This window comes from Kogia breviceps, chromosome 3 (genome assembly GCF_026419965.1).
Source record: "Kogia breviceps isolate mKogBre1 chromosome 3, mKogBre1 haplotype 1, whole genome shotgun sequence".
NCBI lineage: Eukaryota > Metazoa > Chordata > Mammalia > Artiodactyla > Physeteridae > Kogia > Kogia breviceps.
In genome coordinates, this window is record NC_081312.1 from 136628733 (window position 1) to 136763987 (window position 135255).

Below are 135255 nucleotides of genomic sequence, written 5' to 3' on the forward strand. Positions count from 1 at the left end.
TTGTCTTTTGGTCTTGTTTATGGTATCCTTTGCTGTGCAAAAGCTTTTAAGTTTCATTAGGTCCCATTTGTTGATTTTTGTTTTCATTTCCATTACTCTAAGAGGTGGATCAAAAAAGATCTTGCTGTGATTTATGTCAAAGAGTTCTTCCTATGTTTTCCTCTAAGAGTTTTACAGTGTCCACTCTTACATTTAGGTCTCTAATCCATTTTGAGTTTATTTTTGTTTATGGTGTTAGGGAGTGTTCTAATTTCATTCTTTTACATGTAGCTGTCCAGTTTTCCCAGCACCACTTATTGAAGAGACTGTCTTTTCTCCATTGTATATCCTTTCCTCCTTTGTCATAGATTAGTTGACCATAGGTGCGTGGGTTTATCTCTGGGCTTTCTATCCTGTTCCATTGATCTATATTTCTGTTTCTGTGCCAGTACCATATTTTTTTGATGACTGTAGCTTTGTAGTATAGTCTGAAGTCAGGGAATCTGATTCCTCCAGTTCCATTTTTTTCCCTCAAGACTGCCTTGGCTATTCAGTGTCTTTTGTGTCTCCATACAAATTTTAAGATTTTTTGTTCTAGTTCTGTAAAAAATGCCATTGGTAATTTCATAGGGATTGCATTGAATCTGCAGATTGCTTTGGGTAGTATAGTCATGTTCACAATATTGATTCTTCCACTCCAAGAACATGGTATATCTCTCTGTTTGTATCATCTTTAATTTCTTTCATCAGTGTCTTACAGTTTTCTGCATATAGGTCTTTTGTCTCCCTAGGCAGGTTTATTCCTAGGTATTTTATTCTTTTTGTTGCATTGTTAAATGGGAGTGTTTCCTTAATTTCTCTTTCAGATTTTTCATCATTAGTGTATAGGAATGCCAGAGATTTTTGTGCATTAATTTTGTATCCTGCAACCTTACCAAATTCATTGATTAGCTCTAGTAGTTTTCTGGTGGCATCTTTAGGATTCTCTACGTATAGTATCATGTTGTCTGCAAACAGTGACAGCTTTACTTCTTCTTTTTCAATTTGTATTCCTTTTATTTCTTTTTCTTCTCTGATTGCCATGGCTAGGACTTCCAAAACTGTGTTGAATAATAGTGGTGAGAGTGGACATCCTTGTCTCGTTCTTGATCTTAGAGGAAATGCTTTCAGTTTTTCACCATTGAGAATGATGTTTGCTGTGGGTTTGTCATATATGGCCTTTATTATGTTGAGGTAGGTTCCCTCTGTGTCCACTCTCTGGAGAGTTTTTATCATAAATGGGTGTTGAATTTTGTCAAAAGCTTTTTCTGCATCTATTGAGATGATCATATGGTTTTTCTTCTTCAATTTGTTAATATGGTGTATCACGTTGATTGATTTGTGTATTTTGAAGAATCCTTGCATCCTTGGGATAAATCCCACTTGATTATGGTATATGATCCTTTTAATGTGTTGTTGGATTTGTTTGCTAGTATTTTGTTGAGGATTTTTGCATCTATATTCATCAGTGATATTGGTCTGTAATTTTCTTTTTTTGTAGTGTCTTTGACTGGTTTTGGTATCAGGGTGATTGTGGCCTCATAGAATGAGCCTGGGAGTGTTCCTTCCTCTGCAATTTTTTGGAAGAGTTTGAGAAGGATGGGTGTTAACTCTTCTCTAAATGTTTGATAGAATTCACCTGTGAAGCCATCTGGTCCTGGACTTTTGTTTGTTGGAAGATTTTTCATCACAGTTTCAATTTCATTACTTGTGATTGGTCTGTTCATATTTTCTATTTCTTCCTGGTTCAGTCTTGGAAGGTTATACCTTTCTAAGAACTTGTCCATTTCTTTCAGGTTGTCCATTTTATTGGCATAGAGTTGCTTGTAGTAGTCTCTTAGGATGCTTTGTATTTCTGTGGTGTCTGTTGTAACTTCTCCTTTTTCATTTCTAATTTTATTGATTTGAGTCCTCTCCCACTTTTTCTTGATGAGTCTGGCTAATGGTTTATCAATTTTCTTTATCTTCTCAAAGAACCAGCTTTTAGTTTTATTGATCTTTGCTATTGTTTTCTTTGTTTCTATTTCATTTATTTCTGCTCTGATCTTTATGATTTCTTTCCTTCTGCTAACTTTGGGTTTTGTTTGTTCTTTTTCTAGTTCCTGTAGGTGTAAGGTTAAATTGTTTATTTGCGATTTTTCTTGTTTCTTGAGGTAGGCTTGTATAGCTATAAACTTCCCTCTTATAACTGCTTCTGCTGCATACCATAGGTTTTGGATTGTGGTGTTTTTATTGTCATTTGTCTCTAGGTAGTTTTCTATTTCCTCTTTGATTTCTTCAGTGATCTCTTGGTTATTTAGTAACATATTGTTTAGCCTCCATGTGTTTGTGTTTGTTACGTTTTTTTTCCCCCTGTAATTCATTTCTAATCTCATAGCATTGTGGTCAGAAAAGATGCTTGATATGATTTCAATTTTCTTAAATTTACTGAGGCTTGATTTGTGATGCAAGATATGATCTATCCTGGAGAATGTTCCGTGTGCACTTGAGAAAAACTGTAATCTGCTGTTTTTGGATGGAATGTCCTATAAATATTAATTAAATCTATCTGGTCTATTGTGTCATTTAAAGCTTGTATTTCCTTATTAATTTTCTGTTTGAAAGATCTGTCCATTGGTATAAGTGAGGTGTTAAAGTCCCCCGCTGTTATTGTGTTACTGTTGATTTTCTTTTATAGCTGTTAGCAGTTGCCTTATGTATTGAGCTGCTCCTATGTTGGGTGCATATATATTTATAATTGTTATATCTTCTTCTTGGATGGAACCCTTGAACATTATGTAGTGTCCTTTCTTGTCTCTTGTAACATTCTTTATTTTAAAGTCTATTTTATCTGATATGAGTATTGCTACTCCAGCTTTCTTTTGATTTCCATTTGCATGGAATATCTTTTTCCATCCCCTCACTTTCACTCTGTATGTGTCCCTAGGTCTGAAGTGGGTCTCTTGTAGACAGCATATATATGGGTCTTGTTTTTGTATTCATTCAGCAAGCCTGTGTCTTTCAGCTGGAGCATTTAATCCATTCACGTTTAAGGTAATTATCGATATGTATGTTCCTATGACCATTTTCTTAAGTGTTTTGGGCTTGTTTTTGTAGGTCCTTTCCTTCTCTTGTGTTTCTTGACTAGAGAAGTTCCTTTAGCATTTGTTGTAGAGCTGGTTTGGTGGTGCTGAATTCTCTTAGCTTTTGCTTATCTGTGAAGCTTTTGATTTCTCCATCGAATTTGAATGAGATCCTTGCCAGGTAGAGTAATCTTGGATGTAGGTTCTTCGCTTTCAGCACTTTAAGTATGTCATGCCACTCTCTTCTGGCTTGTAGAGTTTCTGCTGAGAAATCAGCTGTTAACCTTATGGAAGTTCCCTTGTATGTTGTCATTTTCCCCTTGCTGCTTTGAATAATTTTTCTTTGTCTTTAATTTTTGCCAATTTGATTACTATGTGTCTCGGCATGTTTCTCCTTGGGTTTATCCTGTATGGGACTCTCTGCTCTTCCTGGACTTGGGTGGCTATTTCTTTTCCCATGTTATGGAAGTTTTCGACTATAATCTCTTCAAATATTTTCTCGGGTCCTTTTTCTCTCTCTTCTCCTCTGGGACCCCTACAATGTGAATGTTGTTGCATTTAATGTTGTCCCAGAGGTCTCTTAGGCTGTCTTCATTCCTCTTCATTCCTTTTTCTTTATTCTGTTCCACAGCAGTGAATTCCACCATTCTGTTTTCCAGGTCACTTATCCGTTCTTCTGCCTCACTTATTCTGCTATTGATTCCTTCTAGTGGAGTTTTCATTTCAGTTATTGTACTGCTCATCTCTGTTTGCTTGTTCTTTAATTCTTCTAGGTCTTTGTTAAACATTTCTTGCATCTTCTTGATCTTTGCCTCCATTCTTTTTCCGAGGTCCTGGATCATATTCACTATCATTATTCTGAATTCTTTTTCTGGAAGGTTGCCTATCTCCATTCATTTAGTTGTTTTTCTGGGGTTTTATCTTGTTCTTTCATCTGGTACATAGCCCTCTGCCTTTTCATCTTGTTTTTCTATGAATGTGGTTTTTGTTCCACAGGCAGCAGGACTGTAGTTCTTCCTGCTTCTGCTGTCTGCCCTCTGGTGGATGAGGCTATCTAAGAGGCTTGTGCAAGCTTCCTGGTGGGAGGGACTGGTGGTGGGTAGAGCTGGGTGTTGCTCTGGTGGGCAGAGCTCAGTAAAACTTTAATCCAATTGTCTCCTAATGGGTGGGGCTGGGTTCCCTCCCTGTTGGTTGTTTGGCCTGAGGCGACCCAACCCTGGAGCCTACCCAGGCTCTTTGGTGGGGTTAATGGGGGACTCTGGGAGGGCTCACGCCAAGGAGTACTTCCCAGAACTTCTGCTGCCAGTGTCCTTGTCCTCACTGTGAGACACAGCCACCCCCCGCCTCTGCAGGAGACCCTCCAACACTAGCAGGTAGGTCTGGTTCAGTCTCCTATGGGGTCACTGCTCCTTTCCATGGGTCCCAATGCGCACACTACTTTGTGTGTGCCCTCCAAAAGTGGAGTCTCTGTTTCCCCCAGTCCTCTTGAAGTCCTGCAATCAAATCCCACTAGCCTTCAAAGTCTGATTCTCTAGGAATTCCTCCTTCCATTGCCGGACCCCCAGGTTGGGAAGCCTGACGTGGGGCTCAGAACCTTCACTCCAGTGGGTGGACTTCTGTGGTATAAGTGTTCTCCAGTTTGAGAGTCACCCACTCAGCAGTTATGGGATTTGATTTTAGTGTGATTGTGCCCCTCCTGCCCTCTCATTGTGGCTTCTCCTTTGTCTTTGGATGTGGGGTATCTTTTTTGGTGAGTTCCAGTGTCTTCCTGTCAATGATTGTTCAGCAGTTAGTTGTGATTCCGGTGCTCTCACGAGAGTGAGTGAGAGCACATCCTTCTTCTCCGCCATCTTGAACCAATCCACCCCCATTCTATATATAGTATTATAGTTTGCATCTGCTAACCTCAAACTCCCACTCCATCCCTCCCCCAACCCCCTCCTCTTTGGTAACCACAAATCTGTTCTCTGTATCTGTGAGTCTGTTTCTGTTTCATAGATAAGTTCATTTGTGTCATTTTAGATTCCACATATAAGTGATATCATATGGTATTTGTCTTTCTGACTTACTTCACTTAGTATGATAATCTGTAGGTCCATCCATATTGCTGCAAATGGCATTATTTGGTTCTTTTTCGTGGCTGAGTAGTATTCCATTGTATATTTATACCACATCTTCCCTTTTTTTAACAAAAAATATTTTGTTTATTTATTTTTTTTGGCTGTGTTGTGTCTTCGTTGCTGCACGTGGGTCTTCTCTAGTTTTGGCAAGTGGGGCTACTCTTCATTGCGGTGCGTGGACTTCTCATTGTGGTCGCTTCTCTTGTTGCGGAGCATGGGCTCTAGGTGCACAGACTTCAGTAGTTGTGGCAGAGGGGCTCAGTAGTTGTGGTTTGCAGGCTCTAGAGCACAGGCTCAGTAGTTGTGGTGCACGAGCTTCATTGCTCTGCAGCATGTGGGATCTTCCCAGACCAGAGATTGAACCTGTGTCCCCTGCAATGGCAGGCAGATTCTTAATGACTGTGCCACCAGGGAAGTCCCCACATCTTCCTTATCCATTCATCTGTTGATGGACACTTAGGTTGCTTCCACGTCTTGGCTATTGTGAATATCACTGCTATGAATATAGGGGTGCATGTATCTTTTTTTAAAATAAATTTATTTATTTTTACTTATTTATTATTTTTGGCTGTGTTCGGTCTTCGTTGCTGCGCACGGGCTTTCTCTAGTTGCAGTGAGTGGGGGCTGCTCTTCGTTGTGGTGCGTGGGCTTCTCATTGCAGTGGCTTCTCTTGTTGCAGAGCACAGGCTCTAGAGCGTGCGGGCTTCAGTAGATGTGGTGTGTGGGCTCAGTAGTTGTGGCTCACGGGCTTAGTTGCTCCGTAGCATGTGGGATCTTCCCAGACCAGGGCTTGAACCCGTGTCCCCTGCAATGGCAGGCGGGTTCTTAACCACTGCGCCACCAGGGAAGCCCTGAATGTATCTTTTTTTTTTTTTTTTTTTGCGGTATGCGGGCCTCTCACTGTTGTGGCGTCTCCCGTTGCGGAGCACAGGCTCCGGACGCACAGGCTCAGAGGCCATGGCTCACGGGCTTAGTTGCTCCGCGGCATGTGGGATCTTCCCGGACCAGGGCACGAACCCGTGTCTCCTGCATCGGCAGGCGGATTCTCAACCACTGCGCCACCAGGGAAGCCCTGAATGTATCTTTTTGAATTATACTTTTATCCAAATATATGCCTGGGAGTGGGATTGCTGGATCATATGGCACCTGTAATTTTAGTTTTTTGAGGAACCTCCATACTGTTTTCCATAGTGGGTGCACCAACTTACATTCCCACCAACAGTGTAGGAGGGTTGGGAGGAATTTCTAAACAAACATTGTATGGTGTTTCAGTATGGTGGTAACTATCTCATGCAGTTTATGAGCCTGAATTATGTAAGTGTTATTCTGTGCATTATGTTTTAATTCAGGGGTGCAACGAGTGGCATCTATAAATGCACAAAGCCTCTTTGCTGAATGGTGAACAAAATTGGACCTATAAGGTTAGAAGCAGAAAGTTAACTTTTGCCTGTAAATGTTACAAAGACGTAGGGTTGAGTTTCCATTTCTTCCACCAGAAGTGCTTTCTACTGAACTTATTAGTGTGTTTGCTCTGAGGACAGAAACCAAGCACAATCTAATTCACCTCACCATGTTTGGTCATCAGTTTCCACATCTCTTCTCCAGGTCCCTGAAGTTTGTGAATGTTTTTGGCCTGCCTAGAAGTGTCAGCCTTTACTACCTGTAAGGTTGTGACTCCATAAGCCATTTCCTTGAAGGGTTTTACAGCATCATTTCCATATATAAAATGCAGTCCTTGTTTCCTATCTATGGGAAGGTTTAAAACTCATAAAAAGAAATTCATCTCTAAATATGACCCTCCTGGCTGGACTTGGTTACACATTTGGATTTTCCAATCATACTTTGGTGGGAAGGAGAACCAATTCTTATTGAACTTATGCCAGTAACCTCCCTGGAAAGCAGGGGCCTTCCTGACCTCCATTATGGATAGTGCTACAGAGAATGACATTTTATACCTCCTGGACTCTAATAGGGTATGACAATGTGGGTAGGTATTCTGAGGCATTTAGTCCCTGGCTTCGAAAAACTGGATGATCTGAAGTACACAATATTATTTCTTTCATGAATCTTAAGGGATCATCTGAAATAAAATACCAGCTAAGGGGAAGGATTCACAAAGCTAATAATCAAGGAGATTTAGGGTAATAGTTCCTTTAACTACGCATGTTAGGAGAGAGAGAGTTTCTTTCAGTTTGAACAGTTAAAGCCTGCTAAACTGAAGGTTAGAGATGCAATAAAAAGGCCCTTAATCAATCATATGCCTAGCAGAATATAGAAAAGTAGAAAAGTACCAAAAATATTCCAAGACAACGCAATCTACATTCTGTCACTGGTTTCATTCAGTCCTACATGATGAATTCTCTGTAGGCAAATATTGGGTCAGCTGTCCATGTTTAAAATTTTATCTGCTTCTAGATAAAGGAGTTCCAGAAATTCTGAGATTTAAGTGCTCTGGTACAGCCTGCCAGGCAAAGTCAACTCACACCAAAAGGCCAGAACTCATGAGTCAATTCCCTGAAGTATCAGTAAAGATTGCTGGCACTCTGTCATACACTGCTGGTGGGAATATAAAATGGTGCAGCCACTTTGGAAAACACCTTGACAGTTCTTCTAAAAGAAGAATGTGAAGTTACCATTTGACCCGGCAATTCCACTCCTAGGTCTATACCCAAGAAAACTGAAAACATATGTCCACACAAAACCTTGCACATGAATGTTCATAGCAATATTATTCATAATAATTAACAAGTAGAAACAACCCAATGTCCCTCGACTGATGAACTGAATAAGAAGTGGAATATTAATCAGCTATAAAAAGCAATGAAATGCTTCCCTGATGGCGCAGTGGTTAAGAATCTGCAGTGCAAGGGACACGGGTTCGAGCCCTGGTCGGGGAAGATCCCACATGCCGCGGAGCAGCTAAGCCTGTGCGCCACAACTACTGAGCCTGCACTCTAGAGCCCGCAAGCCACAACTACTCAACCTGCATGCCACAACTACTGAAGCCCGCACACCTAGAGCCCATGCTCTGCAACAAGAGAAGCCACCACAATGAGAAGCCCGCACACCGCGACGAAGAGTAGCCCTTGCTCGCCGCAACTGTAGAAAGCCTGCACACAGCAATGAAAACCCAACACAGCAAAAAATAAATAAATAAATTTATTTTAAAAAGAAAGCAATGAAGAACTGATATATATAGCACAGATGAACCTTTAAAACTATATAGTGAAAGAAGCCAGTCACAAAAGACCACATCTGATATGATTCCATTTACATGAAATGTCCAGAATAGGCAAATCTATAGAGACAGAAAATAGATTAGTGGTTGCCTAGGGGCAATGGGGGGGGGGAGGGTTGGAGAGGGGTAATGGAATAGGATTTATTTGGGAAGTAATGAAAATGTTCTAAAATTGACTGAAGTAGTTGGTGCACAGCTCTGTGAATATACTGAAAGCCACTAACTTGTATGTTTCAAATGGGTGAATTGAATAATATGTGAATTATATCTCAATAAAACTGTTAAAAATAATGAGTATCTGATACAGTCCTTACTACCAAGATTGTATGATTTTCCTTTGATATTTCTTCCAGAAGCCATGATCTCTGACTTAGATACAAGGGCATTTAGGCAAGTGTGAAGAGAGACCAAAAACCACCTGTTGATGACAAGACTAGGTACCTTTGCTTTAATTTATTACAGTGTCAGCTAAATACATCAGAATGGAAGACAGTGGAATTCCCTACTGGAGAGCAGGATAGAAACAATGGGCCTTTCCAAAGCTCTTAAAGACTTAATTGATCATCACTCCCAGAGGGAAGGATGTAATATTACAGACAGTGAAGGTTTGACAAATCTCCAGGGCATGGCACTCTGTCTTGTAAAGTGTAAAGTGGGTACCACAATCACCTCCAACTGACAAAGTTATTATAATTCTAGGAGAAATCTTCTTAGAAGTCAATTTATTGACAACCTTTATACATGAACAGAAATATGCTACTATCCAACACAAGCTATATAATAATATATCCACAGTGACACTTTACCTATAGAAACTAATAAGAGTATCTTGCTCTTCTCTTTTTTTTTTTTTTTTTTTTTTTTTTTTTTTGCGATATGCGGGCCTCTCACTGTTGTGGCCTCTCCCGTTGCGGAGCACAGGCTCCGGACGCGCAGGCCTAGCGGCCATGGCTCACGGGCTTAGTTGCTCCGCGGCATGTGGGTTCTTCCCGGACCAGGGCACGAACCCGTGTCTCCTGCATCGGCAGGCGGATTCTCAACCACTGCGCCACCAGGGAAGCCCTCTTCTCTTTTTAATTCGACAACTTTCCCCGTACTCTGAACCCAATAAATAGAGAAGCTTGCTATTGAGGTAACTGAAAACTATGGAGTGCATCAATCACATGCAACTGTTTCTAGCATCCCTCTTCTTTGTGAGTGCTACCTGAGGTGAGGGAGCGAGGCTTTAGTGCTGTCTGTAGCTGTCTAGGAAATAGCAAAGATGGTTTGGGTGTAAAAGTCAGGCTAGCCATTTTATTACTTCAGACGTGGGGCCCAATTTCAGAGAAAAGCAGCATCAGAAAGGGCTTTCAGATAAGAACCCAGGTGTCCAAAACAAGAGATGACCATGGCTTTAGCTATTTTATTAACCAGGGTTTTGCAATGCTTTGTAATACCAGAGCAGAAGGCAACACAACAAACAGGAATTCCAGCTGCTCTAGAAGCAAGGAATCCTGTATGGCTCTGTTTGCTTACAGTCATTTGCAGGTTTTATATTTCCAAAAGCTTCATGAAAGTTAATAGACACTTTTAGTAGTATACATTACAAATACAAACTTATTTCACTACCTCACATTGAGGACAACTGTATACTGGCGACCAGGCATATGATCGATGTGTCAAGTTAGATTTTTAGTACTTTATTATACGTAAGCTTGCCAGTTACATTATTAATTTTAATATAGCTCAATACATGTATTTTTTGAATGTGCAGCCTAAATAATGATAGGTACAATGTTATTTAAAGCTTAAAAGTTTTGCTTTAAAAATAAAATTAGCCTTATAAACATATTTTAGGATACTTTTTACTGCACTGATTTTATTCTTTTTTTTTTTTGCGTTACGCGGGCCTCTCACTGTTGTGAGATTCTTGTAATTTGAATCTGATGAAAAAAGTACATTCCATACAGACAAGAGTATGTAAAAATATATACATTTTAACAGTTTTATTGAAATATAATTGACACACCATACAATTCACTCATTTAAAATGTGTTCAATTCAATGGCTTTTAGTAAGTTCATAGAACTGTGCAACCATCAATGCAACCAATTTCAGAGTGTTTTTATCATCCCCAAAAGAAACCCTGTGCCCCTTGGAGGCACCCCTCAACTGTTCCAACACCCACCCCTACCCTACTTTCTGTCTCTAGAGATCTGTCTATTCTGGACATTCATATAAATGGAATCATATACTTATTTGGTCTTTTGTGATCTTTTGTGACTCGTTGTAAAAAGGATCACATAGTCTTCAAGAACTTCTATTCTTTCTGTCTCTGTTCCTTTTAATTTCTTAATTTTTTTCAGGTAACCAAAAATCATTTATTAATTACTTTTAATTAATATGTCTAAGCTCTTAAAATTAATTAGTGATCTTGGGATTACTTTTTTTTTTTTTGCGGTACGCGGGCCTCTCACTGCTGTGGCCTCTCCCGTTGCGGAGCACAGGCTCCGGACGCGCAGGCTCAGCGGCCATGGCTCACGGGCCCAGCCGCTCTGCGGCATGTGGGATCCTCCCGGACCGGGGCACGAACCCATGTCCCCTGAATCGGCAGGCGGACTCTCAACCACTGCGCCACCAGGGAAGCCAGGGAAGCCCCTTGTTGGTTCTTTGAATATCCTCTTTCACAGAGTGTCCAACTCTTTCTTCCATTGGGTTATCTCCCTTTTTAAATTGATCTGTGGGAATTCTTTATATACAAGCCCTTTTTTAGAGATACACAATAGCTTTCTCTTAAACTATATTTAACACAAACATATTTAACTTGTCCAGGTATTTACCATGATCAAGAGTATTAGAAATTGTAATTGTATATAATTCTCTTCTATTTGTTTATCAAGTATTGTTACAACTTTTATTTTTATAATATTTATTTATTTATTTGGCTGCACTGGGTCTTAGTTGCAGCACACGGGATCTTCGTTGCGGTATATGGACTCTTAGTTGCGGCATGCAACCTCTTAGTTGCAGCATGCATGTGGGATCTAGTTCCCTGACTAGGGATCGAACTCAGGCCCCCTGCATTGGGAGCTCAGAGTCTTAACCCCTGGACCACCAGGGAAGTCCCTTGATACAACTTTTAATATCTTGGTTTAAAAGTCTTATACAGATGGACTTCCCTGGTGGCGCAGTGGTTAAGTATCCACTTTCCAGTGCAGGGGACATGGGTTTGATCCCTGGTCCGGGAAGATCCCACATGCCACGGAGCAACTAAGCCCGTGCGCCACAACTACTGAGCCTGCTCTCTAGAGCCCTTCAGCCACAACTACTAAGCCCGTGTGCCACAACTACTGAAGCCCTCGCACCTGGGCCCGTGCTCCACAACAAGAGAAACCACTGCAGTGAGAAGCCCGTGCACAGCAACTAGAGAAAGCCCGCACAGCAATGAAGACCCAATGCAGCCAAAAATAAATAAATAAAAAATAAACAAATTTATTTTTTTTTAAATCTTATATAGAAAGATTTCTTAGGGCTGGTCTAATATCTATTTGGATATCTTTCACTCCCTATGTTGTCTTAGTAAACAGACACTTTTTTGTGTGTGTGTGTGTGGTATGCGGGCCTCTCTCACTGCTGTGGCCTCTCCTGTTGCGGAGCACAGGCTCCGGACGCGCCCGCTCAGTGGCCGTGGCTCACGGGCCTAGCTGCTCCGCGGCATGTGGGATCTTCCCGGACCGGGGCACGAACCCGTGTCCCCTGCATCGGCAGGCGGACTCTCAACCACTGCGCCACCAGGGAAGCCCCCCCATACACCTTTAAAAAAAAAAATTTATTTATTCATTTTTGGCTGGTTGGGTCTTTGTTGCTACGCGCGGGCTTTCTCTAGTTGCTGCGAGTGGGCGCTACTCTTTGTTGTGGTGCGCGGGCTTCTCATTGCAGTGGCTTCTCTTGTTGCAGAGCACAGGCTCTAGGCGCGTGGGATTCAGTAGTTGTGGTGCGTGGTCTCAGTAGTTGTGGCACACGGGCTTAGTTGCTCCGCGGCAGGTGGGATCTTCCCCGACCGGGGCTCGAACTCGTGTCCCCTGCACTGGCAGGCAGATTCTTAACCATTGCTCCACTAGGGAAGTCCCAGACACCTTCTATTAACTAAAATGTATTGTTCTTTTTTGAATACTTGTTTCTTTCTTCCTCCTTTCATTTTCCCGAGTTCTTGAAACCCTTGTTCTAAATTTATGTAAGTGATTACCAGTCTCTAGACCAGTCAAATTATGAGCTCCATTAAATGTGAGAGGCTTTACTATCTTGTCAATTTCCTTGTGGATAGGCAAAGGTAGTTTATAAAAAGAAATTTTACTCTCCCTTTGTTAATATAGCACAGCTCTTTTGCTTGGGGGGAAGGGGCTGAGAAGCAACCAAAGATTTTATGATTTGATCTCTTTAAGCCTATTTTGATATTTCTCTTGGTTTACTAGGTTGACTATGGGCAGCAAAAAGAAACTTTCTTAGCCCTTTCTCTTATCCCTAGACTACTTCTCATTCCTAATTTACCACATCTGGCTTCCCTTCCTGGGACTCTGGCATCCTTCAGCTGTCATGTAACCTCTCCAATCTCTCTCCTCAAGGACACCCAGTCCTGTGGGCCCACACTGCCTCTTAAACTCTTCCCTGGGATGGAAAGGCATCCCAGGCCCCTGGTGGGAGAGAGTCTGTAGCATAGAACTGCCTCCTTAACATTTGTGTATTATCTGTAAGAGCTGAGGTGGGTGTTAAGAGATGGGGGTGGCCAGCATGTCCCGGTCCTTCCCTAGCGGGTGGCCTTGCTGCTTTACAGAGCAGCTGGACAAATTAGGAAGTGATATCTACTGAGACCACAAAGGGCCCTAACAACACAGACAGCCAGACAGACAAATGGGAGTCAGAAGCTCTGAAGCGTGTGTAATTGTCCACCACGCTCAGTGATGGGAAATTAGTGCGCAGCGCCCCCTTGTGGGCTTCTGATGCAACCACAGGCAGTAGGTGGCCGTATCTGGAACTTCGCACTAAGGGGCCGCATCCCAGAAGGCATCACTGGCCTGCATCCCTCTGTTCAGTTCCTGCCGCTGACATTGGCGCGATGCCTGTGTATGGCAACTCTCCCCCTGGTCACATGTGGCATTGCCTCCCAGGGCACATGCAGGAATTCTGTGGACTCAAGCATCAGCCACATACCAACCAGAATCCCCCCCTCTTTTTTTGGCCTCACCGTGCGAGGCATGTGGCACTTCCCCGACCAGGGATTGAACCCTTGCCCCCCGCAGTGGAAGCGCAAGTCTTAACCACTGGACAATGGGGGATCTCATGCCCCTGCTTCATCTTTCCCAGGGCTCCGGCTGCTCCCCCTTTTGACTCTCAACACCAACGGGCTAATTACACACACACACGCACAAACACACACACACACACACACTCTATGTGGCAGGTCTCCCAACTCCTCAGAAATCATACACCACATAGGTTTAGGGTGGGATGATGGGGAATAGGGAGAGGGGAATGTTTCCTGCTTCCTCACACTCCAGGATCAGCTTTCTCACCCGCCCTAGTCATGGAAGGCAGTCCCACATTCTAGATTTCTACCAAGCATCTCCACTTGCTTGTCTCATCACTTCAGTTTCAAAGCAAAGCTGAAAGTCATCATGGTTACCACCAAGCAGTTCTTCCTCTCTGTCAACCTCTTGTCTTCTCACCCAGACTCAGAAACTGGAGTAATTTCATTGATTCAAATGCACACATACTCCATTCATCAGGGGAGAGAAATTTCTGGAAACTGGAGCACCAGACAAATTAGCATTATCTGGGTTCTATTATAGCCCAGTCCTCTTGGATGTGCTTTCTGGGCGTCTTAACTTATTACCTAAAACTCCTTGCCATTAGGAGCTAACGTCCTCATTTTCTCTGTGTGCTTTATAGTAGCTCCAGACGTGGATTTGTCTGGGCTTGGAAATGGAATCCCCCACCCCCAATACAACCCCAATTTACCACCAAGAGTTTCAGAAAGATTTCCATTTTAGCATCCAGGGAAAACTTAAGCCGTTACAATAATATCATGTTCAGTTTTTAAAAAATAAGTTTGCTAAAAATCAAAAGACAACCCACTAGAGAATTAGATGTCGGCGGTAGGAGCCAACTCTATAGAGGAAAGAGAACAGACTGGCATTGGCCCTTCAGACTGAGCCGTCGGTTTGTGCTCGGCAGAGGGCGCTGTGAGTGGCTCGAGGCAGCTCTGTGGGGCGGGGCTACCTGTGGAGAATTTGGGCTGCCAAAAATAAATTGTAGCATAATACAGGCTCTCTAACTCAAGGAGAGAAATTACATAAAGACAAATACGAAGAGTCACTCTTTAGATAGCAGTCAGAGTCTAAGGCGAAAACCTAAATGAGTATTTGGGTTGTATTTATAGATCATGTTGTATGGGAAAAGACCTTTTTTTTTTCCTTTTTTTTTCTTTCTTTTTTTTTTTTTTTGCTGTACGCGGGCCTCTAACCAATGTGGCCCCTCCCGTTGCGGAGCACAGGCTCCGGACGCGTAGGCTCAGCGGCCATGGCTCACGGGGCCAGCCGCTCCGCGGCATATGGGATCCTCCCGGACCGGGGCACAAACCCGCGTCCCCTGCATTGGCAGGCGGACTCTCAACCACTGCGCCACCAGGGAAGCCCGACCATTTAAAAAATATTAGAATCATATTTCATTTACCCTAAGAGAGGATACTAGAAGAGAACTTAATTGTAAGAATAGAAGGTTGGGATCTCAGTTAGCTCCTCATCTCATACATGATCAGATGAACAGAATCACGAAATACACTCCCTCCCTTCCTCTTTGCCTCTCTCTTTTCTATTCAACACACAGGTGAATTTGTCAATGTCTATGCATACATTAGACAACTTCCCTCAGTAATTCCAAATTGTGTGAGAAGCAGAGGTGCCCACAGAGCATTAAAAGGGCACATAGAGGAAGACACTAAGTCCATGCAGGCAAGAGCTCAAGTCTTCAGGAAGGATGTCTGACCTTGGCATTGAAGAATGGATAGCATTTAGAGAGGAAGAGAGGTGGGGAGGGCAGTAAAACTAGAAGAGAATCTGGTCTCCACTCAACAGCCAGGATGTGTGACCATCCTCAAGGAGAAGGCCACTGCATAGGCCTCCGGAATACAGAATCTAAGCAATAAAGGTCTTTAGAGGTCTTCTGAGGACAGCTTCCCCTGCCCATTTTCCTTAAGTCTCTTCTGTGTTATCCCGCGGTGTGGAAGGGAACCCACAGGGTACGGGCAAGAGCGAGCCTTTTTGATTCACCAGAGTGACTACGAACAAGAATTAAGCCTCCGTTTCCTCAGGGGCAAAAAGGGGACATTGACTTCCCTAGTACATAGGATTGCTATGAAGGCCAAATGGTTAGGATCACAGAATTTGGAGCTACACGGGGCTAGCTGTGAGGATCCTACATAGGTAATTACCTTAATTTCACGGAGCCTCAGATCCTCTTCAGTAAAATGGTTGTAATAATATCTACCTGGTATAGTTGATTATGAGGATTAACTAAACTAACGGATATATAAAATGCTTAGCCAAAGCATGGCTTCTAGTAAATATTAGTTATAATGGCTGAGAAAATGACACAGAAATAAAGAAATAAATGAGATTTCGTCGTCTGAAAACACATATGATTTGTTCCAAAAGAGTCGTTTGGGGAGATTGGCTAAATCGTGCAAACAAATGCAACAAAAGTCACGGGGACGCTTGAACTGGCAAATTCCTTCATCTGCCGCGCCTGCAATCAGGCAAGCCCCGCCCCAGTCGCTGAAAGACCTCGCCCATCGGGTTTCCGCCCCGCCCCGCCCCTCCTGCCTAGCTCCTGCTCCCTCACCACAATGCGCCTGCGCAGAGTGGGCCGCCCGCGGAGGCGATGAGGATTCTGGTAAGGTGCTGCTGGGGCCCCCTGCCAGGCGGCGGCGGCGGCGCGGGCAGGAGGCCGAGCCCTCAGTGGCGATCCCTGGTCGGCCTGAGCGGGTCCTCTGGCGGGGAGGACAGCCAGGGCGCTCGAGTCCGCGAGAAGCCGCCTTGGCGGGTGCTCTTTTTCGGCACTGACCAGTTCGCCCGCGAAACGCTGCGGGCGCTGCACGCCGCCAGGTACCGGGGCCAGGGATTGGGAGGCCCGGGTGTCGAGGACGCGGCTGTGGAGCCACTGCAGCCGGCCTCGAGTGTTTGGACTCCTAGTCGAGGAAAGCAGCTGCGCCGGAGGGGTGTAGGCCCAGATCTCGGCGTCTCCGGGCGCCCGGAAGGTACACGGTCAGCCCTTGGGCGCCCGCCTGGTCCCGTCCGGTCTACACGCCCGACTCTTTCCGCGCTCTGAGTGCCACCGGGCGCCCCGCGGTGCCAAGGCCGCGCTCGTTGCTTTACCTGCATCACCTCCGTTCAGTCCCACCACCTCCCTGCCCGTTTAGCATGTAAACCGTAGCTCAGAGAGGTTAAGAGATTGCCCAAGGTCATCAGCTGAGCAGGTTGGTACTAAAACGGGCTCTGACTTCAAGGACCTCCTCTTTCCACTTTCTCCTACTGCCTCCTACTCACCTGATTTGTATCATCTAACCCTTTGGGCTTCTTCCTGGGCACAGGCATCCCTCTGCACACGCTTGCCTCACGCCTTCTCTCCCCATCGCCTCCCTGTATACAACCGGATCCAGTTTTCTGAGACTGAAATGAAGACATAGTACAAAAACGAACTGTTTTCCTATGAATAAATTTATAAATCAGAACTCTTAGGTATACATTTAGTATTTCTAAAATTTAACAAGTTGTGTTTCCTGGAAAAAAATAATTGAGATCCAACCTGTCCTGAACGTCCATGGTATGTGGTGGCTATACCCATATATCCTGCTCTGTCTCCTTTCCCTAGCCTCCATTTTGTATTTTCCCGCTCCGTTTTTTCCTGATGCACCCTCACACTCATTTCTGTCATCTCCCTCCATCAAGTCTTCTCTACAAATACTTCCCAGCAGACCCTGATGTTGACTCATTCATGAATCCCCTTGTATTTCCGCCTTCACACACTCCCCTCTGTAACACACCCTGAAACACTTCCTTCGCACATGTTCCCTTTGCACACCTCCGTAATACACTCTCTACGTGCTACTTTCCGTGTATGGCCTCCTGCATCTCTCACTGCATGTATCCTGCCGCTTCTGCTGATGCTTCACCTGGCAGCTCCAGTACTTTTGCACTTTTTCTTTTGGGCCCTCCTGTCTATTACTTTTCTCATAAATCCTCAACATTTATGATGTTGTACCTGCATGATGCAGTACCTGCTAAATAAATAAACAGCCCCAGGCACTGGAATACTTTGCAGCAGGTAAAAAAAAATGAAGTAGTGCTACATATAGTGTCATGGAATGATGCCCATGGTGTGTGTGTGTGTGTGTGTGTGTGTGTGTATACACACACACACATATATATATATATATATATATATATTTTAAGTATTGTTTGAATAACATGTAGTTATAGTAAAAAATTCAAAAGATTCAAAAGATATAAAAAAGTCAGTTCCTTCCATCTCTTTCTCCCAGTCCCCAGTTCCTCTCTTCAAAGATAGCCACTGTTTTCAGTTTTCTAGTCTAGAAATGTTTGATGCATATACAAGCAAGTGTATATTTAACCCATTTTTTAAAAAGACTCACGTAATAGCATACATAGTGTTAAGAGAAAAAAACAAAATGCTGGACAGTATATATAATATTACAATTGTGTAAAATGTCTGTACTGTATATGTTTCTGCATGCACAGGAAATTCCTAAAACCATAACAGGCCAAACAGTAGCCAGTAGCCACTTGTGGCTCTTTAAATTTAAAACAATTAAAATTAAATAAAAATACAACTTTAGTCTCTCAGTTGCATTAGTTTTAATCATTTACCCTTAAATGCTTAGTGAATTTAATCATAAAAATGCCTTAGAAATGCATGAAGTAGTTTAGCTTTCCGACATTGTCTTAACGCTGTCACATTTTCTTCTAATCTTTCCAATTTAGGGAAAACAAAGGGGAAGAGTTAATTGAAAACTTGGAGGTTGTCACAGTTCCCTCCCCATCACCAAAAAGACTGCCGGTGAAGCAATATGCTGTCCAATCTCAGCTCCCAGTGTATGAGTGGCCAGATGTGGGATCTGGAGAATATGATGTTGGAGTGGTAGCTTCTTTTGGCCGACTTTTGAGTGAGGCTCTTATTCTTAAATTTCCCTAGTAAGTTTTATTTGTAAGGAAATACAGTGTAGAGACCTCGGTCTTTATATATGGACCTGGTATCTAAAGTGCAATAACTTGAACTTAATTCTGCTTTCTTTAGTATTTTCTCTTAAAATAAAAGATTTTATTAGTGGCATGAGTTGTTAAAATGTGTGATGCTCTTTATCACTATATATGGGTTCTCACCCAGCCTCATTTAAATTCCATATGTATACTAACAACTCCCAGATTTGTCCCTCCAGTTCAGATCTCTCCCTGAACTCCAGGCCCTTGATACCCACTTCCTCCTCTGCCGCTCTGCTTGGATGTCTGATAGGCACCTTACATGTAAGATGTCCAAAACAACATTCCTGAACTTTCACCCCAAAACCTGCTCCTTCCCAAAATCTTCATCTCAGTACATGGTAACTCCAGCCTTTAAGTTGTTTGGACCCAAAGCCTTAGCATTATTCTTAATTCCATATCTCATATGACACATCCAGTCCATCGGGAAATCCTATTGGCTCTGCCTTTGAAATCTCTCTAGAATGTCTGCTTCTTATCACTTCTGCTGTAACCACTCTTGGCTGTCATACTGCAGTAGCCTCCTAAGTGGTCTCCACTTCTGTCTTTGGCCCTCTCAGTCTTTTACCACCCAACACCAAAGTGATCCTTTTAAAACATAAGTCAGATCATGTCACTCTGCTCAAAATTCTCTGGTGGTTTTCCATCTTGCTCAGAATAAAAGTCAAGTCCTTAATATTGGCCTATGAGGGCAGAATTTTTTTTTTTCTGTGTGGTTCACTGTTGCTTATATCCCTAGCACTTAGTGCCAGAATGTGGATTGTGCTCAGTAAATATTTCTTGGATGGATGAGACTGGGCTGAACAGTGGAATTTAGAGTGTATATATACATATACACACATAAGCACTCTCAAGTGTATACTCATGCTGATGGAGACATTAAACTAATGACAGATTAGTAAATTATTAAAATTGCTCATTAATGGGTGAAAAGTGTATAGCGATAAACAGCAAAGGTGAATAAATTGTTAGATGGGGATTTAAGAAGCTTGTTTTAGGAACTCTATATACAAACTAAATGAAGTGAGGGTAATTATGTAACTAAACTATACGTATAATTCACATCATCCATGAGATGCACGATTGGATTTGAGTTGTTTTTCTCATTTAGTAAAAAACACATTTTTTGTCTTTATTTTAAAACTCCCAGACATTGCGAGTTATGTCTTGAATTGCGAAGCTAGAACATCTTTGGAACAATGAATAGTTGTTCCTGCTCTTTTTTTAATTGAGTTTCATTGGTCTCTTATGGTAAGAAAGTTGAACTTAGCTCTGACTCCTGCTTCAGTTGGTATGAGACTAGATTTAACTGTTTTTCAAAATTTCTGAGCAAGTTTAATGATGAAAAGTAGCATATTAGTTTAGGTAGCAGTAAACTAAATGGTAAAAAGCCCACTTGCATACTAATTTCCTGCCTTTTCTAACTCAGTGGCATCTTGAATGTCCATCCCAGTTGCCTCCCGAGGTGGCGTGGTCCAGCCCCTATAATCCATACGGTCCTGCACGGAGACACAGTTGCTGGAGTAACGATTATGCAAATTAGACCTAAAAGGTAGAGCATATTTTCTTGAAACTTTTTGTGATGTTGAATGTTGATGTCAGTCTGCCTGGGGGAAGTGGAGGTGGATGAGTGGGTACTAATCACTAATTTCTTTAACTCCTGGGTTTCTTCCTGGTTTTTAACATCAACCACATGTGTTTTGGCATTTACACAGTGTCTCTTTAAACTTGTTAATTGAAATAAATTATTAACAACTGGATTTCTATAAACGATATTATATAAATGAGAGATGGATTTTTGTATATTAGTTATGAATCTCTGTTCTGCTGGCTTTGGTTTCTATGGTCAAAAATTTTTTGGAACCTGAAGTAAGAATACGTTGTATACCAATGTGTTATATAATTGTCTTAAATGTTTAATTTTTAAAATTATACCTACAATCTAAGAAACAATTATTTTAAATTGTTTTAGGAGGGTATTATGCCTCTGCCTATTATCACCTAACGTCCCCATAGAAAAGAAAAATTCACAAGTTCACAAGACCAAGTCAATATCTGGGATTTGCTTTAACTTACTTCAAAAAAAAAGAGGGGAGGGGCAGATGAAACAAGAGTGGTGAAACTTCAGTAATTCTCAAATCTGGAAGATGTGTATATGGGGATTCTTTAGACTGTTCATTCTGTTTTTGGAATGTTTGTAACTTTTCATAATAAGCATTTTACTAAAGCTCATAGCTTAAAAATAGAGTTAACAGACCACAAAGTTAAGTATTTAAAACAAAATATATTTCTAATAAAAGCTGATGGCCAATATTTGCAGAGCTTGATATAAAATATTGAATATAAGACTTATGGGAATGCAAATACCCTTGCACCTACTTATAATCACTATTGATTATAATTCAGGCAAAACTCTTGTCCTTTGAGAAAGGAAATACAGGAAGGAATGATTGTAAATTCCTAGTTGTACTTCCTTGGAAAACATATTCTTTGCTCTGTACTTTCATTATATAATTAGAGATTTTTTTCATACTATTTACTACTAATGATAGAATTATTTGTAGTTGCAATTAAATCCCTGATATGCAACCTTTTTCCTTTGTGAAAAATAAAACTAAAATCTAAATATAGGCCAGATTTTGCTCTCCCTTCTTTCTTTTTTTTAATTTTTAAAATTTTAATAGTTTAGTAAAATAACTGTATTAGAATTTAATTTTGTTAAGCTCAAGTATTGACTCCATAAATGACAAAAAAATGGTACTTAAGAATAAAGCAGAGGGGCTTCCCTGGTGGCGCAGTGGTTGAGGGTCCGCCTGCCGATGCAGGGGACGCGGGTTCGTGCCCCGGTCCAGGAGGATCCCACATGCTGCGGAGCGGCTGAGCCCGTGAGCCATGGCGGCTGGGCCTGTGCGTCCGGAGCCTGTGCTCCGCAATGGGAGGGGCCGCGACAGTGAGAGGCCCGCGTACCGCAAAAAAAAAAAGAATAAAGCTGATGAAAATGCAGAGAATGGTGAAAAGTTAATGCGCTTAAACTATCTAGTTGATAGACTAAAGTGATATTAGTAACATGCTAATGTTGCTCTCCCTTCTTTCAAACTGACATTTCTCCCTTGCCAGTGGCTAATAGTCACATTCATGGCCACGGTTAAACTATACTTGCGGGGGAATTTCCTGGCCTTCCAGTGGTTAGGACTGTGCACTTCCCTGCAGCGGGCCCGGGTTTGATCTCTGGTCAGGGAGCTAAGATCCCACAAGCCGCACTGTTTGGCCTAAAAAAACAAAACAAAACAAAACCCACCCGAACAAACAAAAAAACTATCCCTGTGATATATAAACATTCATGTAGACAAACATATTGATCTTAAGAAATAGTCAGTAATCATGTTATTATTTGCTTTTGATTTCTTGGTAGGTTTGATGTAGGCCCAATTCTCAAACAGGAAACGGTTCCTGTATCACCCAAGAGCACCACAAAGGATTTGGAAGCAGTGCTGTCAAGACTGGGTGCCAACATGGTACAGTATTCCAATATCCCCCTGCTTGTTTCCTTAGTGCTTATGATGAAAAGAACAATTTTATGATTTGTGATTTTAAGCTTCTTTTTAAAAAGTGGTTTCTATCCCTGGCTTCCTAAAAATTCGCTTGGCTTTTGTGATCTTATGTTAGTCTTTGAGAATTTGCACAGAGTATGTACTTAATCAAAGCTTTTGAATGAAATATGTGATTTTATATGGTCTGTTACATTTCATGGTGAGGCTTTTAGACTATTCTTCCCATTTTCACTCTCCTTAGTCTCATAGACATACCATTCACCCCTGTCGAACTGAACTAACATAATTTCCTAAGTAAGTCTCTGTTTTCCTCCCACTTATGTGCCTGTGTTCCAGCCATTTGCATCTGTATGCATTGGAATTCTGCTGACCCCCTAGCTGTAAATGAACTCTGAGACTTTTTTTTGAGTCTGCATACAATAGGGTGTGAATAAAAGTTTAATGGCCCAATTAATGATTTTCATCTGAACTAAATTTTCTGTAGAGGAACCCCCCTCCACCCCACCCCCCGCTGTATAGATGATGCTTCCCATTCTAGGCACTCACCTCGGAAATGCTGTTATTATAGTGTGTCGTTTATTGAGCACTGGCTTGTGTGCCAAGACTGTTTTAGATATTTTCATAGACTTACTTTTTTTTTTACCTTCGCAAGAAACCTTTGAGGTAGCTATTGCTTTCAAGTGTTTTATAGATAATGACATTGAAGGCCACAGACAAGTAAAATAACTTTTCCACAGTGACACAACTAGCAGGTGGTAGAACTGGGATTTGAACCCAGAACTATGTGACTCCAGAGTATGAAGTCCCCACTGCCTTCCTTCAGAGTGAGAGTGAGAGTGTGGATGGCCGAGCACAGGCTGTTCTGACAGCCAGTCGAGGCTCAGCATTCTCTGGAAGGAAATCAATGACCTGTACTCTACAGAGAGCAACATCTCCACTGAAACTCCACCCAGTAGATGGATCCTCACAGCTTAAGCCAATTTACTGCTTTACCCTGCCACACAGTTCTTAAAGCTGTAATTTCATGGTACTGAATTGTAATGTATTTCTGCTTTCGTTCTTTTCATCTTGAATATATTACTCTCCTTTTTTTTAAGCTTATTTCAGTTTTGAAAAATCTGCCTGAAAGTTTGAACAATGGAAGGCAGCAGCCAGCTGAGGGGGTGACACATGGTAAGTGCAGAGGGCAGAGACTCTTACATCTTTCCTAAGGTTTTGTTTGTTGTGATGGCATCTGAACACTGTGGCTTCCTCACTTGCAAGTTTCCCTTAATTTTGACTAAAGATTGAATGTCAACTTGCATGTCCTTTTCCAGAGAATGATTGGTAAGGGGTCTCTCTCCCTCTTCACATTTAGGCTTTTGAAAGATTAGAACAATTTTCTCTATTCTTTATATTGAAAAGTGCCAAACACAAAGGTAAGTTGAAAGACAGTGAATACCTGTTTTAACCCAGAGTCAACAATTATTAATGTTTGGCCATAGTTTCTTTATATATGTGGTTATGTAGCATATATATTTTAATTTTTGCTATACCATTTGGAAGTATACATCTTGACCTTTCATTCCTAAATATTTCAACATGCATCTCCTAGGAAAAATGAACAGTTCCCTAATAGCATCGAATAGCCAGTCCATATTTAAATTTTCCTGACACTCTAAAAACATATTTTATAGCTGTATATTTTTTCAAACTAGGATCCAATTATATTTAGTCGTATGTCTCTTTAGTCTCATTAGAGTAATTCCTCCACTGTTTTTTTCCCTCCATGTCATTAACTTTTTGAAGAGACCAGGCCAATTATCTCTTTTCTTCCAGTGTTGTTTAATGTGTTTTTCTAGCCCTTAAAGTTCCTGTAAATCGGAAGTTCTAAAGGCTTGATGAGATTTGGGCTTAAAGTTTGTGGAAAGAGTATTTCATAGATGATATTGTGTTCCAGTGATATTTGTTTCAGTTTGTTTTTTAACCTTAAGGCTTGCTTTTTATTTTTATTTATGATGTAATTTTATTTCTTGACTATGTAAGACATTTACATGACTCAAAAGTTAAAACTGTTTAAAGGATCTACTCAGAGAAGCCCCCACCTCCATCCCCTACAGTCTTAGGGAGTCATATCAGTAAGCCATAATACCAGGTTGCATCAAGGCTAGTTAAGCTAAATTTGATCACTTGATGGAGGTGGTGACCACCAGATCTTTCCAGTGTAAAGATGTGTTTCTCCCTTTGCAAATGGCAGGTAATCCATGGGGTAATACTTTGGCACCATGCAAATATCCGGTTCCCTACCAGCCTTTCACATAACAATTTTAGCATGGATTGATGCTCCTTACCTGAATGAATTATTTCAATGAAAATCAAAATGGTGATTTTCCAATTCCTTTTATATTTAATAGTTGGCATTGTTCGTGTAAAGAAGAGCTTTTCCTTATTAATTGTGGGTGAATTTTAATTCATCCTAAAATGGCAGGATAAATGCTTAGTTCTTTCTCTAATTATCAATTTTTAAATTAGGGAGTTGGTGCCATAATCACCTTCAATTATGGTGGCAAGTGAGTTTTTTTAGTCATTTGACTTGTGGATTTTTATTTACGGTGTTTTATAGTTAATTACATTCATAATGTTTTGTGCTGCTCAAGTTGTCCCAAATTTAGCTACTGGTAGCCTCTTAAAGTTGGCTCCTGAATCCTTTTGACATCCCTCCACCCCCAGCTAGTTTATGAGCGCTTCCTTGTTTCTATAGCAAGATGTCCCAGGCTCACCTTGTAAATTCTCTGTCCCATGTTGGAATCAGCCACCTCTCCCTTGTTTATTTTAGTTGGGGGGTAGTATTTAGAAACCATCTAATACAATGATGTGTTCCAAAATGAAGTGTTAGTGGAGAAGGGTAGGCATTATATTTTTTAAAAATATTTGAGTTTAGAGACTTCCCTGACTGTCCAGTGGTTAAGACTTCACTTCCAATGCAGGGGGTGCAGGTTCAATCCCTGGTTGGGGAGCTAAGATCCCACATGCCTCGGGGCCAAAAATAACAAAACATAAAATAGAAGCAGTATTGTAACAAATTCAATAAAGTCTTTAAAAAATATATTTGAGCTCATATTGTTTCTGATTCAAATTTTAAAGTACAGGGTTTTTCTGGTGTTTTCTCTTACACAGAAAATCTTTTTTAAATCAATGCTGACCTGTTTTTTATTTGCTGTGCATAAAATAATTTCAAGATTACAACACCAATATCACTACAGAAAGTATAACTATTAAGTGAGAGTTAATCTGCAGTTTTTTTTCCTGCAGTTTTTTGTGTTTTTTTTTTTTTTTGTCCTTAAAGTATATCCTACGAAGGGTATATAGTCAGAGTACTGTGTTCAAAACTTACTGGAGGGCTTCCCTGGTAGCGCAGTGGTTGAGAGTCCGCCTGCCAATTCAGGGGACACGGGTTCGTGCCCCGGTCCGGGAAGATCCCACATGCCGCGGAGCGGCTGGGCCCGTGAGCCATGGCCACTGAGCCTGCGCGTCCGGAGCCTGTGCTCCGCAACGGGAGAGTCCACAACAGTGAGAGGGCCGCGTACCACAAAAAAACAAACAAAACTTACTGGAGATAATTATTTTTTCCATGTGGTTTTGTTATCTAGTTTGATATATAGTTTCTTTGTTTCAGTTTGTTTTTAATTTTCAGTGTTGCATTTTCCTCTTTACAACTAAATCTTATTTTTGAATATATAAAATACATGATTCAAAGTTAAAACTATTTGAAAAGGTTATACAGAGAAGAAGTCTTACTTCCATCCCATTTCTATCTCTTCCAATCCTGTTTCCCTCCCTCTAGAGTTAGTAGTTTCTGATTTAGCCTTTCAGTTGTTTCCTTTTATGAAAATAAACAAAAACACATACTTTAAAACTGATTTTTCCATTTAAAACTGATTTTTCCTTTTTTCTTCCACAAAAGGTGGCATAAAATATACACTCTTCTGTATCTTTCTTTTTTGTTTTTTAAAGTTTATTTATTTTTGTCTGCGTTGGGTCTTCATTGCTGCGCACGGGCTTTCTCTAGTTGTGGCGAGTGGGGGCTACTCTTCCTTGCAGTGTGCGGGCTTCTCATTGCGGTGGCTTCTCTTGTGTGGAGCACAGGCTCTAGGCACGCAGGCTTCAGTAGTTGTGGCTCACGGGCTCTAGAACACAGGCTCAGTAGTTGTGGCGCACGGGCTTAGTTGCTCCGCAGCATGTGGGATCTTCCCGGACCAGGGCTCGAACCCATGTCCCCTGCATTGGCAGGCAGATTCTTAACCACTGTACCATCAGGGAAGCCCTGCATCTTTCTTTTTTTCATTTTATGGTGTATCCTGGTGATCATTTCCTATCAATAAGAAGAAATTTTCCTGTTCTTTTTTATGGCAGTATAGTTCTCACTTGTATGGGTAAATCATAATTTAATCAATAGATCCCCTATTGGTGGACATTTGGATTGTTTCTAATCTTTTTCTATTTCAAATAATGCCACTATGAATAACTTTATGCATACATTACCTCCTAATCTAATAGATAAAAAATTGTGTCTTGGAGTAGTTTTTTTTTTTTTTTCGGTATGCGGGCCTCTCACTGTTGTGGCCTCTCCCGTTGCGGAGCACAGGCTCAGGACGTGCAGGCTCAGCGGCCATGGCTCACGGGCCTAGCTGCTCCGCGGCATGTGGGATCTTCCCAGACCGGGGCACAAACCTGTGTTCCCTGCATCGGCAGGTGGACTCTCAACCACTGTGCCACCAGGGAAGCCCTGGAGTAGTTTTAATTTACATTCCTCCTTGAGTGAGGCTGAGGAGCTTCTTAATATGTTTAAGGACTATTTGCATTTCTTTTTTTCTGAGAAGGGTCTGTTATATCTTTTGTCCATTTTTCTATCTGGTTTTTGGTCTTTTTTGTCTCAGTTTTTAGGAGTACTTTGTGTAATAGATATAAATAAATCTATATAATAGATACAAAGTACTCCTAAATATAATACAAATATATATAATATATATATAGTAATTATATATAAATATTTATATTTATTATATAGATACATCTCTCATGGAATATATATAAACAGATATAAAGTACTGTGATATTAATTGGAAATAAACTTGTTTATCATTTGTTTTTTGGCTTGATTTATGGCATTTCTTTTTGTCTTACAAAAGTTTAATTTTTTGTAGTCACATTTATCATTCTTTAATTGCTTCTTGATTTTGAGTCATAGAAGGACTTTTTCTATTCCTAGGTTATAAAGAAATTTACCCATGTTTTCTTCTAGTACTTTTATTTACTATGTATGTATGTATATATTTTATATTATGGAAAATTTAAAACATACAAAAGTTGAGAAAATAATATAATGAATTCTCTTGTAGCTGTCATTCAGTATTAGTAATTACCAATTTATGGTCATTGATCTGATATTCATTCTTGCTATTGGCATTATCTTATAGCCCCTAAGATTTCTGCTGCTACCAGCTGTATAAAATGGGAGGAACAAACTTCAGAGCAAATATTCAGACTTCATCGTGCCATTGGAAATATAGTAAGTTGGAAGTCAAATTGCAGTTTTACCTAATTGTGTGTGTGTGTGTGTGTGTGTGTGTGTGTAATTTACTTTTGAAATATTTTGATTTAGGAATAAATCTCATAAGCAAAACCAAAGGATCCTGAAATTCATTTTTTAAAAAATAACTATTTTTTGGTTCTTTTGAACATAGGGGCAGGACAGGAATAAAGACACAGATGTAGAGAATGGACTTGAGGACAAGGGGAGGGGGACGGGTAAGCTGGGACGAAGTGAGAGAGTAGCATTGACATATATACACTACCAAATGTAAAATAGATAGCTAGTGGGAAGCAGCTTCATGGCACAGGGAGATCTTCTCTGTGCTTTGCGACCACTTAGAGGGGTGGGATGAGGGTGGGAGGGAGATGCAAGAGGGAGGGGATATGGGGATATACATATGCATGTAGCTGATTCACTTTGTTATGCAGCAGAAACTAATACAACACTGTAAAGCAATTATACTCCAATAAAGATGTTTTAAAAAAGAAACTTTTTATTGGGGTAAAATATATATAACATAAAATATACCATTTAAACCATTTTTAAGTGTATAGTTCAGTGGCATTAAGTACATTTACATTGTTATGCAACTATCACCAGTATCCATTTCCACAACTTTTTCATCATCTCAAACTGAAACTCTATACCCATTAAATAACAACTCCTCATTCCCCCCACCCCACAATCCCTGGTAATCACTATTCTACTTCATGTCTCTATGAATCTGCCTTTTATAGGTACCTCATATAAGTGGAATCATACAATATTTATCCTTTTGTGTCTGACTTATCTCACCTAGCATAATGTTTTCAAGTTTCATTCATGTTGTACCATGTATCAGAATGTCATTCCTTTTTTAGTCTGAATAATATTCCATTGTATGTATATAGCACATTTTGTTTATCCATTTGTCTATCAATGGACATTTGAGTTGTTTCTACCTTTTAGCTAATGTGAATAATGCTGCATGAACTTGGATGTATACATATCTGTTTGAGTACCTGTTTCAGTTCTTTTCAATATGACATTCATTTTTTAAATATTCTTTAAACTTCAAGTTTTATAGGGGCCTTAGAATTCACAAAGTACTTTAAAATAGATATTTTGCCATCTCTCATAACCAAATTTTATTATCCTGTTTCATAGATGAGGAGAATGAAAACGAAGTGACTAACTTCAGGTGCCCAGTCACTGAATAATGAACCTAAATCTTCTAACTCCTAGTCCAGTGCTTTTACTAGTATCTCTTTCTGCCTTTGGCCCAATTTTTACAACTGAATTCTTAAATCCTTGATTTCTACATATGGCATACAAAATCTAGTTGTAATAACTTGTTAAAATATCTGAATTAAATTCTCAGTTCTTTGACAAATTTATTGGGGTTATTTTCCCTTCATTTTGATAGCATCTTATGTTGTTTGAACTCTGAGTCTACCAAGTGTGGGGTTTTTAATGGACCTCTGTAGGTTAAAATGGAGAACTGCCATTGCATATCTGTAGCATGCCAGGTTCTTCGGTGATTACAGCCTCATGTTGTGGGTATTATCCCATTTTAAGTTGATGAAATTGAGGCTTAAAGACGATACTCAGTGAATGGCTGTTGAATGTTGCTCAAGGTCACATTGCTAGTTAGTGAGAGTCAGGTTTTGAACCAGATCTGCCTGACGTCAAACCCTGTACTTTCCCCACTGTAAGAAAACGGCATAGGGCAAGGAACATTGACTTTAGAGCCAGACGGAGCTGGGTTCCATCTTCTCTCTGCTACTTCCTAGCTTTGTAGACTTGAGAAGGTTATTTAATCTCTGAGCTTTAGTTAGTTCATTTGAAAATTAGAATGATATAATGTATATAAAGCATCTAGTACAGTATCTGAGTAGGTACTCATTAAATGATATCTGCTCTTATTCATTCATTAAACAAAATATTTATTGAAAGCCTATTATATGTCAGGCATTGTTCTAGGTATTAGAGGTGATGTGGGAAGATGGAAACAAATAAGCAAATAAATAAGAAAAATATCAGATGGTGTGATAAGCTCTTTGATGAAAATTAAAATAATGTGATAGATTAACTGGTGGCTATTTTAGACCGGATATCTAAATGGGGAAGGCCACTTTGAACTGACATTTAAGCTGAGGTCTGAAAGGCAATAAGGAGCAAGTCATGCCAAAATCAGGAAAAGACTATTCCAGGCAGACAGAGCAGCTAGCACAAAAGTCAAGTAAGCTAAATCAGATAAAGATTGTACAAGAAAAGAAAACTACAAATCAATAGCCCTTATTAATATAGAGGCAAAAATCCTTAACAGAATTAGTAAAGTGAATCAAACAACATGTAGAAAAGGATTATACATTATGACCAAGTGGGATGTAGCCCAGGAATGTAAGGCTGGTTCAACATACAAAAATCAATCCACATAATATACCATATTAATAGAATAAAGGACAAAAGCCACATAATTATCTCAGTAGATGCAGAAACAGCATTTGAAAAATCCAGTACCTTTTCATGACAAAAATGTTCAACAAACTAAGAATAGACGGGAACTTCCTCAACCTGATGAAGAATATCTACAAAAAAATCCAAATCTAACATCATATTTGATGACGAAAGATTGAAAGTGTTCCCTCTAAGATCAGGAACAAGACAAAGATGTCCACTCTCACCACTTCTAATCAACATTGTACTGGAGGTTATAGCTGGGGTGATTAGGCAAGAAAAAAGGAACAATGTAAAACTATATTTGCAGATGTTGTAATCTTATATATAGAAAACTATAAATAATTCCACCCCCCAAAACTAATAGGGCTAATAAACAGTAAAGAAGACCTAAGTAAATGGAAGGGCCTCTGTGTTCATGGATTAGAAGACTTAATATTGTTAAGATGGCACTATTCCCCAAATTGATCTACAGAACTCAACACAATTCCTATAAAAATCCTAGTTGACTTCTTTGCAGAAATTGACAGGCTTATCCTAAAATTCATATGGAATTCCAAGAGGCCCAGAATAGACAGAAAATCTTGAAAAAGAAGAACAAAGTTCCAATTTCAAAGTTCCTATGAAATCAGGACGCATAGTTCCTGATTTCAGAATTTACTACAATGCTATAGTAACCAAGGCAGTGTGATACTGACAAAGACATAAAGCTCAATGGGATAGAATTCAGAGTCCAGAAATAAACCCATACATTTATGGTCACTTGATTTTTTTTTTTTTTTTTTTTTTTTTTTTTTTGCGGTATGCGGGCCTCTCACTGTTGTGGCCTCTCCCGTTGCGGAGCACAGGCTCCGGATGCGCAGGCCTAGCGGCCATGGCTCACGGGCTTAGTTGCTCCGCGGCATGTGGGATCTTCCCGGACCGGGGCACGAACCCGTGTCTCCTGCATCGGCAGGCGGATTCTCAACCACTGCGCCACCAGGGAAGCCCCTGGTCACTTGATTTTTGATAAGGGTGCCAAGGCAATTTGATGGGGAAAGAATAATCTTTTTACCACATGGTGCTTGGACAACTGGATATCCACAATCAGAAGAAATGGATTTGGATCCCTGCCTCATACCACATATAAAAATGAACTCTAAATGGATCAGAAACCTAAATGTAAGAGCTGAAACTATAAAAACTCTTGGAAGAAGATATAGGGGCATATCTTCATGACCTTGAAGTAGGCGGTGGTTCTTAGATATAATGCCTGAAACATAAGCAACAAACTAAGAATAGAGAAATCGGACTTCAAAATTGAAAACCGTTGGGCTTCAAAGAACACTAACAAGAAAATGAAAGGACAACCTACATAATAAAAGAAGATATTTGCAAATCATATATCTGATGAGGGTCTAGTATCCAGAGTCTATAAAGAACTTTTATAGCAAAAAGATAAATAACATGATTAGAAAATCAGCAAAGGATCTACATAGACATTTATCCTACGAAAATATATAAATGGCCACTACACATATGAAAAGATAATTTCATTAGTCATTAGGGAAATGCAAATCAAAACTATACTGAGATACCACTTCACACTCACTAGGATTACTGTAATTTTAAAAAACAGACAATAACAAGTGTTGACAGGGATATGGAGAAGTTTGGAACCCTCATTCATTGTTGGTAGAAATGTAAAATGGGGCAGCTGCTTTAGAAAAGTTTGACAGTTCCCCCAAAAGTTAAACACTACATAATAATTCTTATCTTCTGCAATTCACCTTTCCTCTCCACTGAAAAATTCTTGTGTTACAACAGAAGGAGTGCCTGTCTTGGAGCCAGAAGGTGAAATTTGATTCCTAGAGTTGCCGTGTATTAACCAAGAGCAAGATCCTTATCTTCTCTGAGCTTCTGCTTTTCTATCTCTAAAATGGGGTTAATGACCTGGTCCACAGCTGTCAAGATCAAAGGAGATAAACTGTGAATTTAAATCCACGCCAACATATGATTTTGACAGTACTGACAGTGGGCACAGAAATGACTTTTCTTACCATCACTTTCCTTTCTTCAGTGCTCTGATGAGAAGGTGAAGATGAGCTTTACCTTCTCAAGAACAAGAAGGGTATATTCTGATTCTATACTTATCATATTTATAGCTCTCTGTAAATATAAACATTTTTCAAACAGTAATCATGTTTCAGAAGTATTTTGAGTTCTTTGAAAGAAAAAAGTTACACACATGAAAGTCATTTCATAACTTTTATTAGAAGCAGATGAAAGAAAAATAAGCAAATTATAGAAGAGGATATTTTACCAAAATATGACATATATAAGGTTGTGAATACTTTTCTTCAAATTTACTGAATTCTCTGATTTAATCGTTCACATCTTTGAAACAACCTAACTGTTCTGAAAGTAAAATGTCCTCTTTAGAGAATGTCATCGAAAGAGCACTGAGGGGCTTCCCTGGTGGCACAGTGGTTGAGAGTCCGCCTGCCGATGCAGGGTACACGGGTGCACTGAGCTGAGAATGAGAAAGCATAGATTCTGATCCTTGGCTCTGCCACTAACTAGCTGTGTCTAAACTTGGGAAAACAGCTGCATTTCTCTGGGCCTCACTTTCCTCATCTATGAAATAGAGGACTGAACTGCAGTCTGAAAATCCGTTTATTTACTTCAGAAATTTGAGAGAACTTATTTCCTGGTGTGTGTTAATTTCTGTTAGCCTATTTAAATCAAAATGTAATAAAGGTAGCATTTCACACTGAGGGGAAGGGTGAGATGAATTATTCAATAAATAGTGTTGGGACAGCTGGTTAGCCTTTAAAAGGGGGAGCCCTCAAGTCTCACCTTTTCAAATCAAAATAAAATCTAGATGGATCAAGGATTTAAGTGTTTTCAAAAAATGAAACCACAAAGAACTGGGAAAAAGAACAGTTGAATAATTTTATAATATTTGATAAATGTGTATAGGGCTTTTTAAGCATGACATGAACCAGTGAAGTCATGAGAGAAAAGAGTGATAAATATTACTCCATAAAATTAAAAAATTATGCATGGAAAAAAATTACCCAATATTTAAAGTCAACAAACTAGAAAAATATTCATAATACATCTAAGAACTAAAGGGCTAATTTCCTAAAAATATAAAAGCCTTTCACAAATTAATAAGAAAGAGATGAATAACTCAGGTTTGTTTTTGTTTTTTGTTTTTTTTAATGGGCAAAGGGCATAAATAGGCCTAAGAAATAAATAAAATGTGCAGGTAGATATGGACTGCTCCTCAGCCTCACTAATAATAAACAGCAATAGAGTGCCATTTTTCTTCTCTTATCAAGGCAGTTTAACAATAAAATGTTGAGACTCTTTAACCCAGGTGGTCCACTTAAAAAACACCTATTCTCCAGAAATATAAAAGTCCTCAAAGATATATCTACCAGGCTATTATCACATTTAAAATTTTTTGTGGGCTTCCCTGGTGGCGCAGTGGTTGAGAGTCTGCCTGCCGATGCAGGGGACACGGGTTCGTGCCCCGGTCCGGGAAGATCCCACATGCCGTGGAGTGGCTGGGCCCGTGAGCCATGGCCGCTGAGCCTGCGCGTCCGGAGCCTGTGCTCCGCAGCGGGAGAGGCCACAACAGTGAGAGGCCCGCATACCGCAAAAAATAAATAAATAAAAATTAAAATTAAATAAAATAAAATTTTTTGTAATTTTGTAATGTGTTATGAAGTATCCATCATAAAGGCATTTGTTGCATAAATTATGGTACATTTTATAAAATGGAATACTGTGCAGAAGATTAAAGAGTGAAATAGATAAGTGTGTACTGATGAAAATTTGTCCAGTTTGTGGTTAAGTAAAAAAAGTTCCTTGTCAAATAGTATGTTCTAGATTTTTGTGATAATTATATTTGTAGGAAAAATACAAGGATATACACATTGAACTATTAACAGTGGTTACCTCCGGGGGTGGGGGTACAGAATACTTTCACATTCTAATTTTTTTAACATAGTTGTTGTAATGCTTGCATTTTTTAAAATGAGCATGATTTTTAACTAGAAATATTAATGAAGATATAAACATTGATTTTAAAATGGTGTTTAATTTTAAGATCTAACGAATACTGGAGACTGATGTAGAGGGTCATGTTATGTCCTGTTCCATAAGGTTTAGAGACTGAGTTCCCAATTCCTCTGTAATTGGGAGAGAAGTCAGACCAGATTAACACAAAATAGTAGTTGAAAAGGGTTTCAGGGTTGAGTGTATTTATTTATCATTCTTCTTTCATTTTATTTGCAGATTCCGTTGCAGACACTCTGGGTGAATAGTACCATTAAACTTCTGGATTTGGTAGAAGTTAATAGTTCAGTCCTCACTGGTACTTATTTTTGAATAGTTGACATGGAAAATGTTTTCAGTATAGTCTATTTGAAAATGTGTCTGTTTTACCATAGGTCCCATTTACTAAAAATAAGGATTCTTTTAGCTTGTTTCAGTTCAATAATGGTAATACTTTACATTCATTTATAGTCTTATTCTTTACAGTGTCCATTCATGTGTATTTTCTCTTCTGATCATCATAAGAACCTGAGAAGTAGGCAGATCAATGTTACTATCGCATTTTAAGCTCAGTGATTTCCTATATTAAGGTTATCAGGGAATGCAGAGTGCCTAGGTTGATTTCATTCTGGTGAATATCATAATGAAAATCTCTGGGCACCTCAGTGAGAATCTTAGGCCAGGGTGTAACATTTCATGACCCTGGTCCATTCAGAGGCCCATCAGTGCCCTCCCATCCTGGTGGACTGAAGGAGTGTGAGCCACATAGGCAGAGAGTTCCCCAGAAATCTGGGAATTGGGACTTGTTTAGTCATGGATGGAAGGGCCAGCTTAGATCCTAAGCCTCCTGTATGTCTCTCCACTGGTAGCTAGTTATTTCCCCCAAATGGTCAAAAATTCTAGATTCAACATTTTAGGTTGATCTCTGGGACACTGGGTAAAGGACTCATAGCTTCTTGTGTGTATGGAAAGCTTCCCTTTGGGTTCAAGATACACAGAGCACCACGGCTCTATCGTAAGTTTTAGATTACAAAGTCAGGGCATCAACAGATGTGTACCCTCCAATATTAGTACTGTCTTGCAGAATGTTTTTTGACTTTTAAGAAGCATCGTGAAGTTGCATAATTATTCTCTCTCTCATATCCCTCTTTTCCCCTCGCCTGTCTTTAGATCCAAAATTAACAGGACAGGCTGTTATTCCAGGATCAGTAATATACCACAGACAGTCAAAAATACTGCTGGTTTGTTGCAAGGTACATTTTCCTTTAGTTTCACATTATCACACTTGTTTTACTGAGTTTATTGTTGGTCATTTGTCATTTTTAGCTGAGATTTCACTCAACTGCCTGCCTATCAGATTGAGCCAATGGACAGTTTAATTTTCTTAAGAAATAGCAGAATCTCTAGTATAATTTTTTTCAAGAGATGAAGTTTTACCAAGGTGTTATTATTACTCAGACAATGAAAGAAGATTCAGTAACTTTAGTTCTTTCTCAAAAGAAACTTGTATATTCTCAGTAATCCAATTTAATTAACAAGTCATCTTGTTAATAGGACTATCACAAACAAATAGTAATGTCAAAGTATCTCACTGGGCTTCCCTGGTGGCGCAGTGGTTGAGAATCCGCCTGCCAATGCAGAGGATACGGTTTCGTGCCCCGGTCTGGGAAGATCCCACATGCCGCGGAGCGGCTAGGCCCGTGAGCCATGGCCGCTGAGCCTGCGCGTCCGGAGCCTGTGCTCCGCAACGGGAGAGGCCACAGCAGTGAGAGGCCTGTGTACCGAAAAAAAAAAGTATCTCACTGAACTACAACAGTGCCTGTATCCTACTTGCTTCTACTGTTTAATGTGGTTAGAGAGATTTCTTAACTATTTAAAATGACTTTGAAACCATTATCATTTTTAAGACAATGGCATTATCCTGAGAAGTGTTCCATGTTCCTAACATTTCCTGTTAGGAAATGTTAGGAGTATTTTCCTTCATGTGGTATTTATGTGTGAAGTTCCATGCTCAAGAAAGAGTATTTAAAATGTGTGATAGATTGATCTGACCAACACAAGACTGTAGATACAGAATGCCTACAGCAACCTCTCTTCACCTCTCTTCAACTTATTCTGGAATAGCACTGGGTGCATATGCCTGGGTCTGTATACATCTATACTGCAAATCTACAGTTTGCTCTCATAGAAGAAGTGGGTTGTCTCAACATGTGAGTTTGAGTCCCACCAGTTATGTCACCTTGGACAAATCACTCACACTCTCTGGGCATCAGTTTTCTCTTGTAAAATCAGTTTTCTCTGGGGATGATATTGGATCTGCCTATTTTTTAGAGTGCTCGTATTTTGACAACCAATAACAATAAGATACATGGACATACTCTGAAAACTGTCAAGCACCACAGAAATACAACGTACCTTTTTATTCTGCCCTGTCTATGTTTAAATAGATTTAAATAGGTCTATACATTTGTTATCACTCCTCGGTAATAAACTTTTAGAGTCAAAGAATCATATGTTACTTAGTGCTGTTTGTAGCCTGGCATTTAGTAAAGATTTGTTGGTTTATTTTTTTCATGATAAAAGTTTTATAAACTAAAATTTACCACCAGTTTTGTCAGCACCGCGTATTCACTATTTGTCTTTTGCCCTTTAGGATGGCTGGATTGGTGTTCGATCAGTGATGCTCAAGAAAACACTAACAGCTACTGATTTCTACAATGGATATTTACACCCCTGGTACCAAAAAAATTCCCAGGCTCAACCAAGCCAGTGCAGATTTCAGACTCTCAGACTTCCACTGAAGAAGAAGCAGAAAAAAAAAATTGTTGCTATGCAATAGTACACCAAGTAGTTAGGAAGAAGATGGACAAGTACCTACTACATACTTGTAATTTGTTAAAAGCCTTATTTACAAGGAACTACCTTGACTTTCAAAGAAGATGACACTGTTGGAAGGAAAGATTATTGTCAAAAAGATGAATTACCTCACTTTTCACTTTTCATTTAACAGTAGTTAAAAACAGCTTTTTCTATTTCAACAACAAAAGAAACTTTAAATTTTTATTTATAATATCAGACTCATAGAGATTGTATCTTTCCCTAAGAGCAAGTACAACTAACTGTTATGTGTATATACTGAAGAGAGGTTCTTTTAAAAAGTGCATCTATTAAATTTTTAAAATCATGTGTCCCCATTGACTATGTTACCATTTCAGTAGTATTTAATCTACATTTTGGATTTTCAACAAAGAGTAAAGTCAGCTCTTTAAATTTAGCTACTATCTAGTTCTCACCAAGTCATAAACATTCATAATGTGTAATAATCTGTCACATTGATCTGTCCAATAAATTCAGATTTTTACATCTAGATTTTCTTAAAGTAGGAATACAGTAACATTCTTCAATGTATTTGTGCAGTAAAGGTTATTGAGCATCTGGTCTGTGCAAACTCATCTTCTCCGTCTCCAGGAGAGTCAGGCACTTCTGGAGGAGGAAGGAGGTGCAGTGGCCATCTGTTGAATTTTTTAATATCTTTACATAATCAGCTTTTCCTGCCTAGATTCTATCAGTTAAAATCTTTCTGCAATCATTTAATTCATCCATTCAACAACATTTATTGATAGCGTGATTAGATAATTGGTCATCTAAATTAGGACATGTTCATGAGTAAAAAGAAGCACTTATATTAATTATTTCTGGACAACAGGCATAAACAGGACTCTCCCAGGCAAACCAGGTTGCGTAAACATCCTATTTATTGAACACTTGCAGTGTAACCTGACTTTATGCTGATTGCTGGAGATTCAGAGATTAAATAATATTTGGTGTGTTCAATCTACTGGGGAGGCAAGCATAAGCAAATATAATACTGTTATAAATGCCATAATGAAGGTATAGTGGAAGCAGTAAGTCACCCTGAAGGGAGTCACTGGAGGCTTCTCAGAAGAGGCAAAGCTGAATCTGAGGTTCCAAATGATGAGTTAATTATGCAGACTAAGGCCTGGAAGAAGATTCTAGCATGTGCAGAGGAACAGAGGCATACAAGAACACTATCCCGTAGGGCATTGGTAACGTGGTTCTTAAACTGGGAGCATGATTGCCTTTTATTATCATTCTTTAAACCATAAATTTGCTATGCACTCTTCCGCGTATGAGCTAGTTATACACTTACGTAAGTGTATATATAGATGGCTTGGAGAACGCTAACGGTGGATCATGGAAGAGAAACAAATGGCATGTTAAACACAGGAAAAAAGAGCTGTGTTTTAAAGAAACTGGAAGAATTGATAGAAATGGAGTAGAATGATGGAGATGAGTCTGGAAGACCAGATCATGGAGGGCTTGAAGACCATGAGAATTTGGACCTTTGTCTTGTAATGCAATAGACAATCAAGGAAGTGACACGACTATAGATTTGCATTTTGGTAAGTTAACTCTGGTGGTGGGGTGGAAGGTAGATTGTAGGTAAAACCTGGGCAGGAAGATCTGTTGGGAGGTTAGAAACATGAAGATATGAACTATGGCAGCAGTTAACGGGGGTGGGGGACATGGTTTAAAAGATTTTCCAGTGGAAGTAAGAACTTGAGTTATCAGTTGGTTATTATATTCTTATGGAGAGTTTTGGCTTCACCACTGATTAGCCCTTTGATCTCTAACAAGTTACCAAGCGTCACTGAACTTTAGTTTCCTCATATGTGAAATGGGGCTGAAGATAAAAAACAGCACTCCCAAAATAGTTTTGAGAATCAATGACTGTGTGAAAGTGCCTTTTTGTTGTTGTTTTTCAGTTCATGTGTATTGAGCATTCATTCCCCTCTCCAGGCACTAAGCTCATGTTATGGAATTCAGAGAGAATGAGAGTCAGTGTCCCCTGGGAGCTGACGGGTGATTTCTGCAGGGAATCTTGGGAGGTACCCACTCAGACATTGCCACGAGGAGTGGGGAACCTTAGTGAGGCCACAGGTTTCTGCTATAAGTTCTCATCTCTTACTACATGGTGGTAAATGGTCTCAGGTCTGCCTCCCTGCATTCTGGGTGGAGCCTGTCTGATTGTTTAGCCTATTATCATTGCCCTTGCTGGGCAGAATCTTTTTGCCAGACCACCCCTAGCCCTTGGCCAGACAGTGAGTCAAGGCCTACCCCAGTCCAGTGATGCCACCTGCATAAACAATTCAGCCTAATGCCAAGTAGGGGGCTGTGGGTGAGGCTGTGTGAGCTGGAAAGGGAAGCTGGTCATCATGATTGACGTGGTTGGTACACTTAGGACAACATGAAATACCGTTTATACGTATGAAATCTTGAGTCATGAGTGCAAGGCCCATCTCATAGAGGGCAGTTTCCCATCCAGGGAGCCTCAAGCCCATCATGGGACTGGAGGACAAACACCAGGTTTAGAATGCCATCTCTATGTTAACAGCCCATTCTTTGAAAAATTAAATGGTGCACATCCCAGATAGGCCTCAGGAAATGAGATGACCCACTCTTTCAGGACCCTTGACCACAACCCAGTATGACTGAGCAGTTTCTCATCTGAACCAGAATCACCTGGAGTACTTGTTTAAAATGTAGATCCCTGGGCCCTACTCCAGCGCTTGAATCAGAATCTCTGGATGTGGGAATCTGCATTTGATCACACTCAACAAATAATTTGTATGTTAGAGCAGTAACAGCTTTAACTAGCAAGAGGTACACATGGGGCCACATGTTGGGCCTTAGGTCCAGGGTCCTCCCAGAAAGGGTGGAACACAGCCTTTTCTGCACTCTGGCTGAAAGGATGGATTTGCAAACACATTGCCTCCTTGTTGTGCAAGATGCTTCTATTTTGATTCTTGTTGTTGCTGAAAAAACATCAGACTCAAAACAGTTCAGTTACTCATGGCTAGTTGGGTGACCCAGGACAAATTTAAAAAATTTTAAGTTCTGGGAATTCCCTGGTGGTCCAGTGGTTAGGACTCCGTGCTTCCACTTCAGGGCGCACAGGTTCAATCCCTGGTTGGGAAACTAAGATCCCGCATGCCGTGTGTGGCGCAACCAAAAAAAAATTTTTTTTACTTCTGATTTCTCAGTTTAAAAACAAGGGTAGAACGTAAAAATATTCTATCTTGCAGAATAGAAATACATTTAGAATATGCCCAGGGAAGCACGTGGCAAACAGTAGACAATAAATGGTAGCTATTTTTGTCACCACAGTCTAACACTGCTATAATGCCTTCTTTGGGCCTGCAACAATATTTTCTCCTCTGGATGGCAGCAGCAACTTGCTGAAATGCCTTTAGACTAACAGGAGGAAAAGAATTTTAGAGTGGGAAAGACTCAATGATTTAGTACTCAAAATTACAGTTTGGAGATGATGAAACAGGGGTCCAGCAACAGCTAGCTAGTGACAATATTAGAACCCAAAGACTACTGTAGATTTTGTTTAAAAAGGATTTTATTCTTGGTTCGATTTGAGGGACTAAAGAAATGTTCCTGAGCATAAAATTGAGCTCTTGAAAAAGCCTGCTGAAAGAATGTTTATTGCTTTTAAACTTTGTGTTAAAGGAAGTACAACCTATTTTCACCATTTTTCTTTATATTTATCAAACAATTTCAAGGTAAAGAGATAATGATTTTGAGAGGTAGAGTCTTAGATTCAACAAACATGGCATGAGCCCTGCCACTGACCTTAGCTGAGGCAGATTACACACCCTCTCTGAATCTATTTCCTTATCTATGAAATGAAAATTGTACCTGCTTTGCAAGGATTCTCATGAGGAATAAAAATAGTATATGTAATGTACCTAGCACAGTGCCTGGAACACAGCAGGTTCTCAATACCATTATTATTAGCCAACATTTATTGATTGCTAGTCTCATTGCTAAGGACTTGACCTGAACTATCTCATTTTATATTTACAGTAACCCTATGAGTCAGGTAATGTTATTGATCCTCATTTTTCCAGACTGTTAGATAGCTAATAAGTGATAGAGCTAGAATTCATACTCCAGTATTCTGACACCAGTCTGTGGGCCTAACCACTTTGGTACCCTACCTCTATTGCAGATGTTTTTATCCTTGATCAAGGAATTTAATATATTAGGCTTTTGTGCTCAGAAATGTAGAAGTAGGAGCACATGTTAACTGAGTGCCCATAATATGCATGCACTAGGCTAGACAATTTCAAAAAGATTTTCCCATTTTGGTTACTATTTAATCACTGTCTTTATTACCTCTAATAATTCATAAAGTTTTCTAGAACCCTACAGATAGAAGCTGCTTTATTTTGTAGTATAATAGTGCAGCTCTTGTTTCCCAGGATTTTTTTTTTTTTTTTTTTTTGTGGTACGTGGGCCTCTCATTGTCGCGGCCTCTCTCGTTGCGGAGCACAGGCTCCGGACGCGCAGGCTCAGCGGCCATGGCTCATGGGCCCAGCTGCTCCGCTGCATGTGGGATCTTCCCAGACCGGGGCACGAACCCTCGTCCCCTGCATCGGCAGGCGGACTCTCAATCACTGCGCCACCAGGGAAGCCCCCAGGATTTTTTAATTGCAGCTTTTTCTGGAAGGTTATCACATTGTTATTTATGGAAGAATCATTAAGGAGTTGCTAGGTTGGCAGATGATACAAAAGATGTGGTACCTTTGCTTAGGAACTTTTATTTTACCAAGTTAATAATGGTCAGATATTAACTTATCAAAGAAGTCAAAATACTGTTTCCATAAGCAGGCATTTTTGTGTGTAGGATACTTTTTTAAAAAATATTTATTTTATTTGTTTATTTATTTGGTTGTGCCGGGTCTTAGTTGTGTCAGGCAGGCTCCTTAGTTGCAGCTCACTGGCCAGGCTACTTTTTTTTTAAGTTTGATTGGAAGGGAGTGACGGTGGGGGAATTATCAGAGAAGAGCAGCTTTGAGGAAAGGCTGTTGTAAAGATTCTGTAATATAGCTCTCATAAGTACATAGAATCTAAAATCTTAGAATTGGAAAGAATTTAGAGATCATTTAGTCTAACTTTGAACTCCTTTTACAGAAAAGAAAACCACACCTAGAGAGAGGAAATGTCTTGCACAAGGATAGAACTCATGTTTCTTAACTCCCAAATGATAATAAATTATTAATTATAAATAACTGTATATAACTTGTTTGATAGGACCTTTAGGTAGCAAACTATAGAACAGTCATGTCGGTATCTTTCTTGGACAGTTTTAGAATCCCCACTCTGTATCTGATCCCTATAATCCAGTATAGTATGTGTATGTCACAGACTGGGTCTGGCAATGAGGAAACAGCATTCATTTTCAATCTTGGTTCTTAGCATAATTTGATATATAACACTGCAGTCGATTGTACCCTGGAAAGCTTAAAAGGATGGTATTCCAAGAATTGGTATTAGTGTGAAAAATTAAGTGTTTTGCTCCTCTTTTACTTTTTCACACATGGTTCCTGGGAGCAAAATAGGGGAAATTCACTCTGGTGGAGGGAAGAGCATACACAAATGCCTAGAGGTTTGAGACCTCATAGGGTGTAATGGGCCCTTTGAGAGAGTCAGACCTGCTGTAGCCCATACACTTTGGACTTTAGCTTGAAGGCAGTGGGGAGCTATTGAAGGATTTAGAGCAGGTTTACAGCAGCATTTAAAGCATGAATATAGTTGCTTTTAAGTAATTTTTTGTCACACAATAACATATGGATACATGCTTATATAAATTCAAATACTAAATCTAAAGCCAGCTTCTCCTTCAACACCCCTTCTATTTCCAGTTTCCCCTCAGAGGTAACCACTACTCTGTTTGGTATGTATATGTGCATAAGAGAGATATCTAGGATTATTTTGCACATGTGTTTTAAAACAAATATTATCCTGTCAAAAGATAAATTTGAGGAAAAGAGCTTGGGTTTGGGCAATTTTGAGAACCAGCTGGCCACCTGTTTACTTTGCTTGGTGTTCACAGAGTATTTTGTGAACATTCCAGTTTGTAAAGTGAGATTCTCACACAGGGACTGGTGCTGTGGAAACCATCTAGCAGACCCCAACCATGACAGCTGCAAACCCTCCCAGCCATATCCACCAGGTCTGCCTGCACCGTGGCCTGCCCTGGGTTAAAAGTTTGCTTCCTGCAGTTGTATTACAGGACAGCTGGAATTCAGTTACTAAATGTTTCTTGTTCAGATTAGGGAAAGGACAATGTGCTTGCTATGTGTTATGAACCAACTAAAGATCCAAACATGACCATGGGTTCCTTTTCTAAGGGAAACAAAACATTCATTATTTTGGGTTTGATCTTTTTTTTTTTTTTTTTGGTGGTACGTGGGCCTCTCACTGCTGTGGCCTCTCCCTTTGCGGAGCACAGGCTCCGGACGCGCAGGCTCAGTGGCCATGGCTCACGGGCTCAGCGGCTCCACGGAATGTGGGATCTTCCCGGACCGGGGCACGAACCCGTGTCCCCTGCATCGGCAGGCGGACTCTCAACCACTGCGCCACCAGGGAAGCCCAGGGTTTGATCTTTTAATAGAAGTATACATATAACAAAACGTATCTACATAGTGAAATAGTTTTCCATTATCAACAGTCAAGTTAAAAATTATTATTACCAAACTAACAGAATAAGGACTTCTAATACATTTGGGCACATCCATAGCTCATGTCTCTTCAGGGCTGATACTCACATGAAGTCTGGGAGTATGGGATATAAGGAATACAGCTTTAGGAATACAGGCGGATAGATTTCTTTATTTGCTAATTAGTTCATTCAGTACACATTTAGTACTTATTATGAACCAGGTCATAATAGCTAAGGCACTGGTTAAATCACTCTGTTCACTTTGCTCTAAATTAAAGCTCCCAGCCCACTGGGGAAAACAGTGTAATGAGTACCCGTAATGGATTTTACATAAATACAACCAGTGATTTGCCAGGTATTCCATTCATTAAACCTCTCCAAGTTTTTTAGAAAAAGTCCCAAAGGTAAAAATCTTCCACAAAAACATTCCCCGTATAGCACCAATGTGGTGCTTATAATAGAAGACCATTTTCTGTTCTGACTCAAAATTCCGAAAAGGTGATTTGGGGTTAAAAAAAAAAAAGGCGTGGGGGCTTCCCTGGTGGCGCAGCGGTTGGGAGTCCGCCTGCCGATGCAGGAGACACGGGTTCGTGCCCCGGTCCGGGAAGATCCCACATGCCGCGGAGCGGCTGGGCCCGTGAGCCATGGCCGCTGGGCCTGCGCGTCCGGAGCCTGTGCTCCGCAACGGGAGGGGCCACAACAGTGAGAGGCCCGCGTATCGCAAAAAAAAAAAAAAAAAGGCGGATATGTTATTGTGCTCTTGGGAAATTCGTTTGGGATTTGTCCAAGTTCTAGACTGGGAACCAAGGCTCCTGAGCAGGAGGGCAGAGGTCATGACTTAGGATGCAATTTACTTGGATTCTCCCCTGACCTTAATCCCCAAAACAGTTGCCAGGGTAAAGGCAAAGGCCTTTAATAGGGTACAGGTTTTCCCTAACACAGATTAGGGAGAGGCATTTTCAGCAGGATCATGTTGAAGGCTCACTAAAAAACTTCCAACAAGGAAATTTACATGTTATTCAACCTTTTCATACCTCCAAATATTTTGCTGAAAAGGAGAGTCGTGACCTCTGCAACATCTTAAGAAAAATGACTATAAATAGATTAATATTCTCTATTCCTTTAAGGGAAAGTGATGAAGGAGCTGGAGGCTCAGTGGGAGCTGTTCCCGGAAATCCCCAGGACCTCAGCACAAGTCTGGGAAGGGAGGTGGGGGCGTTACAGTGGAGGATTAGGGAGGGCGTCTGTAGCTGTGCCAAAGGAAAAAAATCTTGCCAAGAAAAGAGAGTATACAAAGCCCTGTTCATCAAAGCCTGTAACCCAAAGGGATCCCCTCAAAGCTTTACACGGAGGAGAGAAAAGGTCGGCATCTGCTTCCTCCAAGAGGGCGCGAACTGCAGCCGGAGGCAGATCTTAAGGGTCAGGCGCCCCTTTCTTCCAGTCCCACGACCTCTCCCTAGGTGCTCACGTCACATGGGTGACCTAGAACTGACCCAGGGGCTCCTCGGACCTCCTCCCGGCGCTCGCCGCCACCACCAGAGCGGATGCCGACTCCGCACCCGGCAGGATGTACAATAGAGCGACGGAGTCTCACCCTGTGGTCCAACCCGCCCCGTCGCCATGGTGACCGCCGGAGTCACGCAGCTCCACCCCTTCCTCGCGGCGTGGCCCCGCCCCCCGAACCCGGAAATGCGAGGCTCAAGCCAGCTGCGCGAGAGATCGGGAGGAGTGAGGGCGGTGGCTGACGCTCGCTTGGCTGCGCTCCCCGCCCCTCGGAGGCCGGCCCTCCAGCGCGTCCCCAAGGTCCACAGCGCTTGCGGGTACCGAGCGCTCAAGCCGCCGGCCCCGACCTGGGCCCAGCAGCTTCCCAGGCCCGCACCCGTAGTGGAGGGAAGAGCCGCCTTGGGGAGGAGGGAAAGGGACCTGGGGGCGGCCACGGCAGGTGAGGGGTGGGCGAGGTCCTGGGAAGCGGGGGATGTGGGTGTGTGACGCGTTTGTGGCTGCAGGTGAGTATGGTTTGTAGTGTGCGCGGCTACCACTGTTGGTGTGAGTTTGTGGCCCTGAGTAGGTCGGTTCATGTGACCATGCACGTGATTGCATGTCCCTGTGTGTGTCTGAGGTCGAGTCTGAGTTCATGGGGGGGATTGGTGTGCCTGTGCCCCTGCCTTTGCGTAGCTGTCATCAGTGGGACTGGGAGAAGGTGGAGGTCTGTGTGGGGGTCGCCTGGGGTGGGCAGTGGGGCGCTTGATCTGGGCACACAACTGTAATACCATTTGGGGGCTACAGTGCTGCAGCCCAGGAACATATTTTTCCTGTAAACTTTTAAGAACTCTGAGCAGACTAGTTATTTTGGAGATTGCACCTCAGCCTGAAAGTGATAAATGCCTTTGTCATTGCTGAGTACGGGCCAGGTGTGAGGCTTGTGAAGGAGGCATGAGGAAAGTAGCAGGGCTAGGCTGTCTCACTTTTCCTAGGGAGTCATAAGTTCTGCATTTATGCTGCTTCTTTGTCTCCACCTACAATGTTCCAGCTCCTGTTGGCACAAAGCTTCAAGAGACTGAGGGGTGATAGAACAGCTGTGTGCAAATTTACAAAAGCTTTTATACTAAGAGTACAAGATGAGGTGTCACCGTCGAAATGTCAAGTAGTCAGCTTTTCCTCCCATGAGGTTTAGAAGATAATGGAATAAGTTTCTGAAGAAAAGAGGGGTAAATCTTCCCCTGAGGAAACCTAAAAAAAGAATAGCTCTGTACTGGTGTGGTGAGGTATGGAGGCTTGCATTAAAAAGCCAATGGCATTGCCCAGAGACTCTCAGGTTCTAATATTTCGTTATTGCTGGTGTTAATAATCATAGATTGGCCATACGACGATCATATGATTGAGATAAAGGATAAAACATCTGACTAGTTAAATTGGTTAGATGACTTAAACATTTGTAAAGGCAATTTCACTGACTAAATTGGCAGGGTCTGTTGAAACCCTGAGGGATAAGTGGACTGTAAATTGGCTGGTTCTGCTGAAACCTTGAGGGATAAGTGCACGTAATTCTTGGTGCACTCTCACAACTAGCAGTTTAATTGTCGAGCAGCACAAGGGCCAGAGAGGCCCCGGTGTCCAGAGCACTGCCTGAGGAGGGGTTTCCTTAGGCAGGATTAAGGCAAAATTCCTGCAGCCCTTTTCCCAGCAACATGAACAGGTGCTTTTGTTTTTGTGAAGAATTGTGAGAGATCAAATCAGCATTGAGTTCGTGGTCCACATTCTTTCTTATTTAATACTGACCAGTTGAGTTACAGTCTCAGTGAACCTTTTTTTTTTTTTTTTTTTTGCCCTCTGCAGAGTGTTCCCCTTGTGACTTGGAAAAGTATTCCCCTGAAGTGGATGAAAGAGAGAGCTGGGAGAACAAACTTCCTTTTCATGCCACTCACAGCTGCTTTCCCTTTGCAGCAGTTTTTTTTTTTTTTCCCACTTAAACGTCAGTTGGTCAGATGCAACATTTGGTATCTATCTTAGCTTTCATGTACTGCCAAACTAGCACAAGTGTTAAAGTCACTTGCCTCTACAAAAATTTAGTCACAGTTGGGTGGAATCTCTCCATCCAGCAACATTAGTTATAAAATATTATAATATTGGGTGGTAGTGGATAATACTGAGGACTCTGTGGTGAGGAACATCTTTCTATTTAGTGCTGAGGGAAGAAGTGGATGACAGTGAATGTGTGTGCCTGTGAATGATGTGTGTATGTGTATTTGTATGGTAGTTTGGTTTGTAGATTGCAACTGATTCAAACTATGAATACTTTATTTTATCCCAAGTTTGGTGAATCTAGAAGCATTCTTTCTGGCTTTAATTAGCTAAAGTGTTTTATAAATCTGTTGAGTAGGGGTTTTTTTTCTAAACATGTTTTTCATATTTCCGCCGGTAGAATAGTGATTGTTTATAGTATTGCATTACTAGAAAATGTCTCAATTAGGCAATATTTAGATGATATAGGAATATTTCAAGTCTGTCCAGGTAGAAAATATTCTGGAATTAACTATATGGGCTAGTTGCTTTCAATTAAAAGCAGTGACCAGCTTAGAGAAAGGCTGTAGTTCAAATGGCCTCAATTTTTTTAACATGTTAATATTTGTTAAGAGAAAATGAATATGCAAAGAATGATTTTCTTTATTTCAGTATGAATAAGAACTACATCTGTGCACACTGATTTTCAGCATAAGACTGGCTGATAATTTTCTTGATATTTTAGAGCCACTTAAGATTTTAATAAACTTTTCTAAGTACCATACTAGCCTTGAGAGAAGAGACCATTATTACAGTGTCAAGGTTATAAACCTAGTTTAATATTGGATGTCTACATTTACCATCTCCTTGGGGTTCAGTTTAGTAACCCCCAAGGTTAGAGGTAGCAATTGAGATTGCTCAGTGCCCTGTGTTCTTGAGGGAGAAGATTTGGAGGGCCAAGGAGGAAGATTCGTTGGTTTTAGAATCCCCAACTCCTGACCAGTCCAGAGAAGCCCCTCTAAAATGGCAGTTCAGAGTCATCCCAGGAGTTAAGTCCTAGGGTCTCAAACTCATCCTAGCCCTGCTAGGAAAATCCAGGCTTGTGCTGGGATAGAGGACATGATGCAAACAAACATTTGAATCCTTCCAAACTGATGGGTGGAAGTTCTTCATTGGGCAATAAGAATCTGCAACAAGGAACTATAATTTTCAGGTTCCTGTTACAACACAACACAGATCCCTGAGCAAAGAGGGGTAGCCTTTAAGTTGAAGATGCCCAGCTAATGGAAAGCTCGTAGGTACCTGGGTTAAAAGGGACTCTAGGATTGCCTAGTTTGGCCTGCTTAGGATGTAGTCATTTATTTAGTCAACAGATAATGCCTGCTGTGTACCAAGCACTGTTCTACGCTTTTGAGAGAGAGTGGTGAAGTAGTCACAGATGAGAAAACAGCCCAAAAAGGGTCAGTGGCTTTTCTAACGTCACAGAGCTATAAAAGCTGGAAATCACTAATCTCACAACAGAAGACCACACATTTTTTCTAAAGGCACATGTTTTGTTTTGTTGCTAGTTATTGTGCCTTCAGGTCTATTCTGGTATCTTATCATGGATCTTTCAGAGTACATTATATCACTTTTAACCACATCCATGTGAACAGCAAGTTTTCCTGTATTTTGCATTAAAAACTATGTGTGAGTTTCTGAAGCTATGTTCCCCTAGAGTGAGATTTATGGCATTTTATGAATTTATGAAGAAGCAGGCTTACATTAACTCCTTTTTCTAGTGTGGACTGTTCTCTAGAATTTTATCAGACAGGAATATCTTTATTAACATAGATTCTTAAGATTTTGTCAAAAGATAGGTTATGCTACTGCATTTGGAATCATTTAACTAGGACAGACAGTCAGGTGTCAGAAAAGGCTGTCCTGCGTCTGGTCCTGGTTTTGCAATAGCCATGGGATCTTGGGTAAGTCATTAAAATTTTCTAGACCAGATTCTTCTTCTGGAGGAACTAAGAGGGTTGGAATAATTCTCTCTCAGGGCCCTTCCTGCTCCATGATTATAGGTTTTCACCAAATTGTTTTCTGTAGTTTAAGTATATGCCAACAAGGTGAAATAGCCCATTTCCTCAGTTTTATTCTTTAAAGTATTGTTGGTAGAGCTAAACCAGACTCTACATTTAGTGCTGATATAAACATGAATTCTTGACATGAAACATCACATGCTTTTATTTCAGGGTTAACCTCCATTTCAGCTAATCATGGGAGAGATTAAAGTCTCTCCTGATTATAACTGGTTTAGAAGTACAGTCCCCCTTAAAAAGGTATGTATGGTTTTACTACACCTCTTATCTGGAAAATCTTGTAATTGTTTTTATGTGTGACTTAGATGTTATGTCTTAGTAGTGTTTGAGAGCAAAGGGTATTGCCAAGTATTGTGACTGGGTTGCAGAGCCTAAAGTTCACCCCTTCCCTGTCAAGTACAATCAACTTTTGAGACTCATTCAAGAGTAAAAGTGAGAATAACTGTACTCATTATTTTATAATTGTTTTTACATATTCAAGCAGGAATATGTGTACTCCTCTGTATAGTTTAGTAGAAAGCTTACAGCAACTGCAACTGTACAGTAAGTGCAGTTAGATTTTATTAGAAAGCATTTTCCTGTTCCTCAGATTTAAGATTTACAGTGAGTCACATTATAGATCCTCTGTTTGCCATGATATATACTCATTCTGCCATAGTCATCTTTTGGAAACTTTATATGCCTGGGATGTCTAAAAATGCTAAACACTTACATTGAAGTCTGTTGACTCTGAGTCCCAATTTAATCGCAAATGTTTGGGGATCACACTAGACAAAAGTTGTGTCAGAATAAAATCTTTGCTGATCCCCTTGCAGAAATATTAGAGTACTATGATCTGAAGAACATCTATGTCTCTGTTGTAATTATTTTGTCAGGATAGATAGCTGTGGAAGTATCATGCAAGTTTGAATTGATAACAGAATTACACTTCATATAGAAATTTGAGGTACAGTCTCCAAGTATAGACAGAATACCTGCTATATACCTGGCACTGTTGTAGGAAGTCCCCAAATATCTTATTTAATTCTTTCAACAGTTTAACAAAGTGGATAGTGGTGTGCCCACTTAGCAGATGGGAAAACTGAGGTTCATGGAGGTTAACATGTTAAAGTCACACAGTCTAGTCAAGTTTGAATTAAAATCAAATTAATCTGGCTTCAAAGCCAGAACTGGGCTTCCCTGGTGGCACAGCGGTTAAGAATCCGCCTGCCAATGCAGGGGACACGGGTTTGATCCCTGGTCAGGAAGATCCCACATGCCGCTGAGCAACTAAGCCTGTGAGCCACAACTACTGAGGCCCATGCGCCTAGAGCCCATGCTCGGCAACAAGAGAAGCCACAGCAATGAGAAGCCCGCACACCACAATAAAGAGTAGCCCCTGCTCTCCTCTACTAGAGAAAGCCCACAGTCAGCAACAAAGACCCAACGCAGCCAAAAATTAACTTCTTTTAAAAAAGGAAAAAATTCCTTAAAAAAAAAAGCCAGAACTAATTGTCAGCTTACCAAAGGGAACCGCCTTTCTTCTTGCTACCCCAGGAACTACTGCCCATGCTAGGAGAATTGCCCCCAGACTCCCTCTGTCTTGTCCCATCCCCTCAAGTAATTCATGTGAGCTCCTTTTGATGGACTCACTCAGCAAGCTGATCACCAGACCCCAAACAACACAAACTTAACTAAATATTCTTGGAAGTAGTAGTTTCATTGATGTAATTTTCTCCTTTGGTCAGTTTGGTCCACAAGTCATGAAAAGTTTGCTTGAAATTTCATAGTGCTAGATTTTCATTTCAGAGATCTGAATATCTTATCTCATATGAATTTTATTACTTTAAGGTTGGAATTTACTGCATACTACTGTCAGAGGTTACTGAGATTTTTTTACTATAATCATAGCAAAAAGAAAAAGGGAAAGCAAAAATGTGAGTGGCAAATACCAAGGGCAAAAACATAATCATGAGATATATTGTCACCCGGGGAAGTACAGAAGGTTTCAGTTAGGGCCCTCTGGACTTTGCCCTGCCCTGTTTGTCTGCTCCCAGTGAGGCCAGTGACCCCGGTTAGTGCGCCACCAGCCACATTGACACCATGGACCCCACAGCACTGCCAGTTAGGAGCTCTCAGAAAATAGAACCTTGAACTTTTTAATGTAAAAAGGATAAGTGTTGATTTGCATTGGCAAAAGTTCAAGCAGTTAATGTACTTTTCCAAATACCAAAAAGTCAGCCAAAGAGAAAAAGTAAACTGTCACGCAGTGCATACTGTAGCTAACACTCTTGACACTGTTGAACACTCAGTATCTGCCAAACTCTGTGCTAAACACCTGATTTGTCTCAGCTCATCTGTTTCCCTTTTTGGGTCAAGAACCACAAAATCAGGAAGGTTTCTGATGACCTTCCTCCTTCTTACCCCCTTTTCCCCAAAAAGCCAGTTTTTCCCTGGGCCTTTTCCCCACACTGACTGAATGGTTTGAAACATTCTCTGGGGACAGTGATGCCTATACCTGCCTCATCCCTCCTCTCTAGCACAGGTCTCCCTCTCAGAGGCTTGGTCTATATCAGGCTCCTGAAGCATGTCTTGAAGGGTCCCATCTCTACCCAGTTTCTCCCTGGAGCCTGGAGTCTTTTCTTCCCCTCACCTCCCCTGGTCACACACTGACCCTGCTGATCCCAGCCCGCCCTCTGGGCCAGCACTCGAGAATTACTCTGCAAATTGTCCTCCTCCTATGTGCACACACGCACGCGCACACGCACGCACGCGCACACACACAGGCAGAAGTATGGGGAAGAAATAAGATCCCATGTACAGAGTTTACTGTTTAATGGTAAACAAAATAAACTTCATATAATCATGGCTGGGGAGGAAAATTCAAAACTGATAGAAAAAACAGCTCTTGGGAGAAGTATAAAGCAGTTCCATGGACTATGTCAGCACTGAAGAAAGAAATGGAGACAAAGCCGTTTTTTATATGTGCTAGTCTGGTGTGATCCCCACATTATCTTGTAACAACCAAGGCAGTGGTATTAAAATTGTCAGTGAAATTATAGTGCTGAAATAACTATATAAAACCCAATCCATGAGGTTTTTCATTTTTTTTCTTATAATTTTCCCTCCAGATTATTGTGGATGATGACGACAGTAAAATCTGGTCGCTCTACGATGCAGGCCCCAGAAATATCAGGTGTCCTCTCATATTTCTCCCTCCCGTCAGTGGAACTGCTGATGTATTTTTCCGGCAGATTTTGGCTTTGACTGGATGGGGTTACCGGGTTATAGCTGTAAGTATTATTGATTCAGGATTGAAATTAAGTCCACATTTTCTGGTTTTCTGTGTGTGTGTGTGTGTGTGTGTGTGTGTGTGTGTGTGTGTGTTTGTGCATGTGTGCTTCTGTTTCTGATTAACTGTAGTAATAGGCATGTTTTTTATTGAGGTAAGATACTGTTTTCCTTTGTTAAAATGTGAAAGGGAGTTTTTTGAAGGAAGGTGGTATGGTTCACCAACATACAGAGGCTCAGAGGGGACAAACCTCTATTGGAAGCCTTCTCTACCCTCAGCTTGAACATGCATTTTCTGAATAAGTCTGACCATCAGGAAACATTGTCCTTGTTTATAGTTAAGGAGACTGAGGTCCGGACTGTTTTAGTGATCACAGAGGGTCACACAGCCAGTAGGCCATGGAGGGAGAGCCCAGCTCAGTCTTCTGACCCCATTTGCCCTCCCCTTTTATTACATCACTGTTTCGGGTGCAGCAGAGGGATCAGCTGACATCCAGGGGACTGCAAGCTTTGCTTTGATGTGAGTCTTTGATAGGTGAGGTGAGGCTCGTTAATTAGCTCATATCCTTCGCATTTGGTTTTTTGTTTCTAATCGTTATCACTGAGTTCGGTGCAAATCTAGTTTCGCATTGATCATTCTCTAAGCTTCCTCTCTGGGAGGTGAGCGTAGGTGGGAAGGCACTGTTTGTTTTTTTGTTTTTGTTTTGGCCACACGGCATGGTAGCAAGATCTTAGTTCCCTGACCAGGGATGGAACCCATGCCCCGTGCAGTGAGTCCTAACCATTGGACTGCCAGGGAATTCCCAGGAAGGCACTGTTGCTCACAGTGGAGTGTTTGGTGTGCCTCGATCGGGTCAGAACAATGGACGCTGGTTTCCTAACTTGCCCTGGAAGGAGGGGCTCTGGCTTTGGAGCCAGCAGTTGTTTCTGGGACCTGGAATGTTAACATGTAAACAGTACTCCCCTTGGAAGTACTGCTGTTAGTATACATTTTATTTACTGCCTAGAAGAGAGAAAACGTGGACCATATCTCTTGTCTTGGATGATAACTGAAAATTCCAATGGGGTTACCACTAACTGGGGTCATAAAAGACAAATCCAATTCCCCTTCATCCAGACAGCCCTTCTCTTTCTTGAAAAAACTACTTATTATCGGTGGCCTACTGCCTTCCGCCCCCAGGTCTTTTCTTCTCCAGCTAAATTTCTCCAGCTTCTTTAACTGTTCCTCGTATGGTGTGTTTGAATCCCTGCAACATAATCCTCCCTTGTTCTGGGTTTTCAGTAATCCCTCTCAGTGGACAGCATTGCAGGAGAGCAGAGTGGTAACTGCCCTCATCCCAGTCCACTGCAGCCTAAGTCGTGACACTTTCTGTCCTTGTGGTCACTGTTGATCAGCCAGGGAGGGGGAACCTGAGCAGCCCCTGGGTGTCTGTCTCACTTTAGAGGGCTGTCCAAAGCAAACAGTGTGGTTATCACTCTAAACTGACAGGGCACATAGACTTGCCTTCCGGCTGGATATTTCTTCTTGCTTCCTGATATGGGCTTTCACTATTTCTTAGCTAGATAATGAATCAAGAAAAAGGCCAGCAATGTCTTCAAAATTACTTTGTCCTTCTTAAGATTTGATCAGAATGCCCAACCCCAGGAGGTTCTGAAATTTACTAGGTATTTGTTAAATACCTAGCAGTTAAAATGCATGGATCCTTTTTTCATTTACATATTCATTGAGATAATTATAGATTCACATGCAGTAAGAAATAATAGAGATATCCCTTATGTACTTTGCTCAGTTTCTCCCAATAGTAACATTTTATAAAACTGTAGTAGGGGCTTCCCTGGTGGCGCAGTGGTTAAGAGTCCGCCTGCCGATGCAGGGCATGCGGGTTCGTGCCCCGTTCTGGGAGGATCCCACATGCCGCGGAGCGGCTGGGCCCGTGAGCCATGGCCGCTGAGCCTGTGCTTCCGGAGCCTGTGCTCCACAACGGGAGAGGCCACAGCAGTGAGAGGCCCGCGTACCACAAAAAACAACAAAACAAAACAAAAACTGTAGTAGGATACCACAACCAAGACATTGATGTTAATATAATCCACCAGCCTTGTTCAGATTTCCCAGTTTTACTCGTACTCAGTTATATGTGTGTGTGTGTGTGTGTGTGTGTGTGTGTGTGTGTCAAGTCATATACAGTTTTATCACCTGTCTGGGGCACAGATTTTTTAAATTTAATTTTTATTTTATATGAGTATAGTTGATTTACAATGTTGTGTTAGTTTCAGGTGTACAGAAAAGTGATTCAGTTATACATATACATATATCCATTCTTTTTCAGATTGTTTTCCCATATAGATTATTAGAGAATATTAGTAGAGTTTCCTGAGTTATAAACTAGGTTCTTGTTGATTATCTATTTTCTATATAGTAACACTACTGTATATATATATATATATATATATGTATATATATATATTTTTTTGGAAAATTTGCCTTGTTTTTTATTTTTTTAATTTTTTTAACATCTTTATTGGAGTATAATTGTTTTACAATAGTGTGTTAGTTTTTCCTTTACAACAAACTGAATCAGTTATACATATACATATGTTCCCATATCTCTTCCCTCTTGCATCACCCTCTCTCCCACCCTCCCTATCCCACCCCTCTAGGTGGTCACAAAGCACAGAGGTGATCTCCCTGTGCTATGCAGCAGCTTCCCACTAGCTTTCTAATTTACATTTGATAGTGTATATATGTCCCTGCCACTCTCTCACTTCGTCACAGCCCACCCTTCCCCCTCCCCATATCCTCAAGTCCATGCTCGAGTAAGTCTGTGTTTTATTCCCGTCCTACCACTAATCTCTTCATGACATTTTTTTCCCTTAGAGTCCATATATATGTGTTAGCATACGGTATTTGTTTTTCTCCTTCTGACTTACTTCACTCTGTATGACAGACTCCAGGTCCATCCACCTCATTATAAATAACTCAGTTTCATTTCTTTTTATGGCTGAGTAATATTCCATTGTATATATGTGCCACATCTTCTTTATCCATTCATCTGTTGATGGACACTTAGGTTGCTTCCGTGTCCTGGCTATTGTAAATAGAGCTGCAATGAACATTTTGGTACATGAGTCTTTCTGAATTATGGTTTTCTCAGGGTATATGCCCAGTAGTGGGACTGCTGGGTCGTATGGTAGTTCGATTTGTAGTTTTTTAAGGAACCTCCATACCATTCTCCATAGCGGCTGTATCAATTTACATTCCCACCAGCAGTGCAAGAGGGTTCCCTTTTCTCCACACCCTCTCCAGCATTTATTGTTTCTAGAGTTTTTGATGATGGCCAATCTGACCAGTGTGAGATGAAATCTCATTGTAGTTTTGATTTGCATTTCTCTAATGATTAATGAGGTTGAGCATTCTTTCATGTGTTTGTTGGCAATCTGTATATCTTCTTTGGAGAAATGTCTATTTAGTTCTTCTGCCCATTTTTGGATTGGGTTGTTTGTTTTTTTGTTATTGAGCTTCCTGAGTTGCTTCTAAATTTTGGATATTAATCCTTTGTCAGTTGCTTCATTTGCAAATATTTTCTCCCATTCTGAGGGCTGTCTTTTGGTCTTGTTTATGGTATCCTTTGCTGTGCAAAAGCTTTTAAGTTTCATTAGATCCCATTTGTTTATTTTTGTTTTTATTTCCATTTCTCTAGGAGATGGCTCAAAAAGGATCTCCCTGTGATTTATGTCATAGAGTGTTCTGCCTATGTTTTCCTCTCAGAGTTTGATAGTGTCTGGCCTTACATTTAGGTCTTTAACCCATTTTGAGTTTATTTTTGTGTGTGGTGTTAGGGATTGTTCTAATTTCATACTTTTACATGTAGCTGTCCAGTTTTCCCAGCACCACTTATTGAAGAGGCTGTCTTTTCTCCACTGTATATCCTTCCCTCCTTTATCAAAGATAAGGTGACCATATGTGTGTGGGTTTATCTCTGGGCTCTCTATCCTGTTCCATTGATCTATATTTCTGTTTTTGTACCAGTACCATATTGTCTTGATTACTGTAGCCTTGTAGTAGAGTCTGAAGTCAGGGAGCCTAATTCCTCCAGCTCCATTTCTCGTTCTCAAGATTGCTTTGGCTATTCGGGGTCTTTTGTGTTTCCATACAAATTGTGAATTTTTTTGTTCTAGTTCTGTAAAAAATGCCAGTGGTAATTTGATAGGGATTGCATTGAATCTGTAGATTGCTTTGGGGAATAGAGTCATTTTCACAATGTTGATTCTTCCAGTCCAAGAACATGGTATATTTCTCCACCTGTTTGTATCATCTTTAATTTCTTTCATCAGTGTCTTATAGTTTTCTGCATACAAATCTTTTGTCTCCTTAGGTAGGTTTATTCCTAGATATTTTATTCTTTTTGTTGCAATGGTAAATGGGAGTGTTTTCTTAATTTCACTCTCAGATTTTTCATCATTAGTGTATAAGAATGCCAGAGATTTCTGTGCATTAATTTTGTATCCTGCAACTTTACCAAATTCATTGATTAGCTCTAGTAGTTTTCTGGTAGCATCCTTAGGATTCTCTATGTATAGTATCATGTCATCTGCAAACAGTGACAGCTTTACTTCTTCTTTTCCTATTTGGATTCCTTTTATTTCTTTTTCTTCTCTGATTGCTGTGGCTAGGACTTCCAAAACTATGTTGAATAAGAGTGGTGAGAGTGGGCAACCTTGTCTTGTTCCTGATCTTTGTGGAAATGGTTTCAGTTTTTCACCATTGAGAACAATGCTGGCTGTGGGTTTGTCATATATGGCCTTTATTATGTTGAGGAAAGTTCCCTCTATGCCTACTTTCTGCAAGGTTTTTATCATAAATGAGTGTTGAATTTTGTCAAAAGCTTTCTCTGCATCTATTGAGATGATCATATGGTTTTTCTCCTTCAGTTTGTTGATATGGTGTATCACGTTGATTGATTTGCGTATATTGAAGAATCCTTGCATTCCTGGGATAAACCCCACTTGATCATGGTGTATGATCCTTTTAATGTGCTGTTGGATTCTGTTTGCTAATATTTTGTTGAGGATTTTTGCATCTATGTTCATCAGTGATATTGGCCTGTAGTTTTCTTTCTTTGTGACGTCTTTGTCTGGTTTTGGTATCAGGGTGATGTTGGCCTCATAGAATGAGTTTGGGAGTGTTCCTCCCTCTGCTATCTGTTGGAAGAGTTTGAGAAGGATAGGTGTGAGCTCTTCTCTAAATGTTTGATAGAATTCGCCTGTGAAGCCATCTGGTCCTGGGCTTTTGTTTGCTGGAAGATTTTTAATCACAGTTTCAATTTCAGTGCTTGTGATTGGTCTGTTCATATTTTCTATTTCTTCCTGGTTCAGTCTCGGCAGGTTGTGCATTTCTAAGAATTTGTCCATTTCTTCCAAGTTGTCCATTTTATTGGCATACAGTTGCTTGTAGTAATCTCTAATAATCTTTTGTATTTCTGCAGTGTCCGTTGTTACATCTCCTTTTTCATTTCTAATTCTATTGATTTGAGTCTTCTCCCTTTTATTCTTGATGAGTCTGGCTAATGGTTTATCAATTTTATTTATCTTCTCAAAGAACCAGCTTTTAGTTTTATTGATCTTTGCTATTGTTTCCTTCACTTCTTTTTCATTTATTTCTGATCTGATCTTTATGATTTCTTTCCTTCTGCTAAATTTGGGGGTTTTTTGTTCTTCTTTCTCTAATTGCTTTAAGTGCAAAGTTAGGTTGTTTATTCGAGATGTTTCCTGTTTCTTAAGGTATGATTGTATTGCTATAAGCTTGCCTCTTAGAACTGCTTTTGATGTATCCCATAGGTTTTGGGTTGTCGTGTCTCTATTGTCATTTGTTTCTAAGTATTTTTTGATTTCCTCTTTGATTTCTTCAGTGATCACTTCGTTATTAAGTAGTGTATTGTTTAGCCTCCATGTGTTTGTATTTTTTACAGATCTTTTCCTGTAATTGATATCTAGTCTCATAGCGTTGTGGTCAGAAAAGATACTTGATACGATTTCAATTTTCTTAAATTTGCCAAGGCTAGATTTGTGACCCAATATATGATCAATCCTGGAGAATGTTCCATGAGCACTTGAGAAAAATGTGTATTCTGTTGTTTTTGGATGGAATGTCCTATAAATATCAATTAAGTCCATCTTGTGTAATGTATCATTTAAAGCTTGTGTTTCCTTATTTATTTTCATTTTGGATGATCTGTCCATTGGTGACAGTGGGGTGTTAAAGTCCCCTACTATGATTGTGTTACTGTCGATTTCCCCTTTTATGGCTGTTAGTATTTGCCTTTTGTATTGAGGTGCTCCTATGTTGGGTGCATAAATATTTACAATTGTTATATCTTCTTCATGGATCGATCCCTTGATCATTATGTAGTGTCCTTCTTTGTCTCTTGTAATAGTCTTTATTTTAAAGTCTATTTTGTCTGATATGAGAATTGCTACTCCAGCTTTCTTCTGATTTCCATTTGCATGGAATATCATTTTCCATCCCCTTACTTTCAGTCTGTATGTGTCCCTAGGTCTGAAGTGGGTCTCTTGTAGACAGCATATATATGGGTCTTGTTTTTGTATCCATTCAGCCAGTCTGTGTCTTTTGGTGGGAGCATTTAATCCATTTACATTTAAGGTAATTATCGATATGTATGTTCCTATTACCATTTACTTAATTGTTTCGGGTTGTTCTTGTAGGTCTTTTCTTCTCTTGTGTTTCTTGCCTAGAGAAGTTCCTTTAGGATTTGTTGTAGAGCTGGTTTGGTGGTGCTGAACTCTCTCAGCTTTTGCTTGTCTGTAAAGGTTTTAATTTCTCCATCAAATCTGAATGAGATCCTTGCTGGGTAGAGTAATCTTGGTTGTAGGTTTTTTTCCTTCATCACTTTAAATATGTCCTGCCACTCCCTTCTGGCTTGTAGAGTTTCTGCTGAAAGATCAGATGTTAATCTTATGGGGATTCCCTTGTGTGTTATTTGTTGTTTTTCCCTTGCTGCTTTTAATATGTTTTCTTTGTATTTAATTTTTGACAGTTTGATTATTATGTGTCTTGGCGTGTTTCTCTTTGGGTTTATCCTGTATGGAACTCTCTGTGCTTCCTGACTTGATTGACTATTTCCTTTCCTATATTAGGGAAGTTTTCAACTATAATCTCTTCAAATATTTTCTCAGTCCCTTTCTTTTTCTCTTCTTCTTCTGGGACCCCTATAATTCGAATGTTGGTGCGTTTAATGTTGTCCCAGAGGTCTCTGAGACTGTCCTCAGTTCTTTTCATTCTTTTTTCTTTCTTCTGCTCTGCAGTAGTTATTTCTACTATTTTATCTTCCAGGTCACTTATCCGTCCTTCTGCCTCAGTTATTCTGCTATTGATCCCATCTAGAGTATTTTTCATTTCATTTATTGTGTTGCTCATCGTTTCTTGCTTCCTCTTTATTTCTTCTAGGTCCCTGTTAACTGTTTCTTGCAAATTGTCTATTCTATTTCCAAGATTTTGCATCATCTTCACCATCATTATTCTAAATTCTCTTTCAGGTAGATTGGCTATTACCTCTTCATCTGTTAGGTCTGGTGTGTTTTTGTCTTGCTCCTTCATCTGTTGTGTGTTTTTCTGTCTTCTCATTTCGCTTATCTTACTGTGTTTGGGGTCTCCTTTTTGCACGCTGCAGGTTCGTAGTTCCTGTTGTTTTTGGTGGCTGTCCCCAGTGGCTAAGGTTGGTTCAGTGGGTTGAGTAGATTCCCTGGTTGGGGGGACTAGTGCCTCTGTTCTGGTGGATGAGGCTGGATCTTGTCTTTCTGGTGGGCAGGTCCTCGTCTGGTGGTGTGTTTGGGGATGTTGGTAACCTTATTATGATTTTGGGCAGCCTCTCTGCTAATGGATGGGGCTGTAGACCTGTCTTGCTCTTTGTTGGGGATAGGGTGTCCAGCACTGTTCTTTGCTGGTCCTTGAGTGAAGCTGGGTCTTGGTGTTGAGATGGAGATCTCTGGGAGATTTTCGCCGTCTGATATTACGTGGAGCTGGGAGGTCTCTTGTGGACTAGTGTCTTGAGGTTGGTTCTCCCACCTCAGGGACACCGCCCTGGTGCCTGGCTGGGCCGCCAAGAACCTTTAATCCACACGGCTCAAAATAAAAGGTAGAATAAATAGAAAGGAAAGAAAAGGAAGGAAGGAGGGAGGGAGGGAGGGAAGGAAGGAAGAAAGGAAGGAAGAAATGAAGGAAGGAAGCAAGAAAGGAAGGAAGGAAGGTGCAGAGGAAGAAAGGGAGGAAGGAAGAGAGGAAGGGAGGAAAGAAGGGGGGAAGGAAGGAGGGAAGGAGGGAAGGAAGGAAGGAAGAAAGGAAGAAAGAAAGGGAGAAGACAGAGTAGTATAAAGTATAGTTATTAAAATAAAAAATAATTATTAAGAAGAAAAATTTCCTTTAAAAAAAAAAAAAAGAGAAAAATGGGTCGGTCTAACCCTAGGACAAATGGTGAAAGCAAAGCTATACAGACAAAATCTCACACAGCAGCACACACATACACACTCACAAAAAGAAAAAAAAAAGGGGGAAATAATAGTATATCTTGCTCCCAAAGTCCACCTCCTCAACTTGGGATGATTCGTTGTCTATTCAGGTTTTCAACAGATGCAGGGCACTTAAAGTTGATTGTGGAGCTTTAATCCGCCGCTTCTGAGGCTGCTGGGAGAGACCTCCCCCTCTCCTCTCTGTTTGCACAGCTCCTGGGGTTCAGCTTTGGACTTGGTCCCGCCTCTGTGTGTAGGTTGTCCGAGGGCGACTGCCCTTCGCTCAGACAGGATGATGTTAAAGGACCAGTTGATTCGGGGGCTCCAGCTCACTCAGGCTGGGGGGAGGGAGTGGCACGGGGGCGGGGCGAGTCCATGGCGGCAGAGGCTGACGTGACGCTGCACAGGCCCAAGGCGCGCCGTGCGTTCTCCCAGGGAAGCTGTCCCTGGATCCCGGGACCCTGGCAGTGGCGGACTGCACGGGCTCCCGGGAGGACTGGTGTGGAGAGTGACCTGTGCTCACACACAGGCCTCTTGGTGGTGGCAGCAGCAACCTTAGCGTCCGACACCCGTCTCTACTGTCCGTGCCAACAGCCGCGGCTCGCACCCGTTTCTGGAGTTCCTCTACGTGGTGCTCTTAATCCCCTCACCTCACACCCGAGGAAGCAAAGAGGCAAGAAAAAGTCTCTTGTCTCTTCGGCAGCTCCGCGCCCGCTTCTGGGGCTGCTTTAAGCGGCGCGCTTAATCCCCTCTCCTCGCGCCCAGGCATCAAAGAGGGAGGAAAAGGTCTCTTGCCTCTTCGGCAGCTCCAGACTTCTCCCGAACTCCCTCCCGGCCAGCCGTGGCGCACTAGCCCCCTTCAAGCTGTCTTCACTCTGCCAACTCCAGACCTTTCCCTGGGATCCGACTGAAGCCCGAGCTTCAGCTCCCGGCCCCGCCCGCCCCGGCGGGCGAGCAGACAAGCCTCTCGGGCTGGTGAGTGCCGGTCGGCACCGATCCTCTGCGGGAATCTATCCGCTTTGCCCTCCACACCCCTGTGGCTGAGCTGTCCTCCGCGGCTCCGGAGCTTCCCCCTCCGGCGCCCGCAGTCTGCGCCCACGAAGGGGCCTCTAGTGTGTGGAAGTCTTTCCTCCTTCACGGCTCCCTCCCACTGGCGTAGGTCCCGTCCCTATTCTTTTGTCCCTGTTTATTCTTTTTTCTTTTGCCCTACCCAGATATGTGGGGAGTTTCTTGCCTTTTTGGAGGTCTGAGGTCTTCTGCCAGCGTTCGGTGGGTGTTCTATAGGAGAAGTTCCACGTGTAGATGTATTTCTGATGTCTCTGTGAGGAGGAAGGAGATCTCCGCGTCTTACTCTTCCGCCATCTTTTTCTACCGTATATATATTTTAATCCCAAACTTCTAATTCATCCCTCCCCCTACCATTCCCCTTTGGTAACGATAAGTTTGTTTCAAAGTCTGTGAGTCTGTTTCTGTTTTGTAAATAAGATCATTTGTATCGTTTTTTTAACTTCCACATATAAGTGTTATCCTATGATATTTGTCTTTCTCTGTCTGACTTACTTCACTTAGTATGATAATCTCTAGGTCCACCCATGATGCTGCAAATGGCATTATTTTGTTCGTTTTTATGGCTGAGTAGTATTCCATTGTATATATGTACCACATCTTCTTTATCCATTCCTCTTGATGGACATTTAGGTTGCTTCCATGTCTTGGCTGTTGTAAATACTGCTGCACTGAACATTGGAGTGCATGTATCATTTCGAATTATGGTTTTTTCTGGATATATGCCCAGGAGTGAGATTGCTGGATCAAATGGTAGTTCTTAGTTTTTTAAGGAACCTCCATACTGTTGTTCTCCACAGTGGTTGTACCAATTTAAATTCCCACCAACAGTGTAGGAGGGTTCTCTTTTCTCCACACCCTCTTTAGCATTTATTGTTTGTAGACTTTTTGATGATGGCCATTCTGACTCATGTGAGGTGATACCTCATTGTAGTTTTGATTTGCATTTCTCTAATAATTAGCAGTGTTGAGCATCTTTTCATGTGCTTTTTGGCCATCTGTATGTCTTCTTTGGAGAAATTATCTATTCAGGTCTTCTGCCCATTTTTCAATCAGGTTGTTTTTTGATATTGAGCTGCATGAGCTGTTTGCATATTTTGGAGATTAATCCCTTGTCAGTTGCTTTATTTGAAAATATTTTCTCCCATTCTGTGGGTTGTCTTTTCATTTTGTTTATGGTTTCCTTTGCTGTGCAAAAGCTTTTAAGTTTAATTAGGTACCATTTGTTTATTTTATTTTCATTACTCTAGATGATGGATCCAAAAAGATATTGCTGTGATTTATGTCAGAGTGTTCTGCCTATGTTTTCCTCTGAGAGTTTTACAGTATCCAGTCTTCATTTAGGTCTTTAATCTATTTAGAGTTTATTTTTGTGTATGGTGTTAGAGAATGTTCTAGTTTCATTCTTCTACATGTAGCTGTCCAGTTTTCCCAGCACCATTTCTCCATTGTATATTCTTGTCTCCTCTGTCATAGATTAATTGACCATAGGCACGTGGGTTATTTCTGGGCTTTCTATCCTGTTCCACTGATCTATATTTCTGTTTTTGTGCCAGTAACATACTGTTTTGATTACTGTAGCTTTGTAATATAGTCTGAAATCAGGGAGCCTGGTTCCTCCAGCTCCATTTTTCTTTCTCAGGATCGCTTTGGCTATTCAGGTCTTTTATGTTTCCATACAGATTTTTAAATTTTTTTGTTCTAGTTCTGTGAAATATGCCATTGTTAATTTAATAGGGATTGCATTGAATCTGTAGATTGCCTTGAGTAGTATAGTCATTTTGACAATATTGATTCTTCTAATCCAAGAACATAGTCTGTCTTTCAATTTGTTTGTGTCATCTTCAGTTTCTTTCATCAGCATCTTATAGTTTTCAGAGTATAGGTCTTTTGCCTCCTTAGGCAGGTTTATTCCTAGATATTTTATTCTTTTTGATGCATTGGTAAATGGGATTGTTTCTTTAATTTCTCTTTCTGATCTTTCATTGTTAATGTATAGAAATGCAACAGATTTCTGTGTATTAATTTTGTATCCTGCAACTTTACCGAATTCATTGATGAGCTCTAGTAGTTTTATGGTAGCATCTTTAGGGTTTTCTGTGTATAGTAATGCGTCAACTGCAAACAGTGACAGTTTGACTTCTTTTCCAATTTGGATTCCTTTTATTTTACTTCTCTAATTCCTGTGGCTAGGAATTCCAAAATTACGTTGAATAAAAGTGGCAAGAGTGGAGATCCTCGTCTTGTTCCTGATCTTAGAGAAAATGCTTTCAGCTTTTCACCGTTGAGTACGATGTTAGCTGTAGGTTTGTCATAGATAGCCTTTATTATGTTGAGGTAGGTTCCCTCTATGCTCACTTTCTGGAGAGTTTTTATAATAAATGGGTGTTGAGTTTTGTCAACAGATTTTTCTGCATCTATTAGATGATCATATCGTTTTTATGCTTCAGTTTGTTAATGTGTATCACACTGATTGATTTGTGGATATTGAAAAATCCTTGCATCCCACTTGATCATGATGTATTATCCTTTTAATGTATTGTTGGATTCAGTTTGCTGTTATTTTTTTGAGGATTTTTGCATGTGTGTTCATCAGTGATATATTTTTGTGGTATCTTTTTTTTTTTTTTTTTTTTTTTTCCTGTATACGGGCCTCTCACTGTTCTGACCTCTCCCATTGTGGAGCACAGGCTCCCAACGGGCAGGCTCAGCGGCCATGGCTCACGGGCCTAGCCGGTCTGCGGCATGTGGGATCTTCCCGGACCAGGGCACAAACCCGCGTCCCCTGCATTGGCAGGCGGACTCTCAACCACTGTGCCATCAGGGAAGCCCTATTTTTGTGGTATCTTTGTCTGGTTTTGGTATCAGGGTGATGGTGGCCTCATAGAATGAGTTTGGGAGTGTTCCTTCCTCTGCAGTTTTTTGGCATAGTTTCAGAAGGATAGGTGTTAACTCTTATCTAAATGCTTGATAGAATTTGCCTGTGAAGCCATCTGGTCCTGGACTTTTGTTTGTTGGAAGTTTTTTAATCACAGTTTCAATTTCCCTACTTGTGATAGGTCTGTTCATATTTTCTGTTTCTTCCTGGTTCAGTCTTGGAAGATTGTACCTTTCTAATAATTTGTCCACTTCTTCTAGGTTGTCCATTTTATTGGCATATAGTTGCTTGTAGTAGTCTCTTATTATCCTTAGTATTTCTGTGGTGTCCATTGTAACTTCTTCTTTTTCATTGCTAATTTTATTGATTTGAGCACTCTCCCTTTTTTTCTTAATGGGTCTGGCTAAAGGTTTATCAATTTTGTTTATCCTTTCAAAGAACCAGCTTTTAGTTTCATTGATCTTTCCTATTGTTTTCTTCATCTCTATTTCATTCATTTCTGCTCTGATTTTTATGATTTCTTTCCTTCTACTAACCTTGGGTTTTGTTTGTTTTTCATTCTCTAGTTGCTTTAGGTGTAAGGTTAGGTTGTTTATTTGAGATTTTTCTTGTTTCCTGAGGTCAGATTGTATTGCTATGAACTTCCCTCATAGAACTGCTTTTTTCCCATCGGTTTTGGATCATCGTGTTTTCATTTTCTTTTGTCTCTAGGTATTTTTTGATTTTCTCTTTGATTTTTTCAGCAATCCATTGGTTGTTTAGTAACACATTGTTTAGCTTCCATGTGTTTGTGTTTTTCAGTTTTTTTTCTTGTAGTTGATTTCTAATCTCATAGCATTGTGGTTGGAGAAGATGCTTGATATGATTTTAGTTTTCTTAAATTTACCAAGGCGTGCTTTGTGGCCCAGCATGTAATCTGTCCTGGAGAATGTGCCATGTGTACTTGAGAAGAATGTATATTCTGCTTTCAGATGGAATGTTCTATAAATATCAGTTAAGTTCATTTGCTCTATTGTGTCATTTAAGCCTTGTGTTTCCTTATTTGATTTTCTGTCTGGATGTTCTGTCCACTGATGTAAGTGGGATGTTAAAGTCCCCCACTGTTATTATGTTACTGTTGATTTCTCGTTTTATGGCTGTTAGCATTTGCCTATATATTGAGGTGCTCCTATCTTGGGTGCATATATATTTACAATTGTTATATGTTTTTCTTGGATTGATCCCTTGATCATTATGCAGTGTACTTCTTTGTCTCTTGTAACAGTCTTTATTTTAAAGGCTATTTTCTCTGATATGAGAATTGCTACTCCAGCTTTCTTTTGATTTCCATTAGCATGGAATACCTTTTTCCATCCCCTCACTTTCAGTCTGTATGTGTTGCTAGGTCTGAAGTGGGTTTCTTGTAGACAGCATATATACGGGTCTTCTTTTTGTATCCATTCAGCCAGTCTGTGTCTTTTGGTTGGAGCATTTAATCCATTTACATTTAAGGTAATTATCGATATGTATGCTCTTGTTGCTGTTTTGTTAATTGTTTTGGATTTGTTTTTGTAGGTCTTTTTTCTTCCCTTCCTCTTTTGTTCTCTTTTGTGACTTGATGACTATGTTTAGTGTTTTGTTTGGATTGCTGCTGCTTTTTTCTGTGTGTATCTATTGTAGATTTTTGTGTTTTGTTTTTTTTAACATCTTTATTGCAGTATAACTGTTTTACAATGCTGTGTTAGTTTCTGCTTTACAACAAAGTGAATCAGTTATACATATACATATGTTCCCATATCTCTTCCCTCTTCCGTCTCCCTCCCTCCCACCCTCCCTATCCCACCTCTCTAGGTGGTCACAAAGCACCAAGCTGATCTCCTTGTGCTATGTGGCTGCTTCCCACTAGCTATCTATTTTACATTTGGTACTGTATATATGTCCATGCCACTCTCTCGCTTCGTCACAGCTTACCCTTCCCCCTCCCCATATCCTCAAGTCCATGCTCTAGTAGGTCTGTGTTTTATTCCCGTCCTACCCCTAGTCTCTTCATGACATTTTTCTTCTTAGATTCCATATATATGTGTTAGCATACGGTATTGTTCTTCTCTTTCTGACTTACTTCACTCTGTATGACAGACTCCAGGTCTATCCACCTCATTACAAATAACTCAGTTTCATTTCTTTTTATGGCTGAGTAATATTCCATTGTATATATGTGCCACATCTTCTTTATCCTTTCATCTGATGATGGACACTTAGGTTGCTTCCATGTCCTGGCTATTGTAAATAGAGCTTCAATGAACATTTTGGTACATGACTCTTTTTGAATTATGGTTTTCTCAGGGTATATGCCCAGTAGTGGGATTGCGGGGCCGTATGGTAGTTCTATTTGTAGTTTTTTAAGGAACCTCCATACTGTTCTCCATAGTGGCTGTATCCATTTTCATTCCCACCAACAGTGCAAGAGGGTTCCCTTTTCTCCACACCCTCTCCAGCATTTATTGTTTCTAGAGTATTTGATGATGGCCATTCTGACCGGTGTGAGATGATATCTCATTGTAGTTTTGATTTGCATTTCTCTAATGATTAATGATGTTGACCATTCTTTCATGTGTTGGCAATCTGTATATCTTCTTTGGAGAAATGTCTATTTAGTTTTTCTGCCCATTTTTGGATTGGGTTGGTTCTTTTTTTGTTATTGAGCTGCACGAGTTGCTTATAAATTTTGGATATTAATCCTTGGTCAGTTGCTTCATTTCCAAATATTTTCTTCCATTCTGAGGGTGGTCTTTTGGTCTTGTTTATGGTATCCTTTGCTGTGCAAAAGCTTTTAAGTTTCATTAGATCCCATTTGTTTATTTTTATTTCCATTTCTCTAGGAGATGGGTCAAAAAGGATCTTGCTGTGATTTATGTCGTATAGTGTTCTGCCTATGTTTTCCTCTAAGAGTTTGATAGTGTCTGGCCTTACATGTAGGTCTTTAACCCATTTTGAGTTTATATTTGTGTATGGTGTTAGGGAGTGTTCTAATTTCATACTTCTACAGGTAGCTGTCCAGTTTTCCCAGCACCACTTATTGAAGAGGCTGTCTTTTCTCCACTGTATATCCTTCCCTCCTTTATCAAAGATAAGGTGACCATATGTGTGTGGGTTTATCTCTGGGCTTTCTATCCTGTTCCATTGATCTATATTTCTGTTTTTGTGCCAGTACCATACTGTCTTGATTACTTCAGCTTTGTAGTATAGTCTGAAGTCAGGGAGCCTGATTCCTCCAGCTCCATTTTTCATTCTCAGGATTGCTTTGGCTATTCGGAGTCTTTTGTGTTTCCATACAAATTGTGAAATTTTTTGTTCTAGTTCTGTAAAAATGCCAGTGGTAGTTTGATAGGGATTGCATTGAATCTGTAAATTGCTTTGGGTAGTAGAGTCATTTTCACAATGTTGATTCTTCCAATCCAAGAACATGGTATATTTCTCCATCTATTTGTATCATCTTTAATTTCTTTCATCAGTGTCTTATAATTTTCTGCATACAGGTCTTTTGTCTCCTTGGGTAGCTTTATTCCTAGATATTTTATTCTTTTTGTTGCAATGTTAAATTGGAGTGTTTTCTTAATTTCACTCTCAAATTTTTCATCATTAGTATGTAGGAATACCAGAGATTTCTGTGCATTAATTTTGTATCCTGCTACTTTACCAAATTCATTGATTAGTTCTAGTAGTTTTCTGGTAGCATCCTTAGGATTCTCTATGTATAGTATCATGTCATCTGCAAACAGGGACAGCTTTACTTCTGCTTTTCCTATTTGGATTCCTTTTATTTCTTTATTTTCTCTGATTGTTGTGGCTAGAACTTCCAAAACTATGTTGAATAATAGTGGTGAGAGTGGGCAACCTTGTCTTGTTCCTGATCTTAGTGAAAATGGTTTCAGTTTTTCACCATTGAGAACAATGCTGGCTGTGGGTTTGTCATATATGGCCTTCATTTGTTGAGGAAAGTTCCCTCTATGCCTACTTTCTGGAGAGTTTTTATCATAAATGGGTGTTGAATTTTGTCAAAAGCTTTTTCTGCATCTATTGAGATGATCATGTTTTTCTCCTTCAGTTTGTTGATATGGTGTATCACGTTTATTGATTTGCATATATTGGAGAATCCTTTCATTCCTGGGCTAAACATCACTTGATCATGGTGTATGATCCTTTTACTGTGCTGTTGGATTCTGTTTGCTAGTATTTTGTTGAGGAATTTTGCATCTATGTTCATCAGTGATATTGGCCTGTATTTTTCTTTCTTTGTGACGTCTTTGTCTGGTTTTGGTATCAGGGTGATGTTGGCCTCATAGAATGAGTTTGGGAGTGTTCCTCCCTCTGCTATCTGTTGGAAGAGTTTGAGAAGGATAGGTGTGAGCTCTTCTCTAAATGTTTGATAGAATTCGCCTGTGAAGCCATCTGGTCCTGGGCTTTTGTTTGCTGGAAGATTTTTAATCACAGTTTCAATTTCAGTGCTTGTGATTTGGTCTGTTCAAATTTTCTATTTCTTCCTGGTTCAGTCTCGGCAGGTTGTGCGTTTCTAAGAATTTGTCCATTTCTTCCAAGTTGTCCATTTTATTGGCATACAGTTGCTTGTAGTAATCTCTAATAATCTTTTGTATTTCTGCAGTGTCCGTTGTTACATCTCCTTTTTCATTTCTAATTCTATTGATTTGAGTCTTCTCCCTTTTATTCTTGATGAGTCTGGCTAATGGTTTATCAATTTTATTTATCTTCTCAAAGAACCAGCTTTTAGTTTTTTTGATCTTTGCTATTGTTTCCTTCACTTCTTTTTCATTTATTTCTGATCTGATCTTTATGATTTCTTTCCTTCTGCTAAATTTGGGGGTTTTTTGTTCTTCTTTCTCTAATTGCTTTAAGTGCAAAGTTAGGTTGTTTATTCGAGATGTTTCCTGTTTCTTAAGGTATGATTGTATTGCTATAAGCTTGCCTCTTAGAACTGCTTTTGCTGTATCCCATAGGTTTTGGGTCGTTGTGTCTCCATTGTCATTTGTTTCTAAGTATTTTTTGATTTCCTCTTTGATTTCTTCAGTGATCACTTCGTTATTAAGTAGTGTATTGTTTAGCCTCCATGTGTTTGTATTTTTTACAGATCTTTTCCTGTAATTGATATCTAGTCTCATAGCGTTGTGGTCAGAAAAGATACTTGATACGATTTCAATTTTCTTAAATTTGCCAAGGCTAGATTTGTGACCCAATATATGATCAATCCTGGAGAATGTTCCATGAGCACTTGAGAAAAATGAGTATTCTGTTGTTTTTGGATGGAATGTCCTATAAATATCAATTAAGTCCATCTTGTGTAATATATCATTTAGAGCTTGTGTTTCCTTATTTATTTTCATTTTGGATGATCTGTCCATTGGTGACAGTGGGGTGTTAAAGTCCCCTACTATGATTGTGTTACTGTTGCTCTCCCCTTTTATGGCTGTTAGCATTTGCCTTTTGTATTGAGGTGCTCCTATGTTGGGTGCATAAATATTTGCAATTGTTATATCTTCTTCATGGATCGATCCCTTGATCATTATGTAGTGTCCTTCTTTGTCTCTTGTAATAGTTTTTATTTTAAAGTCTATTTTGTCTGATATGAGATTTGCTACTCCAGCTTCTGATTTCCATTTGCATGGAATATCTTTTTCCATCCTCTCACTTTCAGTCTGTATGTGTCCCTAGGTCTGAAGTGGGTCTCTTGTAGACAGCGTATATATGGGTCTTGTTTTTGTATCCATTCAGCCAGTCTGTGTCTTTTGGTGGGAGCATTTAATCCATTTACATTTAAGGTAATTATCAATATGTATGTTCCTATTACCACTTACTTAATTGTTTCGGGTTTGTTTTTGTAGGTCTTTTCCTTCTCTTGCGTTTCTTGCCTAGAGAAGTTCCTTTAGCATTTGTTGTAAAGCTGGTTTGGTGGTGCTGAACTCTCTCAGCTTTTGCTTGTCTGTAAAGGTTTTAATTTCTCCATCAAATCTGAATGAGATCCTTGCTGGGTAGAGTAATCTTGGTTGTAGGGTTTTTCCCTTCATCACTTTAAATATGTCCTGCCACTCCCTTCTGGCTTGCAGAGTTTCTGTCGAAATATCAGCTGTTAACCTTATGGGGATTCCCTTGTGTGTTATTTGTTGTTTTTCCCTTGCTGCTTTTAATTTTTTTTTGTATTTAATTTTTGATAGTTTGATTAATATGTGTCTTGGCGTGTTTCTCCTTGGGTTTATCCTGTATGGGACTCTCTGTGCTTCCTGGACTTGATTGACTATTTCCTTTCCTGTATTATGGAAATTTTCAACTATAATCTCTTCAAATATTTTCTCAGTACCTTTCTTTTTCTCTTTTTCTTTTGGGACCCCTATAATTCGAATGTTGGTGCACTTAATGTTGTCCCAGAGGTCTGTGAGACTGTCCTCAGTTCTTTTCATTCTTTTTTCTTTATTCTGCTCTGCAGTAGTTATTTCCACTGTTTTATCTTCCAGGTCACTTATCTGTTCTTCTGCCTCAGTTATTCTGCTATTGATCCCAGCTAAAGTATTTTTAATTTCATTTATTGTGTTGCTCATCATTGCTTGCTTCCTCTTTATTTCTTCTAGGTCCTGGTTAAATGTTTCTTGCAATTTGTCTATTCTATTTCCAAGATTTTGGATTATCTTTACTATCATTATTCTGAATTCTTTTTCAGGTAGACTGGCTATTACCTCTTCATTTGTTAGGTTTGGTGGGTTTTTACCTTGCTCCTTCATCTGCTATGTGTTTTTCTGTGTTTTCATTTTGCTTACTGTGTTTAGGGTCTCCTTTTTGCAGGCTGCATGTTTGTAGTTCCCGTTGTTTTTGGTGACTGTCTCCAGTGGCTAAGGTTGGTTCAGTGGGTTGAGTAGGTTTCCTGGTTGGGGGGACTAGTGCCTATGTTCTGGTGGATGAGGCTGGATCTCGTCTTTCTGGTGGGCAGATCCACATCTGGTGGTGTGTTTTGGGATGTCAGTAGCCTTATTATGATTTCAGGCAGCCTCTCTGCTAATGGATGGGGCTGTAGTCCTGTCTTGCTGTTTGTTGGGCATAGGGTGTCCAGCACTGTACTTTGCTGGTCGTTGAGTGAAGCTGGGTCTTGGGGTTGAGATGGGGATCTCTGGGAGATTTTCGCCATTTGATATTGCGTGGAGCTGGGAGGTCTCTTGTGGACCAGTGTCCTGAGGTTGGTTCTCCCACTTCAGAGACACAGCCCCGACGCCTGGCTGGAGCGCCAAGAGCCTTTAATCCACACGGCTCAAAATAGGAGAAAAATAGAAAGAAAAGAAAGAAAGGAAGGAATAGAGGATGAAAGGAAGAAAGGAAGGAAGGAAGGAAGAAATGAAGGAAGGAAGAAAGCAAGAAAGGAAGGAAGGAAGAGAGGAAGAAAGGGAGGAAGGAAGGGAGAAAGAAAGGGAGGAAGGAAGGAAGGAAGGAAGAAAGGAAGAAGGGAAGAAAGAAAGGAAGAAGATAAAATAAAGTAGGATAAAATAAAGTTATTAAAATAAAAAATAATTATTAAGAAGAAAAATTTTATAAAAAAAAAAGATGGGTCAGTCAGAACCCTAGGACAAATGGTGAAAGCAAAGCTATACAGACAAAATCTCACAGCAGCACACACATACACATTCACAAAAAGAAAAAAAGGGGAAAGTAATAATATATCTTGCTCCTAAAGTCCACCTCCTCAACTTGGGATATTTCGATGTCTATTCAGGTTTTCCACAGATGCAGGGCACTTCAAGTTGACTGTGGAGCTTTAATCCGCTGCTTCTGAGGCTGCTGGGAGAGACCTCCCCCTCTCCTCTTTGTTCGCACAGCTCCTGGGGTTCAGCTTTGGACTTGGCCCCGCCTCTGCACGTAGGTCGTCCGAGGGCATCTGCTCTTTGCTTAGACAGGACGGGGTTAAAGGAGCAACTGATTCGGGGGCTCTGTCTCAGGGCTGGGGGAGGGAGGGGCACGGATGCGGGGTGAGCCTGCAGTGGCAGAGGCCGACGTGACGTTGCACCAGCCCGAGGCGCACCGCACCTTCTCCCGGGGAAGTTGTCCCTGGATCCCGGGTTCCCGGCAGTGGCGGGCTGCACAGGCTCCCAGAAGGGGAGGTGTGGAGAGTAACCTGTGGTCGCACACAGGCCTCCTGGTGGCAGCAGCAGCAGCAGCAGCCCTAGCATCCCACGCCCGTCTCTGGTGTCCGTGCCAACAGCTGCGGCTCTCCCCCCTTTCTGGAGCTCCTTTATGTGGTGCACTTAATCCCCTCTCTCCTCGCACCAGGAAACAAAGAGGCAAGAAAAAGTCTCTTGTCTCTTTGGCATCTCTGTGCCTGTCTCTGGAGCTCCTTTAAGCAGTGCGTTTAATCCCCTCTCCTCATGCACCAGGAAGCAAAGAGGGAAGAAAAGGTCTCTTGCCTCTTCGGCAGCTCCAGACTTCTCCCGGACTCCCTCCCAGCTAGCCATGGTGCGCTAACCCCTTCAGGCTGTTTTCACGCTGCCAACTCCAGACCTCTCCCTGGGATCCAACTGAAGCCGAAGCCTGAGCCTCAGCTCCCAGCCCCCGCCCTTCCCGGAGGGTGAGCAGACAAGCCTCTTGGGCTGGTGATTGCCGGTCGGCACTGATCCTCTGTGCAGGAATCTCTCCGCTTTGCCCTCCGTACCCCTGTGGCTGCGCTCTCCTCCGCGGCTCCGAAGCTCCCCCCATCCGCCACCCACAGTCTCCGCCCGCGAAGGGGCTTCCTAGTGTGTGGACACCTTTCCTCCTTCACAGCTCCCTCCCACTGGTGCAGGTCCCGTCCCTATTCTTTTGTCTCTGTTTTTCCTTTTTTATTTTGCCCTACCCAGGTACGTGGGGAGTTTCTTGCCTTTTGGGAAGTCTGAGGTCTTCTGCCAGCATTCAGTTAGGTGTTCTGTAGTAGCTGTTCCACATGTAGATGTATTTCTGATGTATCTGTGGGGAGGAAGGTGATCTCCACGTCTTACTCTTCCGCCATCTTCTCTCTTCTCTTATTGTAGATTTTTGGTTTGCAGTTACCATGAGGTTTTGTTATAGCAGTCTATATATACAAGATTGTTTTAAGTGCTGGTCTCTTAATTTCAAATGCATTTCTAACATCCTGCATTTGTACTCTCTTCTCACGATTGCTGGTGTTATGTATCTGTTTATTTATTTATTTATTTTGGCTGTGCTGGGTCTTAGTTGCAGCACACGGGATCTTTGTTGCAGTATGCAGGATCTTTTAGTTGCGGTATGCAGACTTCTTAGTTGCAGCATGCAAGTCTCAGTTGCAGCATGCTTAGTGGACCACCAGGGAAGTCCCATGATTGCTGGTTTTGATATCATATTTGTGTGTGGATGATTTCCTACCTTTACTGTATGTTTGACTTTATTGGTGAGCTTTCCCGTTTGTAATTTTCATGTTTCTAGTTGTGGCCTTTCTTTTCCATCTAGAGAAGTTCCTTTAGCATTTGTTGTAAAGCAGGTTTGGTGGTGCTGAATTCTCTTAGCTTTTGCTTGTCCATAAAGCTTTTGATTTCTCCGTCGAATCTGAGCGAGAGCCTTGCTGGGTAGAGTATTCTTGGTTGCATCACTTTAAATATATTGTGCCACTCCCTTCTGGTCTGCAGAGTTTCTGCTGTAAAATCAGCTGATAACCGTATGGGGAGTCCTTGTATATAATTTGTTGCTTTTAATATCTTCTCTTTGTCTTTAATTTTTATAAATTTGATTAATACGTTTCTTGGTGTGTTCCTCCTTGGGTTTATCCTATATGGAACTCTCTGGACTTGAGTGTTTCCTTTCCCATGTTAGGGAAGTTTTTGGCTATTATCTCTACAAATATTTTTTCAGGCCCTTTCTCTCCCTCTTCTTCTGGGACCCCAATGTGAATGTTGGTGTGTTTAATGTTGTCCCAGAGGTCTCTCAGACTGTCCTCATTTCTTTTCATTCTTTTTTCTTTGTCCTGTTCTGCAGCAGTGATTTCCACCAACCTATCTTACAACTCACTTATTCATTCTTTTGTCTCATTTATTCTGCTATCGATTCCTTCTATTCTATTTTTCATTTCAGTTGTATTGTTCATCTCTGTTTGTTTGTTCTTTAAAGCTTCTAGCTCTTTCTTAAACATTTCTTGTGTCTTCTCGATCTGTGCCTCCATTCTTTTACTGAGATCTTAGATCATCTTTACTGTCATTACTCAATTCTTTTTCAGGTAGCTTGCCTATCTCCACTTCACTTAGTTGTTCTTCTGGGGTTTTGTCTTGTTCTTTAATCTGGAACATATTTCTCTGCATCTCATTTTGTCTAATTTTCCGTGTTTGTGGTCTCTGTTCCTTAGGTGTCTCATTATGGCTTCTTTGTCTTTCGGTATAGAATATCTTTTTTGGTAGGCTCAAAGTTTTTTTGTAAGCAGTTAGTTGTGATTTTGGTGTTTTCATGAGAGGAGGTGAGCTCAAGTCCTTCTACTCCACCATCTTGTCTCCAGCTTTTTTTTTTCCCCTTTGTGCTTCCAGTCTCACTTGCTCACAGAGTCCTGCATGCAAAGGCCTTCCACCTGGCACTTCACGCCAGAGTTTCTAGTGTGAAATGGCTGTGCTTGACACCTCACCTCTGCTGTACTCCATAAGGCACAGACATTTTTAAATTAAAGGATTCAGAAAAATGTCATCTCCTTTCTTTTAGGCTGTCATCTGACTCAAATTCTCAAATTTGCAGCTAGGGAGAGTCTGTTCTCCATCCTGCCTCAGAAAAGTGGAATCCTATCCACAAGTGGAATTTTAATAGTAAAAGTAACATATCATATCTGAAATTACCCCATAATTTACATGGCAGTATCTATTCCAGTGATTTGTCAATGGCAAAATGAATCTAAGTGCTTAAAACAGCAAGCCTTTAAGATGGGTTTTACATGTATTAAAGAGAGGGGAACTCTTAGGTAACAAGCCTGAGTCTCCTAGAAAGGAATTAATGACTTGTGTTTCTTTTTCTTCATTATTGTCAACATTAATAGGCTACTTAGGGTAAAGCATCTGAAATTTTTGGTCCCAAACAAAAGTACTACAAGAAATCAGATAGAATGACTAAGTCATTAAAAGTAGAGGAACAATTTTTTTGAATACTGCCTTAAAGAAATGCTACCAAAAAGAGAGGAAACTCTCCTTAGAACAGATTTTATTTCTAGTTCTCCTGAGCCATAATTCAGAATGAAATTGGTTTAAAGGGAAAACAGAATTTCTTTATTTGAATGGGTTCTGCTCTGTTCATCCTTGAACCTCAGAGTTTCTTAGCTATTTGGAAAGGAAATTGATGTGAATTAAAATTGTTGTGTACATAATATCACTAAAGTGTGCTTTTTTTATTTTTATATTTTAAATTGTTCTATTAGATAAAATGTGAATTTTGAAGTTTAGGATAAGATGAGAGCTTATTTTCTACATATTTTGAATAAGGAGCAGAGATTAAGCAAATGAGAAATGCTATTATGAAAGTCCTAAATTTTTCAGACATATATGAGTTGTATTTTACCTCTACAGTTTTTAAAATAAATTTTAAACTTATTGTTATTATTCTAGTTGCAGTATCCAGTTTATTGGGACCATCTTGAATTCTGTGATGGATTCAGAAAGCTTTTAGACCATTTACAGTTGGATAAAGTGAGTCCCTTGAAACTAATTACTCACATGTGATTTTAATGCAACATTTATTGATACATTAAGTCTGGTGTTGTCTTTTATTTTTTAATAACAGCTCTTTTGAGATAGAATTCACATACTGTACAGTTTACCCTTTTAGAGTGTATAATTCACTGTTTTTTAATATATTCACAGTATGTACAACCATCACCACAGTCAATTTTTGAACATTTTTCCACCCCCAAAGAAACCCTATACTTAGCAGTCACTCCCCACCCTTCCTCCCTGGAGCCCTGTTTCTATAGATTTGCCTATTTTGGATATTTTATGTAAATGGAATGATGTAATTTGTGGTCTTTTGTGACTGGCTTTTTTCACTTAGATAACACTTTCAGGGTTCATCAATGTTGCAGATTATATCAATATTTCATTCCTTTTTATTGTCAAATATCCCACTGTATGGATATAACACATTTTATTTATCCATTCATCATTTGGTTTGTTTCCATTGGTTAGTTATTATGAGTAATGTTGCTATGAACATTCTTATACAAGTTTTTGTGTAGACAGATGTTTTCAGTTCTCTTGGGTACATGCCTAGGAGTGGAATTACTGAATCATAGTTTTCTTAAACAGAAACTACAAAGTAGTTTAATTTTATAATGTAATCTATGAATAATATTTTTTAACTTGTGTAATTTATATGCACAATCATATTTTTTCTTGACAGGGTGTAGACATTGCATTTAAATACAATATTTCCTAAACTTCTAACTGCTGTAAATATTTCAGTCTAATGACTGGTGATGACATTGTATTCTGTGGTTGGTGATAATTAAATCAGGTTTTTTTTGATACTTCAAGATTGATCATTGTTTTTAGGATCCTTGTGTTTGTTTCCAATTAGGTTCATCTCTTTGGGGCTTCTTTGGGAGGATTTTTGGCCCAGAAGTTTGCTGAATACACTCACAAATCTCCCAGAGTCCATTCTCTCATCCTCTGCAATTCCTTCAGTGACACTTCTATCTTTAACCAAACATGGACTGCAAACAGGTAAGAATGTAAACATTCAACCAACATTTTTTTATTTTCAGTGGAATTTTGAAAATGTTGGCTTTTGATTTTTCAATGCATTAGGGAGGGAGGGGCCATATATACTTGTGTCTTTTGAAACCACACTGGCTTTTAAAATTAGAAACAATCACCTTTGGAAAAGAAAAGAATTGAAAGTCTTCTAAATTCAGTTGTTTCCATTACTCTAAATCATTGTCTAGCTTTGTTTACTATATGTTCACATGCCTTTACAGTTTAGTGCATATGTAACTGATACTGTGTTCTGCTTGCTCCACTTAGTATTTTGTGTACACAGTCCTGTTACAGTTTTTTAAGGTCTTTGGCTTCTCCCAATTTTTCATCATGTTCTACTGTAAATCTTTGTATAAATTACTTTTGTTCCTTCCCTTTCTGGGTTATTTTCTTGAGATATGTTACCCAAAAGGGAGAGATTAGAGCATTTAGTCTGTCAGCAGATGTTCTGCACATCTTGACACTTTTACAACGTTAGTCTGCTTTTTAGAAAGATGGAAATGGTGGAATGCTTTGTGGGGCAACTGGTGGGGTACCTGTTTCCTCTGAGCCATCCCTTTATTGATTTTATCACTTTAATTAACTTGATAGATGTCTAATGGTACCTTAAAGCTGACTTCATGATATTTCTTTCACTGCTAGCAAGGCTCTACCCCAAAAAGCAGCCTAGTTACTAAACCTACCTGTGTGATCAGATTGGTTTTCACATAATGTTCTAGGTAAACATTGTTTTCATGGTTTTCATATCTACTCAACATTCACTCTGATTTTTAAAATATTTCTCCTGATATTTTCTCAGTTGTTTACTCAGCATTCATGCAGCAATTTCTTGTATACATCAGACACAGATACTTCATGTCCAGATGATGCACTAAGTCATTGATTATTTTTGATGATTTTTCATGTTGTTTTAATTGTCAGAAGCCAAGACTTCCCCCACTTTGTTTGTGCTCTTGCATATCAGCTACTTTTTATCAAATGTCTGAGTGCTTACTATGTGCCACACAGAGGCTTCAGGGGCAAACAGAGCCAAGAGGATGCACCCTCTACAGAGCACACCTAGGCAGCATCACCTTTAGAAGATAAGGAGCTGTGGGGTAGAGAACTTAGAAAGATCACTGAAGGTGACTGAAAGATGGCTGTCTGGTCCTTGTGAGGGAAGCCCACTGAGAATATGCATCAGAAGGTGGTCTGCACATGTTTTGTGTTTTTTGTTTTTTTTGGCTGTGACCTGTGGGAGCTTAGTTCTGCAACCAAGGATCGAACCCACGAGCCCTCCATTGGAGGCATGGAGTCTTAACCATTGGACCACCAGGGAAGTCCCTGGTCTATACCTTTTATAAGTCATTTTCAGCATAGGGTAGAGAAATTCATGTTTACCCTGTATAATGGCTCTCAGGGTAATTAGTGGAGTAAATACTAATGACAGATCACATATAGAAATACATAAAGATTGAATTGCCTTGAATTAGCCCAATTGAACCCAGTAGTAGCAATAGGAGGTATAATAACTTTTTCCAATTTTGAAATCTATTTTTAATCAAAAGGTGATATAAACCTTAAGGTTGATATGGTGAGTGTTGAATTTACTGCAAATAGGTTAGCCATTGGAAATATGACCAAATAGAAAATAAAATCTTGGAATCATCAGAATGTCTACCTCTATAAAGACATTTTGAAATATTGCTTATAATTATTCCAAATCCCCAAAAGTTGGATCATATTAAACCATAACTTGGAGCTTGAGAAAATGTATACAAAAACTAGATGCTTCCAAACTAGCTCTTTAAAGGAAGGGACTAGGTTTTTTTTTAATCTCTATGTCCCAAGTACCTAGCTAATACGAAGCTTCAGTGTTGAATGAATATTTGCCATTTATGTGTAGTCTTGGAAATTTAAATTATCAGGTCTTTTTTTTTTTTTTTAACAGCTTTTGGCTGATGCCATCATTTATGCTCAAAAAAATAGTTCTTGGAAACTTTTCATCTGGCCCAGTGGACCCTGTGATGGCTGATGCCATTGATTTCATGGTGGACAGGGTAAGGATCATGGCCTTGGGGTGGGGACACCTTGTACTCGGAATTTTCATGTCTGCTTCGTTCCTGAAGAAATACCTGTCTCACTGTGTACTAGAGGTATTTGTTAAGTGTTTTTCCATATTAACTTTATTACATCCAGACAGATATTCCTGCTGCTAAGTAATTCATCAGAATCACTTGGGGGAGCTTTTTTTTTTTTTGTGGTATGCGGGCCTCTCACCGTCGCGGCCCCTCCCGCTGCGGAGCACAGGCTCCGGACACACAGGCCCAGCGGCCATGGCTCACGGGCCCAGCGGCTCCGCGGCACGTGGGATCCTCCCGGACTGGGGCACGAACCCGCGTCCCCTGCATCGGCAGGCGGACTCCCAACCACTGCGCCACCAGGGAAGCCCGGGGGAGCTTTTAAAAATACAGATTCTAAGGCCTCACACCAGACCATTGAACTAATCTCTGGCCGAGGGCGCTGGGAATCTGTGTTTTTACCACACTCCTCCTCTTCCACCTCCCCAGGTAAGTGTGATGGGGCAGGTCTGTGGACTTGCATTTAGGAACTACTGGGATAGACGTTTTTCTTCAGAGTCCTCTACTTAAATGTCTATCTGTCCTCTTGGAGCTGCTGGAATTGGCTTGGTGCCCACAGGCACCTGGTGGAAGAGGTGGCTCAGGTTGAGAGCTGTGGAAGGCCAGGTGCCCAGAATAGAAAAATGTCACCACTTGCAAGGCCCAGTTATGGTCTCAGATACACTGTGTTTCCTCAGTGGTGACCATACTGGCCCCACCACACATAATACCACCTTTCTAAGCACAGATATTATCTGTGGATTTAATGTAAATGTGAAAAACAAAATTAATTTTTAAAAAATTCACCTTTGTTTCTTTCTGCAGCTGGAAAGTTTGGGGCAGAGTGAACTGGCTTCAAGACTTACCCTGAATTGTCAAAATTCTTATGTGGAACCTCATAAAATTCGGGACATCCCTGTAACCATCATGGACGTAAGTTTTCTTTTAAGTAAAATAGATGCTTTGCCTTTTCTATATGTATATGTCAAGATCCACCTTATAATTATTTTATGATTTTTCAGTGTGCCTCTTCAAATACTGCCTTGGATTGTCTTTTTTTTTTTTACCCCCCAGCTTTTTCAAATCCAAAATAATCTTTTATTGCTTATCCTGTATTTTTCCTGGCAGGAATAACACCATTGAAATCAAAGTAAATTTAAACAAACATGGTAGTCCTTACCCATTTTGGTTTGCTTTGCTCTTCTCATCAACAGATATTGCTCTTTAGCCTAAATTACAAATCTGGGCAGTAAAGTGAAGGTGCCTCATGAGTGCAGAGAATCAAGAATTCCATAAAGTCTAACACAAAAACTTGCTTCTTATATATTTTTTAATTGTAGTGAAATATACATAACAAAATTCACCATTTAAATCACTTTTAAGTGTACAGACCAGTGGCATTAAGTACATTTACAGTGTGGTCCAACTGCCACTGTTATCCATCTCCAGAACTTTCCATCATCCCAAACTGAAACTCTGTACCCATTAAACAGTAATCCCCCATTCCCCCCCAGTCCCTACTACCAACCTTTATCTTACTTTTTTTCTCTATGAATTTGCCTATTCTAGGTACTTCATACAAGTGGAATCATACAATTATCCTTTTGTATCTGGCTTGTTTCACTTACTTAGCATAATGTTTTCAAGGTTCATCCATGTTACAGTGTCATTCCCTTTTATGGTTGAATTATACTCCATTTTACATATATACCACCTTTTGTTTATCTTCTCATCTACTGACAGACATTTGAGTTGTTTCCACCTTTTGGCTATTGTGAACATTGGTGTACAAATACCCATTTGAGTTCCTGCTTTCAATTCTTTTGGGTAGTGCATACCTAGAAGTAGAATTGCTGAATCATTTGGTAATTCTATATTTAACTTTTTGAGGAACTGCCTTATCGTCTTCCACAGGGGCTGTACCATTTTACATTCCCACTAGCAATGCATAAGGTTTCCAAAAAATTTCTCCATATCCTCTCCAACACTTGTTATTTTCTGGGTTTTTTAAATAGTAGCCACCCTAATGGATGTGAAGTAGTATCTCACTGTGGCTTTGACTTTTTATTTTAATCATATAACTGTTCTGTCTCATAATGGATTTATTCCTAAATGCAAGTAACATGGTATTTTTAAGAACTTGATTTTTTATCAAGAAATTATCCATTACAAACATGTACAATAACTTATCATTCTCCACTATAATTCCTACATTCCAACATTTACCATGACACATAGCAAGCTTTTCAGTACCCTCAGTGAAGTATGTGGTCCTCACAGTGCATTTACTCTGCCTGCCCTTTCAAAGTTGTGTTCACCACTTGGGTACATGGTCACTTAAAACTGTCTGCAAGTTTTAGCAAGGTGAAGATGCACCTATTTTTATTTTCATGGGTTCTTTTGTTTCTTTTAAATTACTTTGAATAATTTTTTGCATGTGTGTAAACATAAATTTGTATGAGTACTGAAAGATTCTAGAGTCATATATTCTAAACTTCTAACAGTGGCTCCCCAAGAAAAGGGTCTGGACTTCTTATCGTATACTATAAAAAATTTTTTTTGAATTCTTTTTCACTGAGCATATGCTACTTATATAACTGTTTTTATTTTTTTAATAAAATTTTCTTTTTTCTTTTTTATAAATTTATTTATTTATGGCTGCACTGAGTCTTCATTGTTGTGCCCGGGCCTAGTTGTGGCAAGCGAGGGCTACTCTTTGTTGCTGTGCGCGGGCTTCTCATTGCGGTGGCTTCTCTTGTTGCAGAGCACGGGGCTCTAGGTACGCAGGCTTCAGTAGTTGTGGCATCCAGGCTCTAGAGCACAGGCTCAGTAGTTGTGGTGCACGGGCTTAGCTGTTCTACGGCATGTGGGATCTTCCCAGGCCAGGGCTTGAATCCATGTCTCCTGGATTGGTGGGCGGATTCTTAACCACTGTGCCACCAGGGAAGTCCCTATAACTGTTTTTAAATTAATAAGTTCTTTTGGGGTTTCGTGATCTTTTTGAAATTGGTATTTTCAATGATTGTTCATGGGACTTTCCTGGTGGCTCAATGGTTAAGAATCCACCTGCCAATGCAGGGGACATGGGTTTGATCCCTGGTCCAGGAAGATCCCACATGACACAGAGCAACTAAGCCCATGCACCACAACTCCTGAGCCTGCCCTCTAGAGCCCGCAAGCCACAACTACTGAGCCTGTGGGCCACAACTACTGAAGTCCACGTGCCAGAGCCTGTGCTCCACAAGAGAAGCCACCGCAATGAGAAGCCACATACCACAACAAAGAGTAACTTCCACTTGCTGCAACTAGAGAAACCCCACACACAGCAACGAAGAAAGACCCACCGCAGCCAATAAAAACAAAAAACGAAAAAAAGATCGCTATTATATTCTGTTAATTTAGTTAATATGTTTGAGGACAAAGGAAATTCATGGTAGAATTTTTTCCCCTAAACAATGTAAGAGACATTTGGCAATAAAATCTGTATTAATGTTTTACATTGGAGTTAGAGTCACCAGGGATGAGCAAGAGGGCTCTAGAAGGGTTCAGCCATGTCTCTTGAAAGGAATGCTTGGTGGGGGAGGCACTTTGCTGAACGTGAAAAGAACACATTGAAATAACAGTTTGGGCCTCATGTTCTTTTAAAGGTGTTTGACCAGAGTGCACTTTCAACTGAAGCTAAAGAAGAAATGTACAAACTGTATCCTAATGCCCGGAGGGCTCACCTGAAAACAGGAGGCAATTTCCCATACCTGTGCAGAAGTGCAGAGGTGAATCTCTATGTACAGGTAGGTCCTAGGTTGGAACCCAGAGCACTTTGAACCCAGAGTCTCTGGTTTGAAACATAAAACTTTTGTGGGTTTTTTTGGTGGTCGAGTAAGAGAACTACAGAATTCTCTGTGGGAATGAAGCATTGACTTGATAAAGGTGGTCTACATTAACAATAACGTACAGAAGAATTCAAGCATATTAGAGACACCTGGGGGACTCTATGCCCACTATCCCTTTTCTAAGAACCACAGGCCTGAACTCACACGCTGAAGCAGCCATTTGGTACGATGGAACCTTGGCTCCTGGATGCAATAAATTCAGCCAGAGTAGGACACCAGACTTAAATGGAGTCAATATGAATCCCATGAAGTGACTTCTTGGTCTAATTTTAATGCATTAAAACACACGCACACAAACACCACTTCTTCTAATACCTGCCTAAATGGATATTAGAATAGTGGTAAGAAATGGTTGCTTTGCAATTTGGCAAGTGTTATCAAGAGCCTTAAAAAACCAGTCACGTTCTTTGATCCTGTTGTCCACGTGTGGCAACAGATCCTGAGAAGAGGATCATAAATACAAAAAAACTTGATTCCCAGAGATAGTCATTATGGTGTTAGAACAGCAGAGGATAGGAAGGACCTGATTCGTAACAGCAGAGGGGAAGGGTAAACACCTACTGGTGAAGCAGCATGTGGCAATTTAAGATGTTAATAACAATTTGTAGTTACCTGGAAAGAAAGACTGGTTACATATTAAGTGAGGAACAAAGATCCCAAATTGTGGTTTTGTGGTTTTGGTTTGTTTGGTTTTGGGTTTTTTTTTTGTTCTTTGTTTGTGTTGGGTCCATTGCTGCACCCGGGCTTTCTCTGGTTGCAGCAAGCAGAGGCTACTCTTCATCGTGGTGCACAGGCTTCTCATTGCAGTGGCTTCTCTTGTTGCAGAGCACAGGCTCTAGGCACGCGGGCTTCAGTATTTGTGGCACACGGATGCAGTAGTTGTGACTTGTGGGCTCTAGAGCACAGGCGCAGTAGTTGTGGCACAGGCTTAGTTGCTCCACATCATGTGGGATCTTCCCGGACCAGGGCTTGAACCCATGTCTCCTGCATTGGCAGGTGGATTCTTAACCACTGCACTTTCAGGGAAGTCCCCAAATTGTGGTTTTTAAAATTTTTTTGACTTTTCTGTTTTCTAATTTTTCTAATTAGTATGTATTACTCTAATTTTTTAGTGTATATATTTTTATTGAGGTATAGTTGATTTACAGTATTAGTTTCAGGTGTTCTATATAGTGATTCAACATTTTTATAGATTATACTACATTTAAAGTTACTATAAAATATTGGCTATATTCCCTGTGCTGTACAATATATTCTTGTAGCTTATTTTATACGTAGTAGTTTGTATCTTTTAACCCCCTGACCTTATCTTGCCCATTCCCCCAGTACTCTGTAATTTTAGAATTAGAAACCATTAATACACAACAGTGATGTTTAAAATAATTATTCTGCATTTCTGCAGATACATTTGCTGCAGTTCCATGGAACCAAATATGCAGCTATTGACCCATCGATGGTCAGTGCTGAGGAGCTCGAGGTGCAGAAAGGCAACCTTGGCATCAGTCAGGAGGAGCAGTAGCTGTTAGCGATGAGTGATCCAGTGTGTTCGTACAATCAGTGACATCAGTGCCCACCAGTCGGCCTCTCTCTTCAGTTCGTCAGGTCCACCGGTTATCACTGTGTTTGGAACTAGGACTGATTGTCATCTTTGTGACAGGCGGCAGCTCTTCTAAGCCAATGTAACTATTCCCTCTTCAGTTTTTTTAGCTTTTGAACTTAAAGAAGTACTTTTGAAGATTCCCATTTTAAGAATTGTGAAAATTTTGCTACCAAAAGTCTTCACCACTGTGTTAAGTGAATGTTAATTTCTGAATTGGGGGATTCTGTGGATTCTTTTCCTTTCCGTTCTGTTATTTGCTGTAAATGCTGCGCATCCACATTGTATATCAGAAGGACATTGGTTATTTTTATGCTTTCTTGGTTATAACTTATCAGAGTGCCAAGGCTGTCACCCACTGTTTGCTCTCCTGCCAATGAACTACATCTAATTTCCAGTTAAGCAAATTGTTTTCAGTTTTGGCTGTGTCTTTCTACCCATTACAGTCTTTGGAATAAAAATTTAATTTGAGTGAGTGGCTTTTGTGAATATCATAGCTGCCAACTGGGCCACCTACACATAGGACTCTCTGAGAAGCAGACTGGTCTTTGCCAAGCCTGTGTCTTTAGGTTAAGTTACTTAATCTCTCTAAAGTGCAGTTTGCTCATTGTTAGATTACAGAAACAATCCTTTATTGAACTGCTGCTATGTGCAAGGTACTTTTCATACCTGCTTTTTTTTCCCCCTCAGTGGAAGATTTTAAACACACATAAAGTAGAGAAAATAGTATAATGAACTACATCCCCATTACCCAGTTTCAAAAATTATCAACTCATGGACTGTGTTGTATTATCTCTTACCCAACCCTCACTTTTTCCACACATACTCCTATGGCTGAATTATTTTAAGGCAATTTCTGATACCTTATTTCATCTGTACATTTCTGTATGTACCTTCAAGAGAGAAAATAATGCCATTATCACACTAAAAAATTCACCAGTAATTCCTTCATACTAACATCCAGTCAATGTTCTTATTTGTGATTATCTCATAAATATCTTTTTATAGTTGACTTGTTCTAATCAGTTTCCAAAGTTGACTCTTTGGAAAGACCAGAACCTACCAAAAAGATCTTCTACAACGATAATAATATAAAGAAGGAACCACAACAAGACGGGCAGGAGGGGTGGAGTCGCAATATAGCCAAGTCCCATACCCCCAGGTGGGGGACTGACATACGGGAGAATTGCAGTTGCAGAGGTTCTCCCAAAAGAGGGTTCCAAGCCCCAAATCAGGCTCCCCAGCCCAAGGGTCCTGCACTGGCAAGATGAGCACCCAGAGCATTTGGCTTTAAAAGGCAAGAGGGGCTTACTTTCAGGAGTACTAGAGGGCTGGCGGAAACAGAGACTTCACTCTCAAAGGGCTCACAGAAAATTTCACATACTCCAGGACCCAGGGCAGGAGCAGTGATTATATAGGAGCCAGGGTCAGACCTACCTGCTGCTCTTAGAGAATCTCCTGGAGAGGCAGGAGGCAATAGCAGCTCACCCTAGGGACATAGACACTGGCAGCAGCCATTCTTGGGAGCTCATTCTACCATGTGGACACTGGTGCTGGCAAGTCATTGTGGAATCCTCCCTCCAGCTTATTAGCCCCAGCACCCAGCCTGGCCTTGGCCCAACAGCCTATAGGCACCACTGCTGGGGTACCTGAGGCCAAGCAACTAACTGGGTGGGGACACAGCTCCACCCACCATCAGATAGGCTGCCTTGAGACCCCCTGAGCCCCCAGCCACCTCTGGACATGGCCTTGCCCACCATAAGACCCAGCTCCACCCACCCATGGGCAGGCACCAGTGCCTGGGCCACAGTCCCACATTCCAAGGAGTCTCCTCTAGCCTCCAGACCAGTCTCACCCACCAAGGAGCAGACACCACCAACAAGAAAACCACAGCTCCACAGCCGATGGACCCGGACACTCCACCAGCAGGCCAGATCCTGCACTAGGACCAGCGGGGCCTGGCCCCACCCACTAGCAGGCCAACACAAACTTCAGGATGCTCTGGACTCTGCACTCAACCATGTCAGGAATGGGCCTCACCCACCAGTGACCTAACACCAGCTCAGGGACCCCTGGTCACTAGAATTAGATTCCAAGATCTGGCTCTGCCTACCAGTAGGCTGGCACTAGCCCCAGGACCTGGGTTCCCCTACCAGTTTGTGGGCAACAGCCCCAGAGTCTCCTGGACCTTGACTCTGCCCACCAGTGCCTAGCACCAGTCCTGCACCTCCTGGGTTCCACAGTCAGCCACCACGTGACCTGGTCCCACCAACCAGCGGTTAGCACCCCCCATACAAGGCAAGGCCTGGCAATCAACTGAACCGGGGGCCAATCAAACCTACCAAACTACCCACACAGCCTGCCACAACAGAGGGACCCATGCAGCCCTCATAGGGTGAACCCCTAGAGGACATACAGCTTGGGTAACAAGAGGGGGATGTGTTGCTGGGATGCATAGGACATCTCCTACAAAAGGCCACTTCTCCAGGGTGGGGAAATGTAACCAACCTGCCAGATACATAAAAATAAAAACAACAACTTGGCAAAATAAGGCAACAGAGGAGTGTTTCCCAAACGAAGGAACAAGATAAAACCCCAGAAGAAAAACTAAGCAAAGTGGAGATATGCAGTCTACTCAAAAAAGAGTTCAGGGTAGTGATCGTAAAAATGATCTAAGAACATGGGAGAAGAGTGGATAAACAGTGAGAGAAGTTGGAAATTTTAAACAATGATCTGGAAAATATAAAGAATCAAACAGAGATGAAGAATACAATAACTGAAATGAAAAATATACTAGAAGAAACCAACAGTAGACTAAATGGGACAGAGGAATGGATCAGCAAGCTGGAAGATGGAGAAGTGGAAATCACTGAAGCTGAACAGAAAAAATAATGAAAAGAAATGAGGACAATTTAAGAGACCTCTGGGACAACATCAAGTGCACTAATATAGAGGTCCAAGAAGGAGGAAACAGAAAAAGGGAGCTGAGAACAAACTTGAAGACATAATAGCTGAAAACAGGCCTAAAATGGGACAGGAAACAAACATCCAATCCAGGAAGTACAGAGTCCCCACAGGATTAACCCAAAGAGAAACACACCAAGACACATTGTAATCAAAATGGCAGAAATTAGAGATGGAGAGAATATTAAAAGCAGCAAGGGAAAAACAACAAATGAAATACAAATAAAGTCCCATAAACCTATCAGCTGACTTTTCAGCAGAAACTCTGTAGGCCAGTAGGGAATGGCACAATACACTGAAACTGATGAAAGGGCAAAACCTACAACAACCAAGAATACTCAGCAAGGCTCTCATTCAGATTTGATGGAGAGATCAAAAGCCTTACAGACAAGCAAAAGCAAAAAAAGTTCAGCACCACCAAACAAGAAATGTTAAAGGAACTTCTCTAAGCAAAAAAGAAAAGGCCACAACAGGAAACCGGAAAATCATGAAAGGAAAAATCTCATCGGTAAAGGCAAACAAACAGTAAAGGCAGGAAATCACCCCCACACACAAAGCTAGTAGGAAGGTTAAAACACAAAACTAGTAAAAATCTACATCCACAGTAAGCAGTAAAGAGATACACAAAACAATTAGATGTAAAACATAATATCAAAAACAGTAAACATGAGGGGAGGAGAGTACAAATGCAGGGTTGTTAACAGGCATTGGAAATTAAGAGATCAGCAACTTAAAACAATCACATATATATATCAATTGCTATATAAAAACCTCATGGGGGACTTCCCTGGTGGTCCAGTGGCTAAGAATCTGTGCTCCCAATGCAGGGAGCCCAGGTTCAATCCCTGGTCAGGGAATTAGATCCAACATGCATGCTGCAATGAAGATCCCACATGCCGCAACTAAGACATGGCACAGCCAAAATAAATATATAAATTTTTTTTTTAAAAAAACCTCATAGTAATCACACACAAGATCTGTAATAGACACACATACTCAAAAAGAAAAAGGAATCCAAACATAACACTAAAGATAGTCATCAAATCACGAGAACAAAAGAAGAAAGGAACAAAAAAGACCTATAAAAATAACCCAAAACAATTAACAAAATGGCAATAAGAACATACATATCCGTAATTACTTTAAATGTAAATGGACTAAATGCTCCAATCAAAAGACAGAGTAGCTGAGTGAATAAAAAAAAAAGATCCACATATATGCTGGCTACAAGAGACTCACTTGAGATGTAAAGACACACAAACTAAAAGTGAGGGGATGGAAAAAGGGGATGAAAAAATTTCCATTGCATGCAAATGGAAATCAAAAGAAAGCCAAGGTAGCAATACTCATATCAGACAAAATAGACTTTAAAATAAAGACTGTTACAAGAGATAAAGGAGGACATTACATAATGAACAAGGGATCAATCCAAGAAAAAGATATAACAATTTTAAATATATATGCACCCAACATAGGAGCACCTAAATACATAAAGCAAATATTAATGGACATAAAGGCAGAAATTGATAGTAACAATAATAATAGGGGACCTTACCACACTTATATCAATGGACAGAACATCCAGAGAATCATAAGGAAACACTGGCCTTAAATGACACATTAGACCTAATGAACTTAATAGATCTATATAGAACATCCCATAAAAAACAGTAGAATATACATTCAAGTGCTCATGGAACATTCTCCAGGATAGATGACATGCTAGGCCAGAAAACAATCCTTGGTAAATTTAAGAAAATTGAATTCATATCAAGCATCTTTTCCAACCACAATGCTATGAAACTAGAAATCAACTACAAGAAAAAAAACCTGCAAAAACCACAAACAGGTGGAGGCTAAACAATATGCTACTAAACAAGCACTGAATAAATCAAAGAGGAAATAAAAAATACCTAGAAACAAATGAAAATGAAAACACAATGATCCAAAAATCTATGGGATGCAGCAAAAGCAGTTCTAAGAGGGAAGTTTATAGCAATACAAGCTTACCTCAGGAAACAAGAAAAATCTCAAACAACCTGACCTTACACGTAAAGGAACTAGAAAAAGAACAACAAACAAAACCCCAAGTCAATAGATGGAAAGAAATTGTAAATCAGAGCAGAAATAAATGAAATAGATATTTTTTAAAAATCAATGAAACTTAAGAGCTAGTTCTTTGAAAGGATAAAATCGATAAACCTTTAGCCAGACTCATCAAGAAAAAAAAGGGAGGGCCCAAATCAATAAAATCGGAAATGAAAAAGGAGAAGTTACAGCCAACACCACAGAAATACAAAGGATCATAAGAGACTACTACAAACAAGTATATGCTAATAAAATGAACAACCTAGAAGAAATGGACAAATTCCTAGAAATATTCAACTTCCCAAGACTAAACCAGGAATAAATAGAAAATATGAACAGATCAATTACTCCTAATGAAACTGAATCAGAAACTTTAAGAAATCCCAACAACAAAAAAGTTCAGGACCATGTGGCTTCACAGGAGAATTCTACCAAACATTTCTACAAGAGTTAACACCTATCCTTCTGAAACTATTCCAAAAAACTACAGAGGAAGGAATACTCCCAAACTCATTCTATGAGGCCAGCATCACCCGGATACCAAAACCAGACAAAGATACCACAAAAAAAAATTGCAGGCCAATATCACTGATGAATATAAATGCAAAAACCCTCAACAAAATATTAGCAAACCAAATCCAATGATACAATTAAAAGAATCATATAATATAATCAAGTGGGATTTATCCCAGGGATGCAAAAATGTTTCAATATTCACAATCAATCAATGTGAGACACCACATTAGCAAACTGAAGAATAAAAACCATATGATCATCTCAATAGATTCAGAAAAAGTTTTTGATAAAAACTCAATACCCATTTATGATTAAAAAAAAAAACTCTCCAGAAAGTGGGCATAGAGGGAAACATAACATAATAAAGGCCATATATGACATCATGCTCAACAGTAAAAAGCTGAAAGCATTTCCTCTAAGATCAGGAACAAGACAAGCATGCCCACTCTTGCCAATTTTATTCAACATGGTATTGGAAGTCCTAGCCACAATAATCAGACAAGAAAAGAAAAGTAATCCAGATTGAAAAGGAAGAAGTAAAACTGTCATTGTTTGGATAAAACATGATTCTATACATAGAAAATCCTAAAGACACCACCAGAAAACTAACAGGGCTCATCAGTTAATTCACTAAAGTTGCAGGGTACAAAATTAATATACAGAAATCTGTTGCATTTCTAAACACTAAGAATGAACTATTAGGGCTTTCCCTGGTGGCGCAGTGGTTGAGAATCTGCCTGCCAGTGCAGGGGACACAGGTTCGGGTCCTGGTCTGGGAAGATCCCACATGCCACAGAGCAACTGGGCCCATGAGCCACAACCACTGAGCCTGTGCTCCACAGCAAGAGAGGCCACGACAGTGAGAGGCCTGCGCACCGCGATGAAGAGTGGCCCCCACTCTCCGCAACTAGAGAAAGCCCTCGCACAGAAACGAAGACCCAACACAGCCATAAATAAATAAATAAATTTATATTTTAAAAAGAGTGAACTATTAGAGCAATTAAGGAAACAATCCATTTACTGTCACATCAAAAAGAGTAAAATAGGAATAAACCTACCCAAGGAGGTAAAAGACCTGTACTCAGAAAACTATAAGACACGGATGAAAGAAGTTGAAGATGACACAGACAGATGGAAAGATAGACCACATTCATGGATTGGAAGAATTAATATTGTTAAAATGACCATACTACCCAGGTGATCTACAGATTCAGTGCAAACCCCATCAAAATACCAAGGGCATTTTTCACAGAACTAAAACAAATACTTTTTAAATGTGTATGGAAACACAAAAGACCACAAAAAGCCAAAACAATCTTGAGAAAGAAGAACAGCTGGAGGAATCATGCTTCATGGCTTCAAACTATAGTACAAATTTACAGTAATAAAAACAATAAGGTACTGGCACAAAAACGGACACATAGGTCAATGGGACAGAACAGAAAACTCAGAAATAAACCAACACACCTATGGTCAATTAATCTATGCAAAAGGAGATAAGAATATACAATGGAAAAAAAGTCTCTTCAATAAATGGTTCTGGAACAAATGGGACCTAATGAAACTTAAAAGCTTTTACACAGCAAAGGAAACTATAAACAAGATGAAAAGACAACCCTCAGAATGGGAGAAAATATTTGCAAACAAATCAATGGACAAAGGATTAATCTCCAAAATATATAAATAGCTCATGCAGCTCAATATTTAAAAAAATAAACAACCTAAATAGACATTTATCCAAAGAAGACATACAGATGGCCAAGAGGTACATGAAAAACTGCTCAACATCACTAATTATTAGAGAAATGCAAATCAAAACTACAATGAGGTATCAACTCACACCAGTTAGAGTGGGCATCATCAGAAAATCTACAAACAACACCGCGGAGCAACTAAGACCATGCACCACAACTAAGCCTGCACTCTAAAGTCCATGAGCCACAACTACTGAGCCCGTGTGCCACAACTACTGAAGCCCTCGTGCCTAGAGCCCATGCTCTGCAACAAGAGAAGCCATCACAACGAGAAGCCCATGTGCCACAACGAAGAGCAGCCCACTTGCTGCAACTAGAGAAAGCCCACGTGCAGCAACAAAGACCCAACACAGCCAAAAATAAATTAATAATTAAAAAAGAATATCTATGATTTACATGGATAACAGAGTCACAGGTTCTGCTAATACTATTGTGGTTTGCTACCTACATTCATAATGGAAGGAAATGCTAATTTTCAGTTTAATCAGTATACATTTTTTTCCCACTCAAGTTCATGGACCTGCTGCATTACACCATGGACTCGAGTTCAAGAACTCCTTTTCTAATGAAGCCTTCTCCTGCCAGCACCAGATTGGATGAACCACTCTGGACCCCAGCCACACTCTGTTTAAAATGCTGCCTTAGCACCTTTCACACAGCCTGTCTTGTTAACATCTCTAAATCACTGAGGGACTCCAGTCTTCTTCCTTTATCTTCGCTATCTTGGACACGTATGGCCCCTCGGATGCACTTAGCAAATCCCCATCAACAGTCTGTGATGCACACAGGCGAACAGAACTCTCAAAATCAGCCTGGAGCTAGTGAGTAGGTAATGTAAAGATGCTGACCAGGAGCTTCTGCCTTCCCTTACCTGTTTTTCCCTTAGATCCAAGCCCCAGGGCAAATTCAGACAGATACACCCTCTTGGGATGTCCACTCTAAGATGCTCCCTGGACTGTGGCGCTTCAGGAGCTCAGGTGTCCACCTTTCCTCTAACCACCTGTCCTGGACCTTTGCACAGCCTGCTGTGCCAGGCACCGTACTCACACCATGTGTGCCCCACCCTGCACTAGGATCGCTCTCTCCAAAGCAAGTGTGGAAGACTGGGTCACCTGCTGACCTCCTATACGGAGGATAAAGGGCAAAGGAAAGCAGAGGCCAGATCTGTAACAAGTCCTCCACAACAATGCCTTTCAAACTCAACTCTTCAGGATCCTCTAGGACTGCGCTTTGCAAACTTTAGAGTTTTAAAAAATCACCACAAGAGATTGCTAAAACAGACTGCTGGATGCCACCTCCAAAGATTCTGATGCAACAGCTCTGCCGTGGAGCCCAGGAATATGTATTTCTAACAAGTTTCCATGTGATGCTGATACAGCTGCCCCAGGGACCACCCTTTAAGCAGCAGGTGCTAAGATACTCTTTCCTGATTTCCAAGGTTTCCAGGGGCTTCTAGTTTGTACAGAATTTCCTTCTGGTTCCTCCTCATGTCCCTGACCTCCAAGAGTTAGGGCTGCCTCAAGATTCAGTCCAGAAAGTTCTTCTCTATCTCGACTCATCACTCTCTTGGTGAACACATTCAACTTCATGACTTCAAAGTGCATCCATGTGCTGACGACTCAATGCCAACTTGATGGCTCCAGTTGGGTGTCTAAAAGGTGTCTCAAACACGCCCCACACCAAACTGCACATTTGCCTCTAGAGGTCCCTGTACACTTTCAAATGAGCAGGCGATATATTCTGGAGCAATCCTTGATTTCTCTCTTTTTCATACTCCACATACAATCAGCAGCAAGAACCTTCAAATCATAGCCAGACTCAGACCAATTCTTCTTGCTGTCACCATCCAAACCACCATCTTCTCTGCCTGAAATACTTCAGTAGCCTCCTAGCTGGTCTCTCTGATTCTATTTCAGTCCCACCTGCAAATCTATTTCCTACAAAGCAGCCAGAGTGGTCTCTCTTTTTTTTCTTTAGTTAAAAAATACTTGATTGTTAAAAAGTGCTAGCCATCATAACAAAAAAAAGAAAAGAAAAAATCTACAAACGACAATTGCTGGAGAGGGTATGGAGAAAAGGGAACCCTCTTGCACTGTTGGTGGGATGTAAATTGATATAGCCACTATGGAGAACAGTATGGAGGTTCCTTAAAAAACTAAAAATAGAATTACCATATGACCCAGCAATCCTACTACTGGGCATATACCCTGAGAAAACCATAATTCAAAAAGACACTTGCACCCCAATGCCCACTGCAGCACTTTACAATAGCCAGGTCATGGAAGCAACCTAAATGCCCATCGACAGACAAATGGATAAAGAAGGTGTGGCACATATATACAATGGAATATTACTCAGCCATGAAAAGGAACGAAATTGGGTCATTTGTAGAGATGTGGATAGACCTAGAGATTGTTATATAGAGTGAAGTAAGTCAGAAAGAGAAAAACAAATATCGTATATTAATGCATATATGTGGAATCTAGAAAAATGGTACAGATGAACCAGTTTGCAATGCAGAAGTAGACACAGATTTAGAGAACAAACGTATGGACACCAAGGGGGTAAAGCGGGGGGTGGTGGGATGAATTGGGAGATTGGGATTGACATATATACACTAATATGTATAAAATAGATAACTAATAAGAACCTGCTGTATAAAAAAATTCAAAAAAAAAAAAAAAAGAACAAGGGCAAAGTGAAAAAATAAAAATAAATGGTCCTGGGAAAACCAGGCAGCTTCATGTAAAAGGATGAAATTAGAACATTGTCTAACACCATATACAAAAATACACTCAAAATGGATTACAGACCTAAATGTAAGATGGGAGGCTATAAAACTCCTAGAAGAAAACATAGACAGAACACTCCTTGACATAAATCGTAGCAATATTTTTTTGGATCTGTCCCCTAAAGCAAAGGACAACAAAAACAAACAAATGGGACTTAAATAAACTTAAAAGCTTTTGCACAGCAAAGTAAACTATCGACAAAATAAAGACAGCCTACTTAATGGGAGAAAATATTTGCAATCCATGCAACTGATAAGGGCTTAATATCCAAAATATTTATACAGCTCAGACAGCCCAACATCAAAAAACAAACAACCAGATTGAAAAATGGGCAGAAGACCTGAATAGACATTTTTCCAAAGAGGACATGCAGGTGGCCAACAGACACAGGAAAAGATGCTCAAGATCATTAATTATCAGAGAAGTGCAAATCAAAACCACAATGATGTATCACACTTCACTCCTGTTAGAATGGCTATCATCAAAAAGAACACAAATATACAGACCTACTAGATCATGGACTTGAGGATATGAGGAGGAGGAAGGGTAAGCTGTGACAAAGTGAGAGAGTGGCATGGACATATATATATACACTACCAAACGTAGGGTGGATAGCTAGTGGGAAGCAGCCGCATGGCACAGGGAGATCAGCTAGGAGGTTTATGACCACCTAGAGGCGTGGGATAGGGAGGGTGGGAGGGAGAGAGATGCAAGAGGGAAGAGATATGAGAACATATGTATATGTATAACTGATTCACTTTGTTGTAAAGCAGAAACTAACACACCATTGTAAAGCAATTATACTCCAATAAAGATGTTAAAAAAAAACAACTATTTTTTGAATTAGCCAAAAAAATACCAACCATATTGTTAGCATTTGGGGATCTTATTCTAGGCTCTTGTTTCTATACATAAATATATTTTTTGTAAACATGATCAAAAAAAAGAACACAAATAACAAATGTTGGTGAGGATGTGGAGAAAAGGGAACCCTAATACACTGTTGGTGGGAATGTAAATTGGTGCAGCCACTGTAGGAAACATTGAAGTTTCTCAAAAAACTAAAAATAGAACTACCATATGATCCAGCAATTTCACTACTAGGTATCTACCTGAACAAAAACATTAATTTGAAAAGATACATACACACCATGTTCATAGCAGCATTATTTACAATTGCCAAGATATGGAAGCAACCTAAATGTCCATCAACAGACAAATGGATAAAGAAAATATACACACAAAGGAACACCACTCAGCCATGAAAAAAAGAATGAATTTTGCCATTTGCAGCAACATGGATGGACCTGCAGGGTGTTATGCTTAGTGAAATGAGTCAAAGAAAGAAAAATACTGTATGATATCACTTACATGTGGAATCTAAAAAATAAAACCACCTACTGAATATAACATAAAGGAAAGAGACTCACAGATATAGAGAACAAACTAGTGGTTACCAGTGGGAAGGGGAAGGGGCAAGATAGGGGTAGGGGATTAACAGGTACAAACTACTATATATAAAAATAAATAAGCTATAAGAATATACTGTATAGTACAGGCAATATAGCCAATATGTTATAATAAGTATAAATGGAGTATAACTTTTAAAAATTGTGAATCATTATATGTACACCTAAAAGTTACATAATATTGTACATCAACAATACTTCAATTTTAAAAAAGTTACCTCAGCTCTGTGCTGTCAGTCCCTCCACCTCTCTCAGAGACAGAAAGGAGGATCAAGATGGTGGAGTAGGAGGACATAGAGCTCACCTTCCCCCCACAAACATATCAAAAATACATCTACATGTGGAACAATTCTTGTGGAAAACCAACTGGAAACTGGCAGACGAACTTCTATATAACCAAACCTGCAAGAAAGATTTCCATGTAACTGGGTAAGATAGGTTAAAAAGTCATTGGATTGGGACCTGACTCTTGGATTGGAACCCTTGCCCTGGAGAGCAAGCAAGTTGAGCCACAATCTGGGTATCCCAGTCCTGGGGGGTCTTGCATGGAGGACACAAGCCCACTTGCCTGCTGGGAAATCCACTGGGATAGACAGAAGGGCTGGAGAAGCCTAGACTCCACTCACAAGGAGTATGCCCAGGTTGGCTCACTAACAATCAGGGCAGAGAGAGCCTTGCACTGGCTGGTGCTGCCTCACCACACTTCTCAATCCAAAGGGGTCAACACCTCAGCTCTGCCCACTCCACACCACAGCTTAGTGCTGGATCTGGTAGAAATGTCCTGAGAGAAGTCTGCCACAGAGGCAGCCCAGATCTCTGGTGGGCAGTGCAGCCACCTCAATTCCTGCAGCCACACATCATAACCCCTAGCCTCAACCTGCTCCACAGCATAGCCTTGCAGTAGATCTGAGACAAACACAACTGAGAAAGGGACATGACCTTGGGCTGCTTCTGAGCAGAACTGTGGATGCACACACAGGTAGCGCATAGGTCCCCTGTGACTGCATGGGCCTCACTTGCTCCAGCAACTACCTCATTCGCAGCAGGGCACGTGCCCAAAGGCAACAGAGCCTGACTGAACCCAACCCTCAGGGCTTCTACTTCAACAACTGAGGAGCAGACCCCATCCCTGACAGAGCTGTGACAGCTGTGGAGCAGAGGGGAAGTCCTGCCTCACACCCTGCACAGGCTTTAGATACTCCAAGACAAACCACACACCCCTATCAAGGGGATAGTGGCCAGCACTTCCTGAGGGAAGATGTGGCTGTCATCCATACTGAACCAGCCCTCCCACTAAAAAACACTGGACACACACGGTCTACACACGGACACTCCCACAAAAAAATGCCTCTTCAAGACCAGAGTAGATAACTGTTTCTCCTAAATTCACAGAGAGAATGTTAAGTCAAATGAAAAGGCAGAGGACTTACTCCCAATTAAAAGAGCAAGGGATATCCCCTGAAACAATAATGAAACAGAGCTCACCAGTCTACTAGACACCGAGTTCAAAAAGGTGGTAATAAAAATGCTAACTGAATTAAGAAAGATTATCAATAGAAACACAGATCACTGTAACAAGGAACTAGAAGCTATAAAGATGAACCAATCAAAAATAGACAATTCAGGGACTTCCTTGGTGGTGCAGTGGTTAAGAATCCACCTGCCGGGCTTCCTTGGTGGTGCAGTGGTTGGGAGTCTGCCTGCTGATGCAGGGGACACGGGTTCGTGCCCCGGTCCGGGAAGATCCCACATGCCGTGGAGCGGCTGGGCCCGTGAGCCATGCCCGCTGAGCCTGCACGTCTGGAGCCTGTGCTCTGCAATGGGAGAGGCCACAACAGTGAGAGGCCTGCATACCACAAAAAAAAAAATAGAATCCGCCTGCCAATGCAGGAGACAAAGGTTGAAGCCCTGGTCCAGGAAGATCCCACATGCCGCAGAGCAACTAAGTCTATGCACCACAACTACTGAGCCTACACTCTAGAGCCTGCGTGCCACAATTATGGAAGCCCACACACCTAGAGCCCATACTCCGAACAAGAGAAGCCACTGCAATGAGAAGCCTGTGCACCGCAAATAAGAGTAGCCCCTTCTCACCACAACTAGAGAAAGCCCGCATGCAGCAACAAAGACCCAACGCAGCCAAAAAATAAAATAAAATTTTAAAAAACAGACAATTCAGTTGCCGATATGACAGCCAATGTTGAAGCAATCAATAGTCAACTAATGATACAGAAGAATGAATAAGTGATTTGGAAGACAGAATAATGGAAATCACCCAATCAGAACAGCGGACAGAAAGACAAATGAAACAAAAAATGAAAGTGACATACAAGACCTATATAATATAAAACATGCCAACCTACACATAATAGGGGTTCTAGAAGGAGAAGAGAGACAGAAGGGGATCAAAAATGCATTTGAAGAAATTATGGCTGGAAACTTCCCAAACCTAAAGAAGGAAACAGATATCCAGGTACAGGAAGCACAGAGGCTCCCAAATAAGGTAAACCCAAACAGACCCAGACCAAAACATATTATAATTAAAATAGCAAAATTTAAAGAGCAGATTCTAAAGGCAGCAAGAGAAAAACAAAGAGTCAGTTAAAGGGACACCCCCCCCCACACACACACATAAGGCTATCAGTTGATTTCCCTGCACAAACTTTGCAGGCCAGAAGGGGGTAGCATGAATGTAGTCAAAGTACTGAAAGGGAAAAACTTGCAACCTAGGATACTCCACCCAGCAAGAGTATCATTTAGAATAGAAGGAGAGAGAAAGAATTTCTCAGACAAGCAACAACTAAAAGAATTCAGCAATACTAACCCTATCCTAAAAGAAATATTGAAGGTTCTTCTCTAATAGAGGAAAGGCAAAAATCTATAGGAACGGGAAAATCATAATAGGAAGGGCAAATATGTAAAAAGATTGAAGATCACTTAAACAAGCCAGTACATAGATTAAAGAACAATTTAAAAAAATGTAAAAGTGACTTTAACTATCAATACAAAAACAGTAAAAGGATAAGCATGAAGATGTAAAATAGGACATCAAAATCACAAAATGTGGGTAAGGGGAGTATAAACATCTAGATCTTTTAGAATGTGTTTGAACTTGAACGACTATCAGTTTAAAGCAAGTAGATTTAGTTATGGGTCAACATACTTGACCCCGTGGTAACCACAAATCAAAAATATACAACAGATTCTCACACAAACCAAAAAGAAAGGAACTCAAACATACTACAAAAGAAAATCATCAAACCACAAAAGGAAAAACAAACAAAAAGAAATGAACAAAGAAGAGCTACAAAAACAACTGGAAAACAAGGATTAAAATTCCCCGCAAACAAAAGTCCAGAACTGGACGGCTTCACTGGGGAATTCTACCAAACATATAAAGAACTGATACCTATCCTTCTCAAACTATTCCAAAAAAGTGAAAAGGAGGGAACACTCCCAAATTCATTCTATGAAACACTCCCAAATTCATTCTATGAGGCCACCATCACCCTGATATCAAAACCAGACAAAGATACTACAAAAAAAAGAAAATTACAGGCCAATGTCTTTCATGAATATAAATGCGAAAATACTCAACAAAATATTGGCAAACTGAATCCAACAATACATAAAAGGGATCATATACCATGATCAAGTTGGATTCACTCCAGGGTTGCGAGGATGGCTCAACAGATGCAGATCAATCAATGTGATGCACCACATCAACAAAAGAAAACACAAAAAACATGGTCATCTCAATAGATGCAGAAAAAGCATTTGACGAATTCAACATCCATTCATGACAAAAACTCTCATCAAAGTGGGTATAGAGAGAACATATCTCAACATAATAAAGGCCATTTACAACAAACTCACAGCCAACATAATACTCAATGGTGAAAAGCTGAAAGTCTTCCCACTAAATTAAGGAACAAGGCAAGGATACCCACTCTCACCATGGTTATTAAACATAGTATTGGAAGTTTTAGCCACAGCAATCAGACAAGAAAAAGAAATAAAATGTATCCAAATTGGAAGGGAAGAGGTAAAACTCACTATTTGCAGATGACAAGATACTCTACATAGAGAAGCCCAAAATCTCCACACAAAGACTACTAGAACTAATAAATGAATTCAGCAAGGTAGCAGGATAGAAGATTGATATACTGAAATTTGTTGCATTTCTTTATATGAACAATGAAATATCAGGAAGTTATATATATATATATATATATATATATCCCATTTAAAATCATGTAAAAAAAATACCTGGGTATAAACTTAACCAAGGAGTTGAAAGACCTATATGCTGAAAACTACAAGATACTGATACAGGAAACTGAAGATGATTCAAAGAAATGGAAAGATATTCCATGTTCTTAGATTGGAAGAATTAATATTGTTAAAATGGCCATACTACCCAAGGCAAGCTACAGATTTAATGTGATCCCTATCAAATTACCCATGACATTTTTCACAGAACTAGAACAAATAATCCTAAAATTTATATGGAACCACAAAAGACCCAGAACTGCCAAAGCAATCCTGAGGAAAAAGAAAAAAGCCGGATGTATAACCCATCCAGGCTTCAGACTATACTATAAAGCTACAGTTAACAAAACAGCCTGGTACTGGCACAAAAACAGACATATAGATCAATGGAACAGAATAGAGAGCCTAGAAATAAACCCACACACCCATGGTCAATTAATTTATGCAAAGGAGGCAGGAATATACAATGGAGAAAAGATGGTCTCTTCAACTGGTGTTGGGAAAGCTGGACGAGTACATGTATATCAACTGAAATTAGAACACTCCCTCACACCATACAAAAAATAAACTCAAAATGGTTTAAAGACCTAAATGTAAGACATGACAGCATAGAACTCCTAGAAGAGAACATGGGTGAAATACACTGACATAAATTGTAGCAATATTTTCTTACATCAGCCTCTCAAGGCAAAAGAAATAACAGCAAAAACAAAAAGAGAAAAAAACAAATGGGACCTAATCAAACTTAAGAGCTTTTGCAGAGCAAAGGAAACGATCGAGAGGAACCAAAATGGTGGATTAGAAGGACATGCTCTCACTCCCTCTTGCGAGAACACCAGAATCACAACTAGCTGCTGGACAATCATTGTCAGGAAGACACTGGAACTCACCAAAAAAGATACCCCACATCCAAAGACAAAGGAGAAGTCACAATGAGAGGGTAGGAGGGGCGCAATCACAGTAAAATCAAATCCCATAGCAGCTGGGTGGGTGGCTCACAGACTGGAGAACACATACCACATAAGTCCACACACTGGAGTAAAGGTTCTGAGCCCCACGTCCGGCTTCCCAACCTGGGGGTCCGGCAACGGGAGGAGGAATTCCTAGAGAAGCACTTTGAAGCCTAGTGGGAACTGATTGCAGGACTTCAACAGGACTGGGGGAAACAGAGACTCCACTCTTAGAGGGCACACACAAAGTAGTGTGCACATTGGGACCGAGGGGAAGGAGCAGTGACCCCAGAGGAGACTGAACCAGACCTACCTGCTAGTGTTGGGGGGTTTTCTGCAGAGGCAGGGGGTGGCTCTGTCTCACCATGAGGACAAGGACACTGGCAGCAGAAGTTCTGGGAAGTGTTCCTTGGCATGAGCCCTCCCAGAGTCTGCCATTAGCCCCACCAAAGAGTGGGGTAGGCTCCCATAGGAGACTGACCCAGCCCTACCTGCTGGTGTTGGAGGGTCTCCTGCAGAGGCGGGGTGGTGGTGGCTGTGTGGCTGTGGCTCATCGTAGGGACAAGAACACTGGCAGCAGAAGTTCTGAGGAGTACTCCTTGGCGTGAGCCCTCCCACAGTCTGTCAGTAGCCCCACCAAAGAGCCCAGGTAGGCTCCAGTGTTGGGTTACCTCAGGGAAAACAACCAACAGAGAGGGAACCCAGCCCCACCCATCAGCAGTCAAGCAGATTAAAGTTTTACTGAGCTCTGCCCACCAGATCAACAGTCAGCTCTACCCACCACCAGTCCCTCCCATCAGTAAACTTGCTCAAGCCTCTTAGATAGCTTCATCCACCAGAGGGCAGACAGCAGAAGGAAGAAGAACTACAATCCTGCAGCCTGTGGAACAAAAACCACATTCGCAGAAAGACAAGATGAAAAGGCAGAGGGCTATGTACCAGATGAAGGAACAAGATAAACACCCAGAAAAACAACTAAATGAATGGAGATAGGCAACCTTCCAGAAAAAGAATTCAGAATAATGATAGTGAAGATGATCCAGGACCTCGGAAAAAGAATGGAGGCAAAGATCAAGAAGATGCAAGAGGGCTTCCCTGGTGGCGCAGTGGTTGAGAGTCCACCTGCCGATGCAGGAGACGCCGGTTCATGCCCCAGCCTGGGAAGATCCCACATGCCGCGGAGGGGCTGGGCCCGTGAGCCATGGCCGCTGAGCCTGCGCGTCCAGAGCCAGTGCTTCACAACGGGACAGGCCACAACAGTGAGAAGCCCACATACCACAAAAAAAAAAAAAAAAGAAGATGCAAGAAATGTTTAACAAAGACTTAGAAGAATTAAAGAACAAACAAACAGATGAACAATACAATAACTGAAATGAAAACTACACTAGAAGGAACCAATAGCAGAATAACTGAGGCAGAAAAACGGATAAGTGACCTGGAAGACAGAATGGTGGAATTCACTGCTGTGGAACAGAATAAAGAAAAAAGAATGAAAAGGAATGAAGACAGCCTAAGAGACCTCTGGGACAACATTAAACGCAACAACATTCACATTATAGGGGTCCCAGAAGGAGAAGAGAGAGAAAAAGGACCTGAGAAAATATTTGAAGAGATTATAGTCGAAAACTTCCCTAACATGGGAAAGGAAATAGCCACCCAAGTCCAGGAAGTGCAGAGAGTCCCATACAGGATAAACCCAAGGAGAAACACGCCGAGACACATAGTAATCATATTGGCAAAAATTAAAGACAAAGAAAAATTATTCAAAGCAGCAAGGGAAAAATGACAACATACAAGGGAACTTCGATAAGATTAACAGCTGATTTCTCAGCAGAAACTCTACAAGCCAGAAGGGAGTGGCATGACATATTTAAAGTGATGAAAGGGAAGAACTTACAACCAAGATTACTCTACCCAGCAAGGATCTCATTCAGATTGATGGAGAAATCAAAAGCTTCACAGATAAGCAAAAGCTAAGAGAATTCAGCACCACCAAACCAGCTCTACAACAAATGCTAAAGGAACTTCTCTAAGTGGGAAACACAAGAGAAGAAAAGGACCTACAAAAATAACCCAAAACAATTAAGAAAATGGTCATAGGAACATACATATCGATAATTACCTGAAACATGAATGGATTAAATGCTCCAGCCGAAAGACACAGGCTTGCTGAATGAATACAAAAACAAGACCCATATATATACTGTCTACAAGAGACCCACTTCAGACTTAGGGACACAAACAGAGTGAAAGTGAGGGGGTGGAAAAAGATATTCCATGCAAATGGAAATCAGAAGAAAGCTGGAGTAGCAATACTCATATCAGATAAAATAGACTTTAAAATAAAGAATGTTACAAGAGACAAGGAAAGACACTACATAATGATCAAGGGTTCCATCCAAGAAGAAGATATAACAATTATAAATATATATGCACCCAACACAGGACCAGCTTAATACATAAGGCAAGTGCTAACAGCTATAAAAGAGGAAATTGACAGTAACACAATAACAGCGGGGGACTTTAACACCTCAGTTACACCAATGGACAGATCTTTCAAACAGAAAATTAATAAAGAAACACAAGCTTTAAATGACACAATAGACCACATAGATTTAATCAATATTTATAGGACATTCCATCCAAAAACAGCAGATTACACTTTCTTCTCAAGTGCGCACAGAACATTCTCCAGGATAGATCATATCTTGCGTCACAAATCAAGGCTCACTAAATTTAAGAAAATTGAAATCATATCAAGCATCTTTTCTGACCACAATGCTATGAGATTAGAAATGAATTACAGGGAAAAAAACGTAACAAACACAGGCACATAGAGGCTAAACAATATGTTACTAAATAACCAAGAGATCACTGAAGAAATCAAAGAGGAAATCAAAAACTACCTAGAGACAAATGACAATGAAAACACGACAATCCAAAACCTATGGTATGCAGCAGAAGCAGTTATAAGCGGGAAGTTTATAGCTATACAAGCCTACCTCAAGAAACAAGAAAAATCTCAAACAATCTAACCTTACACCTACAGGAACTAGAAAAAGAAGAACAAACAAAACCCAAAGTTAGCAGAAGGAAAGAAATAAAGATCAGAGCAGAAATAAATGAAATAGAAACAAAGAAAACAATAGCAAAGATCAATAAAACTAAAAGCTGGTTCTTTGAGAAGATAACCAAAATTAATAAACAATTAGACTCATCAAGACAAAGAGGGAGAGGACTCAAATCAATAAAATTAGAAATGAAAAAGGAGAAGTTACAACAGACACCGCAGAAATACAAAGCACCCTAAGAGACTACTACAAGCAACTCTATGCCAATAAAATGGACAACCTGAAAGAAATGGACAAGTTCTTAGAAAGGTATAACCTTCCTGGTTCAAGACTGAACCGGGGGTGGGGGAGCGAGGAGATGGCGGAAGAGTAAGATGCAGGGATCACCTTCCTCCTCACAGATACATCAGAAATACATCTACACGTGGAACTTCTCCTATAGAACACCCATCGAACGCTGGCAGAAGACCTCAGACCTCCCAAAAGGCAAGAAACTCCCCACGTACCTGGGTAGGGCAAAAGAAAAAAGAATAAACAGAGACAAAAGAATAGGGACGGAACCTGCACCAGTGGGAGGGAGCCGTGAAGGAGGAAATGTTCCCACACACTAGGAGCCCCTTTGCGGGCAGACACTGCGGGTGGCAGAGGGGGAAGCTTCAGAGCCGCAGAGGAGAGTGCAGCCACAGGGTGCGGAGGGCAAAGAGGAGAGATTCCCGCAGAGGATCGGTGCCGATCAGCACTCACCAGCCCTAGAGCCTTGTCTGCTCACCCGCCAGGGCGGGCGGGGCTGGGAACTGAGCCTCCGAAGGATCCCAGGGAAAGGTCTGGAGTTGGCAGGGTAAAAACAGCCTGAAGGGGTCAGTGCACCACGGCTAGCCAGGAGGGAGTACAGTTGAAGTCTGGAGCTGCCGAAGAGGCAAGAGACCTTTTCTTCCCTCTTTGCTTCCTGGTTCGTGAGGAGAGGGATTTAAGCGCGCCGCTTAAAGGACCTCCAGAAACGGGCACAGAGCTACTGAAGAGACAAGAGACTTTTTCTTGCCTCTTTGCTTCCTGGGGCGCGAGAAGAGGGAATTAAGGGCACCGTGTAAAGGAGCTCCAGAAATGGGCGCGAGCCGCGGCTGTTGGCACGGACAACAGAGACGGGTGTGGGACGCTAGGGTTGCTACTGCCGCCACCAAGAGGCCTGTGTGCGAGCACAGGTCACTCTCCACACCGCCCCTCCCGAGAGCCTGTGCAGCCCGCCACTGCCGGGGTCCCGGGATCCAGGGACAGCTTCCCCGGGTAAACGCACAGTGCGCCTCGGGCCGGTGCAGCGTCACGCTGGCCTCTGACGTTGCAGGCTCGCCCCGCATCTGTGCCCCTCCCACCCCCACACCTGAGTGAGCCAGAGCCCCCGAATCAGCTGCTCCTTTAACCCCTTCCTGTCTGAGCAAAGGGCAGACGTTCGTGGACGACCTACGTGCAGAGACGGGGCCAAGTCCAAAGCTGAACCCCAGGAGCTGTGCGAACAAAGAGGAGAGGGGGAGGTCTCTCCCAGCAGCCTCAGAAGCAGTGGATTAAAGCTCCACAGTCAACTTGAAGTGCCCTGCATCTGTGGAAAACCTGAATAGACAGCGAAATATCCCAAGTTGAGGAGGTGGACTTAAGGAGCAAGGTATACTATTATTTTCCCCTTTTTTCTTTTTGTGAGTGTGTATGTGGGTGCTGCTGTGTGAGATTTTGTCTGTATAGCTTTGTTTTCACCATTTGTCCTAGGGTTAGACCGACCCTTTTTTTTTTTTTTCTTTAACAGAAACTTTTCTTCTTCATAATTATTTTTTATTTTAATAACTATATTTTATCCTACTTTATTTTGTCTTCTCCCTTTCTTTCTTCCTTTCTTCCCTCCTTTCTTTCCTACTTCCCTCCTTCCTTCCTTCCCCCCTTCCTTCCTTTCTTCCTTTCTTCCTCCCTCCCTTCCTTCCTTCCTTCCTTCCTTCCCTCCCTTCCTCCTTCCTTCCTTCCTTCCTTTCTTTCCTTTCTATTTTTTTCTCCCTTTTATTTTGAGCCGTGTGGATTAAAGGCTCTTGGCACTCCAGCCAGGTGTCAAGGCTGTGTCTCTGAGGTGGGAGAACCAACCTCAGGACACTGGTCCACAAGAGACCTCCCAGCTCCACGTAATTTCAAATGGCGAAAATCTCCCAGATACCTCCATCTCAACACCAAGACCCAGCTTCACTCAAGGACCAGCAACGAACAGTGCTGGACACCCTATGCCCAACAAAGAGCAAGACAGGTTTACAACTCCATCCATTAGCAGAGAGGCTGCCTGAAATCATAATAAGGCTACCAACACCCGATACACACCACCAGACATGGACCTGCCCACCAGAAAGACAAGATCCAGCCTCATCCACCAGAACAGAGGCACTAGTCCCCCCAACCAGGAAACCTGCTCAACCCACCGAACCAACCTCAGCCACTGGGGACAGCCACCAAAAACAGAGGGAACTACGAACCTGCAGCCTGCAAAAAGGAGATCCCAAACACAGTAAGATAAGCAAAATGAGAAGACAGAAAAACACACAGCAGATGAAGGAGCAAGATAAAAACACACCAGACCTAACAAATGAAGAGGTAATAGCCAGTCTACCTGAAAAAGAATTCAGAATAATGATAGTAAAGATTATTCAAAATCTTGGAAATAGAATAGACAAATTGCAAGAAACAGTTAACAAGGACCTAGAAGAAATAAAGAGGAAACAAGTAACGATGAGCAACACAATAAATGAAATGAAAAATACTCTAGATGGGATCAATAGCAGAATAACTGAGGCAGAAGGACGGATAAGTGACCTGGAAGATAAAATAGTGGAAATAACTACTGCAGAGCAGAAGAAAGAAAAAAGAATGAAAAGAACTGAGGACAGTCTCAGAGAACTCTGGGACAACATTAAACACACCAACATTCGAATTATAGGGGTCCCAGAAGAAGAAGAGAAAAAGAAAGGGACTGAGAAAATACTTGAAGAGATTATAGTGGAAAACGTCCCTAATATAGGAAAGGAAATAGCCAATCAAGCCCAGGAAGCACAGAGAGTCCCATACAGGATAAACCCAAGGATAAACACGCCAAGACACATAATAATCAAACTGTCAAAAATTAAATACAAAGAAAACTTATTAAAAGCAGCAAGGGAAACACAACAAATAACACACAAGGGAATCCCCATAAGGTTAACATCTGATCTTTCAGCAGAAACTCTACAAGCCAGAAGGGAGTGGCAGGACATATTTAAAGTGATGAAGGAAAAAAACCTACAACCAAGATTACTCTACCCAGCAAGGATCTCATTCAGATTTGATGGAGAAATTAAAACCTTTACAGACAAGCAAAAGCTGAGAGAGTTCAGCACCACCAAACCAGCTTTACAACAAATGCTAAAGGAACTTCTCTAGGCAAGAAACACAAGAGAAGGAAAAGACCTACAAGAACAACCCAAAACAATTAAGTAAATGGTAATAGGAACATACATATCGATAATTACCTTAAATGTAAATGGATTAAATGCTCCCACCAAAAGACACAGACTGGCTGAATGGATAAAAAAACAGGACCATATATATGCTGTCTACAAGAAACCCACTTCAGACCCAGGGACACTTACACACTGAAAGGGAGGGGATGGAAAAAGATATTCCATGCAAATGGAAATCAAAAGAAAGCTGGAGTAGCAATTCTCATATCAGACAAAATAGACTTTAAAATAAAAACTATTACAAGAGACAAAGAAGGATACTACATAATGATCAAGGGATCGATCCATGAAGAATATATAACAATTGCAAATATTTATGCACCCAACATAGGAGCACCTCCATACAAAAGGCAAATACTAACAGCCATAAAAGGGGAAAGCAACAGTAACACAATCATAGTAGGGGACTTTAACACTCCACTGTCACCAATGGACAGATCATCCAAAATGAAAATAAATAAAGAAACACAAGCTTTAAATGATACATTGCAAAAGATGGATTTACTTGATATTTATAGGACATTCCACCCAAAAACAACAGAATACATATTTTTTTCAACTGCTCATGGAACATTCTCCAGGATAGATCATATCTTGGGTCACAAATCTAGACTTGGCAAATTTAAGAAAATTGAAATCGTATCAAGTATCTTTTCTGACCACAACGCTATGAGACTAGATATCAATTACAGGAAACGAACTGTAAAAAATACAAACACATGGAGGCTAAACAATACACTACTTAATAATGAAGTGATCACTGAAGAAATCAAAGAGGAAATCAAAAAGTACTTAGAAACAAATGACAATGGAGACACGACGACCCAAAACCTATGGGATACACCAAAAGCAGTTCTAAGAGGGAAGTTTATAGCAACACAATCTTGCCTTAAGAAAAAGGAAACATCTCAAATAAACAACCTAACTTAGCACCTAAAGCAATTAGAAAAGGAAGAACAAAAAACCCCCCAAATTTAGCAGAAGGAAAGAAATCATAAAGATCAGATCAGAAATAAATGAAAAAGAAATGAAGGAAACAATAGCAAAGATCAATAAAAGTAAAAGCTGGTTCTTTGAGAAGATAAATAAAATTGATAAACCATTAGCCAGACTCATCAAGAAAAAAACGGAGAAGATTCAAATCAACAGAATTAGAAATGAAAAAGGAGATGTAAGAACTGACACTGCAGAAATACAAACGATTATTAGAGATTACTACAAGCAACTCTATGCCAATAAAATGCACCACCTGGAAGAAATGGAAAAATTCTTAAAAATGCACAAGCGGCCGAGACTGAACCAGGAAGAAATAGAAAATATGAACAGACCAAACACGAGCACTGAAATTGAAACTGTGATTAAAAATCTTCCAACAAACAAAAGTCCAGGACCAGATGGCTTCACAGGGGAATTCTATCGAACATTTAGAGAAGAGTTAACACCCATCCTTCTCAAACCCTTCCAAAAAATTTCAGAGGAAGGAACACTCCCAAACTCATGCTATGAGGCCACCATCACCCTGATACCAAAGCCAGACAAAGACGTCACAAAGAAAGAAAACTACAGGCCAATATCACTGATGAACATAGATGCAAAAATCCTCAACAAAATACTAGCAAACAGAATCCAACAGCGCATTAAAAGGATCATACACCACGATCAAGTGGGGTTTATTCCAGGAATGCAAGGATTCTTCAATACACGCAAATCAATAAACGTGATACACCACATCAACAGACTGAAGGAGAAAAACCATATGATCATCTCAATAGATGCAGAGAAAGCTTTTGACAAAATTCAACACCCATTTATGATTAAAAACAAAACAAAACAAAACAAAACCCTGCAGAAAGTAGGCATAGAGGGAACTTTCCTCAACATAATAAAGGCCATATATGACAAACCCACAGCCAGCATTGTTCTCAATGGTGAAAAACTGAAACCATTTCCACAAAGATCAGGAACAAGACAAGGTTGCCCACTCTCACCACTCTTATTCAACCCAGTTTTGGAAGTTCTAGCCACAGCAATCAGAGAAAATAAAGAAATAAAAGGAATCCAAATAGGAAAAGAAGAAGTAAAGCTGTCCCTGTTTGCAGATGACATGATACTATACATAGAGAATTCCTAAGGATGCTACCAGACAACTACTAGAACTAATCAAGGAATTTGGTAAAGTAGCAGGATACAAAATTAATGCACAGAAATCTCTGGCATTCTTATACACCAATGATGAAAAATCTGAGAGTGGAATTAAGAAAACTCTCCCATTTACCATTTACCATCGCAACAAAAGGAATAAAATATCTAGGAATTAAGCTACCTAAGGAGACAAGAGACTTGTATGCAGAAAACTATAAGACACTGATGAAAGAAATTAAAGATGATACAAATAGGTGGAGAGATAGAGCATGTTCTTGGACTGGAAGAATCAACATTGTGAAAATGACTCTATTCCCCAAAGCAATCTACAGATTCAATGCAATCCCTATCAAGTTACCACTGGCATTTTTTACAGAACTAGAACAAAAAAATTCACAATTTGTATGGAAACACAAAAGACCCCGAATAGCCAAAGCAATACTGAGAACGAAAAATGGAGCTGGAGGAATCAGGCTCCCTGACTTCAGACTATACTACAAGGCCACAGTAATCAAGACAGTATGGTACTGGCACAAAAAACAGAAATATAGATCAATGGAACAGGATAGAAAGCCCAGAGATAAACCCACACACATATGGTCACCTTATCTTTGATAAAGGAGGGAAGGATATACAGTGGAGAAAAGACAGCCTCTTCAACAAGTGGTGCTGGGAAAACTGGACAGCTACCTGTAAAAGTACGAAATTAGAACACTCCCTAACACCACCACAAAAATAAACTCAAAATGGCTTAAAGACCTAAATGTAAGGCCAGACACTATCAAACTCTTAGAGGAAGACATAGGCAGAACACTCTAGGACATAAATCACAGCAAGATCCTTTTTGACCCATCTCCTAGAGAAATGGAAATAAAAACAAAAATAAACAAATGGGATCTGATGAAACTTAAAAGCTTTTGCGCAGCAAAGGATACCATAAACAAGACCAAACGACAGCCCTCAGAATGGGAGAAAATATTTGCAAATGAAGCAACTGACAAAGGATTAATATCCAAAATTTAGAAGCAACTCAGGCAGCTCAATGACAAAAAAACAAACAACCCAATCCAAAAATGGGCAGAAGAACTAAATAGACATTTCTCCAAAGAAGATATACAGATTGCCAACAAACACACGAAAGAATGCTCAACATCATTAATCATTAGAGAAATGCAAATCAAAACTACAATGAGATATCATCTCACACTGGTCAGATTGGCCATCATCAAAAACTCTAGAAACAATAAATGCTGGAGAGGGTGTGGAGAAAAGGGAACACTCTTGCACTGCTGGTGGGAATGTAAATTGATACAGCCACTATGGAGAACAGTATGGAGGTTCCTTAAAAAACGACAAATAGAACTAGCATATGACCCCACAATCCCACTACTAGGCATATACCCTGAGAAAACCGTGATTCAGAAAGAGTCATGGACCAAAATGTTTACTGCCCCTCTATTTACGATAGCCAGGACATGGAAGCAACCTACATGTCCATCAACAAATGAATGGATAAAGAAGATGTGGCACATATATACAATGGAACATTACTCAGCCATAAAAAGAAATGAAACTGAGTTATTTGTAATGAGGTGGATAGACCTGGAGTCTGTCATACAGAGTGAAGTAAGTCAGAAGGAGGAAAACAAATACCGTATGCTAACACATATATATGGAATCTAAGAAAAAAAATGTCCTGAAGAGACTAGGGGTAGGACGGGAATAAAACACAGACCTACTAGAGCATGGACTTGAGGATATGGGGAGGGGGAAGGGTAAGCGGTGACGATGTGAGAGTGTGGCAGGGACATATACACGCTACCAAATGTAAATTAGATAGCTAGTGGGAAGCTGCCGCATAGCACAGGGAGTTCACCTCTGTGCTTTGTGACCACCTAGAGGGGTGGGATAGGGAGGGTGGGAGGGAGGGTGATGCAAGAGGGAAGAGATATGGGAACATATGTATATGTATAACTGATTCACTTTGTTGTAAAGGAGAAACTAACACACTACTGTAAAACAGTTACACCCAAATAAAGATGTTAAAAAAAAAAAAAAAAAAAAAAGACTGAACCAGGAAGAGATAGAAAATATGAAGAAACCAATCACAAGTAATGAAATTGAAACTGTGGTGAAAAATCTTCCAACAAACGAAAGTCCAGGACCAGATGGCTTCACAGGTGAATTCTATGGAACATTTAGAGAAGAGTTAACACCCATCCTTCTCAAACCCTTCCAAAAAATTTCAGAGGAAGGAACACTCCCAAACTCATGCTACGAGGCCACCATCACCCTGATACCAAAGCCAGACAAAGACGTCACAAAGAAAGAAAACTACAGGCCAATATCACTGATGAACATAGATGCAAAAATCCTCAACAAAATACTAGCAAACAGAATCCAACAGCGCATTAAAAGGATCATACACCACGATCAAGTGGGGTTTATTCCAGGAATGCAAGGATTCTTCAATACACGCAAATCAATAAACGTGATACACCACATCAACAGACTGAAGGAGAAAAACCATATGATCATCTCAATAGATGCAGAGAAAGCTTTTGACAAAATTCAACACCCATTTATGATTAAAAAAAAAAAAAAAAAAAAAAAAAACCGTGCAGAAAGTAGGCATAGAGGGAACTTTCCTCAACATAATAAAGGCCATATATGACAAACCCACAGCCAGCATTGTTCTCAATGGTGAAAAACTGAAACCATTTCCACAAAGATCAGGAACGAGACAAGGTTGCCCACTCTCACCACTCTTATTCAACCCAGTTTTGGAAGTTCTAGCCACAGCAATCAGAGAAAATAAAGAAATAAAAGGAATCCAAATAGGAAAAGAAGAAGTAAAGCTGTCCCTGTTTGCAGATGACATGATACTATACATAGAGAATTCCTAAGGATGCTACCAGACAACTACTAGAACTAATCAAGGAATTTGGTAAAGTAGCAGGATACAAAATTAATGCACAGAAATCTCTGGCATTCTTATACACCAATGATGAAAAATCTGAGAGTGGAATTAAGAAAACTCTCCCATTTACCATTTACCATCGCAACAAAAGGAATAAAATATCTAGGAATTAAGCTACCTAAGGAGACAAGAGACTTGTATGCAGAAAACTATAAGACACTGATGAAAGAAATTAAAGATGATACAAATAGGTGGAGAGATAGAGCATGTTCTTGGACTGGAAGAATCAACATTGTGAAAATGACTCTATTCCCCAAAGCAATCTACAGATTCAATGCAATCCCTATCAAGTTACCACTGGCATTTTTTACAGAACTAGAACAAAAAAATTCACAATTTGTATGGAAACACAAAAGACCCCGAATAGCCAAAGCAATACTGAGAACGAAAAATGGAGCTGGAGGAATCAGGCTCCCTGACTTCAGACTATACTACAAGGCCACAGTAATCAAGACAGTATGGTACTGGCACAAAAAACAGAAATATAGATCAATGGAACAGGATAGAAAGCCCAGAGATAAACCCACACACATATGGTCACCTTATCTTTGATAAAGGAGGGAAGGATATACAGTGGAGAAAAGACAGCCTCTTCAACAAGTGGTGCTGGGAAAACTGGACAGCTACCTGTAAAAGTACGAAATTAGAACACTCCCTAACACCACCACAAAAATAAACTCAAAATGGCTTAAAGACCTAAATGTAAGGCCAGACACTATCAAACTCTTAGAGGAAGACATAGGCAGAACACTCTAGGACATAAATCACAGCAAGATCCTTTTTGACCCATCTCCTAGAGAAATGGAAATAAAAACAAAAATAAACAAATGGGATCTAATGAAACTTAAAAGCTTTTGCGCAGCAAAGGATACCATAAACAAGACCAAACGACAGCCCTCAGAATGGGAGAAAATATTTGCAAATGAAGCAACTGACAAAGGATTAATATCCAAAATTTAGAAGCAACTCAGGCAGCTCAATGACAAAAAAACAAACAACCCAATCCAAAAATGGGCAGAAGAACTAAATAGACATTTCTCCAAAGAAGATATACAGATTGCCAACAAACACACGAAAGAATGCTCAACATCATTAATCATTAGAGAAATGCAAATCAAAACTACAATGAGATATCATCTCACACTGGTCAGATTGGCCATCATCAAAAACTCTAGAAACAATAAATGCTGGAGAGGGTGTGGAGAAAAGGGAACACTCTTGCACTGCTGGTGGGAATGTAAATTGATACAGCCACTATGGAGAACAGTATGGAGGTTCCTTAAAAAACGACAAATAGAACTAGCATATGACCCCACAATCCCACTACTAGGCATATACCCTGAGAAAACCGTGATTCAGAAAGAGTCATGGACCAAAATGTTTACTGCCCCTCTATTTACGATAGCCAGGACATGGAAGCAACCTACATGTCCATCAACAAATGAATGGATAAAGAAGATGTGGCACATATATACAATGGAACATTACTCAGCCATAAAAAGAAATGAAACTGAGTTATTTGTAATGAGGTGGATAGACCTGGAGTCTGTCATACAGAGTGAAGTAAGTCAGAAGGAGGAAAACAAATACCGTATGCTAACACATATATATGGAATCTAAGAAAAAAAAAATGTCCTGAAGAGACTAGGGGTAGGACGGGAATAAAACACAGACCTACTAGAGCATGGACTTGAGGATATGGGGAGGGGGAAGGGTAAGCGGTGACGATGTGAGAGTGTGGCAGGGACATATACACGCTACCAAATGTAAATTAGATAGCTAGTGGGAAGCTGCCGCATAGCACAGGGAGTTCACCTCTGTGCTTTGTGACCACCTAGAGGGGTGGGATAGGGAGGGTGGGAGGGAGGGTGATGCAAGAGGGAAGAGATATGGGAACATATGTATATGTATAACTGATTCACTTTGTTGTAAAGGAGAAACTAACACACTACTGTAAAACAGTTACACCCAAATAAAGATGTTAAAAAAAAAAAAAAAAAAAAAAGACTGAACCAGGAAGAGATAGAAAATATGAAGAAACCAATCACAAGTAATGAAATTGAAACTGTGGTGAAAAATCTTCCAACAAACGAAAGTCCAGGACCAGATGGCTTCACAGGTGAATTCTATGGAACATTTAGAGAAGAGTTAACACCCATCCTTCTCAAACCCTTCCAAAAAATTTCAGAGGAAGGAACACTCCCAAACTCATGCTATGAGGCCACCATCACCCTGATACCAAAGCCAGACAAAGACGTCACAAAGAAAGAAAACTACAGGCCAATATCACTGATGAACATAGATGCAAAAATCCTCAACAAAATACTAGCAAACAGAATCCAACAGCGCATTAAAAGGATCATACACCACGATCAAGTGGGGTTTATTCCAGGAATGCAAGGATTCTTCAATACACGCAAATCAATAAACGTGATACACCACATCAACAGACTGAAGGAGAAAAACCATATGATCATCTCAATAGATGCAGAGAAAGCTTTTGACAAAATTCAACACCCATTTATGATTAAAAAAAAAAAAAAAAAAAAAAAAAAACCGTGCAGAAAGTAGGCATAGAGGGAACTTTCCTCAACATAATAAAGGCCATATATGACAAACCCACAGCCAGCATTGTTCTCAATGGTGAAAAACTGAAACCATTTCCACAAAGATCAGGAACGAGACAAGGTTGCCCACTCTCACCACTCTTATTCAACCCAGTTTTGGAAGTTCTAGCCACAGCAATCAGAGAAAATAAAGAAATAAAAGGAATCCAAATAGGAAAAGAAGAAGTAAAGCTGTCCCTGTTTGCAGATGACATGATACTATACATAGAGAATTCCTAAGGATGCTACCAGACAACTACTAGAACTAATCAAGGAATTTGGTAAAGTAGCAGGATACAAAATTAATGCACAGAAATCTCTGGCATTCTTATACACCAATGATGAAAAATCTGAGAGTGGAATTAAGAAAACTCTCCCATTTACCATTTACCATCGCAACAAAAGGAATAAAATATCTAGGAATTAAGCTACCTAAGGAGACAAGAGACTTGTATGCAGAAAACTATAAGACACTGATGAAAGAAATTAAAGATGATACAAATAGGTGGAGAGATAGAGCATGTTCTTGGACTGGAAGAATCAACATTGTGAAAATGACTCTATTCCCCAAAGCAATCTACAGATTCAATGCAATCCCTATCAAGTTACCACTGGCATTTTTTACAGAACTAGAACAAAAAAATTCACAATTTGTATGGAAACACAAAAGACCCCGAATAGCCAAAGCAATACTGAGAACGAAAAATGGAGCTGGAGGAATCAGGCTCCCTGACTTCAGACTATACTACAAGGCCACAGTAATCAAGACAGTATGGTACTGGCACAAAAAACAGAAATATAGATCAATGGAACAGGATAGAAAGCCCAGAGATAAACCCACACACATATGGTCACCTTATCTTTGATAAAGGAGGGAAGGATATACAGTGGAGAAAAGACAGCCTCTTCAACAAGTGGTGCTGGGAAAACTGGACAGCTACCTGTAAAAGTACGAAATTAGAACACTCCCTAACACCACCACAAAAATAAACTCAAAATGGCTTAAAGACCTAAATGTAAGGCCAGACACTATCAAACTCTTAGAGGAAGACATAGGCAGAACACTCTAGGACATAAATCACAGCAAGATCCTTTTTGACCCATCTCCTAGAGAAATGGAAATAAAAACAAAAATAAACAAATGGGATCTAATGAAACTTAAAAGCTTTTGCGCAGCAAAGGATACCATAAACAAGACCAAACGACAGCCCTCAGAATGGGAGAAAATATTTGCAAATGAAGCAACTGACAAAGGATTAATATCCAAAATTTAGAAGCAACTCAGGCAGCTCAATAACAAAAAAACAAACAACCCAATCCAAAAATGGGCAGAAGAACTAAATAGACATTTCTCCAAAGAAGATATACAGATTGCCAACAAACACACGAAAGAATGCTCAACATCATTAATCATTAGAGAAATGCAAATCAAAACTACAATGAGATATCATCTCACACTGGTCAGATTGGCCATCATCAAAAACTCTAGAAACAATAAATGCTGGAGAGGGTGTGGAGAAAAGGGAACACTCTTGCACTGCTGGTGGGAATGTAAATTGATACAGCCACTATGGAGAACAGTATGGAGGTTCCTTAAAAAACGACAAATAGAACTAGCATATGACCCCACAATCCCACTACTAGGCATATACCCTGAGAAAACCGTGATTCAGAAAGAGTCATGGACCAAAATGTTTACTGCCCCTCTATTTACGATAGCCAGGACATGGAAGCAACCTACATGTCCATCAACAAATGAATGGATAAAGAAGATGTGGCACATATATACAATGGAACATTACTCAGCCATAAAAAGAAATGAAACTGAGTTATTTGTAATGAGGTGGATAGACCTGGAGTCTGTCATACAGAGTGAAGTAAGTCAGAAGGAGGAAAACAAATACCGTATGCTAACACATATATATGGAATCTAAGAAAAAAAAATGTCCTGAAGAGACTAGGGGTAGGACGGGAATAAAACACAGACCTACTAGAGCATGGACTTGAGGATATGGGGAGGGGGAAGGGTAAGCGGTGACGATGTGAGAGTGTGGCAGGGACATATACACGCTACCAAATGTAAATTAGATAGCTAGTGGGAAGCTGCCGCATAGCACAGGGAGTTCACCTCTGTGCTTTGTGACCACCTAGAGGGGTGGGATAGGGAGGGTGGGAGGGAGGGTGATGCAAGAGGGAAGAGATATGGGAACATATGTATATGTATAACTCATTCACTTTGTTGTAAAGGAGAAACTAACACACTACTGTAAAACAGTTACACCCAAATAAAGATGTTAAAAAAAAAAAAAAAAAAAAAAAAGACTGAACCAGGAAGAGATAGAAAATATGAAGAAACCAATCACAAGTAATGAAATTGAAACTGTGGTGAAAAATCTTCCAACAAACGAAAGTCCAGGACCAGATGGCTTCACAGGTGAATTCTATCGAACATTTAGAGAAGAGTTAACACCCATCCTTCTCAAACCCTTCCAAAAAATTTCAGAGGAAGGAACACTCCCAAACTCATGCTACGAGGCCACCATCACCCTGATACCAAAGCCAGACAAAGACGTCACAAAGAAAGAAAACTACAGGCCAATATCACTGATGAACACAGATGCAAAAATCCTCAACAAAATACTAGCAAACAGAATCCAACAGCGCATTAAAAGGATCATACACCACGATCAAGTGGGGTTTATTCCAGGAATGCAAGGATTCTTCAATACACGCAAATCAATAAACGTGATACACCACATCAACAGACTGAAGGAGAAAAACCATATGATCATCTCAATAGATGCAGAGAAAGCTTTTGACAAAATTCAACACCCATTTATGATTAAAAAAAAAAAAAAAAAGAAAAACCCTGCAGAAAGTAGGCATAGAGGGAACTTTCCTCAACATAATAAAGGCCATATATGACAAACCCACAGCCAGCATTGTTCTCAATGGTGAAAAACTGAAACCATTTCCACAAAGATCAGGAACAAGACAAGGTTGCCCACTCTCACCACTCTTATTCAACCCAGTTTTGGAAGTTCTAGCCACAGCAATCAGAGAAAATAAAGAAATAAAAGGAATCCAAATAGGAAAAGAAGAAGTAAAGCTGTCCCTGTTTGCAGATGACATGATACTATACATAGAGAATTCCTAAGGATGCTACCAGACAACTACTAGAACTAATCAAGGAATTTGGTAAAGTAGCAGGATACAAAATTAATGCACAGAAATCTCTGGCATTCTTATACACCAATGATGAAAAATCTGAGAGTGGAATTAAGAAAACTCTCCCATTTACCATTTACCATCGCAACAAAAGGAATAAAATATCTAGGAATTAAGCTACCTAAGGAGACAAGAGACTTGTATGCAGAAAACTATAAGACACTGATGAAAGAAATTAAAGATGATACAAATAGGTGGAGAGATAGAGCATGTTCTTGGACTGGAAGAATCAACATTGTGAAAATGACTCTATTCCCCAAAGCAATCTACAGATTCAATGCAATCCCTATCAAGTTACCACTGGCATTTTTTACAGAACTAGAACAAAAAAATTCACAATTTGTATGGAAACACAAAAGACCCCGAATAGCCAAAGCAATACTGAGAACGAAAAATGGAGCTGGAGGAATCAGGCTCCCTGACTTCAGACTATACTACAAGGCCACAGTAATCAAGACAGTATGGTACTGGCACAAAAAACAGAAATATAGATCAATGGAACAGGATAGAAAGCCCAGAGATAAACCCACACACATATGGTCACCTTATCTTTGATAAAGGAGGGAAGGATATACAGTGGAGAAAAGACAGCCTCTTCAACAAGTGGTGCTGGGAAAACTGGACAGCTACCTGTAAAAGTACGAAATTAGAACACTCCCTAACACCACCACAAAAATAAACTCAAAATGGCTTAAAGACCTAAATGTAAGGCCAGACACTATCAAACTCTTAGAGGAAGACATAGGCAGAACACTCTAGGACATAAATCACAGCAAGATCCTTTTTGACCCATCTCCTAGAGAAATGGAAATAAAAACAAAAATAAACAAATGGGATCTAATGAAACTTAAAAGCTTTTGCGCAGCAAAGGATACCATAAACAAGACCAAACGACAGCCCTCAGAATGGGAGAAAATATTTGCAAATGAAGCAACTGACAAAGGATTAATATCCAAAATTTAGAAGCAACTCAGGCAGCTCAATGACAAAAAAACAAACAACCCAATCCAAAAATGGGCAGAAGAACTAAATAGACATTTCTCCAAAGAAGATATACAGATTGCCAACAAACACACGAAAGAATGCTCAACATCATTAATCATTAGAGAAATGCAAATCAAAACTACAATGAGATATCATCTCACACTGGTCAGATTGGCCATCATCAAAAACTCTAGAAACAATAAATGCTGGAGAGGGTGTGGAGAAAAGGGAACACTCTTGCACTGCTGGTGGGAATGTAAATTGATACAGCCACTATGGAGAACAGTATGGAGGTTCCTTAAAAAACGACAAATAGAACTAGCATATGACCCCACAATCCCACTACTAGGCATATACCCTGAGAAAACCGTGATTCAGAAAGAGTCATGGACCAAAATGTTTACTGCCCCTCTATTTACGATAGCCAGGACATGGAAGCAACCTACATGTCCATCAACAAATGAATGGATAAAGAAGATGTGGCACATATATACAATGGAACATTACTCAGCCATAAAAAGAAATGAAACTGAGTTATTTGTAATGAGGTGGATAGACCTGGAGTCTGTCATACAGAGTGAAGTAAGTCAGAAGGAGGAAAACAAATACCGTATGCTAACACATATATATGGAATCTAAGAAAAAAAAATGTCCTGAAGAGACTAGGGGTAGGACGGGAATAAAACACAGACCTACTAGAGCATGGACTTGAGGATATGGGGAGGGGGAAGGGTAAGCGGTGACGATGTGAGAGTGTGGCAGGGACATATACACGCTACCAAATGTAAATTAGATAGCTAGTGGGAAGCTGCCGCATAGCACAGGGAGTTCACCTCTGTGCTTTGTGACCACCTAGAGGGGTGGGATAGGGAGGGTGGGAGGGAGGGTGATGCAAGAGGGAAGAGATATGGGAACATATGTATATGTATAACTCATTCACTTTGTTGTAAAGGAGAAACTAACACACTACTGTAAAACAGTTACACCCAAATAAAGATGTTAAAAAAAAAAAAAAAAAAAAAAGACTGAACCAGGAAGAGATAGAAAATATGAAGAAACCAATCACAAGTAATGAAATTGAAACTGTGGTGAAAAATCTTCCAACAAACGAAAGTCCAGGACCAGATGGCTTCACAGGTGAATTCTATCGAACATTTAGAGAAGAGTTAACACCCATCCTTCTCAAACCCTTCCAAAAAATTTCAGAGGAAGGAACACTCCCAAACTCATGCTACGAGGCCACCATCACCCTGATACCAAAGCCAGACAAAGACGTCACAAAGAAAGAAAACTACAGGCCAATATCACTGATGAACACAGATGCAAAAATCCTCAACAAAATACTAGCAAACAGAATCCAACAGCGCATTAAAAGGATCATACACCACGATCAAGTGGGGTTTATTCCAGGAATGCAAGGATTCTTCAATACACGCAAATCAATAAACGTGATACACCACATCAACAGACTGAAGGAGAAAAACCATATGATCATCTCAATAGATGCAGAGAAAGCTTTTGACAAAATTCAACACCCATTTATGATTAAAAAAAAAAAAAAAAAGAAAAACCCTGCAGAAAGTAGGCATAGAGGGAACTTTCCTCAACATAATAAAGGCCATATATGACAAACCCACAGCCAGCATTGTTCTCAATGGTGAAAAACTGAAACCATTTCCACAAAGATCAGGAACAAGACAAGGTTGCCCACTCTCACCACTCTTATTCAACCCAGTTTTGGAAGTTCTAGCCACAGCAATCAGAGAAAATAAAGAAATAAAAGGAATCCAAATAGGAAAAGAAGAAGTAAAGCTGTCCCTGTTTGCAGATGACATGATACTATACATAGAGAATTCCTAAGGATGCTACCAGACAACTACTAGAACTAATCAAGGAATTTGGTAAAGTAGCAGGATACAAAATTAATGCACAGAAATCTCTGGCATTCTTATACACCAATGATGAAAAATCTGAGAGTGGAATTAAGAAAACTCTCCCATTTACCATTTACCATCGCAACAAAAGGAATAAAATATCTAGGAATTAAGCTACCTAAGGAGACAAGAGACTTGTATGCAGAAAACTATAAGACACTGATGAAAGAAATTAAAGATGATACAAATAGGTGGAGAGATAGAGCATGTTCTTGGACTGGAAGAATCAACATTGTGAAAATGACTCTATTCCCCAAAGCAATCTACAGATTCAATGCAATCCCTATCAAGTTACCACTGGCATTTTTTACAGAACTAGAACAAAAAAATTCACAATTTGTATGGAAACACAAAAGACCCCGAATAGCCAAAGCAATACTGAGAACGAAAAATGGAGCTGGAGGAATCAGGCTCCCTGACTTCAGACTATACTACAAGGCCACAGTAATCAAGACAGTATGGTACTGGCACAAAAAACAGAAATATAGATCAATGGAACAGGATAGAAAGCCCAGAGATAAACCCACACACATATGGTCACCTTATCTTTGATAAAGGAGGGAAGGATATACAGTGGAGAAAAGACAGCCTCTTCAACAAGTGGTGCTGGGAAAACTGGACAGCTACCTGTAAAAGTACGAAATTAGAACACTCCCTAACACCACCACAAAAATAAACTCAAAATGGCTTAAAGACCTAAATGTAAGGCCAGACACTATCAAACTCTTAGAGGAAGACATAGGCAGAACACTCTAGGACATAAATCACAGCAAGATCCTTTTTGACCCATCTCCTAGAGAAATGGAAATAAAAACAAAAATAAACAAATGGGATCTAATGAAACTTAAAAGCTTTTGCGCAGCAAAGGATACCATAAACAAGACCAAACGACAGCCCTCAGAATGGGAGAAAATATTTGCAAATGAAGCAACTGACAAAGGATTAATATCCAAAATTTAGAAGCAACTCAGGCAGCTCAATGACAAAAAAACAAACAACCCAATCCAAAAATGGGCAGAAGAACTAAATAGACATTTCTCCAAAGAAGATATACAGATTGCCAACAAACACACGAAAGAATGCTCAACATCATTAATCATTAGAGAAATGCAAATCAAAACTACAATGAGATATCATCTCACACTGGTCAGATTGGCCATCATCAAAAACTCTAGAAACAATAAATGCTGGAGAGGGTGTGGAGAAAAGGGAACACTCTTGCACTGCTGGTGGGAATGTAAATTGATACAGCCACTATGGAGAACAGTATGGAGGTTCCTTAAAAAACGACAAATAGAACTAGCATATGACCCCACAATCCCACTACTAGGCATATACCCTGAGAAAACCGTGATTCAGAAAGAGTCATGGACCAAAATGTTTACTGCCCCTCTATTTACGATAGCCAGGACATGGAAGCAACCTACATGTCCATCAACAAATGAATGGATAAAGAAGATGTGGCACATATATACAATGGAACATTACTCAGCCATAAAAAGAAATGAAACTGAGTTATTTGTAATGAGGTGGATAGAGCTGGAGTCTGTCATACAGAATGAAGTAAGTCAGAAGGAGGAAAACAAATACCGTATGCTAACACATATATATGGAATCTAAGAAAAAAAAATGTCCTGAAGAGACTAGGGGTAGGACGGGAATAAAACACAGACCTACAAGAGCATGGACTTGAGGATATGGGGAGGGGGAAGGGTAAGCGGTGACGATGTGAGAGTGTGGCAGGGACATATACACGCTACCAAATGTAAATTAGATAGCTAGTGGGAAGCTGCCGCATAGCACAGGGAGTTCACCTCTGTGCTTTGTGACCACCTAGAGGGGTGGGATAGGGAGGGTGGGAGGGAGGGTGATGCAAGAGGGAAGAGATATGGGAACATATGTATATGTATAACTGATTCACTTTGTTGTAAAGGAGAAACTAACACACTACTGTAAAACAGTTACACCCAAATAAAGATGTTAAAAAAAAAAAAAAAAAAAAAAAGACTGAACCAGGAAGAGATAGAAAATATGAAGAAACCAATCACAAGTAATGAAATTGAAACTGTGGTGAAAAATCTTCCAACAAACGAAAGTCCAGGACCAGATGGCTTCACAGGTGAATTCTATCGAACATTTAGAGAAGAGTTAACACCCATCCTTCTCAAACCCTTCCAAAAAATTTCAGAGGAAGGAACACTCCCAAACTCATGCTATGAGGCCACCATCACCCTGATACCAAAGCCAGACAAAGACGTCACAAAGAAAGAAAACTACAGGCCAATATCACTGATGAACATAGATGCAAAAATCCTCAACAAAATACTAGCAAACAGAATCCAACAGCGCATTAAAAGGATCATACACCACGATCAAGTGGGGTTTATTCCAGGAATGCAAGGATTCTTCAATACACGCAAATCAATAAACGTGATACACCACATCAACAGACTGAAGGAGAAAAACCATATGATCATCTCAATAGATGCAGAGAAAGCTTTTGACAAAATTCAACACCCATTTATGATTAAAAAAAAAAAAAAAAAAAAAAAAAACCCTGCAGAAAGTAGGCATAGAGGGAACTTTCCTCAACATAATAAAGGCCATATATGACAAACCCACAGCCAGCATTGTTCTCAATGGTGAAAAACTGAAACCATTTCCACAAAGATCAGGAACGAGACAAGGTTGCCCACTCTCACCACTCTTATTCAACCCAGTTTTGGAAGTTCTAGCCACAGCAATCAGAGAAAATAAAGAAATAAAAGGAATCCAAATAGGAAAAGAAGAAGTAAAGCTGTCCCTGTTTGCAGATGACATGATACTATACATAGAGAATTCCTAAGGATGCTACCAGACAACTACTAGAACTAATCAAGGAATTTGGTAAAGTAGCAGGATACAAAATTAATGCACAGAAATCTCTGGCATTCTTATACACCAATGATGAAAAATCTGAGAGTGGAATTAAGAAAACTCTCCCATTTACCATTTACCATCGCAACAAAAGGAATAAAATATCTAGGAATTAAGCTACCTAAGGAGACAAGAGACTTGTATGCAGAAAACTATAAGACACTGATGAAAGAAATTAAAGATGATACAAATAGGTGGAGAGATAGAGCATGTTCTTGGACTGGAAGAATCAACATTGTGAAAATGACTCTATTCCCCAAAGCAATCTACAGATTCAATGCAATCCCTATCAAGTTACCACTGGCATTTTTTACAGAACTAGAACAAAAAAATTCACAATTTGTATGGAAACACAAAAGACCCCGAATAGCCAAAGCAATACTGAGAACGAAAAATGGAGCTGGAGGAATCAGGCTCCCTGACTTCAGACTATACTACAAGGCCACAGTAATCAAGACAGTATGGTACTGGCACAAAAAACAGAAATATAGATCAATGGAACAGGATAGAAAGCCCAGAGATAAACCCACACACATATGGTCACCTTATCTTTGATAAAGGAGGGAAGGATATACAGTGGAGAAAAGACAGCCTCTTCAACAAGTGGTGCTGGGAAAACTGGACAGCTACCTGTAAAAGTACGAAATTAGAACACTCCCTAACACCACCACAAAAATAAACTCAAAATGGCTTAAAGACCTAAATGTAAGGCCAGACACTATCAAACTCTTAGAGGAAGACATAGGCAGAACACTCTAGGACATAAATCACAGCAAGATCCTTTTTGACCCATCTCCTAGAGAAATGGAAATAAAAACAAAAATAAACAAATGGGATCTAATGAAACTTAAAAGCTTTTGCGCAGCAAAGGATACCATAAACAAGACCAAACGACAGCCCTCAGAATGGGAGAAAATATTTGCAAATGAAGCAACTGACAAAGGATTAATATCCAAAATTTAGAAGCAACTCAGGCAGCTCAATAACAAAAAAACAAACAACCCAATCCAAAAATGGGCAGAAGAACTAAATAGACATTTCTCCAAAGAAGATATACAGATTGCCAACAAACACACGAAAGAATGCTCAACATCATTAATCATTAGAGAAATGCAAATCAAAACTACAATGAGATATCATCTCACACTGGTCAGATTGGCCATCATCAAAAACTCTAGAAACAATAAATGCTGGAGAGGGTGTGGAGAAAAGGGAACACTCTTGCACTGCTGGTGGGAATGTAAATTGATACAGCCACTATGGAGAACAGTATGGAGGTTCCTTAAAAAACGACAAATAGAACTAGCATATGACCCCACAATCCCACTACTAGGCATATACCCTGAGAAAACCGTGATTCAGAAAGAGTCATGGACCAAAATGTTTACTGCCCCTCTATTTACGATAGCCAGGACATGGAAGCAACCTACATGTCCATCAACAAATGAATGGATAAAGAAGATGTGGCACATATATACAATGGAACATTACTCAGCCATAAAAAGAAATGAAACTGAGTTATTTGTAATGAGGTGGATAGACCTGGAGTCTGTCATACAGAGTGAAGTAAGTCAGAAGGAGGAAAACAAATACCGTATGCTAACACATATATATGGAATCTAAGAAAAAAAAATGTCCTGAAGAGACTAGGGGTAGGACGGGAATAAAACACAGACCTACTAGAGCATGGACTTGAGGATATGGGGAGGGGGAAGGGTAAGCGGTGACAATGTGAGAGTGTGGCAGGGACATATACACGCTACCAAATGTAAATTAGATAGCTAGTGGGAAGCTGCCGCATAGCACAGGGAGTTCACCTCTGTGCTTTGTGACCACCTAGAGGGGTGGGATAGGGAGGGTGGGAGGGAGGGTGATGCAAGAGGGAAGAGATATGGGAACATATGTATATGTATAACTGATTCACTTTGTTGTAAAGGAGAAACTAACACACTACTGTAAAACAGTTACACCCAAATAAAGATGTTTAAAAAAAAAAAAAAAAAAAAAAAAAAAAAGAAACTGTGTTGAAAAATCTTCCAACAAACGAAAGTCCAGGACCAGATGGCTTCACAGGTGAATTCTATCGAACATTTAGAGAAGAGTTAACACCCATCCTTCTCAAACCCTTCCAAAAAATTTCAGAGGAAGGAAAACTCCCAAACTCATTCTATGAGGCCACCATCACCCTGATACCAAAGCCAGACAAAGACGTCACAAAGAAAGAAAACTACAGGCCAATATCACTGATGAACATAGATGCAAAAATCCTCAACAAAATACTAGCAAACAGAATCCAACAGCGCATTAAAAGGATCATTCACCACAATCAAGTGGGGTTTATTCCAGGAATGCAAGGATTCTTCAATACACGCAAATCAATAAACGTGATACACCACATCAACAGACTGAAGGAGAAAAACCATATGATCATCTCAATAGATGCAGAGAAAGCTTTTGACAAAATTCAACACCCATTTATGATTAAAAAAAAAAAAAAAAAAAAAAAAACCGTGCAGAAAGTAGGCATAGAGGGAACCTTCCTCAACATAATAAAGGCCATATATGACAAACCCACAGCCAGCATCGTTCTCAAGATGAAAAACTAAAAGCATTTCCTCTAAGATCAGGAACGAGACAAGGATGTCCACTCTCGCCAGTATTATTCAACATAGTTCTGGAAGTCCTAGCCATAGCAATCCGAGAAGAAAAAGAAATAAAAGGAATACAGATTGGCAAAGAAGAAGTAAAGCTGTCACTGTTTGCAGACGATATTATACTATACATAGAGAATCCTGAAGATGCCACCAGAAAACTAGAGCTAATCAGTGAATTTAGTAAAGTTGCAGGATACAAAATTAATGCATAGAAATCTCTGGAATCCCTATATACTAATGATGAAAAATCTGAAAGAGAAATTAAGGAAACACTCCCCATTAACACTGCAACAAAAGGAATAAAATACCTAGGAATAAACTTACCTAGGGAGACAAAAGATCTGTATGCAGAAAACTATAAGACACTGATGAAAGAAATTAAAGATGATACAAACACAGAGATATACTGTGTTCTCAGAGTGGAAATTTAATATTGTGAAAATGACTATACTACCCAAAGCAATCTACAGATTCAATGCAATCCCTATCAAATTACCAATGGCATTTTTTACAGAACTAGAACAAAAAATCTTAAAATTTGTATGGAGACACCAAAGACCCTGAATAGCCAAAGCAGTCTTGAGGGGAAAAAACGGAGCTGGAGGAATCAGACTCCCTGACTTCAGACTATACTACAGAGCTACAGTCATTAAGAAAATATGGTACTGGCACACAAACAGAAATATAGATCAATGGAACAGGATAGAAAGCCCAGAGATAAACCCACACACCCAAAGTCAACTAATCTATGACAGAGGAGGCAAGGATATACAATGGAGAAAATACAGTCTGTTCAATAAGTGGTGCTGGGAAAACTGGACAGCTACATGTAAAAGAATGAAATTAGAACACTCCCCAACAGCATAAACAAAAATAAACTCAAAATGGATTAGAGACCTAAATGTAAGACAGGACACTGTAAAACTCCTAGAGGAAAACATAGGAAGAACATTCTTTGACATAAATCACAGCAAGATCTTTTTTGATCCACCTCCTAGAGTAATGGAAATAAAAACAAAAATCAACAAGTGGGACCTAATGAAACTTCAAAGCTTTTGCACAGCAAAAGAAACCATATACAAGATGAAAAGATAACCCTCAGAGTGGGAGAAAATATTTGCAAACGGATCAATGGACAAAGGATTAATCTCCAAAATATATAAACACCTCATGCAGCTCAATATTAAAGAAATAAACAACCCAATCCAAAAATGGGCAGAAGACCTAAATAGACATGTCTCCAAAGAAGACATACAGATGGCCAAGAAGCACATGAAAAGCTGCTCAACATCACTAATTATTAGAGAAATGCAAATCAAAACTACAATGAGGTATCACCTCACACCAGTTAGAATGGGCATCATCAGAAAATCTACAAACAACAAATGTTGGAGAGGGTGTGGAGAAAAGGGAACCCTCTTGCACTGTTGGTGAGAATGTAAATTGATACAGCCACTATGGAGAACAGTATGGAGGTTCCTGAAAAGACTAAAAATCTTATTACCATATGATCCAGCAATCCCACTACTGGGCATATACCCAGAGAAAACCATAATTCAGAAAGAGTCATGGGGGCTTCCCTGGTGGCGCAGTGGTTGATTCTGCCTGCCAATGCAGGGGACATGGGTTTGTACCCCGGTCCAGGAAGATCCCACATGCAGCGGAGTGGCTAGGCCCGTGAGCCATGGCCGCTGAGCCTGTGCATCCAGAGCCTGTGCTCCACAATGGGAGAGGCCACAACGGTGAGAGGCCTGCATACCACAAAAAAATAAAATAAAATAAAATAAAATAAAATAATTTTTTTTAAGAGTCATGTACCAAAATGTTCATTGCAGCTCTATTTACAATAGCCAGGACATGGAAGCAAGCTACGTGTCCATCAACAGATGAATGGATAAAGAAGATGTGGCACATATATACAATGGAATATTACTCAGCCATAAAAAGAAATGAAACTGAGTCATTTGTAGTGAGGTGGATGGCCCTGGAGTCTGTTATACAGAGTGAAGTAAGTCAGAAGGAGAAAAACAAATACCATATGCTAACACATATATATGGAATGTAAGAAAAAAAATGTCCTGAAGAGACTAGGGGTAGGACGGGAATAAAACACAGACCTACTAGAGCATGGACTTGAGGACATGGGCAGGGGGAAGGGTAAGCTGTGACAAAGTGAGAGAGTGGCATGGACATATATACACTACCAAACACGGGGTGGATAGCTAGTGGGAAGCAGCTGCGTGGCACAGGGAGAACAGCTAGGTGGTTTGTGACCACCTAGAGGGGTGGGATAGGGAGGGTGGGAGGGAGGGAGATGCAATAGGGAAGAGATATGGGAACATATGTATATGTATAACTGATTCACTTTGTTGTAAAGCAGAAACTAACACACCATTGTAAAGCAATTATACTCCAATAAAGATGTTAAAAAAAAAAAAACACGACACATGCACCCCAATGTTCATTGCAGCACTATTTACAATAGCCAGGTCATGAAAGCAACCTAAATGCCCATCGACAGATGAATGGATAAAGAAGATGCGGTACATATATACGATGGAATATTACTCGGCCATAAAAAGGAACAAAATTGAGTCATTTGTTGAGACGTGGATAGTCCTAGAGACTGTCGTACAGAGTGACGTAAGTCAAAAAGAGAAAAACAAATATCGTATATTAATGCATGTATGTGGAACCTAGAAAAATGGTACAGATGAACCAGTTTGCAGGGCAGAAGTTGAGACACAGATGTAGAGAACAAACATATGGGCACCAAGGGGTGGAAACCGTGGTGGGGTGGGGATGGTGGTGTGCTGAATTGGGTGATTGGGATTGACATGTATACACTGATGTGTATAAAATTGATGACTAATAAGAACCTGCAGTATCAAAAACCAACCAAACAAAAAAAAGTAATACTAAACTTTCTTTGGGTTATTTGTATGGAAATATGTTAATATAAATGTTTCAGACATTACATGAATTTCTAAAAATCTTATATGTTCTGGTATAATGTTATGTCATAATTCTAGTTATTACTTTAAAATGTGTATCTCAGAAATAACTAAATTTCCTTGTCAATTGCATTATTATGAACTTTCATCAAATCTTTAACCGTGGTCATTTTTATGTCTTTTGTCATTTACAGACAGTTCTGGGTGTACTCTGATGCTTTTGCAAAAATGTTCCTATAAAAGAGTTTCACCTTCAAGGAATTCATGGAAAAGACTCTGACAAGTACAGGTTTCTGGTAACTGACTATACTGCTGAACTGAATGAATAAGCATTTTCAGAACTCTAATGGAAAACTGATGAATTCATAAAAGTGCTAGCAAAAGATCAGGATGAAAAAAAAATTTATTACATGGGACTGACTGAACTGATGAGGATTATAATTTTTGTAACTTTCTGTTTGAATAAAAAAAAAATCCCACGAAGACTCAGAGGCAAAAAATATACAAATCAATTTTCACTGCAAAGTAAAGGAGCTGTTACAGTGAAGGATTACTGGACTGAATGTCAATATTATGACATAGTATGAGTGTGTTTCGTGTTTGGAAATTGCAATCATTGTTGCTTTTGTTGTGGTCATCCATTTACAATGCTTGGTGTCAGTTTATTTATCTCTTGTAAAAATAAAATACAGTGTGTGTGTGAAAAAAAAAGGAAACCATCAACAAAACAAAAAGACAACCTACGGAATGGGAGAAAATATTTGCAAATGATGCAACATACAAAGGGTTAATATCCAAAATATACAAACAGCTCATACAACTCAATATCAAAAAACAAACAACCCAATCAGAAAAAGGGCAGAAGATCTAAATAGACATTTTTCCAAAGAAGACATACAGATGACCAATAGGCACATGAAAAGATGCCCAACATCATTAATAATTAGAGAAATGCAAATCAAAACCACAATGAGACATCACCTTACACCTGTTATAATAGCTATCATCAAAAAGTCCACAAATAGGGCTTCCCTGGTGGTGCAGTGGTTGAGAGTCTGCCTGCTGATGCAGGGGACATGGGTTCATACCCCAGTCCGGGAAGATCCCACATGCCGTGGAGTTGCTAGGGCCGTGAGCCAGGGCCGCTGAGCTTGCACGTCTGGAGCCTGTGCTCTGCAGCAGGAGAGGCCACAACAGTGAGGCCCGCGTACCACACACACAAAAAAAAGTCCACAAATAGCAAATGTTGGAGAGGATGTGGAGAAAAGTGAACCCTAATACACTGTTGGGAATGTAAATTGTTCAGCCACTATGGAAAACAGTATGGAGGTTCCTTAAAAATCTAAAAATAGGGACTTTCCTGGTGGTGCAGTGGTGAAGACTCTGTGCTCCCAAGGCAGGAGGCCTGCGTTCAATCCCTGGTCAGGGAATTAGATTCTGCATGCTGCAGTTAAGATCCCCAGCACAGCCCAAATAAATAAAAATAAACAAATAAATATTTTTTCGAAACTAAAAACAGCAGCTATATGATCCAGCAATCCACTCCTAAGTATGTATCCAGAAAAGGTGAAAATTCTAATTCAAAAAGAGACGTGCACTATGAATAGTGCTGTTCACAGCAGCACTATTTACAATAGCCAGGACATGGAAATAACCCAAATGTCCATCAACAGGTGAGTGGCTTAAGAAGATGTGGTACATATATACAATGGAATATTACTCAGCCATAAAAAATAATGAAATATTGCCATTTGCAGCAACATGGATAGACCTAGAGAATATTATATTTAGTGAAGTAAGTCAAACAGAGAAATACTATATAATATCACTTATATGTAGAATCTAAAAAATAGTACACATGAACTTATTTACAAAACAGAAACAGACTTACAGACATAGAAAACAAACCTATGGTTACCAAAGGAGTGAGGGAGATGGGGAGGGACAAATTAGGAATATGGGATTAACAGATATAAAGTACTATACATAAAATAGATAAGCAACAAGGGTTTACTGTATAGCACAGGGAACTATATTTAGTATCTAGTAAATACCCATAATGGAATATAATCAGAAAAAAACGGAATCACTATGATGTACACTTGAAGCTAACACAATATTGTAAATCAACTATAATTCAATAAAAAATTATTGATCTAAATATTTTTTAAAGTTAAAAAAATTTTTTAAGTTTAAAAAAATTGTTTACAGCTTGAGTAGGCAACAAGAGATCATTCATGAGAACCCTATAAATCAATCTTGTAATTCCTGTTTAAAAAAAATATATCCACAACAGCTTGTCTGAAATTTTGCTATTGATCTCCCAAACAAAAGAAATAAGTATTGAACTTGAGAGATATATTTCAACGTTTAAACTTTATTTATGGACTTGCTTTTTTGTCTCAAAAAACAAACAACAGGGCTTCCCTGGTGGCGCAGTGGTTAAGAATCCGCCTGCCAGGGGCTTCCCTGGTGGCGCAGTGGTTGAGAGTCCGCCTGCCGATGCAGGGGACGCGGGTTTGTGCCCCGGTCCGGGAAGATCCCACATGCCGTGGAGCGGCTGGGCCCGTGAGCCATGGCTGCTGAGCCTGCGCGTCCGGAGCCTGTGCTCCGCAACGGGAGAGGCCACAACAATGAGAGGCCCGCGTACCGCAAAAAAAAAAAAAAAAAAAAAGAATCAGCCTGCCAATGCAGGGGACACAGGTTCGAGCCCTGACCCGGGAAGATCCCACATGCCACAGAGCACCTAAGCCTGCACACCACAACTACTGAGCCTGTGCTCTAGAGGCCATGAGCCACAACTACTGAGCCTGCGTGCCACAACTACTGAAGCCCTTGTGCCTAGAGCCTGTGCTCTGCAACAAGAGAAGCCACCACAATGAGAAGCCCACGCACTGCAACGAAGAGTAGACCCTGCTTGCCGCAACTAGAGAAAGCCCGTGTGCAGCAACAAAGACCCAATGCAGCCAAAACTAAATAAAAAATAAAACAAAAAACAAAATTCATCCAGGTAAGTGATCCAAGTCCCATGTGGTATGAAATACCTTTCTCATATGGACTAGATGGTGGAAGAAGGTTTTCCATCTCAACACAGCATGTGCAGATGAAGGGTGCCACAATGGCAGGGAGGCTGTGTGCTGTGCTGGGGACTGAATCCCACTGCAAACTGTGAGGCCTCAGGCCAGACACACCTCTCAAATCATCAACCTGATGGGTTGGTTTCAAAGCCTCGTTTTCTTTCTTTTTGTAAGTTTTAGTTTCAGTTATTTTTAAAAATAGACTATTTTTTAAAAACGGTTAAAGAAAACTGAGTAGATAGTACACAGTTCCCATCATCCATCTCACAGCATAGTTTCACCTTTGTTCACTTGCATGTGTGTTAGTATTATATAATGTTTGCAGGTTTCTCTGTAGGATAAATTCCTAGATGTGGGACTGCTAGGTCAAAGGGTAAATGTATTTGTAGTTTCGGTGGATAATGCCAAATTGCCTTTCAGAGGACTGTACCACTGTGAACTCCCACCAGCCATGTGTGAGAGTTGGAGCCCCTTTCAGCTCTAGCAGTTTTTATTCTATCTTCTTCCCAGGACACAGGCCCAAAGGCTAACTTTGTGGGGAGTTTTTCTAAGATAATGGTCCCCAAAACTGCCCACAGCCAGCTGTGCCACATGCAGGAGAGCTCACATTAGACAGAAACAGCTTTCAGGCAGAACATCCAGGCTCAAATGACAAAATTTGAATAAGGTGTGAAGGTGAGTTAATAGTATTCTAGCAGTGTTAATTTCCTGGTTATGTAAGATGTTAACATTTGGGGAAGCTGAGTGAAGAGTATTTGGAAATTCTTTTAACTATTTCTGCAGCTTTTTCGTAAGTCTGAAATGATTTTAAAATTAAGAGTTTAAAACTTTAAAAGGTATTTTGAAAAAGAGGGAA

The 135255-nt window shown here is 40.3% G+C and overlaps 2 protein-coding genes across 6 annotated transcripts; both read left to right on the top strand.

The window, feature by feature from the left end:
• The first annotated feature begins 16270 nt into the window (after positions 1–16270).
• On the top strand, positions 16271–38781 carry MTFMT (mitochondrial methionyl-tRNA formyltransferase). Of its 3 annotated transcripts, XM_059057787.2 has the most exons (9): positions 16271–16576; positions 18473–18682; positions 20178–20300; positions 22161–22263; positions 23397–23472; positions 27756–27847; positions 34598–34676; positions 35528–35610; positions 37011–38781. In XM_059057787.2, exons 1-9 carry the CDS (start codon positions 16353–16355, stop codon positions 37194–37196), a joined length of 1176 nt encoding a protein of 391 aa, XP_058913770.1. In that variant the 5' UTR covers positions 16271–16352; the 3' UTR covers positions 37197–38781. The 3 variants fall into 3 exon arrangements, with proteins under 3 accessions (XP_058913770.1, XP_066885746.1, XP_066885745.1); XM_067029645.1 differs by lacking the exon at positions 35528–35610 and having other exon boundaries at positions 16321–16576; XM_067029644.1 differs by lacking the exons at positions 34598–34676; positions 35528–35610 and having other exon boundaries at positions 16321–16576; positions 37011–37534.
• Positions 38712–86001, top strand: SPG21 (SPG21 abhydrolase domain containing, maspardin). 3 transcript variants are annotated; one of them, XM_067029647.1, is made up of 9 exons: positions 38712–38781; positions 49631–49717; positions 52588–52749; positions 76799–76879; positions 77766–77911; positions 79875–79983; positions 80869–80976; positions 83691–83831; positions 85336–86001. In XM_067029647.1, exons 2-9 carry the CDS (start codon positions 49655–49657, stop codon positions 85450–85452), a joined length of 927 nt encoding a protein of 308 aa, XP_066885748.1. In that variant the 5' UTR covers positions 38712–38781; positions 49631–49654; the 3' UTR covers positions 85453–86001. The 3 variants fall into 3 exon arrangements, with proteins under 3 accessions (XP_066885748.1, XP_058913781.1, XP_058913783.1); XM_059057798.2 differs by lacking the exon at positions 38712–38781 and adding an exon at positions 45547–45837; XM_059057800.2 differs by lacking the exon at positions 38712–38781 and adding an exon at positions 45596–45901.
• Positions 86002–135255: the final 49254 nt, after the last annotated feature.

What these genes read in the sequence shown, in the direction of transcription:
- SPG21 (XM_067029647.1), top strand. Translation starts at nt 49,655, where the DNA reads ATGGGAGAGATTAAAGTCTCTCCTGATTATAACTGGTTTAGAAGTACA. An exon ending in GTACAGTCCCCCTTAAAAAG is followed by an intron (nt 49,718 to 52,587) that starts GTATGTATGGTT and finishes TTTTCCCTCCAG; the next exon opens with ATTATTGTGGATGATGACGA. An exon ending in GGGGTTACCGGGTTATAGCT is followed by an intron (nt 52,750 to 76,798) that starts GTAAGTATTATT and finishes TTATTATTCTAG; the next exon opens with TTGCAGTATCCAGTTTATTG.
- MTFMT (XM_059057787.2), top strand. Translation starts at nt 16,353, where the DNA reads ATGAGGATTCTGGTAAGGTGCTGCTGGGGCCCCCTGCCAGGCGGCGGC. An exon ending in CGGGCGCTGCACGCCGCCAG is followed by an intron (nt 16,577 to 18,472) that starts GTACCGGGGCCA and finishes TTTCCAATTTAG; the next exon opens with GGAAAACAAAGGGGAAGAGT. An exon ending in ATCGTGCCATTGGAAATATA is followed by an intron (nt 27,848 to 34,597) that starts GTAAGTTGGAAG and finishes TTTTATTTGCAG; the next exon opens with ATTCCGTTGCAGACACTCTG.